The following is a 144,179-nucleotide window of genomic DNA, read 5'->3' as shown; positions in this document are numbered from 1 at the left end:
AATAAACCTAGGGCTCAACTTACCCTTCTTCCCAAACCTCATAACTCCCCTCAGTGGTGCTATTTTCAGAAACACATGGTCACCCACTTTAAATTCCAATTCCCGGCGGCAAGTATCCATGTAGCTTTTCTGTCGACTTTGTGCTACACTGATTCTATCTCAAATAAGTCAGACTTTATCATATGCCTGCTACACTATTTCTGACCCCAAAACTTGCCTCTCACCTATCTCATCCCAATATAGAGGAGAATGGCACCTCCTACCCTAAAGCGCCTCATAAGGTGTCATGCCTATGCTGGCCTGATAGTTGTTGTTGTGGGCAAACTCAACCATCGGCAAATACTAGGTCCAACTACCCCCAAAGTCCAATACACACGCTCACAGCATATCCTTAAGTACCTGAATTGTTCTCTCTATATGACCATCAGCGTGAGGATGAAAATCGGTGCTGAATACTAACTGAGACCCCAAAGCCTCCTACAAGCTCTTCCAAAACCATGATGTAAAGTGTGGATCACAATCTAAGATTATAGACACTGGCACTCCGTGGGGTCGTACAATCTCCTGAATGTAAATCTCTGCCAATTTGTTTATAAGGTAGCTAACTTTAATAGGTAGAAAATGAGTTGTCTTTGTTAGCCGATCAACAATTACCCTGATGGCATTCTGACCATGTAGTGTTGGAGGTAGCCCAATGACGAAGTCTATGGATATGTGGTCCCACTTCCACTCAGGAATGAAAAGTGGCTGTAACTGCCCTGCCGGTCTTTAGTGTTCAGTCTTAACCTGCTGGCACGTCAAGCACTGCTGCGCAAATTCGGCAATCTCCCTTTTCATGCCACTCCACCAAAAATACTCTCACAGATCTTTATACATTTTAGTACCGCTAGGATGAACCGTGTATAGAGATCTGTGAGCCTCCTCTAAAATCGTTCTCTTAATATCATCATCTGTAGGCACACATAATCTAGTGCGAAACCTCAGAGCTCTGTCATCAGAGATACTGAACTTCTCTCCCTGACCCTTCTGTACTCTAACTATTACCTTTGCTAATTCTGCATTATCTCCCTGAGAAACTTTAATCTTTTCATGTAGTGTAGGTTGCACAACCAAGATGGCAATAAATGTCTGAGGATTACTCTCTATCAACTCTACTCCAAGTCTCTCCAGATCCATCAGGATCAGATGCTGAACCTCCATGGTTGTTTGTGCTAGTCCCATTGATTTCCTACTCAGAGCATCAGCTACCACATTCGCTTTCCTTGGGTGGTAACTAATAGTGCTGTCATAATTTTTAATAAATTCCAGCCACCTTCTTTGCCTCATGTTTAACTCTTTCTGGGTAAAGAAATACTTTAAGCTTTTGTGGTCCATGAAGATTTCACATTTCCCACCATATAGATAATGCCTCCATATTTTTAAAGCATAAACCACTACAGCTAATTATAAATCATGTACAAGATAGTTCTTCTTATATTCTTTATGCTGTCTAGATGCGTAGGCAATGACTCTTCCATGCTGTATTAGCACACATCCAAGATCCTTCAAAGATGCATCACTGTATATCACAAACTCATCCTCCCCTGATGGAATAGCCAGTACCAGTGCTAAAACCAACCACCGCTTTAACTCCTACAAGCTTTGCTCGCAATCATCGGTCCAATCAAACTTCATATTTTTCCTCGTGAGTCGTGTTAGTGGACCTAATAATCTAGAGAAAGCATCTACGAAGTGTCAGTAGTAGCCTACTAAAACCAAAAAACTCTTGACCTCTTGAACATTTCCTGACCTTACCCAATGCGCCACTACCTCTATCTTACTTGGGTCAACCGATATACCATCCTTGGAGATCACATGCTCGAGGAAAGTAACATGCCTTAACCAGAATTCACACTCTTGAATTTTACATACATCTACCTTTCTCTCAATGTCTGCAACACCAGCCTCAGATGATGCTCGTGCTCCTCAAAACTTCTCGAGTAGACCAATATATCATCAATGAAAACCACAACAAACTAGTCCAAGTAAGGATGGAACACCTAATTCATTAAATTCATAAATACTTCCGGTGATTAGTTAACCCAAACGACATCACTAAAAATTCGTAATGCCCATATTTGGTTCAGAATGCTGTTTTCGAAATATCCTCTACTCTAACTTTCACCTGATGATAACCTGACCGCAGGTCAATTTTAGAGTAGACTTGGGTCCCCTAGAGCTGATCAAATAATTCATCAATCATAGGAAGAGGATATCTATACTTGACTATCAATTTATTTATCTCCCTATAATCTATGCACAACCTCATGGTCCCATTTTTCTTTTTCACAAACAGGACTAGGCCCCCCCACAGCGACACACTAGGCCTGATAAATCTTTTATCCAGCAACTCCTATAACTAATCTTTTAATTCCTTCAATTCAACTGGAGCTATATGATATGGTGCTTTAGATACCGATGCCGACCCTGGTAGTAGGTCCATGATAAATTCAATCTCTCAGTCCGGTGATAAGCCAGACAATTCTTCTAAAAAAATATATGAAAATTCTCTAACTACTAAAATATCAACCTATTTTAATTCTTCTTTTGGAAATTCCTTTATGTAGGCAACATACCCCTGGCAACCACCCTATAGCAATCTCCTCACCTGAATAGCTGACACTAGTTGTGGCAAGGCACACACCCATGAACCCACAAATCTGTATTCTTGCTCACCCAGGGGTCTAAAAATCACTTTTTTTTATGGCAATCTATGTTGGTGTGATTAGCTATCAGTCAATCCATACCCAGTATTACATCAAGCCTTTGCATATCAAGTACCACAAGATCAGCCAGTAGTACTTCCTCCTAAATTCTTATTGGAAAGTTCCAAAGTACCTTTCTATACCTTACCATAGATCCCATCGGCGTGACTACAAACAGCTCAACATCTAATAATTGTGCCTCTACCCCAGTTACTTTAACATACCTCGCCGATATAAAGGAATGGGTGGCACCTATGTTAAACCAAACAATAACTTCATATGATAATACAATAAGTGTACCCGTGACAACGTCTCCAACAGTCTCGGCATCTCTTGGCGTCAATGCATAAACTCTCGTCGGCATCGTATTCCTTTAATGGCCTCCACAAGGCGTATGATGACCACCTCTATTTGTTCTGGGAGCTAATGCATAAATCGGCAGTCCCTGACATGATCGAGCCATATGGCCTAGCCTCCCACAATAGTAGCAAACATTCTCCCCCAGCCGGCACTCACCTAGATGTCTCTATCCACATTTGGGGCAGGTGAGATAAGACTGTCCACCCTGATACCCACTGTGTCCTGTCGTCTGTCTTTGTCCCTCACCAGCTCTGGCTCCTCTCCATGGACCCCGACTAGGCCCAAACTCGAAGGCGTGACCCTCTTCCTCTGGCTCGATACTCCCACATCTGCCTGCTCACTCCCCTCTGCTAACATGGCCCTATCTACTAACTCTGATAAGTTTTGTATCTTTAGTACTGCCACCGATCTATAAATATCCCGCTTCAAATTCCTCTCGAACATCCTAGTCTTTTTAGCTTCATTTGGAACGATATAAGGGCAGAAACGTAATAACTCGATGAATTTCGCAGCATACTGCTGGACTGTCATCGATCCCTAGGACAAGCTTAGAAACTCTTGTACTCTAGCCTCTCTAACAAAGGCAGGATAGTATCTGTCAAAGAATATGTCCCTAAATCAGGCCTAGGTCCTCGACACTGGAATTGATCTCTGCTCCTCCAGTAATCTAGTGGCCGTCCACCATCTCTCGACCTCCCCTGTCAACTTATACGTGCAATAGAGTACCCTCTGCTCATCGGTGCAGTGAAGCACTATCAAAATCTTCTCTATCTTTTCATCCAGTTCTCCACAACTACAGGATCAACTACTCCCAAAAATTCCTATGGGTTCATCTTTATAAATTTTTCTATCGTACACCCCTGAGCTATAGATGGACCTCCCTGCTCTTTAGAGTTCTGGGCTATCTCAGTCATGACCTACTGAGCCACACTATGTAACACAACATCTGAAATCCCACGTCCTGCACTAGAAAGCCTTGCTTCATCGTCACCACTAGTGTGAGCGCTACTACCTCCTGGGCCCATCCTATAATATAACCAAATTATTTTGAGAATTCAAACATTGCAATACTATACTAACTAGAATACCCCTTACCGCTTATCACTAATTGAAGGTCGAGCCCTATTGTATGGATATAGAAATCATCAATAGTTTACTATGGTTTTCCTAAAATTGTCATCCCAGAAAAAAAACACCCCAAAACTCTACTTCCAAACCGTAGAACAAAACCCTCAATTCTCATCTTAATTCCCCAACCTTAACTCACTGTCATCCTTGTTGGAATTGGTGTGATCCCAAGAAGGGAAGTGAATTGGGTTTTAAAACATTTTTTGCTAATTTAAACAATTATGCCGATTCACCACATATCATATCCCATTCAATGTATACATGTGTATGTAAAATAATTTTAACAGTGAAAGCAAACATACACATGTGCAGTATCTTATTTAAATCAAATGTATGTATGCAAATAATTTTGACATAAACATTCATACATACACATGCTAAAATTAAAGTTCGGGAATTTAAATAAGATAGAGAGAGCGACACCAGATTTTTTATTGAGGTTCGGCCAAACTAGCCTACATCCCCGCCTTGGGCATACCCCCCAAGGATTCCACTATACCTGCTCACATAACCGGGTAGAGTAGAAGCCTTTTACATCCTCTCCTTATGGGGCGAGGAAAACCCTAGTTCAATTTTCGGGCTGAACCGAACTAGTCTCATTTTCAGGGCTGAGATTCTCCAGTTCAATTTCAAGCTGAACCCAACCATCACGCCTTACTAGGATGCCACACCTAACTTTCCTAACCGGGTCTAAACAGTCCGGTACTTTCTTAACTCGGTATAAGTCTATTTGGGACTCTTCACAGGGCGAGATTAGAATTGGTGTATTCCCAAGAGGGGGGGTGAATTGGAATTTTAAAACTTTTTTCACCTAGGTTGATCTATGCAACAACGGTATGTACATAACCTAGGATCAGTCTATACAGTTTCCAAATGCGTAGATAAATATACTGTGGAAATTAAGTCATACACATCATTCGCCCATAACATACACGTGCGATAAATGTAAAATGCAGAAATATAAGCAAACACACAATATGTTATCGGGGTTCAGCCAATTATGCCTACGTCCCCACCTTTAGCTTGCAAGCTAAAGGATTCTACTAAAGGCTCACTTAAGGGTGGAGCGACACCGTTTACAACCAGGTCAAATTAACACAGGACTGACCTCATCCTTAACCAAGTCAATTAGCGGGGCTGACCTCAACCTACACGCCTTAACAGGACGACGCACCTAGCTTTCCTAACCGGGTCTAAGCCAATCCGGGACTATTCTAGGGCTAGTCTCCCTCTTCAGGCCCGTGCCTGGAAATACAACAGTATTTGAAATACAATCAAATGGTACAATGAATAAGCTTTCGTGTAAAGCAAATATGTACCCAAATGCGCGCAATAAACATACACCACAATATGAAATAATATGTAAGCTTAATGTGGTCTAGGTGGTTCAACTCTTAACTATGTTCTATCAGTGTAATGCGTACGTGAGAGTGTCAAACAAACAATCTTTGTATCATAAGATGTGTTCAATAAATAAGCTTACACAAAGGTGTCTAGTCTCAGGTATTTCAATTAGCAGGATATTTCAAGCATGTGAGTATCAAATGAAGTATATGCTCGATTTGCAAAAGATGCGTAATCTTTGTGTTCAGCAAATAATATATGAGTAAGCGAATATTGCAACAAAGATCACAATCAAAAACACAAATATCTTTTCACAAATATATCAATATAAATCACACAAGATATTTGAGTATGTTTTGAAAATGATTTTGTAACCCAAAGACAAATACAAGCTTCCTAAGAAATTGCAACACAAATGCAATACTCAGGAGCTTTAACAAGTCTTCTTAGGATAGGCTTATTAGTAAAAGCCTCCTAAGAACACTTAGGTTTAGCTTTCGTAAAAACCGAATCAATCAATCAAGAATGAGAGAGCAAACCTAATTAGACTAGCACTCAATCAACTTACAAAGGGTTTAATTTGTATGAGAAGGTAAGTATGAGTGTAGGAGGCTTAAGAATAAGTAGTATGGGCTTTTGGATTTTCAGAGAATTTTCACTTAATCAAAGTGGCTAATCCATGTTAATTTTCTCAAATGAACTCATATATATAGGTAAGGGAGAAAATATGACCGTTGGGGACCTATTGGGTATTATTAGAAAAGTTTAATGATGTTTAAAGCATTTTAACCCTATTTAAAAAATATTAACTAAGATAAAAAATTAGGGCAACCCGAGAGGTCCGGTCGACCAGAAATGGTTCGGTCGACCAGGGTACTTTTGAACTAAATGGTCGGTCGACTAGGGCAAGGCGATTTTCCAAATTTTTGAGGTTCGGTCGACCGGGCCTTTTTGAACTGCATGTTTCGGTCGATCAGACCGCTGGGAATTCTCCCGAGGACCCTCTGGTCGACCAAGTAGTTGGAGTACAAAAGTGGTCGGTCGACCGGGAGGTCAAAATGTTGACTTTCATGTGGTTCGGTCGACCTGCAAGAAATGAACTATGAAGTTCGGTCGACCGGGCCTTGGTCAAACTGTTGACCCAGGGCCAGTTCGGTCGACTAGGCCAAATTGAATTGTGTTGGACGATCGACCAAAAGTGCACCAAGTGTGTATTTCAGTCCTGTATTGAACCAAACAAGTCCTATTCAAGTGCCTAACAAACATATGTGTAAATGTGTGTTTCCTATGAGCACTTGGGGTCCAAATTGAAGACACCGAAAAAGTTTGGTGTCGGTCGACCGAAGGGTACACCCTAAGGTCTTTCTAAGGTCCTTTCTCATTCATGGTTTGGTTTGAGCTTACGTAGTAAATCATACATGTGATGTGTGTGAGCTTATTACAAACCCAATACCTACTTAGTATTACAAACCAATATAAATATATTACAATGAATATGATTTGGTCTTCAAGCTTTTCTTGCTTTGTGCACAACTTGATCTTATCACCCTTAGTTCCTGCACAAAACCTCAAACGCTCATTAGATACAATGAGTATTTGTCATAATCAAAACCGGGCTTGACCAATAAGGTCAACAGTTTCCCTCTTCAGGCCACGCGTGAAATATAAATATATTAAATAGAATTTGTGTGCAAACAAATGCTTCTAAATTAAGAAGGGATGTACAATATTAAAATATAATATGCACTCCCATATGATTTTGAAATGAAGCTCATGTAGAGTATGAGTTTTCTCTCAAAATATTTTTCAAGTAAAACTTGAGAGTTTGGAAAATGATTTTCTTTCTAAAATGATTGACCTTTTCAAATTCAATAAAAAAGGTTACCAAGCAAAATTGAATATATGCTTTAGCCTTTTTTTCAAGAAGCTTTTTAAGCCAATATATATTAATGAATATAAGCTCAAAGCTCTTAAATAACCTAAAGAGTTTCGCCAAAAATATACTTCAAGATAAGTAGGAGAAATTAAGATTTTGCTATCAAAATGATTGACCTTTATAAAATAAAAGGAGAAGCCTCTCAAGCAAGTCTATATTAAATTGATATATGCCCAAGGCTCCTTCTTGTATAACCCAAAGAAATTCTCCGATAAATATATTTCAAGATAAAAGTAGGAGAATATTAAGGTTTTCTTCAAAATGATTGACTTTAGTAAAATTAATCCCAAGAAGGCATTCAAGCAAAATATATGAGTAAGAATATTAGCCGGAGCCTTCAAGACATTATTCACAAGAAATTTCCCCAAAAAATATTTTTCCAAATAAAAGAATACGGGAGAAATTTAATCTTTGAAAACATGAAAAATAGAGAGGCCTTCAAGCAATATACAAATAGAGAATGTTATATGCTCAAGCCTTTTCAAATATTACCCCAAAAATATTTTCCCCAGAAATGGTTTTCAAAAGAGTATAGGAGAAATTTTAATCTTTGAAAATATATCACAAATGGAAGAAGAAGGCCATCAAGCAATATATATGTATATGATATATGCTCAAGCCTCTTCACATAAAACTCCAAAGAATATTTTCTCCCAAAATGATTTTCAAATAAAAGAAGAGTGGAAGAAAAATGAGAATTTAAAGAACAAATGGGGTATAGAAGTGTGGTAGAATCAAAGAATGATAAACTAAATTAATTGTTGGGACCTTAAAATATATTTTTATTTTAAAAATTAGCTATTTTTTGTTCGTTGAGACACTTTCCCGGGAAGGTCCGTCGACCAAGCTCAAGGCTCGGTTGACCGAGGCTTGAAATCCAAGAACTTCGGTTGACCGTAGTGAAGGTTCGATCTACCGGCCTCGAGTTTTCTGCGCGGACACTATTCAGTTTTTTGGCCATACCTTTTTCTATACAACTCTAAATTGGATGTGCTTGATATCAATAGAAATATAAGAGAAAATACCACAATTTTCATGTTGAACATATTTTAATATAAGAAGTTTTGATTAAAGAAAAATGCCCATCAATGAGATGGAAGAAACATGAAGGGAGTTTTTTTGTTACGGACCCCTTTCTGTGTTTTAGTCATAACCTTTCTTGTGTAACTCCAATTTGGACGTTCTTGGTATCAAACGAAAGCTAAGGGAAAATGACACAATTTTCATGTTGAACATAGTTTGAGATGAGATCGAATTGAGTGAGAAAATTGCCAATTTCTAACATTTGGTCGACTGGTCGGTTGACCGACCCCTTTTAAAAATTTAGTTTTTGCCTTCTTTTAAGTTTAAAACCATTTAAAAACCTTTGTATAAGTTAGACATTTTATGAAAAGGGTTTTCCATGTTACTTGGAGGTCCTATGGTCAATCTAAGGTCAGGTAGAGTTTCAATTTAAATCATGTAAGATGCATGCACACTCAACCCTAATTACTATTACAACCTAGAAAATAAATAAAGTCTTTGTGTCTTTTGCTCCTCAATGCTCCATGGAATACACCAATTGGTGTTCTTCTCAGTGTTTTTTACGGCTTCCATTTTGCATTCATCACTTGTGCTTACAGAAATATAAACTTGTTCACACTCAGGTACACAAGTAGGATACTATGGTTTGTCATTATCAAAATAGGAATCGGACTCAAAAAGTCAACAATCTCCCTCTTTTTTATGGTGACAAAGAGCAAATTTGGGATTGCCTGATAAGGCTCCCCCTTACAATATGCATAAATTCAAAATGATATTCAAAAATGCTCAATCATAAACATAAAGACTTCACAAATTTTCAAGTTGACAGTTAAGCTCAATGGTTCAATGTGCAGTTTATGTTTGAAGTTATTTTAACAAAATATTCAAGTTTATGCATTTGTCATTTTCCATTTTGAATAAAAGAAGGCAGAGAGATAAAATGGCTTTATAATTTTGCTCAAGAAATATCTCCCCCTTTTGTCATCAACAAAAGGGCTAAAACAAAATTTCTTTGAAAAGAATACTATTTAAAGTCCAAAGCCCTTAAAAACTTTTAAAAAAAAATCATGACACAAATGAATTTTTGAAACTAAGTAGTACCTGTCATGATTGCTTTTAAGCTTATAGACAAGAAATAAGATTTAGAAAATATAAGCTCATTCTTGCCAAAAAAATTCCCTTTTGGATATTACTAATAAGTTCCGGGGGCAATGCTTGTTTAAAAAGAAACTTTAATATAAGAACTCAAGCAAGCAAAGTTTTTCTAGTATACATTCAAGCACGGAACATTTCATAAATTAACTAGAAATAAATGTAACCATATGGATTCAAAATATCATACAATTTAATTGATAGATCATATGGCAAAACCTCTTGTAAGTAGCGGATTGTAAGGGAAGTTCCGTCCCAACTTAATGAGCAGGGATTTTAGTGAAATCCTTGAGTGGTTGCTCAAGGCGAGGACGCAGACCGAGTTGGCTGAACCTCGTAAAACCTGTGTTTATCTTCTCTCTTCCCTTTACTCTTTACTTTCAGCACTATATTTAAATTGTTCGTCTTGCATGGGTAGGTTGAATAACATTGCACGCAATTAATTGGGTAATAAGAACTCATAGCTAAATATACAAGTAGGGATTAAGTGGTAAATAGATTCAAAGAATTTTAAAATACCCAATTCACCCCCCCCCCTCTCGGGATTACACCTAATTCTACATAAATAATCCAAAGAATTTGACCAAATGGTGTCCATGAACTAAGTTCATCCTAAGACACAAACTATATGTGTACATGTCTTCAAAAATATAGCGGTTTGGAATTTACATGTACTAATCTATGCAATTACTATGCATCCTAGGAAGGGAAATGTGTTGCTTATACTAATCAAAAATTGATTTCACTAAGTATACCAGACAGTATAAGCGGTCCTTTTAATGCAACTATACTGGTTATCTCTTAAGGCATTTTATCATATGTTCCGTATAGTCTTCCCTATATGTTATTGTGCATGCGCTTTTAACTACGAATGAAAATAAATATTCATTTATCATTCACTCATCCTTTCAAAAACATTTGGGCATGCAATAACTAATTATCTTGATACACGGTTTCATTTTTGGGAAAAATTCTACCAAAATTTTGGTAGCATTTCGTCTCTAAATTGAACATTTTCCCATTTTTACCATGTACCTAATACCTGATAAGTTCAAGCAAACAATTCATAATTCAATTCAAGCATGCAAGAACCTATATCCACTACCAGCATACAATTCTTATCAACTGCATCTGTCATGCAAGAGACATTCTAGACTAAGCATACAATCAGGTAGTTCAATCAATATATCAAAGAAAATATAAACTATCCATATGAAGATATAATCATTAGGTAAGTGATGGATAGTGGCATTCAGCTCAAAGCAGATCAAATTAAAAAACATATCCATCCATTAGAAAATATATTCAGTTAGCACACGTGGATATTTGCATTCAGCTTAACAACAAATCATCCAAAAAGTATAAGCACAATATATATTGGATGAATTTTCTAAAATTTGCTGCTTCCCCTCAATTATGTAACCAAAGAATTATATGTTCAATTAATTGTATTTGGAATAACAAATATTTTCAAATATGAGGATGAGCTTATGAATTCCATGAGTTTAATTCATCATTTGAAAATGATTTATCGTTTAAGCTCAATTATGAGTTTAGGAAGATAAGCTATATCTATGACATTCATATTGAAGCATATATAGCATTATTAAAAGAACACTGTCCATTTGAATGAGGCTTATTTAAACATGCATATGAGGTTTAATTTAAGAACTAATAATGATATAAGCATGCACTAGCCAATATTATCATATATTAACCAACCATAATTATATATATATTAAGCTTAGATTGGATAAGATCATTAAAACTCACATATTGGCTAGATTTTCTTAGGGTTCTTGGTATGATAATAGTGTATATCAAGGTTTTGAATTTTAAGCATCATACACTATTTAGACATTTAAAGTATTCTAACCCTATGTATAACAATTTCTAAAATCTTATGAGTATATGAAATTTTATTGAAGTATTTCTCATAAGATGACATGCTAGCAATATCCAGTATATCATGATTCATAAAAATTTAACACAACACAAGTCATAAAGATCATGACATAGAATTTTCAATAAGGTTGAAGGAGAAAGATATACCTTTACAATTTACTCCTCCATAATAGTTCATGCTCAGAATGATGTCTTTTCCCCTCTCAATTTTTCAAAATCCTTATGATTCCCAAAATCCTTAGCACATAGAAAGATATAAACTTGTAAAAACATTAGTGACTAAGACACATAAAAAGTGTGCATGGCACACAGATGATATACATTAAAACATGCGTCATGCAAATTTAATTCAATTTCAATTTTTGAGAAATTATGCATTTTTAAAATCATTTTTTAATGGGATATGATAACTTTGACAAAAAAACTTTCCAAATCCACCAATCATTTGATTTTACAAAAATATTTTCAAATTTAACACAGTAAAATCTATGCAATAGAACCATGGAGTATTTGCAAAGGAATAACCCTCAAAATAACGATACACCAAAAAATGACTTATTGCAATCTTTATGCAAATAACGGTTAAGCTTATTGCAACCAAGCTCTGATGCCAATTGTTGGAATTGGTGTGATCCCAAGAGGGGGGTGAATTGGGTTTTAAAACATTTTTTTCTAATTTAAACAATTACGCCAATTTACCACATATCATATCTCATTCAATGTATACACGTGTATGTAAAATTATTTTAACAGTGAAAGCAAACATACACGTGTGCAATATCTTATTTAAATCAAATGTGTGTCTGCAAATAATTTTAACATTAAATAAACATTCATACACATGCTGAAATTAAAGTGCAAGAATTTAAATAAAATAGAGAGAGTGACACTAGATTTGTTATCGAGGTTTGGCCAAACTAGCCTACGTCCCCGCCTTATCTGCTATGAATGAAATTAGCAGGATTTGGCATTGGAGACTAGGACACGTAAACATGGATTTAATCTCAAAACTTGTTAAGAAAGAATTAGTTAAGGGGCTGCCTAAGACTAAATTCGTGAAACGTAAAATCTTTGATGCATACCAACTAGGAAAACAAGCAAGAACAAGCTTTAAGAAGAAGAAAGAAATCTCCACTACTAGGCCGCTCCAAATGCTACACTTAGACTTATTTGGTCCAAACCCAATTCAGAGCTTAGGAAGAAAACCATACGCCTTTGTCATTGTTGATGACTTTTCAAGATATACATGGGTACTATTCTTAGGCCACAAAGATGACACATGTGAAAAATTCATAAACCTGTGCAAGAAAATCCAAAATGAAAAGGGATATACAATCACTAAAATTAGAGGTGATAGGGGTAGAGAATTCAAAAATAAAGGCATGGAAGACTATTGTAATTCATTAGGAATTGTCCATAATTTTTTTAGCACCTAGAACACCACAACAGAATGGTGTAGTTGAACGGAAGAATAGGTACATACAAGAAATGGCCAGAACTATGCTTAACGAACATAAACTACCTAAGTATTTCTGGGCTGAGGTAGTGAATACTGCCTGCTATGTTCTAAACAGAGTATTGATCAAACCATCACTTAATAAGACTTCTTACGAATGATGGAATGGCCATAGACCAAACATATCATATTTTCATATCTTTGGCTGTAAATGTTTTGTTCTTAGAGACAATGAACACCTAGGAAAGTTTGATGTGAAATCTGATGAAGGTATCTTCCTAGGGTATGCATTAGATAGTAAAGCCTATAGAGTATATAACAAACGAACATTGATGGTCATAGAATCTATTCATGTAGTGTTCGATGAGCCAATCCCTTCTCCAAAAGAACTGATGAAGATGAAATTGAATTAAACAAGGAATTTAAAGAAAGATCCATTGAGAATAATTCAGAAAAGAAGAATGAATGTAAGGAACCTTCCATTGAAATTGACCAAACTGAAAATGAGGTTAATGAACCACCTAAAGAATGGAAATATATAAAAAAATCATCCCATTGATCAAATAATAGGTGAACCATTACGTGGAGTAGCCACTTGATCCTCTCTTAGGAATATGATTAGTCATTTTGCATTTCTATCTCAAGAAGAACCTAGAATTGTGAGTGAAGCTATAGAGGATGAATCATGGGTGTTGTATATGCAAGAAGAATTAAATCAATTTGAGAGAGACAAAGTATGGATATTAGTTCCCAGACCTGAGGATAAGTCAATCATATGAACCAAATGGATATATAAGAATAAGAAAGATGAACATGGAGTAGTTGTGAGAAATAAGGTTAGATTAGTAGCTCAGGGATATAATCAAGAAGAAAGTATAGATTTTGAAGAAACATTTGCACCTGTAGCTAGAATGGAAGCCATTCGAATGCTTTTAGCATATGCAACTTTTAAGAATGTCAAGTTATATCAAATGGATGTCAAAAGCGCATTTTTAAATGGCTACATAAATGAAGAAGTGTATGTAGAACAACCCTCTGGCTTTGAAAACCATAAGAATCTAAATCACGTGTATAGACTGACAAAAGCCTTGTATGGTTTAAAGCAAGCTCCTAGAGCTTGGTATGAAAGGCTAAGCGGTTTTCTATTAGAAAATGGATTTATAAGAGGAAAGATAGATACAACCCTGTTCATTAAGTCTAAGAAAGATGATATTCTCCTAGTGCAAGTATATGTAGATGACATCATATTTGGCACTACAAATAAAGAATTGTGTGATGAATTTGCCAATACCATGCAAAATGAATTTGAGATGAGCATGATGGGTGAACTAAATTTCTTCCTAGGACTTCAGATCAAACAAGCAAAGCATGGAATATTCTTAAATCAATCAAAGTATTAGAAACCTACTCAAAAAGTTTAATATGGAAGATGGAAAAATACTAGTTACACCTATGAGCACTTCATTGAAATTAGACAAAGATGAACAAGGTATACTAGTAGATGTCAAACTTTGTCATGAAATGATTGGTAGCTTATTATATCTGACTACCAGTAGACTTGATATAATGTTTAGCGTATGTTTGTACGCAAGATTTCAGGTGGCACCAAAAGAGTCACATCTGTTAGCCATTAAACAAATACTTAGATACCCAATAGGAACCATGGAAATTGGATTATTGTATCCTAAGTACACATCGTTTGAGATTATTAGTTATTCAGATGCTGATTTTGCGGGTAGTAAAGTGGATAAGAAGAGCACTAGTGGTACTTGTCATTTCTTAGGACATTCCTTAATCTTTTGGTTTTCCAAGAAACAAAATTCAGCAGTTCTTTCCACAGTTGAGGTTGAATACATAGCAGCAGGTAGTCATTGTGCTCAAACGTTATACATGAAACAACAACTGAAGGATTTTGGATTAAGTTATAAATCAATCCCTATAAGATGCGATAATACGAGTGCAATAAATATTTCAAAGAATCCCATATTACATTCACGAACTAAACATATAGAGATAAGACATCATTTTCTTCGTGATCATGTGCAAAAAGGGGATGTGATACTAGAATTTGTATGCACGGATGAACAATGGACAAATATATTCATGAAACCATTTGCGGAGGATAGGTTTATCTAAATTAGGCGGGAATTAGGTCTCATGCATAGTTAAGAGGTTACCTAAAATTATGTTAGATGATATAATTCAAGGGGGAGCAACGTCACTTACGATGTAATCACTTGGTATCATATTAATCAAAATTTTCGTATTACATTAATCCACAATTGGCATAAAAAATTCATCATAACATTTAATCAACATTTGGTATCCTCATGTAATCTTTGAAATTTATGTGTTAGCAAGGGGGATAGTTGATGTCAAAAAGCATGAGAAGGAATTTTTTTTTTAACTAATAATTGAACACGTTTAAAACCTTAAGATTTCTAAAGGGAGAAGAACATAAGGGTACGTCTACTCATGGTTTATTATTTTACACCTTTTGTTGATGTCAAAAGGGGGAGAAAATTAGGAGCAAAAATAATAGAAATCAGGAGAAAAGGCATAAATAAGAGAAATCGAGAAAAAGAAGCAAAAATTAAAACTTGGTGTTGGGGAGAAATATGAGAAGCAAAAACTGTTGGCAAAATTAATTGTGCAAAAAGGGGAGAAGTATAATAACAAAAATTGTTGAAACATCATGAGCATATTGTCATTCATTGAATATTTGATGCATTAATTGAGGGGGAGCCTTATTTGCCGTAACCCATTATATATATTTTTGTTAGTGCATTTGTCATCATCAAAAAGGGGGAGATTGTTGACTTTACGAGTCCAATCCGGTTTTGATCATGACAAATCACTTGGTATTTGATCTGTGCGTTGAGTTTGTGTCTAGGCTACTTTTTTTTAAGGATAAAATGACTTCAGTCGTCTGGGCTCTTGACCTCAGTCATCTGAACTTGCGGGAAAGATTAGAAATGTAATTTTTATTGATCAAACATGCGAGCTATCTTATGATCTAACGATTAAGATCAATTCTAAGGGTAAGAAACTATATATACTGAATATCTAAACCCTAGTTCACATGCCAAGAAAAACAAGAAGAAAAGAGAACACCTTTTGAAAGCGAATTGAGAACGTTGAGCACTTTGCTATACGATTGCCTGCACTTCAACTTACTCTTATCTAGCTTGGGCAAATCTACTTCGGAAATCAAAAGGGTTTTATTCACACAACATTATTTCCTCTTGGTATTGAGGTTTGGTTGATTCATTTAGCTTTTTCAAGGGATTTTCATATCAGCATCTATCATTGAATATCTTTAGAGAAACTTGATATCGAGTTTTGTTTTCATATTCATATAAAGTTTGTTTTTGACTAGTTGAATACTTGAGAAAGTTTTTATTTGGCCATTGTCTAAAAGAGTGATCGTTCAAGTGTGTTCAAAGCTAAAGACGTGATTTTTTGGTTACTTCTAAACTAGTTTATTAGATATCCTAAGAAGTGCATAACTAGATCTATACATATTGAAGGATATTTTCTGAAAATCATATATTAAGTATTTGATACTTGGTATTGTCATCACATAGATACATATATATATTAAGGCAAATACTACCAAGATCATATTGAGATTGAAATCTTAAGTGAAATATTGTTTCGACAAAGTGTGTGTCAAATCTTTGCAATCTTCAAAGCTATTTTTGTATTCAAAGATTTAACCTAAGTTTCTCCAAAGTATTGATTCATATAAACATTTTGGGGAATTTGATAAAAAGAGAATTTTGTGTTGAAGCATATCATACATAAACGATTGTATTGTTTCATACATTTTGAGCTTCAAGTTATATCATATGTTAATGTATTAGGAATTTGAATTGTACTCACGAGCTTTTTTTTGGAAGCATTTTTGAGTGTTTTTACAGATTCTATTGTATACACGATTCGGAGTGTGAACCGGTGTTTGAGGAGAGAGTTGTATCTCTTGTAAGCAGCGGAGTAAGAGGGAGTTGTACCTCTTGTAAGTAGTGGATTGTAAGGAAAGCTCCGTCCCAACTTAATGAGCAGGGATTTTAGTGAAATCCTTGAGTGGTTGCTCAAGACGAGAACGTAGGCCGAGTTGGCTGAACCTCATAAAACCCGCGTTTGTCTTCTCTCTTCCCTTTACTTTTTACTTTCAGCAGTACATTTAAATTGTTCGTCTTGCATGTGTAGGTTGAAAAACATTGCACGCAATTAATTGGGTAATAAGAACTCATAGCTAAATATACAAGTAGGGATTAAGTGGTAAATAGATTCAAAGAATTTTAAAATACCCAATTCACCCCCCTCTTGAGATTACACCTAATTCAACATAAATAATCCAAAGAATTTGACCAAATGGTGTCCATGAACTACGTTCATTCTAAGACACAAACTATATGTGTACATGTCTTCAAAATATATAGCGGTTTGGATTTTACATGTACTAATCTATGCAATTACTGTGCATCCTAGGAAGGGAAATGTGTTGCTTATACTAATCAAAAATTGATTTCACTAAGTATACCAAACAGTATAAGCGGTCCTTTTAATGCAACTATACTGGTTATCTGTTAAGGCATTTTATCATATGTTCCATATAGTCTTCCCTATATGTTATTGTGCATGCATTTTTAACTACGAATGAAAATAAATATTCATTTATCATTCACTCATCCTTTCAAAAACATTTGGGCATGCAATAACTAATTATCTTGATACACAGTTTCATTTTTGGGAAAAATTCTACCAAAATTTTGACAGCATTTTGTCTCTAAATTGAACATTTTCCCATTTTTACCATATACCTAATACCTAATAGGTTCAAGCAAACAATTCATAATTCAACTCAAGCATGCGAGAACCTATATCCACTACTAGCATGCAATTCTCATCAATTGCATCCACCATGCAGGAGACATTCTAGACTAAGCATGCAATCAGGTAGTTCAATCAATATATCAAAGAAAATATAAACTATCCATATAAAGATATAATCATTAGGCAAGTGATGGATAGTGGCATTCAGCTCAAAGCAGATCAAATTAAAAAAAATATCCATCCATTAGAAAATATATTCATTTAGCACACGTGGATATTTGCATTCAGCTTAACAACAAATCATCCAAAAAGTATAAGCACAATATATATTGGATGAATTTTCTAAAATTTGCTACTTCCTCTCAATTATGTAACCAAAGAATTATATGTTCAATTAATTGTATTTGGCATAATAAATATTTTCAAATATGAGGATGAGCTTATGAATTCCATGAGTTTATTTCATCATTTGAAAATGATTTATCGTTTAAGCTCAATTATGAGTTTAGGATTTTACATTACATAGCATAAGATCAATTTCCTAAAACTCAATACTGTGTGATGGACAAAGATATGCTATATCTAAGACATTCATACTAAAGCATATATAGCGTTATTAAAAGAACAATGTCCATTTGAATGAGACTTATTTAAACATGCATATGAGATTTAATTTAAGAGCTAATAATGATATAAACGAGCACTAGTCATTATTATCATATATTAACCAATCATAATTATATGTGTATGTATATATATATAGTAAGCTTAGATTGGATAAGATCATTAAAACTTACATATTGGCTAGATTTTCTTAGGGTTCTCAGTATAATAATAGTGTATACCAAGGTTTTGAATTTTAAACATTATACACTATTTAGACATTTAAAGTATTCTAACCCTATGTATAACAATTTCTAAAATCTTATGAGTATATGAAATTTTCTTGAAGTATTTCTCATAATATGACATGCTAGCAATATCCAATATATCATGATTCATAAAAATTTAACACAACACAAGTCATACAGATCATGACATAGAATTTTCAATAAAGTTGAAGGAGAAAGATATACCTTTACAATTTACTCCTCCATAATAGTTCATACTGAGAGTGATGTCTTTTTCCCTCTCAATTTTTCAAAATCCTTATAATTCCCAAAATCCTTAGCAAATAGAAAGATAAAAACTTGCAAAAGCATTAGTGACTAAGGCACATAAAAAGTATGCATGACACATAGATGATATACATTAAAACATGCGTCATGCAAATTTAATTCAGTTTCAATTTTTGGGAAATTATGCATTTTTAAAATCATTTTTCAATGGGATATGATAACTTTGACAAAAAACTTTCCAAATCCACCAATCATTTGATTTTACAAAAATATTTTCAAATTTAACACAGTAAAATTTATGCAATAGAACCATGGAGGATTTGCAAAGGAATAACCCTCAAAACAAGGATACACCGAAAAATGACTCGTTGCAATCTTTATGCAAATAACGGTTAAGTTTATTACAACCAGGCTCTGATACCAATTGTTGGAATTGGTCTGATCCCAAGAGGGGGGTAAATTGGGTTTTAAAACATTTTTCGCTAATTTAAACAATTACACAGATTCACCACTTATCATATCTCATTCAATGTATAAGCGTGTACGTAAAATAATTTTAATAATGAAAAAAAACATACACATGTGCAATATCTTATTTAAATCAAATGTGTATATGCAAATAATTTTGACATTAAATAAACATTCATACACATGCTGAAATTAAAGTGCAGGAATTTAAATAAGATAAAGAGAGCGACACCAGATTTTTTATCGAGGTTCGGCCAAACTAGCCTACATCCTCGCCTCGGGCATACCCCCTAATGATTCCACTATACCTGCTCACTTAACCGGGCGGAGTAGAAACCTTTTACATCCTCTCTTTACGGGGCAAGGAAAACCCCAGTTCAATTTTCAGGTTGAACTTAACCTGTCTCACTTTCGGGATTGAGACTCTCTAGTTCAATTTTGGGCTGAACCCAATTATCATGCCTTACCAGGATGGCGCACCTAGCTTTCCTAACTAGGTCTAAGCTAGTTTGGGACTTTCTTAATCGGGTCTAAGTCTATCCGGGACTCTTCACAGGGCAAGTCTCTCTCTTCAGGCCACGCTTGGAATACAAATATATTTAATAGAATTTGCGTACAAACAAATGCTTCTAAGCTAAGTAGGGATGTACAACATTAAAATCTATTATGCACTCTCATATGATTTTGAAATGAAGCTCATGTAGAATATGAGTTTTTTCTCAAATTATTTTTCAAGTAAAACTTGAGAGTTTGGAAAATGATTTTTTTTTTCTAAAATGATTGACCTTTTCAAATTCAAATAAAAAAGGTTACCAAGAAAAATTGAATATATGCTTTAGCCTTTTTTCAAGAAGCTTTTCAAGCCAATATATATTAATGAATATATGCTCAAAGCTCTTAAATAACCCAAAGAGTTTCTCCAAAAATATACTTCAAGATAAGTAGGAGAAATTAGGATTTTGCTATTAAAATGATTGACCTTTATAAAATAAAAGGGGAAGCCTCTCAAGCAAGTATATATTAAATTGATATATGCTCAAGGCTCCCTTTTTTATAACCCAAAGAAATTCTCCAACAAATATATTTCAAGATAAGAGTGGGAGAATATTAGGGTTTTCTTCAAAATGATTAACCTTAGTAAAATTAATCCTAAGAAGGTATTCAAGCAAAATATATGAGTAAGAATATTAGCCGAAGCCTTCAAGACATTATTCACAAGAAATTTCTTCAAAAAAATATTTTTCTAAATAAAAGAATATGAGAGAAATTTAATCTTTGAAAACATGAAAGTAATATACATATAGAGAATGTTATATGCTCAATCTTCTTCAAATATAACCCCAAAAATATTTTTCCCAAAAATGGTTTTCAAAAGAAGAGTATAGGAGAAATTTTAATCTTTGAAAATATATCACAAATGAAAGAAGAAGGCCATCAAGCAATATATATGTATATGATATATGCTCAAGCCTCTTCACATAAAACCCCTAAGAATATTTTCTCCCAAAATGATTTTCAAATAAAAGAAGAGTAGGAGAAAAATGACAATTTAAAGAAAAAATGGGGTATAGAAGTGTGGGAGAATCAAAGAATGATAAACTAAATAAACAAAGGGATTCTCCAACAAATTTCAAGTGTTTTGGGGTTGTATTTATAGGCAAAAACCTCTTGTGACCGTTATATAGCCGTTGGGACCTTAAAATATTTTTTTATTTTGAAAACTAACCATTTTTTGGCCATTGGGATGCTTTCCCGAGAAGGTCGGTCGACCAAGCTCAAGGTTCGATCGACCGAGGCTTGAAATCTATGAACTTCGGTCGACCGTAGTGAAGGTTCGGTTGACCGGCCTTGAGTTTTCTGTGCAAACACTGTTCAGTTGTTTAGCTATAACTTTTTTTATACAACTCCAAATTGGACGTGCTTGATATAAATAGAAAGCTAAGAGTAAATATCACAACTTTCATGTTGAACACATTTTAAGATAATAAGTTTTGAATTGATAAAAATAACCATAAATGATACGGAAGAAACATGAAGGGAGTTTTTTTTATTACGGACACCTTTCAGTTTTTTAGCCATAACTTTTTTTGTGTAACTCCAATTTGGACTTTCTTGGTACCAAAAGAAAGATGAGGGAAAATTACACAATTTTCATGTTGAACATAGTTTGATATAATATTGAATTGAGTGATAATTGTGCTCATTTATAACGTTCAATTGACTGGCCGGTTGACCGATCCCTTAGAAAAATTTAGTTTTTGCCTTCTTTTAAGTTTAAAACCATTTAAAAACCTTTGTATAAGTAAGACATTTTTTGAAAAGGGTTTTTCATGTTACTTGGAGGTCCTATGGTCAATCTAAGGTCAGGTAGAGCTTCAATTTAAATCATGTAAGATGCATACACATTCAACCCTAATTAATATTACAACCCAGAAAATAAATAAAGTCTTTGTGTCTTCTGCTCCTCAATGTTCCGTGGAATACGCCGATTGGTGTTCTTCTCAATGCTTTTTACGGCTTCCATTTTGCATTCATCACTTGTGCTTACAGAAATATAAACCTGTTGACACTCAGTTACACAAGTAGGATACTATGGTTTGTCATTATCAAAACAAGAACCAGACTCAAAAAGTCAACAATCCTGTTCCACTCTTATTAAGATTCCATTCCTATATTTTGGTATTATTTTTCACCGTATTCTAGAGTCTACAGAACCTAGCAACTTAGGCTCTGATACCAAACTATAATGACCCAAAAATTACACCATTATATATATAAATTACTCTGATTACCCTGTTATACCTGCTATAGCAACTCAAGCTTCAGATGGGCACTGACGTATACCTGTACACAAATTGACACACCTATGCAGCGGAAAACATAAAGTCATACACCCATATATACAATACCGGAATTTAGTGTTTCCAAACCATATATACATATTTACACCTCACCCCAATATCATTTGCTTAAAAACATAATCCCCTGAATACACTTACCCTATAAGCAGGGCAAATCAAAAGATCTCTTTATCTGCGAGCCTGATTTGTTCGCCTAGTTGGTTCACCTGAAAAATGTTAAATTGCTTGGATGAGACGACGCTTAGTAAGTGGAAATATGATATTACTAGTGTGTGGTGACTGAGTTGCATAAATACTATAATGATAATATCTGAAACGGTATAAGCTGACAAATCAATATAAAGTATAACTTACATTTATCATAGTTTAAAACTTAACTGTATCATCTGAATTTTCTACTTTTCATACTTCTAATATCATACTATATATGCTGAAAATTCTGTAATTCTATATACATATAAATAACTAAGATTTTTCCCTAGAAAATTGCAGTCATGATTTAACCCCTCATAACAGGGTTGTGCGGCCTATAGGTAGGACTTAATCCTGGTTGGCCTTTTAGGTAAGTCAACTGTACTCTACCAATCCTCAGCCCGATCAAATTGCATCCTTTCCTAAGCATGGAACTAGAAAACTACCTCGTCAAATCGGGCCCCCTCAACCCAGAGTACTGGGGAGACTACAAACTCTCCAGGCACGGTTGACGGAATCCACATACTATCTGAGATATGTGGTTGCACTCTGATTTGAAACTAGCAACGGTAATGTGCTCTGCTGACTGAATTTGTTTGAAGTAATTCATTAAGGATCTTGTTGGGCTTTTGTGGAGCCTAGTTGTGTTTTAATTTGGATGATGACCCGACCTCTATTTAATTAGAGATTTCTATCCTAAGGCTTAGTCCATGGAGCTAAGGCTTAGTCCATGCGCTCAGCCACACCATTCTGTTGTGGTGTCCCAGGAATGGTCTTTTCCATTTTTATTCCATGTGCAGCACAATACTCTCTGAACCCTCCATCTATGTACTCTCCTCCGATGTCCGACCTCAAACACTTCACTTTCAAACCTGTCTCTGTCTCAACCATAGCCTTCCACTTCTTAAAAGTTTCAAATACATCATATTTATTTCTCAAAAAATAAACCCATACCTTTCTGGTTGAGTCATCAATGAAAGTAACGTAGTACCTTGAACCCCCAAGGGATGCAACAAGAGAAGGACCCCATAAATCTGTGTGCACTAACTCCAATTTTTCAGCCTTCGGTGTTCTGCCACTTTTCAAGAAACTCACTATTTTCTGGTTTCCTAAGATGCAGCTTTCACACAAGTCAAAATCAGCGGACTTCAATTCTGGTAGTTTCCCTTTTGACAGTAGCATCTTCATCCCCTTCTCACTCATGTGACCAAGTCTGCGGTGCCATAAGCTTGTATCAGTACTTGCTTCAGCAACTGCAATTGTATCTCTTGGACTTGAGGTCATGTATAGAGTACCAGATTTCTTTCCACGAGCCAATACTCTGGCTCCCTTTGTAACCTTCCAAGTACCACCAACAAACAACATCGCATGCCCTTCATCATCAAGCTATCTAACAGAAATCAAATTCCTTCTCAGGTCAGGAATATGTCGTACCTTCTCTAGTAACCAAACAGACCCATTTGGCAATGACATCCGGACGTTTCCCATACCCACAACATCCAAGGTTATACCATCAGCCAAATACACCTTACCAAAATCTCCTGCTACATAGTTCTGTATGATTTCATGGTGTGAAGTAGTATGAAATGAAGCTCCTGAGTCCAAAACCCAATCATCAAGTGGACTGTCTACTGCAAGAAGTAGTGCATCCTGTACCTCTTCTATTACAGCATTAGCATAATCATCCTCACTCTTCTTCTTAAGACTTTTGCATTGTCTCCTAAAGTGACCCATTTTCCCGCAGTTCCAGCATTGTCCCTTTTGGCCAGGTCTAGATTTACTTATGTTTCGATTATAATTTCTGGATTTTGATCTACCCCGATCTGAATTTTGGTCATTACCTCTGCCTCTGGTCTCAAGGTTTAGGGCAGAGCCGATTCCTAAGGTTTCGCCTGCATCTCTTCTGCGAATCTCCTCAGCCAGAATTAAATCCCGTATATTATTATACTTCATTTTTTTCCTTTCCAGTAGAGTTGCTTATTGCCATCCTCATTGCCTCCCAACTGTTTGGCAACGAAGCCAAAATGATCAATGCACAAATCTCATCATCAAAATCAATTTCTACCGACGATAATTGATTTGTGATAGTATTGAACTCATTCAGATGTTGTGCTACAGATGCGTTTTCTGCCATCTTTAAATTAAATGATTTCTTCATCAGATGTACCTTGTTATTTGCTGATGGTTTTTATTACATACCAAACAAAGCCTTCATCAGATCTGCTATAGTTTTCTCCTTCATGACGTTGTGTGCAACAGACTTGGACAGAGTTAATCTTATAACTCTCAGTACCTATCTGTCAAGGAGAGTCCATTCCTCGTCTTTCATAGTAGCAGGTTTTTCTCCTAGAAGCGGTAGATGTAACTTCTTCCTATAGAGATAATCCTCGATCTGCATCCTCCAGAATCCAAAGTCTGTGCTATCAAACTTTTCTATTCTAGATGCCTTTCCTACTTCCTCTGCCATTGCTCCTACTTGAACCTAACCCTATCCTCTGATACCAGTTGTTGGGAATAAAGAACAAATTCCCGAAAATTTTGGAGCCCATTCAGAACGGAACCCTAGGCGCAACATATAGAAAAGGATTGCTTTGGGGTGATTAGGGTTCGCGTTGTTGTACCTGCGAGAGAGTGAGAAGGAGAGCATTGTATCGCCGCACTCTTTGTGTTTTCTTCCTGATAATATTGAAATCCCTGCAACTCCGTGGACGTAGGCAAAATTGCCGAACCACGTAAATATTGTCTTGTGCGTGTGATTGATTTTTTTTTCTTTGGCGTTATTTTTCTCTATTTTGTTTCTCACAGGTTTCAGGAATTTGTTCTTTATTCCCAACAAATCTGATACTGTATATATTATTATTATAATTACCCTACTGTTTTCATCATGTTTCCAAAATAACTATAACACTATAAATATGATCTGTAAATGCTGCAATATTTGAATATGATAATTGTATGTCTGATTGTAATATCTGACTACATAATATGTAAATTCTGAGTGTTATGGTTTTGGAAAACATGACATTCTGTAATTACTGTAAAATACTGGTTTGTAATATATTTGTAATACTTGTCTAATAAATATATGTCTGGTAAATAGCTAAAATTTTGAAAAACTACATAGATTATGTATCAAGCAAATATCTACTCAGGCCACACAAACAATACAACTCATATTTTTGTAAAAACTGAACAATAAACTTATATATATTGTACATAATTTTTCGGTAAACTTGTTAAAATTCCTAGCATAGCATATTTCCTTTACCTAACTAGTGGGGAGGCTCGCCTCCAACTTAATAATCACGCTCACGGCGTGCTATTCCCCAAAATCCTAAAATAATACACATATGCAAATTTCCAATGAATCAACCATTTTTCCCCGAGCCTACATACTCGTAAATTTCTGAAATATAATTTACCTAGACTTCTAAAAATACTCATTGGGGTTCCCAACCCATATCTATAGCGTCCCGAAACACCCTATTCCTAAAAATATAATACTCAAATTTTACTTCACAAAATTCCACTATATTCGCATATAATACTAAATTTGACCTCAAATGAACTGGGTAATACTGAAAATGCTCAAATAATCCACTCACCCTAGTTTTGGGATGGTTCCTAAACTTCTTAAATCGACATTTCACTCCGGCTATGTTGTAGAGAATCTCCCTAGGATCACCGTGGTAGCTTCTAATTGTCGAACCGATGAGAGACGGAGCCGAAAACTTAGAGAGAAGTGAGAGAGTTCCATTTTTAGAGAGAGAAAGTGAGAGAGAGAAACATTTCCTTCACTGAAACCCGTTTCTTGCATATTTATAGATGTCTTGACACGTAGCCTCGTTGATGAGCCACGTCACCTCGTCAATGAGTCCACGAGGAGTTTCATTGACAAACCCTTACTACTCGTTGATGATATTCAGGTCCTGAAAATCGACCTTTTGGTATCTTCTCGTCAACGAGACACGTGTCCACGTTGACGATCTCAAGAAGCCTGTTCGTCAACGAGACCCTACTGACCCTCTTAAAATTCTCCTTTACTTCCTCCTTTCTTTTATTATTCAATTACCATAGTTCTACGAGTCTCTACACTTAAAGCTTAGTTTTGTTGTTGTTATTGTGTAGGTAACTTTAATTTTCTAAACAACCAACATGCTATAAAACTAAAGAAACACAGAAAGCATTGCAAAGTGTTAGGCCATGTCTAGTTACCCACTTAATTGCTCACACATACAATCTCTCCTGCCTATTTGCCTAGTAACCGATGCTATCAACTTTCTATAGGTAACTAGGCAATGACATTTATTCTTATCTTGTTCTTGACTATTAGAAAATATTGTCAACGATCCAAATTCTTGTCATGTTTTACTCATCAATGCTTAAATGTATACTTTGAGCAATAAAAGAATAAAAAGAACACATAAAATAATAATAATAATAGTAATTAATAGTAAGTTCTCGAAAGTAATTACTAATTGGAAATTTTAACAAATATCATATAAGAAAAATTGAGGTCCACTTCAAAATATGACCTTTAAGTCCCTGTACCTATTTAGGAGAAGCATGAAAAAATTGAGAAAATACATTGTTAGTTTGAATTTTAATGAGAAATAGTATAAATGATTTTATTGTAATATAGATAACCTTAGTTTTCTAAATAACCAGCATGCTACAAAACTAAAAAAACACAAAAAGTATTACCAAGTGTTAAGCAGTGGTACTATGATGGCTAGTCTCCAATCTTAATCAAACAAAAGCTAACAGTAGTGTTTCTCTACTCTATTTTCATTCTCCTCGAAGCTTGCTCGAGCTTATATTTTGAGATGTTGGGTTAAAGTCATTTGGGAGAATGATGGCAATAACGGATTAGGATTTTAGATAGAAATTTCAAACATATTGTTTAATCAAGTAATGAAGAAAATGAGAAAAAAAAATGAGTAGATGAAGGGATGAGGGAGAGGAAGAGGGAGAGATTGGAGATGATAAAACTGAGCAAATCCACAATTTGAGTTTTTTGGTTTGTCAACAATCAAATCCCTAATGTATACGTGGAAGATGAAACATTTCATGTGTCTTGGTTTGTCAACAATCAAATCCCTAATAAATGGGTGGAAGATCAACTGACACCAAAACTGAATGTATTTCTAAGGACACTATGGGTGTTATAAAAATGGTCATTTTGAGGACTACCATATTTCAATTTTTACTCTTTTAAAAGTAGTTTAATATATAATACTAACAAATAAAAAATAGAAAAACTTGAAAAAAAAAGGGAGATGAGTTGTAAATCCAAGTAAACTTCCTTTTTTAGCTTTTATATATAAGCAAAGCAAAATTTTATATTTTACCCCTCTTCTTTTTTTCCCCTCCTTGAATCCCCCCTCCCCTCTTGTCTTGAGGTGGATATAATGTTCCAATATTTTGAAGAAGAATATAAGTTGGCAATGGGTTGGGCCTTAGGCGACAACCCGAGTTGCCTAGGGCCTTAAGGGAATATACAAATTTGATGTTAAGGCCCATTCTCATTTAATGTTGTCTAGTTGTAACGGTTTTTGGCCTAACTCTAGTGAGACATTATTCACTTTGACCCACGAGACTTATAAATTTGTCCTATAAAAGGCGACTTATATAGTTAGAGTCCAAACCATCTTTATAAGTTCAAGATTTTCCTAGTACACATTTGGTATGGGACAGTGACATTCTCCCTTGTCTAATCTCTAATGTACTAGTCAAAGTGCCTTTGTGCAACTTGTGTAGGATCCCATATGATACTACCCCAAAGGTGGCTCTAATACTAAATGTAACAGTCTTAAACTCAATTTCGATGATGTATTCTCCACTTTGATATATAGGTCTCACGAATTTGTCATATAAAAGGTGTCTCACATAGTTGGAGTTCAAATTATCTTTATAAGCTCAACATTTCACTAGTACGCTTTCAATTTGAGATGATGACACCAGTGCCCTTCAAGATAAATATATTAGTTTTAACCCAATTTCTTTAATATCATTTTATGTGTTTTATAGTTCTATCTCATAAAAATGCTGCAATAGAGGATCTCATATGATACTACCCTAAAGGTGGTTCTAATACTAAATGTAACGGTCTTAAACTCAACTCCGATAATGTATTCTCCACTTTGATCTACTGGTCTCACGATTTTGTTGTATAAAAGGTGTCTCGCATATTTGGAGTTCAAATTATCTTTATAAGCCCAATATTTCACTAGTACGCTTCCAATTTGGAATGACGACACTAGTGCCCTCCAAGATAAATATATTAGTTTTAACCCAATTTCTTTAAGTATCATTTTCTGTGTTTTATAGTTCTATCTCATAAAAATGTTGCAATAGATTAAATCTTAAGTTATTCTTATATCGAGAAGTTATTTACAATACATTCCCCAACCTTAAATATGGGATTGTTGTTAAGAAACATGGGCACAACCTGCCCACATAAGCCTAACAAAAAATGAAGCAACGGAAAAGTAGCCCTTAACAAAAATAGAAACAAAAAACAAAAGAATTGAAAAAACAACAAAAAAAAGAAAAGAAAAAAGAGCTGGTTTAATTGGATAAACATATACAAGAGGTTATTGTTCATTTATAAACTATATATAAATGTTTAGAGTGTGTTTGATGCCAATAAACTTGGAATTGAGCATGAAATACTTATTTTGTGCATTTAGACCAATAAACCTACTAATAAACACGGAGAAAAAAATTATGTCTTTGTGTCTTTTAAATTTTGGCTTGAAATTTGAAATTAACAGGAGAAAAATTTAGGAAAGATCAACACATTAGCATACTTTAAATATTATGAGATAGTTATTATGAAATTTGAAAGATTTGAAAGCATAGTAAAAAACCAATTTTTAATGTGTTAATTAATGTAATAAAATGATATTGATATTTTAAAATTTTAATTCGTTATTGAATTTTACTTCTTGATGTAACTGCGGTCTCCATTCACCAAAACGACGCCGTTCCGCTCTTCCCCCGGACCCGCACGTTTGCCTGTTCATCCTTCCCTGCGTCGAAACGGCGTCATATAATGGGCGCCCCGGGACAAGTCTTGTCCGGCGGATGACCCTGATCCAGTAAGCATACCGTTCATCGTTCTGATCTACACAGACCCACATGAACTTCATCTTGGTTTCAGCTGTACCAAGCCTCCAAAGCCCTTTCTTCGTCCCCATCTCCAGGTAAGAGTCTCTCTCCCTCTGAATATAGACCCAAATATGCACAACAGTTACATTTGCTCGACTATATATCTTAGGAGCAAGAGTTCTCTTCCTTTTTCTTACAATGATTGCTCTTACTTCTTGAATGAAAGATGCGACAAAAACTCTCTTCCGTCGTCATCATGTTGTTCTTGTTGTGCATTTTCTATTTATAGTTTGCCCATAAATCCCAATTGTTTATATGGGTCGAGGCAATCCACTCTAATTCAGTTGTCAGCTTCTCGGAAGCTGATCCTTGGTCTTGGAGACAGATATTATTACCGGTTTCCGATTTGCAATCTCAGTCGTGGTCGTTATAATTATGAGGTTTCACGCTCTGTTAAGGAGAGGGGTGTTGGTGGAAGAAGGGGGAGGAGAGGGAAGGGAGGTCTGTGTCATGTGGTTTCGGAGGAAACGTGCGGAAGGCCCCGTTCCCATTGCTGTTCCCATTCTGGTGCGGGGGTTGATGCTGAAGCAATGCTCAGCTTGTTGACTGAGGAAGTGAGTGAGAATCGTTATGGTGTTAGAGAGAGAAATGGTGGTTCATTTAGGAAAGTGGGAGTGGAGGAGAGAGAGGATGTTGTAGATGAGTCCTATGGAGGAAAGAGGAAAATGTTTGGGTCAGATTTGTTAGTGAGTAGTTCAAAGTGTGAATTTGAATCGGTCATGATTCATTCAGGGGAAGATGAAAACAGACAGAGGGAAGAAAAGGAAGCTTTTTCGAAACGCCAAGGTTGCCAGGAGAGGAAAAAAAGTTCTAGTTGCTCATCTTTTTACTCTTTATCTTCTTCCAGTGATTTTGAGAGTGAAGCAGAAGCTGAGGTGGAACCTAGGGGATCTGTGGCAGTATCCTCGAGTGCCTATGTAAATGATCTTGGAAGGGTTGAAGATAGTAAATTTGATGGGGAAGGGGTGGAACACGTTTGGAAGTACAAAGATGGGACAGGTGAGGATGGGAAAGTTCAGGAGCAGGGAAATTTTTCTGTGAGGTCTTATCCAGGTGGGAGTGGTGCTGGGTGGGATTTTAGAAAGAAGTCAGAGAAAAAGTTTACTGAGGTCATCACTGAGCAACCAAAAAAATCTAGGAAGGATTTCTCTGGAATGTATTCTAATGTTTCAGGAAGCCATGAGAGTGGTTCCATAAAGGTGTCGAGTTCTCACAAAGATAGGAATGAAAAATCAAATTTGGTAGTGAATTTAGATGAGAGAACAAGAAAGCAGAATATTCAAATGAATAACCAAGCCAGCGAGCAGTCTGAACCAAGAAGTAAATACCACCAACATGAAGAAATGCTGGAGATCAATGGAAGTGATTTTGAAACAACTTCCACGTCTCAAAAGCAAGTAAATGTCAGGGAAGAACAGCTAGCAGCTACTGCAAATGTGACTCAGGAAACAAGGGAGAAGCATAGGCCAAAGGGTTACAGTATTACTGGTCTACATCAATCAGGAAGAAATTCTCACCTGCTAACATTTGTGTCGGAAATGCATGACAGGTCCTCCAACTCTAACAGGCAATCTGAAACTTCAAAAAAGAACCAGGAAGAAAATGCAGCTTTGCTTTTGAATTCAGACAAGGGATCAAAAGATCAACACTACCAATCAGGTCAACGTAGCACTAGGCAAATTGGCTATGGAAGCAGATTTCAGCAATCCACTGATATAGTAGATATTCAAGCCAGTGACGCTGAAAAAACTCAGAGTTCACAGAGGCAGTCTGATTCAATAATGAAGAACACAGAGGAAAATTTGAACTTGGCTTTCCGTTTGTGGTCAGAATCAGAACAGCAACGCTCCCAGACAGAAAAAAAATCTATTAGAAGGACTGGAGCCAAAAAGGGATCCCCAGATGCCTCCCATGTATCAATGGTCCATGCTGGCAACATGGAAACGGGTGTTAAGGCTCTTGGGGCTTCTGAAAAGAGTCAGAGCAGTCAACAAAATCATATGACTTCAGTAGTGAAATCATTTGACGAAAGGAAGGAGAAACATAATCAAATTGATGAAAGCTTCCTTAAAATTGGATCCAAAAAAGTGGCTCAGGCGCCTATGAAGCTGTCAAGTTTTCATGAAGCCAACCAAGAATCTGTGAAATTGGCAAGCCAAGATCGAGTTGGACAAATAGGTATGGAGGATAAAGATGAGAGAAGCTCACAACCAATAGTGATGCCTCCACCATCTCAGTTAGTTTTAAAATGTTCATTGCCTGTAGATCCAACTAGTGATTTTGCAACCAAAGAGGTTTCTAGTCAAGCTTCAGGAAGTAGCTCTAGTGCCTTAGATGCACATCCAGAAGGGAGAAGGCTAGACATGCAACGTGAACTACTAGATGGAACTAACAGGGGTGAGATGCTGGAGGAGCCTTTAAACTTTATCTCTCGTGAAGATGCGCTGGGTTCGGCTAATTGTCAAGAGAAATCATCCATGCAGTTTCTTGGGGAATTTGTTGAGAAGTTGAGATCTGAAGTCTTTACTTCTGAAATCAGAAAGGAGAAGAAATTTTCTGAAACAAATTTGGCGTATGAAGGTAAGGAACACAAGAAAAAGGATTCAAGTCAATCTGTATCTGAAGAATTTCAGCCGAAGAATCCAGAGTCAAGGTGCGCATCTGGTGGTTATGGAGCGAAGGGACCATCAGATGAAGTATGGGATGTAGCAGAACAAACTGTTCAGGAACCTTCCAGGATAGAAGAACCAGAGGGCACTGCTGCCCCTAGGAATTCCATTGTCAAGAAAACTGGCAGGCCTTTGTGGGGTATCATTGCTGATATAGTTCGGATGCGGTGGGGTTCACATGCTGACATTCCTAATTCAGCTTTAAAGTCTGGTGGAAGGAGTTCATCAAATGAGTCTGTCAGCAGTGAGGCATGGTTCTCTGGCCATGAGCCAGATGAAAACAATGATGTCAAAATGAAAAGGGAAAGAAGCAAGCCGAAAGAACATTCCTCATTTGAACAGCTACAACTAGGAGAAACCCCTACCCAAATTCAGGGAGAAGGTTCTGATGCAGTAAGCTCAAAGGACAAAATAAGACATGTTAAAGCAGATACGTCAACCTCATCAAGTATCTTAGAGAGTTGCTCAGCATCCAAGGGCATTTCTTCAGCTTCTGGTGATGAAAATATCAATTGGAATGAAGATGGGAAAAGTGTTCATGGAATCTCTTTCGGTGCTTCAATAGCGGAATCGTCTTCATCATTGTCTACTAGACACAGAAGGAGATCTCCTGTTGGTTCAGATGCTGGAATTACTGATGTTTCTGGAAAAGGTTTTACTGAGCAGCCTGTTAGTGTGAGACTGGTTGAACAATCGGGGGCTGGGGGGAAGAATGGGGAATTGAAACAAAGAAAACTTGAGCGGAACAAGCAAGTCCTGAAGGATAGATTTGATGAATGGGCAGAAGCATATAAATTTGAAAGTGAGCAGCGAAAAATTGATGAAATGTTTATGAGGGAAGCGCTATTGGAAGCAAAGAAAGCTGCAGATACTTGGGAGGTGCCGGTTGGGGCTGTTCTTGTACATCATGGAAAGATTATTGCTCGTGGATGCAATCTGTAAGTGTTTTTACTAGCTTATACTGTTGTTCTAATTTGATGCTTACTTTGATTGGTTACTTATGTAAGTAATACATATTTCTTTCAGTGTGGAAGAGTTACGGGACTCCACTGCCCATGCAGAAATGATTTGTATACGTGAGGCTTCAAACCTGCTTCGGACATGGAGGCTTGCCGTAACATCTCTCTCTCTTTCATATTTAATTTAGCTCAATTGAACCTTTACTTTTTGCACTTTTTCATTAATTTATTTGAGTTGAGGCTGCACCTTGGTACATTGAAAAAGTTGTTCCATTGTGCCTGGGCATCATGCAAACAACCTTCCCACTTGTGGGGGTCAATGCACCAGACACTTCATTGGCAAGAACCTTGTGCTCTGGGCTGCTTTTTTTTTTTGTTTAATTATTCTTTTTAAGCTCCAATAAGTAGCTTATATTTTGATACTCCATGCCTCAAGATTAAGTCAGTACTGTATTTTACAGAATTTTTCATGAAACATGCATTAGCAAATGCCAAATAAATAATGTCAACATATGATTAATCACCCTGTAACAATGTTTTAAAAGGTCAATTGAGGCATGTTTTCAGGCTTGCCTGAAGACGAGGTTTGTCAACAATGCATTGAGGCATAGTCCAAACTACAAAACTCTCTAAAGGTAGACATTACACCACAAGGCATGTGGGTATTTGTATAAAAGGTGCCCTTTTCTGCTTTTTGGTTAGATGTACAATTTTTAGATTTTTGAATTTTAAGTTAGGTTTAGTTACTGAACCCTGGTTAACAAAATGCAATCAAATGCATATATTAAAGGAATGCCCCAAGAATTGATCTTTTAAACTCCTAAGCCCAAACCTTTCCAAATCCATCTAGATTTGTATTTCATGGAAACCATTTCAGCTTTGTTATGTTGGAGTTATTTGAATGAATGCAAGTTTGTCAGCTTAGAATAGCCAATGGTAGGATTGAGGTGTAGAGACTAGAGATGTAGGAGTAAGGAAGAGACTTAATGAGTGTTTAGAATAGGGAGCCTCTAGCTATATATCATACTCCCTAGGATTATTAAAAAATTGGTAATTCTGGGCCTTAATGGACCCAGTTTGGATCCCTAGGGCTTCAAGCCATAATCTTGATCCACTGTCCAAAATGTCTCACTTGTTCAAGCTCTTATGAAGTCATCTGTTCATACAATAAATGGACCATCCAACCAAGAGGAAAAGATGAGCAAGGTAGGAATGTTACATTAAGTTGCCATCTAACCAACATAGCTCATCTTCCACATATATCATCGGTGCAATTTAAATCAAGCATTTCAAGTCCCGTTTGAGTTGTAACTTAGACAAGGCTGAAACTCTCACACTTGGTCTTTGTGCTCATCGCCTTCTAACCTACATAGCTTATCCTTCACATATATCATCAGTGCCCTACCCAATTTAACTTCGGAACAAGCATTTCAAGTCTTTCTTGACTTTTAAGTAGATAATGCTTAATATCACACAGTTGGTCTTTGTGCTCATGATTATTTTAAAGGGCCCAACCAAGATAATTGCCCAGTATATAAGGCACAAAACTAGTGCATCATCAAATTACTTTTTGAAGCCACTAAGTTGCACATATTGATATGACTGTTTTTCATACACAGGTTTTGTAAGACCAAATGTCTACAAAATCCGAGCAATATCAAAGCTTACATAATCCCAAACTCTACATTAGTAATTATAGGCTTAGTGAGAGCATTGTTTTAAAAGTTGGTGTGTAACAGCCATTACAGAATTTACATAATGGTATAGGTGGCTTCCAAGACCGTTATGGGGCGATATCTCGGGGGTGCTTTGATTCACAACTGTAACAGCCGTTATGGTCCGTTATGGTACAGTAACAGCCATTATGGAATGTTACGAGCTGTTACTGGCCGTTATAGTTCCCAACTGGCTGTGAATGACTAAAACTGGTTTTTGAGTCCGTTTTTTGCATTTTCCCCTTTCTTTTCCTTTATTGAATCTTAGAAATCAATTTTAAGTTGGTTTATTTAGTTGGTGATTTTTTTTTATTAAAAAAAATCATTGTAGAGTTTATATTTATTGACATTTAGTATGCATTTTTTTTTCAATAACTGCCATTAAAATAAACTCTTAACTTTTTCTCTCATTAAATTACATATATTTGTATTCTTTAAATTTATTTTATTTTTTCCCTGTTTCTCTTGCACCTAGTTTGGAGACTAAAATACATTCTATCATATGCATTTTTGTTCTTGTTTAACATATGAATATTCTATATTTTATTTTTGGATAAAAAAATTCCATTGAAGACTAAAAGGGTACATTAGCAAATGCATGCTACTCACTAATAGCAACTAAAGTGACCAACATGACATCTAATTCTTGTAGTATATGTTATATTTAAATTGATTAAATTTTACTAAATCATTTAAAGGATTAGTATAAGGATTCTGTGATCAAAACATGTGAATCTATATATTTTTATGAAGTTTGCTAATGCAAAAAATGAATTCACGGATGTGGTGACCGTTACCAGTTACGTTATGTCGCAATGGCTGCAACTCTTACACTGCGATTGTTATGGTTACGCAGACAGTTACCATTATTTAAAACCATGAGTGAGAGAGTCAGTCACCATTTTGATAGTAGAGATATGCTCGAGGATAACTTCCTCTTGCCTTATCATGTGACAAATGTAGTAGTACCTCACATCGATATGCTTTGTCCTATCATGCTACTTGGGATCCTTTGCATATGCCTAAGCCACCATATTATCTGAATGAATCTCAAAGGTTTCACCGCAACACACCAGATTCTTAGATGATGCAAGAATTTCCTCAGCCACAATGTCTCCTGATAGTCGAGCAAGCTATATACTCTTAACTCCATTATGGATAGGGCAATGCAAGTATGGTTGTTGCTGCTCCAAGAATCTCATTTTTAAGGACAAACATGTAACCTGGGGGGACTTAACGCATCTACATCTGTAGCCAAATTTACATCACAGAAACCTCTTAATCTCAAGTCCCCACCATGATATAGGTCTGATGGAATGGTTGGGATGCTATGGTAGGTTTTAATGCTACTCATGTGAGCTCTTGGATATTTATCTCCCAGATATCCCATCTTTTTCTCTGTTGGGTGAGGTTTCATATTAGCAATGGGGAGAGAGTTGGATCTGGGAGGAGTAGTGAATAGGGGATTCTTCATTTCCTATTCTCATCTTTTCACCGTTTGAGTTGTCATAATGATCTTATGTCTCATTTCTTGATATATAAAAGGCATGATTTCTTGGAAATTTTCATTCATAGTAATTTGAATGAAAGAGAAATAGACAGTATCAGTCAGTCGCTCGATGTGCTTAATTTTTTTCTCTCTTCGCCTAGAGAAATAGTAGGATTTGGATGTTAGATACTCAGGCAAAATAGTCTTGGCAGTCTTGCAAATCTTTCTTTGATAATCTTATTCATGATTGTAGCAGTCATCAGTTTTGTGGGCACTCACATATATGAAAAGAAAAGACTCCTTCCAAAATTAGGGCTTCCATTTTTGTCTGCTGTTCTTAATAGGATTAACACCAATTTGCTTCAACATAGAAGACCACATAAGGAATGGGAGCATTTGGTCTGCCCTTCTTCTAAGGAAGATGCTTCACTAGTCTTGCTGTAGCCGGGTGCGTTTGGATGGAGTGGAATTCAAGAAATTTCCATGGGTCTTTTGGTTCTCTTTCGTGCTCTGCTTTTTGCTTGTTTAGAGGAGTGCGACAGGTGGATGCACCAACAAATCCTTTTTTCTACACCTCAAGTCTCCCATACCCAACTTGTTTCCTTGGAGCCACATCTTTTGGAAGGGTAGAGTTCCATTCAAGATTCGGATCTTTATCTGGACAGTGACTTTGAACAGGATTAATAGGAATTATTTGCTTTAAATCAAAAGGCCTTACATGACTCTTAAGCCTGATATGTGTGTGATGTGCCGTGAGTCTGATGAAATGAAGCCCACCTTTTCCTACATTGTAGGGTTGCTTCCCACCTCTGGAGTTGCTTTGGTGATGCATGGGGTTCCTCCTTGGGCTGTGGCTGATTTTTGGCTTGTGAGTTACTGGGTTTTTGGTTTTGTGGATGTTATGGATTGAAAGAAATGCAAAAACTTTCAATGATCACATAACTTACCCAGTTTTGTTGTGCAATAGAGCAGTCTTTTTATCCTCTGTTTGAGTCTATTCCTTTTAAGGCTCTTTGGGGGTTTGCCGCTGCCCGATCTTGTTAGGGATTGGTGAGCAGTGCTTTCATAATTACATTTGTAATTTTTTTCTGAATTTGTGTTTCTTTTGGCTGTATTTTACACTCTTCTTGGTAGGACATCTTGCCCTTCATTGTACTTTCTGGTTCTGTCGATTATATAATTATTTTTCTTATAAAAGAAAATGTCCCCAGCATGATAACATAAGACTAGATTAGTGGTACCACGAAGGTCACAGAACATCCTCTTAACTTCATGTGCAAATCAAAGGGTTACTTCTGTAACAACTTTCCAACCCAACTACAAAGCAAATATATGGGTGAGTGCACAACATAGTGTATGTCAGGCTCTATACCACTCTCGCACAAGGAACCCTTCTCACTTACACTTTTCCGCATCTAAGTAGGGCATTTATCAAGCCTTTAAAATCAAAATTTTTCAATACAGAGTGTCAATATGTTTCCTCATAGGTCTCTCCATCATAGTTACCTAGGTCCACCTCCCCCCCAAGAATGTACCAGTTTGAGGGTCGATTGCTCTGGATCAATGGGGGTTGGGACCCACATCGTCAAAATTGGTGATCCAAATGCAAACTGAGTTACGCTTGAATCTTGAATGTAGAACCCTAGAAGAGAGAGATGAAATTGCTGCCACAAAACTTCTGCAAATCCTGCGATGGCGAGAAAGAGGGCTTCCTGCTGCTTGAAAGCATGCGACAGTGAGAGAAGAAGAGGGCTCCAGCTTCCTGCTGCTGGCCTGCTGCAATGTTGGATGGATTCCATTCGAAGAGGTTGAGAGAGAGAGAGAGATGTTTCGACTTTTGAGTAAACAAGGATTTTCAATGTGCCCTGCCTCCACAACACTCAAGAAAAAAAAAAGAAAAAAAAAAAGAGCTTTTTTGTTCTTTACCAATGAGGGGAAGGAATGCGAAACATTCAACCCTTATTTCTTGTTTTTAATTTTTTAATATTAACTTGTTTATTTAAAGAGTCTTACATATTTTTTTTTGTACTATAATTTTATTATTAAAAATTAACACATTAATTTATATTAAATGAAAGAAATCAATTTACTAATTAATTATTGCTTTTAATTTAAAATTTATATAATTTAATTAAAATTAATATTGATATAATTATATTTCTATGATCCAAAATGTATCAGGATCTAGGTAACTATGATCTCTACCTAGTGGTTCTTTTTGGATTCCTTCATTATTTTTTGACCAAATAGAGGCACCGTTCCCTCCAAGTATCTTAAACGGGAGAGGGTCATCAGATTCCGTGTTTTTTTTTTTTTGCTGTTGTTTTTTGGTTTTTTATTTTATTTTATGTTTTCTGTTTTTTTTTTGGACTCATGGGAGAATAAATAATACTATGAGTGAGCCAAAAGCACAAATAATATCAACATAAACAATGGGTAAATGCAACATTACTATATATAAGACAAAGAAAAAGGGATGGGAAAGCGCAAAAGGGAGCAGAGAGATAGATTTGGGCTAGAATGATGATGGGCTCCCTTATTGCTAGTGAATTTGATTTATTTGGGTTTGGGGAGTCAATCTTCTGGCTATGGCAGGTAGCATAGCTGTCAAATTGAGATTTGAATTGTGAATCGAAATCCCAATTTCATGAATCAAGAATCGAATTGAATCATAGACTCCGTACAAAATTTGAAAAATCATTCCAAATGAGTTGCAATACATGTACAATAAGTAAAATAGTAAAATACAATGAAAATTGAACAAATATGGAACAACTATATTGATAATTGGAATGGCGCTTGCCTTTGAAGCAAGTTTTGTAGGTATAAATCCAACCGTGATCTATTGAACTCATACATATATTGATATTAAAGGGAAAAATAGCCATATAAACAAAATATACCATGATCTAACTATTCCACCTCTATCAAGTATCAAGTTAAGCTAGTTTTTGTGAAACTACAACATCTGTTATGTGACTCAAAACTAAAGCACTAAGTCTAAGAGTTCAAGATACACTAAAAAAATAAGATAAGGACCCATGAAATTTTGTTTTAAAAAAATAAACTTTATGTTCACGGTGTAAGTTTGAACAATAAAAATTCATGTATATGCTTTCTTTGAAAAAAAAGAAAAAAAACAAGGAGAGGAATCAAGAAAAAACTTAATGAAAAATTGAATTTTATGGTTTTAAGGGAAAGAATCAATAAAAAACAATAAATTTTTGAATTTGTGGTGCTTAATAAAAAAATAGTCATTTTTAATGCATGGACTTGCTCTAACAACTATAACAAGAAGCAAAAAGTGAGTTAAAGGAAGACTTATTAAAATATAAAAACTAATAAAATCAGATCCTTAAATCTAGAGAGTAGAGAGGGCAATGTGCCAATCAAAAGTCCTACCACCTAGTCAACTTTGCTTTTCTTCTCAATACTAATTTCCTTCTTCAACTATGGTTTCTTCTAATCTTATATAATGATAGAAAAGAAAGGTGCAGAATGAGAGGTCCAAGAGACTTCTTTCTTTTCTCTTGGAAAATAAACTGATGCAAATAGCAAATGGAAGGTCATCATGAAAAAAGAAGAAGTTAAAAACTCTTTAACTTGGATTGGGGAGTTGGATCTGAATCTTATGATTTTATTCAATTCACTGAGTCACCTCAATTCACAACCTTTTCTGATTCTCCCATGCAATTTGAACCGATTTATGCCTTTCTCAATGTGTGTGCGATTTGAATTGAGAATCGTACGATTTTAACAACTATGGCAGATAGCAGTGTTGGTGGACACTGTGGTAGGGGGGGTGAGCTAGAGAGAGTTGAGAGAGTGAAGTAAGAGATAATGGAAAGGAATCAAGGAAACAAAATGGAAAAAGAAGATGATGGGGAGAGATGAAGGGAGGGGTAGTTGGACAAGGAAACTTTTCTAGACTGGTTTTTGAGTCCTTGGCTTTTCAAAGTTATTTTATTAAAAGAAATGGTTTTTGGAATTCATTTCCCAAGGTTAGAGGGGGCGGATGGCTCATTTGCTTTTTTTTTTACCCCCATGTTAAAGCTTAGTCCTATTGACCAAAGTCATAATGCTTCCTTAGCTGTCTAGTGTTATGAGAGAACTAAGCAATTATCATGCCAAGGAGGTGGGGAGGATCCCTATCCAGGGAAACTCATCCTATCATCAGTTAGAGGTGGAGTGGATCCATATCCAAGGAAACACCCTCAACTTTCCTATCATTGTTTGGCATTGAATTTTGGAACCAACATGTATCCAAGGAAACACCTTCGATTGTTCTTTCGTTGGTTGGGATTGACTTTTGGAAGTAATAAGTCAAGCTGTTTAGTAAAGCAAGAAAATAATGGAAAGTAAACTAAATCAAGCAAGATGATATTTAGCAAAAGATGCAATTGATGTTTGAGTCCTTTCGAGAATTTTATTTATGACATTTTCTTTTTCTATTTTTTTATTTTTTGAATTTTTTTTTTTGAAAATTTGAGATTTTTTTTCACATTTTGTGTGTGTTTTCTTTTTTACTAATTTTATTATTTTTATAACTTTAAAAATTTTTTTTTACTTTTTTATTTTTATAAATTTTGTTAAAGCAAGGTCTATATACATTGTTGGTCAACAACCTAACAACTTAAACTTTTAGGTAAAGTGGTAACTTAACATGGTATTAGAGTTGGTTACTAAGAGGTCCTAGATTCTAGTCTCCTTGGCTGCGTTTATTATGTGATGTTTAAAAAATTATTATATTTTGTCATGGGTCTTATCTATTGTGTGTGTATCTTTGCAAGTGTTGTTGAGCTGCACTTGCGGGGGGAGTGTTAAAGCAAGCTTGATATACATTGTTGGCCCACAACCTAACAACTTAAGCTTTTAGGTAAAGTGGTAATCCAAAAAATATAATTTACTTTCTTGGTTGTTTCTTCATTTTCTTTACATTTTCTGTATTTCTTTATAAAAAAATTTTCAGGATCTTTACATAATAATAGTAATAATGGCAATAATAACAACAATAATAACTATATATATATGATTTCTAAACCCAGAGCGCTCAACCTAGCACCACTCAGCGCTAACACTTGGCATTGGGTTTTTTTTTCAAGCTTTTGTCCTCTCCCTTGCTTTACTCTCTCTGGAGGGGCCTTGGTGGGCCCCACATGTTATTTACATGCATATTTACTTTTTTTCCCCTTCTCTCCCAGCATAGGTAGAGGGCCTCACGCTGGCCCCATTTTTTATTTATTTATAATCATTTCCAATTTTTTTTTAAATTCCTCTCTTTGGTCCCATGTGGGCCCAATAAATTTTTAAAATTTATTTACTAAATTCTCCTCTCTCTCTCTCTCTCTGCATTGATTCTATTAATTTTATTTATTATATTAAAGAATCTTTTTTTTCTTTTTAGACAAAATAATAAAAAAACCCAACATGAATAGATCCCACTAAATAATTTTTTGAAAAATTGATTCCAACTCACAACTTTCCATGGCTTTCTTTTTCAATACTTTTACATTTTAAAATTAATTTAAATTATTAGTTCTTACTTTCTTTATCAGTGATTTATATTTACATCTACTAAAAGTGTAGAATTAATTTCAATTTATACTATTCAAAAATATAGAAATATATATATACCATATTACATTTTTGTTTATATACATTATATACATTAAAATTAGCGTAAATGATTGGAATTATTTTTAAAACTCAATATAATATATACTATACAATACAATTTGTCCCCACTAAAATTGTAGAATTAATTTCAATTGATATTATTCAAAATTATAGAAATATACATAATGTGTTACATTTCTGTTTACATATATTATAAATAAGTTATTATTTTCTGCCGCATATAAATTTATATCATATGTACATGTCCATGATATTTTTAAAGTTTTACATACAACATGCAATTTTTATAAATATTATATTGTTCATATGAATTTATCAATAGTTGTCAATTATGTTGAACAAATAATATAAAATGATGTGTTAAATGATGATATTATTGTTAAGACTAATTATCAGACTACGTATGTATGACAATTAATCTTAGTAAAAACACACACAAAAGTTACAACAAAATATTGTTTGTATATGTGTTTTAAAGATAATATATAATGAAATAGTGAATTCCAAATATGTCTTTCCTATGCACCTTTACTAATTATAAGGTTGTATTTACATTCAGGTTCCATGTTAAAATGATATATTTTTACAATTTTGTATTGTTATGATTGATCTTAATATTTGGATTCTCTCATAATCAGTGTCCATTATCAAAGTTCAAAACCCAAATTTGTTTGTTATCCTTGGATAATTTTATTCTCCCGAAGACACACTTAATTATTCCAATGTCACTTCCATATAATTCAAACTTCTAATTTTTTTTTTTTGAACTTACCTCGTATGTATTTGACACACTTAATCATTCCATTGTATTATCCTGCTGCGAAGCGCAGACAGTTTTTACTAGTAACAATAATAGTGACAACAATATAAATGATTTTATTATTTTTTTGCTTTTTAACTTTTCTTGTGAAATAATAATAATACTAATTATATTTGAAATCAATTTTCAATTTGTTAATGATGATGATGATGATGATGTTGCCAGTAGCATAAGGTGGAGGATTTAAGAAAGATTAGTGAATGAAAGAACTGCTGCCAGGGGGAGGGGTTTGGCAGCTTGGTGGTTATGGTGCAGCACTGGCTGAATAGATCTGTGCAATGGGGGCATGGGTGGGTTGGGGGGTTGCTGTAGCAGCTAGGGTGGCAAGGCAGGGGTTGCAGGGGGAACAAGATCACGCGCCTGTGATTTTCTTTCTAAAAACAGCTTTCAGACCAACACCATTTTGGAATTTTTGTTATTTTATTATGTTTTTGAAATTTCTATTTTTTAAATGAAAGGGGCATAGCTGGAGCCCCGAGAAAAATATTCAAAAGTTCTAGCGAGTCTAAAAAAATGGAAGAAAAATGAATGAAAAAGTCTTGATTTTCAAAAAATGAGCCCTCAACTTCCCCAGACCTTCCTAGCAATCTGTAGGCGACTGAAAGAGGTTAGGAAAGGGTTTGAGAGAGTAATTTGCAGGATAACACAGAGAAGGAGAGAGATAGGGGCACAGAGGAAAAAGAGAGAAGTTTACGGGAGGGCTTCAAGCTTGTCCTAAAGAGCCCTAATCACTTTTTACTTTGCACCTCTACTAGAGGGTGAAATAGAGAGAGATAGAGAGAATGTACCAGAACTAGAAATATAAAAATAATGAAAGAGAGAGAAAAAGATAATGGAAAGAGAGACAAGGAGAGAAGCTTCATTGACAGGCTTTGGGTCAACCATGGAAGGCCCAGGTTGCTATGATTCATTTCATATTACCTTCAGAGAGTGAAATGGTAAAAGAAAATGTGGAGAAAAAATAAGAAAGATAGATATAAAGAGGAAAAGGGGGGGGGGGGGGGGAGGAGCAACCCAAAATGCCTTGGTTCACTTTGAATCCACTGTCGGAGAGCAAAAGGAGAGTAGAATAGAGAGAAATTCAAGGAGAAGGAAACTGGTGAAGAGTTTTTTTGGGGGGGGGGGGGGGGGTGGATTAGGGTACTGACTTCTCAACAGCCAGTGGGGCAAAATGTGACCAGGGCACTGGATTTGTGCTTTGCATCTAGGCAATGTACCTGGATCAGCTGATTTTTTCAGCTTGCTGCACATGGGTGGCAGTGCTGTATGCAGGCCACACAATGGCTTTCCAGCTGTTAACTGGCCACTGCTCAAGCCCTCAATGCACTGGGGTTGATGCATTAACTTTTGCTGCCTATTGTTGCATGGGTAGACCACACTTGCCCCATAGGTGAGTGGGTCAGGAATTCATCTTCAACATCCAGATAAAGGGTTCCAAAAAATTCGATTTTGATACCACTTTTCTAGATGAACTTCAAACATCCATATTTTTCTATCCGTAAGCCCAAAATGGTAAATAAGTACTTGCTCTTTGTTTTTATATCAATGTTTTTGTTAATGGTTATTTAGTCATGTAGCATTATTATTAATAGTTTGGTTAGTAATAAGTGTGAGTTAGTAAGGGTATTATGGTCATTCCTATTGTACTTGACATATATAATAAAGAGAGGGAGAGACCTATGATTGTGTTTAGGTCTTCCATTTTACCCAATTATTAAACATGGTATCAGAACATGATTCTGAAACCTAAATCCTAATTGTTACCTCCACCATCAAAACCAAAGCCTAAAACCCAAAATCCTATCATCATAGAAGATTTTTCAGCAATACTATAACCCTACAAAACAGCCAGCAGCAGCAGAAAGTCAGACCAGTCGCTGGAATTTTCTGGGCGACATTGCCAGTTCGAGAACATCAAATCCACTATAGATTTTGCAAAACCAACACCATAGGCGCCCACAGACACTGCCGATCTGCCTCCCACTGAAATCCCCATCTCTAGGTGGTGTCCCACGTGCCCTCACGCGCCGGTTGAAGGCTACCAGAGCCAACTGCACGTGCTGGCGCATGAAGCTACTTTCAACCATGGTTTTGACACGAAATCATCCAGCAGTGATCCAATCCCTCTATAAACATGTTATTGGAGTTTTTCGTGATGTTTTTTGCCCAAAGATCTCACCTTTTTTAATTGCACATGTGCACCCAAGGAATTATTGTTTGATGCTTTGTGAAGCAGTTTATCAATGGTTATTGAGTTTATTGGGTCTGAAACAGTGGGATTTGCTGTGTTTTTTTATTCAGTGTTCTAATTTCTTCCAGATATCAAATTATCAAGCTGTTGGACATGTGTTTTGCTCAAAGATCCGACCTTTCTTGTGACCATGCACTCGTGATAATTTGTTAGTTATTGTTCGGTGTTAGTAACAGCCATTGGTGACTTTCTTGGAGCAGTGGCGGTGCTCATAAGTTGTTTTTGTGAGGCTGTGGCAGTGTTACATAAGTTAGTTGATGATTTCTCCATGGTAGTTTCAGTGTTATAGCTGTTTGAGAAGGTAAACGCACTTGTACCCAACTCCCAATCTCTAATTTTGTTTGTTATGATTTCTTGTCACCCTTTTATTACTGTTTTGTTAGTACTCTGTCTTTTGTTGCCCTTCCAAAATCTATTTCTGAAGCACTACCCCATTTTGGGTGGAGGGAAGCAATGGTTGAAGAGATGCGTGCACTACATGATAATGATACTTGGGATTTGGTACCTTTTTCCTCTTGATAAGTCTGATTGGCTGTCACTGGGTGTACAACGTGAAAGTCAATCTTGATAGTTTTGTGGCTTGTTTGAAGGCCCGCCTTGTTGCTAAGGGGTATACTCAGGTGTATGTGTTGTATTATTCATTCTCTCCAATTGCTAAATTTGCCTTAGTACGTTTGTTTATTTCTTTAGCCACCACTTGTCATTGGCCTCTGCATCAGTTAGATGTGAATAATGTTTTCCTACATGGTGATCTTCATGAGGAGGTATATATGGAGTAACCACCTAGATTTGTTGCTCAAGGGGAATTAGGTTCAGTATATCGACTTAAGAAACCACTATATGGATTAAAACAATCCTCAAGAGCATGGTTTGACCGTTTTAGTGCTATAGCACTTGAGTTTGGCCTTCATCGGTTTGTAGTAGATCACTCTGTATTTTATCATTATACTCCATCTGGTAGGATTTTGCTTATCGTGTATGTGGATGACATTGTGATCATTGGTGATGATGATCGAGGCATCCAAGACCTAAAGCTTTTCCTATAGAGTAAGATTCAGACCAAGGACTTGGGACCATCGAAGTACTTCTTGGGTATAGAAGTATCGAGATCTTGTACGGGAATTGTCTTGTCACAAAGAAAGTATGTTCTTGATCTTTTAGATGAGATGGGGCTGTTGGGAATCTTGGGATCCAAACTTGTTGATACACCCATGGATCCCAATAGTAAGTTAGTGCTAGATATGGATGATTTGTTGCCTAACCCAAGTCAGTATTTGAAACTTGTTGGAAAGTTGAATTATCTCATAGCCACCCGACCATATATATCCTTCGCAACAAGTGTTGTGGGTTAGTTTCTCGATTCCCCGAGAACAAGTCATTGGGTATTCACATTTTTGAGATATGTCAAAGTTGCACTAGTGAGAGGTCTCTTATATTGGGATTGGGGTCACACTCATATTTAGGGATATATATAGATGCCAATTGGGCCAGGTCACCTTACGACTGAAAATCCACAACTGGGTATTGTATCTTTGTCGGTGGTAATTTGGCGTCTTGGAAAAGTAAGAAACAAATTGTGGCGGCTAGGTCGGGTGCTGAGTCAAAATATAGGGCTATGGGGCACACTACCTTGTTTGGCTGAAGAACATATTGAAAGAACTAGGTTTTCTACATTCTTAGCTTATGGAGTTGATGTGTGATAATTGAGATGCTATTCATATTGGCTCCAACCTTGCCTCCCATGAGCGGACAAAGCACATTAAAGTTGATTGCCATTTAGTTGAGAGAAACTTGTATAGAAGCTTATTACAACCACTCTTGTGAAGTCTGAGTTTGAGCTTCCTGATTTGTTCATTAAAGCCTTGGGAGGTGTTCGTGTGAAATTCATTTGTAACAAGTTAGGAGCATATGATATATATGCTCCAAGTTGAGGGGGGAGTTTTAATGGTTATTTAGTCATTTATCATCATTATTAATTGTTAGAGTTTGGTTAATAATAAGCATGAGTTAGTAAGGGTATTATGGTCATTCCCAATGTACTTGACAATTGACATATATTATAAATGGAGGGAGAGACTATCATTGAGTTTAGGCCTTCCATTTTACCCAATTATTCAATAGTTATTTTCAGAAAACAATTCATCAAAAAGGAGCTGAAGCTTTCAAGTTTATCATTATCGCAAGGATAAAAAATTTGTTGGGTCGTTTAAACTGCCGAAACATCACAAAATGTTATGGGTCACTTTCTGGGACCTGAAGGGACTACTATGACAAAGATTAAAAGCATATATTTATCTCCAATTTTTGAATATTCTGAGTCATCCACATTTACATATTAATGGAGAAAGTGCTTTGATCTATCGTTCTATGTGATATTTATTTACACACAGTGAAGGTCTACTATCAAGCTCCGATAGCTACAAAGGAAATTATAGGGTTCGGATTTGGTTATCTTCAATGTGGAAGTAAGGATCAATTTGAATGCATAGCAAGTTTCGTACTCCACATGCATTGATCTAATGGAGATGACTAGAGTCTCCATTGAACATCTGGCCTATGGATATATTTGAGTCAAGTCGAATCAAAATGTATACTTGAACTCAACTCAACTAAAAAATTTTAGGCTTAAAAGTCAATTTGGTTGTAAGTTCTTAACAATCATGCCCCACTTAGTTAAGTTTGATTTGATAATAAAAAAATACTAAATTAATATATAAAAATATAAACATATATAAAAATATTTAGTATATGTATAAAATTTATAATATATTATTTATACAATATAAAAATAATAAAGTTACAAAAGCTTAATTAAGCTTCTTGTAGTATTTCAAAGCTTGAACTCAAGTCTTCAAGCTGCGCAAATAGTTTTGAACTTGAATAGAATCAAGCTGAGTTGAGTTATCGAACAAATCGAGCCCGAGTAGCTTGCAAGCCAGCTGGACTCAATTACACCCCTTGTTTGCCCTTGAAGTCCAACATCTCCCTTTTTGTTGGCTTTAGGAAGGAGGCCTCTTAAGTCATATGTATGACTAGGGGGTGTAAATACTAGAGATGAGGGTAGGGAGAGACTTCACAATAAGTAGCCTCTAGCAATATATAACTAATAGAAGACTCCCTAGCAAAGTTTAAAAGGTTCAATAAGGACTTGCATAAGACAGGCATGCCCAAAACTCTTTAAGGGATCTAGAATGTGTAATCCTAGAAAGAGAAACCCTTATATTGAGGCTTATGCATTTGTAGAAAAGGCATTCCTTGAGGCACAATCTAGAATATGTAATCCTAGGAAGGCAAACCCATTATATATTAAGGCTTATGCATTTGTAGAGAAGGCACACCTTTTGTGCCTTAGTTGAGGTTTATGCATTTTAGGTGTGTGAATCTCAAGTTAGATTTGGCTAGAAATTTTATACCTACATGTTTATACTAAGGAATGTCCTAACATGGTTTGATCTTTGAAACGCTTGAACCTCAACCTTTCCTAGACAACAACAGTTGCATCTCACATCACACAAATAATTTGAACTTTGTAATGATACAGCTATCTCTTGGCATGATTTACTTAGTGATTCAAGTTAGTATTCTTAGAACAGCCAAAAAAAAAAAAAAAAAAAAAAAGATTGAAAGTTACATTAGTTTAAAATTTGTTATTTTTTATTTCCTATTTTTTCTTTATTTTAAAAAATATGCACGGTTTATTTATATATTTTTATCTGTTTATGTGCCTCACATCATTAGAGTTAAAACACATTCACTTTCTAAAACATTGCTCCCTAGGGTTTAGGGTTACTAAAATCGTAGCAATGCCATATGGGACCAAATATAGATGCCCATGGGTTTGGGTCTCTGGTTCATTTTCCAACACTTTATTGTTTGTTTGGGTTGTCCAGGGAAATGAAATCATACTTGTGTTTCATATAAGTGAGTCTGTTTTATTCCCATCTCATTTGAATTGTCTGATATTGTAGGAATATTTTAAGAATTCAAAGATGCTACATATGCTTATCTCTATTAATTTTTCTGTCATACCCAATTTTCTTTTGTGGAATTATGGTGTTTTTTTAAGGATAAACTGCATTTCCCAGTCTTGCAGACAACAAAAGTGAACAACTATTTCCACAAGATACCCAAACTCTTCCCAACTGAGTATGCTTTATTTGTGAATAAATTTCTTCAATTTGGTGTCTGGGGGCTTGGGCTGTTTATCATCATGATTTTATTAGCCAGGATAATGCTTTGTTTTTGGTTGGGGCAGGGGGCTCCTCGCGGCATTAGTTATATAGTGGAATCCTCTATTTCTTCAAGCTGCAGTAGTATGAACATGGAGGCTATTGAACCTGGTGCTTAGTGTTTTGAAAGCATTTTCCGTGCGTGCCTTGAGGCACACTTACATGTCTTTTTTCGGCCAAAATGCATCAATGTGCTCTTCAAAAGGCCTGTATCTTAAAATATGTGGGTTTTTTTCTGTTAAGCATATGCTGTGCAACTTCTATGCCTTGAAGAAGAAGCATACGCACGATGGGAACATAATTTCTCAATAGAAATAAAAAATAAAAAATAGGTTAGGTCTGGAAGCTTCTTTGTTCATAAATTCCAGAACAGAAACTCAGAAAAGGGAGAGAATCAAGAGGTGAACTGTCCTCACACATGAACAGCTCCTCTGACAACCTCTCTACTTGTTCCTCTTTCTTTTGCCAGCTTATTCAATCCCTGACCTGCAAAGGATCTGATTTTGAAAAGCAAGCGTGTGAGATGGCAGCTGATACTAGTCTTGATCGGCCATTTGCAATTTTGCAATCTGTTCTCTGAAGTCTGGGTTATGGAAGTTGTCTGGGTCCCTCCAGAAAATTTTCGAGTAACACTTGTGTTTTGTTGGGTGCTGGGAATATTATTAAAGCTAATATTTAAAATATGGCGGAGAGGATTTTATTTGTTGCAATGGGATATGCTATTACTTGATATTACATACATGAATACAGTATACAGAAGGGGCTGTTGCATTATGCTCTTTTGCATGGAGAGAATACATGGGATGCCTTTATGTAGGCATGGGAGTCAATTGTAGTTGGCTGGATAATTACCAGATGAGTTCAGCATTTATAGCATGCCAGCTTATGCATGTAGCTTACCATCCCTTAACCCTTAAAGCATTCTACACACTTCTACAAGCTCCTCGCCATGCCTCAACTCTTAAGGCATTCTTGATTCTAAACATTTCCACAAATTTCTTCATCCTTATTTATTTATTTTTGTTTTCAATAATAAAAAATTACAAAGTATATTTTAAACACCCCTCTTAATTTGTAATTCTGACATAATCTCTGAATATCTCAAAATTTTATGCTGTAACTGACTTGGTAAATGAGTCTGCCAGCTGATCTTTGGTGTATATGGATTGTAGATGAATTTCTCCTTTCTGTGTGAGTTCTTGAATAAAGTGATGCCATAATTCAATATGCTTGATTCTGCTATGGAACACTGGATTCTTTGTCATAGCAGTTGCGAACATATTGTCGCAGTAAATAGTTGTAGGAGTTTTGTTGCAAGTCCAATAGTAGTCTTCTTAGCCAAACTGCTTTGCATGCTGCATCTATTGCTGAAATATATTTTGCTTCTGCAGATGAAAGTGCCAATGTTTTTTTGCTTCTTAGATGCCCATGAAATTATTTTTGATCCCAAGCAAAGTACATAGCTTGAGGTGCTCTTGTGATGACTGGTCGAGCCTACCCAGTTATTTTTGGTGTATCCCATAAGTTTGTTCTCTTTTTCTCGAACATATCTTATGCCAAACTTCCTTGTTCCTTTAAGATAACGTAAAATTCTTTTAGCTGTTGCAAGGTGTAGCTTGCTGGGTTGATGCTTAAATCTTGAAATTAAGCTAACTGGGAAAACATTATTTGGCCTTGTATTGGAACATATATTAAAATACTGACTAGGCTTTGATATGTTTTTTCATCAACCTTTGATATTCCATTATTTAACTGCGACTTCTCATTCATGGTTAGCGGCGTATAAATTGGCTTGCAATTATTCATTTGAAATTTCTTTAGTAGGTGTTCGAGTTTTTTTTTTTTTGAGAAATAAATATCTTGCCTTTTGATTACTAGACTTGAATTCCAAGAAAATATTTCATAAGTCTCAAATCTACCATCTCGTATTCTTTCATCATGGCTTCCTTTTCTTCCACCATTGCTAGATCAATGCTTGTATGGATTAAATAATTAAATCATCAACATATAAATACAAGGAGAAAATCTTTCATACCTCCTTTCTTCACATATAATGAGGGCTCATTCTGACTTCTTTGGAGCTCATTATGGCGAAAAAAAGAATCAATCTTGCTATTCTAGGCTCGTGGAGCTTGCTTTAGTCTGTACAAGTCTTTTTGTAACCTATAAACTTTGTCTTCTTTGCCTTTTACTGAATAACATTCAGGTTGTTCCACATATCCTTTTTTTTTTCTAGTTCTCTATTGAGAATTTCTGACTTAACATCAAGGAGGAACCTTGGTAAGTCAAGGCAAGAACTGTTCTTATTGTTTCCATGCGAGCTATTGGGGCAAATTTTTATTGAAGTCTATCCCAGGCTGTTGTGAACGAGGACTTAAATTTCGGTTGAAATGTCCAAATTTCGATCAAAATTTTGAATTTCGAGGGGCCCCGAAAGGAAATTGATATACAGATTCAATTTTGAATAAATTTGACCAAAATTTCGAGATTTCGGTGAATTTTGATCGAAATTTCGAAAATTTTGGATGTTCTTCTGAAATTTTCTAAAAATCATGGGGGGAAAAAAAATTGGAGGGGGGAATTTCCGTGCTGTTCTGAGTGTTCTCTGACTTTATTTTGCTTTTCCCACGTGATTGTGCAAGTTGTGCAACTGTGAATGTATATAGTGGAAAGCAGATATCTTGCAGAGATGCTCTGTAGATTCAAGCCAATAATTCCACAAATTCATCAAAGGCTTAAGACTAGGGGCTACCACTACACAATTTTTTTCTATAAATTAGCTTCATGCAACAGTAGGATACATACCTTTGGAAAGCCTTCTTCCTCTTCCATCTTCAAACTTAAAAAAAAAACCCTAGATTCCAAATTTCCAGCTGCCTCCTGCCTCCACCTTCGAAGTTCGAACTCCGAAAAGCCTGAGCCTTCGGATCCCCTCCAGTGCTTTGACCCTTTGACCCTCTGCCTCTAGCCTTTGGCTTCACCCTCCACCTCCATCGTCGTCACCCACTCGCAGCCAGCAGCAAGAACTCCTATCGCTGCAATATTCCTCTCGGCTGAGGCTCTTGCAGAGCTGTGAGCAAGAAACTGAGAGACTCAAGACTTGTCACTCGAGTCCATTGTTCCCCGCCTTCCCCCCCACAAGCAGCAGCCAGCACCACAAAATAAAAAGGGCTGAACTGAAAGTCAAATTGCTGGTTTTTCTTTTAAATTCCATGTTTTAACTTATATATTTTTTTATTTACTCAAAATCTCCCTTCTCCACAATATTTTTACGAGATTGCCCTCCTCTCCCATTTATTCCCTTAATCCTACATTGCTACTTGCTAGTAAATATGGTAGATAGTATCTAGTAAGTTTAGTAACTAAATAAAATTAGAATAATTTACTATTATTATCTTATTATATTATAAATTATAAATTATTTCATTTATTTGAATATTTTAATTTCCAAAATTTATTACTTAATAGAAATTTTGTAAAAATTATCATTAATTTTGTAATTATATTTAATAATTTAATATTTCTCGTAGTTATTAATTTATCTTTATTTAGCATCTAAATATTTTTATTTTAAAATTGTAACATTCAAATAAATATTTTTTTTTTCAAATTTAGAGTAATTTAACACCTAATCATTATAGCCTAGTAATTTAATAAATTAAAGTACTTATTAGCTTAATATAGTTTAAATTATTTCATTTATTTGACTAATTTAATTTCCATAATTTATTAGTAATTTTGTACATTATCATTAAATTTCGTAAATTTAATTTAATATTTTAATTTTTGTCTTATTCATTAATTTTATATTGATAATAAAACATCTGAAATAATTTTCTTTTAAAATTGTTGACTAATTTAATACCTAATTTTTGATTCATTGTAACCTTGTAGGAAAGTAAAATTATCTATAAAAATGTCTGAAGGAAGAAAACAACATCCAGCATAGGAACATGGGTACCCGATGCCCATGTAAAGAATGGATTTATTTGCCAATACTGCAGAATACAAATGAAGAGTGGTGGTGCAACAAGATTAAAAATGCACTTAGAAAATTATGACCCGCAGCATAACATAAAATTCTGCGACAAAGTACCTCCAGAGGTTAAGCAGGAAATGAGAATTGTTTTAAAAAGAAAACCAACAACTAAGGCAAAGAAAATAGAAAGAATGAATCAAATAAAAAATGAATTGCGTGGGAACTTGATGCAACCACAACAAATTGATGAAGAAGACGATGTTGACGATATTGCATAGCCGCCTGACATATCTCCCTATGTTGCCAATCAGCTGGAACAGGAGTCGATCCATCGACACCTTATGAAATTAGGAAAAAATTCCTTGATTTAGAGGTAAAAGAAATGGAAGGCCATGTAGAAGAAGTGAAGAAAAAGTGGGCCACATATGGCTGCACTGTAATGTGTGATAGATGGACAGGACCTACAAAATTATCCATCATAAATTTCATTGTTTACTTGAAAGGAAGCACAATTTTTCTAAAGTCAGTAGATGCTTCTGACAAAATAAAAGACCATGGATACATATATTAAAACATGTTGTGCAAGTGTAGGAAAGCAACATGTTGTCCAAGTGGTGACCAATAATGGCAGTGCCTACAAGAAAGCGGGTCTAAAATTAATGAAAAAATTCAACTTATATTGGACTCCTTACGTTGCCTATTGTATTGATCTCATTTTTGAGGAGATCGAAAAAAGAGAGGCAATAAGCATAGTGATCTTGCTGGAGAGACCGATCACTAATTTTATATATAACCATGGATGGTTGCTTGCTAAAATGAGGGAGCACTGTCAAGGGGATATCGTGCGTCCAAGAGCCACACGATTTGTTACAAACTACATTGCCCTTGATAGCCTACAAAAAAAAGAGAGTAGGTTTAAAATCTGTATTCACATTTGATGAATGGGCTGAGCATGCTCTTAGTCGAACAAAAATAGGTAGAGAAATTGAAAGCACAGTTCTTAACCATCAATTTTGGGATAAAGTGGCAAAAGTTTGTAACATTTATGGCCATATATATCGAGTATTGCATATAGTTGATAGTGAAGTGTGACCAACATTAGGAGTTGTGTTTGAAGCAATAAGGGTGATGAAAGAGATTGTTGAAGTAGGTGCAAGAAGTACAAGATGGATTCTCAAAGTAATCAATGATCGGTGGGAAAGAACCCTTGAACATCCGCTTCATGCAGCAGGTATAAAATATTTATAAATTTCAAGAAATTCATATATCAAATTACTTATTACATATTTATATTTTACTTTATTTGATTGACATCTTATTTTTTAAATCCAAAATGTCAATACAAAGAAGGTGTTGGGGAAAATCCTTATTTTCTTGATGTAGTTCACAAAGTTTTTAACACCCTTGAGCTACATTCCTTTGGCCTGGATCAAATTGGAAATGAGGTATATTTTTAAAATAAAAATTAAATAAAATAAGTCTTAATCCATGTTTAATTATTCAATAACAATTTTTTTTAGATTATTCTATTTCGAGATGCTAAAAGAAGCTTTGGAGAAGCAGTTGCTAAAGCAGCTAGGGCAACCATGGCACCTGGTAAGTATTTATATATAAATGTACAATACAAAGTTACAAACTTCAAGTACAATCTACTAAGCACTAACTTATGTTTTTAAAATATCTTGCACATATGATTGGTGGATGATGTATGGATCAAGTGCTCCAATCCTAAGGAAGCTAGCATTGCGCATTTTGTCACAAACTGCATCTTCATCAGCTTGTGAACGAAATTGGAGCACATTTGCACTCATTCACACAAAGCAAAGAAATAGACTAGCCTATACCAGACTTCAGCAGCTTGTTTTTTGTTATTACAACATGAAGTTTCGAATAAGAGATATGGAGACCGAAATGGACAAAGTGGCTGAGCAAGATCCCCTGGTGACATATCAGTTGAATTGGGTGATGAGGATGAGTATCCACTTTTATCCTGATGAATGAGACGGAAGTCACCACCCACAAATGGCCAAGCATGCACGAGATGACTTTGACATTAATGTTAATCTAGTAATGGTAGAAAAAGTAATATCTTGTAGTGATGATTCACCAATGAATCTTGGGTCTAGATATGGAATTTCATCCACTATGCCCTCTGGTGGTGATGATGATAATGATGACGACGATGCTGGTGGTGACGAATCTAACCCCGGCGGTAGCAATGGGCAAGGTGGTGATGGTGGGGACCATGGAGGAATTGAAGGATGGCAAGATTTTACCAGAAGTGGAATATACACGTCCTCCCCAACTAGAAGATGAGGGTCCACAAAGAGAAACACGTCCAGTTGATAGGTAGTACAGTCGTAGAAAGGGAAAAGGGAAGATGCATCAAATAGAAGAGGATACATTTTCCCTTGGTATGGAATCCATGAGTATAGAAATAGAGCATGACTCTAATAGTTATAATGGTTATGAATCTACACAGAATGTCTCCTCACAATTTACATATGACCAACCGTTTCCATATGCAAATGAGCAGGCACGATAATATGGAAATTGGCATTCACATGCTTATAGGTATGGACAAACAGGCCGAGAATATGAGTGTGACTAGTATGCAAATGCAAAACAATCTTATGGACATACACAACAAGTAGAACCTGCAAGAAGACATCCTAGTACACGAAGATCTTCTGGCCAAGTAGAAACTACCATGAACCAGATGACTATGGAGGAGTATGAACAACACATGTACACCTATACTCAATATTTTGGAAATTATATGACATGGAGTGATTATTGTAAACAATATATGTCATCTTGAAATCCCAATGATAGGGATAGGAGAGATGACTTTGAAGCACCAAGAAAGTCCATATGGTATTAGATCATTAAATGTATGATATTTATTGAAAATGTAGTTGCTTAAATGATAATTTGTTGCCTTAAATCATTAAAGGAATAGCTTCAAAACTTTATAATCATTTGAATGTTCTTCACTTCATAGTTTGTTTTGCGATATGCAGTTTAATATCCTACACACTAAAAACTTGTCATATATGCATTTTTTTTAATGTATTTTGATACCATATTAAGCATAATCATCTATTCTAATATTTCCTAAAGTTTTATTGTAAATTTCCATCATTTACTATAAATTTCTGTAATTTCTTTAAATCGAAATCGAAATCGAATCCATCAAAATCGAAATTTAAGTCCTTGGTTGTGAATACCCTCTCCCAACCAAGCGGGCCCTATGCTTATGTATTAAGCCATCTTCTTTATACTTGCTTTTGCTGACCCGTTTCAGTCCAATCACTTCTTTACCTTCTAGTAAAACCACGAGTTCCCATATGTTGTTCTTCTCAATAGTTGCAATCTCTTCATTTATGGATTTTACCCATACTTATTCTTTTGCTGCTTCATCAAAGAATTATGGTTCATAAGAAAAAAATGCAACAGAAAGTTTCATAAATTTCTCTTAAAGAATGTACCCTTCTAGGTGGAGTTTCTAACTCTGAATAAATTTCCGTTGAAGTGGTTGGCTGTGAGCTTGAAGTTCTTGGTGAACTAGGGGGCTCATATGGACTTAGACTTGATTTTGGGCTTTCGCTTGGTTGAAGATTTTGATTGTCAAACACTGAGGATGGGCTGGGCATATTCAATGCAATTAACCTTTGTGTGGAATTATCTACCCAACTCCATGATGCCATTTCATTAAAAATAACATCTTGGGAGATTATAAGATCATTACTCTTTGGGTTTAGCAATCGATATCCTTTTGATTCATTGCTATTCCCAAGGAACATGTACTTTTCTCCTTTTTCATCACACTTTTCCTAATACTATAAGAATGTGAGTAAGCTATGCAGTTGAAAATTCTCAAAAGATTTGCCTGTGGCTGGCATTTGTGCCATGCTTCATATGGAGTCTTGTTCAGCACCACCTTTGTAGGAGATCGGTTCAAGATATGAACAGAAGTATCAACCACTTTTGCCTAGAAACTGTTTGGAAGTCCTTTATCTTTTAGCATGCTCGGAGCCATTTCAACCACCATAAGATTCTTCCACTTTTCTATTTCATTATGTTGAGGAGTATGTCGCACTTTAAGCTGCCTTTAGCCTTCCTTTTTGAATAATCATGAAATGTAGTGGATAGAAATTCTCCACTTGGATTTGTTCTTAGAATCTTCAATTTTCTACCAAATTCATAGGTCAAGGGAATAGACTAGGTCAGTATAGAAGGGAGAGGATTAATAAGTTAGCACAAGAAAGTAAGATTCGATTAGCAACTTGGAATATATGGTCTCTTATAGACAAAAAGTATGGAAATGGGGGAAATAATGTTTAGAAGGAAAATTAACTTAATTTGCCTTCAAGAGACGAAATGGGTAGGAGAGAGAGCTAGAGAAATTGGAAAATCAAGATTTAAACTTTGGTACACTGGTAAAAAGAAACATAAAAATGGGGTGAAAATTAGTGTAGACAAAGACCTAAAAGATAATGTAGTAGATGTTAAAAGAATAAGGAGTAGGATCATTAAAATTAGGATAGCTTTATACTTGGAGATAGTGAACGCCATTAGTTCTTATGCTCCCTAAATATAGGCTTAACAAAAAATCTTAAAAGACAATTTTGGGCAGATATAGATGGTATTTTACAAGAGATACCAATGTTTGAAAAGACATTCATAGGAGTTGATTTGAATGGTCACATTGGGAAGAATAATATAGGATATGAGAGGATACATGGAGGTCATGGATATGGAGATAAAATTGAGGCCGGCGATACAATCATAGATTTTGCCATGTCTTACGATTTGACTATATTGAATACTTGCTTTATAAAATGAGAAGAACACTTAATAACTTTCAAGAATGGGTATAATAAAAGCCAAGAAGATTTCTTCTAGGCTAAGAACGGTGATCGTCTATCTTGTAAGGATTGTAAAGTTATCCCGGCTACACAACATATAGTCTTTGTATTAGATATACATAATAACAAAATGGAAGAGGGGTAACATAAATCAACACAAGAGGACTAGATGGTGGAACTTGAAGGGAGATAATATATTAAAATTCAAAGATAAAATGATCAAAGAGTGTGATTGGATAATAGGGGGTAAGGTGGGTGCATACTGTTTGGAGTAAAATAGCCAATTCTATTGTAAGGATAGAAAAAAAAAATGTTTTAGATGAGTCCAAAGGAAGATACTGGGGTAGTAAAGAAAGTTAGTGGTGGGAAAATCTTGAAATATAGAAAATCTTGAAAAATATAAAGAAGTGAGAAAAAAACGCAAAAAAACACTATTAGTCAAGTTAAACATAGAGTTTATGATACTTTATATACTAAACTGGATACAAAAGAAGGAGAAAAAGACATTTATAAACTTGCTAGAGCTAAAGAAAGAAAATTAAAAAATTTAGGTATGTAAAACGTATAAAGGATAAAAAAAAAATGTCTTAATTAGAGAAGAATACATAAAAGAGTGGCGAAGATACTTTCATGAGTTGTTTAATGAAAACCAAAATAAAAAATTGAACTTGGAAGTGACAAACGAGGAGAAGACTAAAAATAGGATATTTATTTGCAAAATTAGAGTCCTTGAAGTTAAGATGACAATAAAAAAGATGAAAAGTGGCAAATCTATAGGACCAGATAAAATACCAATTTAAGTTTGGTTAGGGGATAAAGGAAATATTTGGTTAATTAATCTATTCGACACTATTATAAAAGCCAAGAAAATGCCAAAAGAACGGAGGAAAAGTATGTCAGTACCTTTATACAAAAACAAAAGCGGTATTCGAAACTGTAATAACTATTGTGGAATTAAGATTATGAGTCATATGATGAAATTACGGGGAAGGGTAATTGAACATAGAATAAGACTAGAAATGAAGATTTCAGAAAGTAAATCTGGTTTTATGCCTAGAAGATCAACAATAGAAGTTATTTATCTTTTAAGAAGTTTAGTGGAAAAGTTTAGGGAAAAGAAAAGGGACTTGCATGTGGTTTTTCTTGACCTAGAGAAACCATATGATAAGTACCTAGGAAAGTTCTTTGGTGGGTCTTAGAAAATAAGGGGGTTTGTGGTAGATATATTGATGTCATTAAGGATATCTATGATAGAGTAGTAACTAGCGTTAGGATATAAGAGGGGAATCTAGAGATTTTCTTATCACAATAGGTGTACATTAATGTTCCACTTTCAGCAATTAGCTTTTTACTTTTTATAATTAATGAACGTACTAGTAATATCCAAAATGAGATCCCTTGGTTTATGTTGTTTGCAGATGATATCATGTTGATTGATGATAGCAAGAGCACAGTGTAATCTAAGCTAGAACTTTGGAAAGCCACATTAGAGTCTAAAGGATTTGGGATAAGTAGGAATGAGACTGAATATATGAAATGTAATTTCAATAATGTAAATAGTAGTAGTGGAGAGAGGATTAAACTTGATAATCAAGAGATTAGTAGCACTAATAGATTTAAATATCTTGGATCTATTCTACAAGGTGAAGGGGAAATTGAAGAAGATGTAGTGCACAGAATTGAAATAGGTTGGGTAAAATGGAGGAGTGTGTCAGGTGTGTTGTGTGATTGTAGAATACCCTTAAAATTAAAGGGAAAGTTTTATAAGACGACTATACCTATAAGGCCAGCTATGCTTTATGGCTCAGAATGTTGGGCAACTAAGAAACATGTACAAAAAGTAAAATTTGTTGAAATGTGAATGTTAAGGTGGATAAGTGGTTTAACATTAAAAATAAAGAAAGAAACGAGCATATACGCAATAATTTAGGCATAACGCCAGTTGAAAACAAGATTAGGGAGGGGCGGCTTAGATGGTTTGGGCGTTTGAAATGCAGGCTTAGTAAAGCACTTGTGAGGAGGAGTGAATTAGTTATTATTTTTGGAATGAAAGGGGGTAGGTTTAGGGCTTAAATAACTTGGAATGAGGTAGTGAGGTAGGATTTAATAGCCCTTAATCTAATAGAGGAAAACACTCTCGATCGGAATTGGCAAAAAAAAAAAAATTCATTCAGCTGGTCCCACCTAGTGAGGTTTAAGGCTTGCTGCTGTTGTTGTATCTTCAATTTTCTGCCACTTTGCTTTTCTGCAGATGCTTTGAACTGAAGAAAAGTGAAGGATCCTAATTTTTGTTTCCGAAAATAAACTCATATCATTTGGGTAAAGTCATTAACAAAAGAATAAAATATCCATTGTTGTTGTGGGATGGCACTCTTGTAGGTCCACAAATATCTGCATGGACTAATTCTAATGGTGCTCTGCCTCTCAAGGATGTCTTTGGGAAAGACAACCAGTGCATTCTTCCATAAATTCAATCTTCAAAAACTTTTTCTTTCTTAGGGATGTTAGGCAATCTAACCATGTGTTTTTCCTTCAATAATTCTAAGCCCTTGAAATTTAGTTGCTCGAATCTCAAATGCCATAAACAGGAATTATTGTTGCTAAGCCTTTGAAAAGCAATATTATCATGTTGTGGCATAGATAAAAGAAAAACTTAGTTCACATTCATTTTACTCTAGCCATAGTGAGATTTTTCTTCTTATCAACGATGATGCATTATCCATTATCAAAATGGAGCTTATATACTAGTAGTTGCCTAACACTTAATAAATTCTAGGTCAAATTAGGAACATAAAGTACATCAGACATGAGATTATTGTTACCTCCCTTTGTATGGATAGCGATTGCTCCTTTCTCGGCAATTTTGTGCAGCTTGCATTCTCCAAGTTCTACTTCTGAGGAGAATTTACCATCAAGCTTCACGAAAATATTTTTGTTGCTTGTCAAAAGATTGCTACAAGCACTGTACGCATACCAAATATTTTTGAATTCTTATCGAGTATTCATGTAGGAATAAAATACTGACTTATTTCTTCTTCTTTAGTTTTTTCAGAGTAGTCGGCTTCTTTATTTTTCTTGTTGGTCCTTATACCAACAATCACTTTGAGAGTGATTTGGATTTTTCATTTCTTGTACCGAAATCAGCAATATTTTATCTTGTGCCCATATATTTTTACGGATGCGGCACCTTAGAGTTAAGATTACTACTTCTTCCTCTGCCTTGGGCTTGGAATTTTTGGATTTTAACACGTCTTCTTCCACATGGATTTATTTGAGATGAATTTTATTTTTTTGTTATTTTTCTCTCCAATGTTTATTTCAGTGTGCATATGTAAAATAATATGGGCATGAGACAAAAGACTGCATTTCAGTGCTTGAAAAATCCAATCTACTCTCAAAGTGATTGTTGGTATAAAGACTGACAAGAAAATAAAAAAGCCAAATACTCTATAGTAAATGAAGAAAAAGTTGCAAGGAAGGTATTTTATTCCTGCATTTGGATAAGTTCAACTTTTTATTTTATTTTTATTTTATTTTTTACTACTTTTATTTTTTATATTTGTTCTTTGCTTTTTCTTTTCTTTTTATTTTAGAGGATTTAGTATCTCGCTCTAGTTGTACATTCTCTTTATTATTATATCTTCCTCTATTATGGAAAAAAAAAAAAATGGTCTTTCACCGAGTGGTTGGAGGCTATCCCACTAAGGTAATGGGATTAGCCATTGGAAATTTTATTAATGAATGCATGAAGTAATGAAATCTTCATTCTTGAAGCATACATATTTGATGTCCATCTGAAAACCTCACCTTGATTTGTAAAAAAGAAAAATAAAATAAAATAAAAATTTTGGGTAAGAAGGCATATTCTTTGAATCCTTCCCAACTAGAAATATGCAGAAAGTAATTGTCTATGTGAGTAAGATGTAGTGTCGTCCCATGGGTGCAACAGACATCTCTTAGATTCATCAAATGGTAAACTGACTCCAAATAATAATAAGTTGAGTGCAAACCAATGACTTTGTTTTGTACAAATGGCAAGGTGGGACTCTTACATTCATCCCTCATCCGGCCAACCCAAGAGGACATACAAAGGAAGCCAACAAGTTTGAAAAGAATTCAATTCATACACCCTCCAAAAATCCTTTGAACCATCTAGCCATGTATCCTTATACTTGCCTTGCCATTTGAAGAAGAAACTTATTAGTGCAAAAAATTTTGCATCTTAGAATAAGTTTGTTATATTTATCTTTAGATTCCTTCATGCAATCCCCTAGAAAGGATGGGGTCTCTTTCACCTACTGAAACAAGCTAATTTCTTAACACTTTAATCTCCATCCAAAGAAATCCTTGTTGATATTGTCATCCCTCCAATCTTTCTCATTTAGTATGGGGTGAATAAGCCTTGTTCTTATGGGGCATAAGGGCTTTTCCTCATACCATTGTTCTCTTTTGAATATTATGGTACTACTTAGCTGCCGCTCTGTCTTGGAACTACTATAACAAAAAGAAGGTCTTGTGTCATCCAAAAATGTTGGTTCTTCTTCTCCATATATTTAATAACCATTGCACTAGAAAGTGAAGAAATCCTTACAATTGAAGTTAAAGGTATGCTTTAGGAAATCAAAGACAAAGCCAAAGCCAAAGCCAAAGCATTCATATAAATAATTGAGAAAAAGGAATCAAGGCTGTGAATCATTCATTTAAGTTATTTTTCTACATTATAAAGAATCAAGAATATATCTCTCTTCTCATTTCTTTTTCTTTTCTTTTCTTCCTTAGATTCCTTCTACTTCAAGTTTCCCTCCCCTCTTATGTATGCCCTTAATGTGTTTCTTTTTCTTGGATGTGTCTTGCATGCATCCTACTTGTTAATGTGTCTTTCTTTTGGATGTACTCTCCTCGTAGACATACCTTCTGCATCCTTCTTTTATATGCATCTTTCTTTTTGGATGTGTCCTCCTTATGGATACATTTTCCTTCTGGATGTTACATCCTCCTCCTGGATGCATCTCCATTTGGATGCACCTCCTTCTAGATGCTTCCGTCTCATGGATGCATCCTCCTCTTGGATATATCCTCCTTTTTTATACATCCTCCTCATTGATGCATCTTCTTGTTGGATGTGTCCTCTTCGTGGATGCATCCTCCTTTTGAACGCATCATTTCCATATGCATCCTCCTCCTAGATGCATCTTGCTCATGGATGCATTCTCCTTTTGTATATGTCCTCGCGGGTGCATCCAAAAGGTGGATGCATCCTCTTTTCATATGAATCCTCCTCTTGTATTCAGATGTAACCTTCATTTGGATGCACTCCCTCATGGATGTGTCCTCCTTGTAGATGCATCTTTCTCCTAGATACATCCTCCTTGCAGATGTGTCCTCATCCTAGATGCATTTTTGCTTTCCCAGACACATTCTCCTTCTAGATGTGTACTCCTACATGCATCCTCCTAGTGGATGTATCTTTCTTGTGGATGCATCCTCCTTCTCGATGTACCCTCCTCCCTAAATTCATCCTTCTTGTAGATGCATCTTCCTTACGAATGCATCCTCCGCGTAGATCCCACCCTCCTTGTGGATACGTCCTCCTTGTGGATGCACCCTCTTCCTAGATGCCTCCTTCTAGTTGCATCCTCCATTTGGATGTGTCTTCCTTGTGGATGTCTCCTCCCTTATCCTCCTTGCAGATGCATTCTCCTTGTGAATGCAGCCTCCTTGCGGATGTGTTCTCCACATGGATGCATCCTCCTAAATGCTTCCTTCTTGCGGATGTGTCCTCCTCCAGGATGCACCCTCATTCTAGATGCATCCTTCTCATTGATGCACCTTCCTTTTGGGTGCATCTTTCTTGCGGATGCATCATGTTTCTATATGCATTCTCCTCTTACATGTGTCCTCCTCATGTATGCATCCTCTTTTAGATGTGCATCCCCTTTTATGGATGCGTCCTCCTTGTCTATGCATCCTCCTTTTGGTGTGGAATTGACACAAATCGTAAGAATTGAATTGCGAATCATAAGACTCTAACTATGGCCACAATACATAAGAATAAGGCCCATATAGTTGCAAAAGGCTATTCACAATAGCCTGGAATGTACTTCAATGAGACTTTGGCCTATGGTTCGCAAGGAGACGATAAGACCAATTTTTGCCTTGGTAGCTAATTGGAGTCGCAAGTGTTCTAGTTGGATGTTAAATCAATATTTCTCAATGGAGAATAGGAAGAAGAAGTTTATGTGGAGCAACCTAACGGTTATTCTATACCAGGTCAGGAAGATAAAGTTTATAGACTATGAAAAGCCTTTGTACAGATTAAAGCAAGCTTGATGAGCCTGGAATAGCAAAACTGATTCCTACTTCCGTCAAAATGGGTTCTAGAAAAGTCAGAATGAGCCCGCACTAAATGTCAAGAAAGGAGCTAAGAAAGATTTTCTTGTTGTTTGTGTATTTGTTGATGATTTAATTTGCATAAACACAGATCTAGCAATGGTGTAAAAATTCAAGGAAGCCATGACGAAAGAGTACGATATGACAGATTTATGTCTTATGAAATATTTTCTTGGAATTCAAGTCCGGCAAACAGAAATTGAGATATTTATTTCTCAAAGAGAAAAATCTCAAAGACTTACTGAAGAAATTCCTAGTGAATAATTGCAAGCCAATTTCTACCCAACTCGCCGTGAACAAGAAGCTACAGTTGAATGATGGGACATCAAAGGTTGATGAAAAAACATATTGAAGCCTTGTTGGTTCCTTAATATATTTAACCAACACAAGGCCAGATATTGTTCACCCAGTTAGTGATTCCAAGATTTATGCATCAACCTTGCAAGCTACACCTAATAGCAGCTAAAAGAATTTTACAAAAGTTAATGAGGAATTTTTCGCCTTCTATTTTGGTTCTTTCAGAGCCATTTTCTGATGAAAGTTTGACGTCGCAATAGGTTGACTTTCTAAATTTTTTGAATTTTTGTGCGAATGCTTCAGTGGGGGGGTAAAATTTGGATATTTTGGGAAGAGGAAGTGCACTTTGAGTTACAACATATGTCTGATCAAGTTATTTCGGGTATTTTTAGTTCTGTGGACCAGATTTTCTTGGCTTCTTTTGTTTATGCTAAATGTCGTCAAACAGATCGCCGAGAACTTTGGAATGATTTGGAGTTTGTTAAGAGGGATAATTTCCCTTGGTTAGTGTCGGGAGATTTTAATATCATCTGTTCAGATTCAGAACGTATTGGTGGTCATATGAGGCCGTTATCGGCTATGGAGGAATTTAACAATTGCTTGGACAACTTTGGTTTTATGGATTTGGTTGGTACTGGCAACAACATGTCTTGGTGTAATGGTCACAGTGGTAATTCTCGGAGTTGGGCAAAACTGGATAGGGTGCTCTATAATTTGAATCTTCTCTAAGTTTTGCCAAATATTTATTTTGAGTATGGAAAGAGGACTTCAAATCATAACCCACTGATTATTTGATTTCATAGAAATCTGCATTGGGTCTTATGGATTTGGTTGGTACTGGCAACAACATGTCTTGTTGTAATGGTCACAGTGGTAATTCTCAGAGTTGGGCAAAATTGGATAGGGTGCTCTATAATTCAAATCTTCTCCAAGTTTTGCCAAATATTTATTTTGAGTATGAAAAGAGTACTTTAGATCATAACCCATTGATTATTCGATTTCATAGAAATCTGCATCGGTATGGTCCTTCTCCCTTCAGGTATCAGAATATGTGAAGCACGCACCAGTCTTTTAAGTCTTGCGTGGAGGAAGCCTGGAGGGAGGAGTCTCATGGTTCGGGTTTAGTTAGACTTGCTGGTAAATTGAAACATACGAAAGTTGCAATTCGAAACTGGAACAAAATAGGTTTTTGGACATGTACATCAAAATATTAAAAAATTGGAGGAAAGTATGAAGGCTTTAGAGGCTCAGCTTCAGGAAGGGTATTCGCCAGAAATGGAGGAAGATTTTTTCCTTACTAAACTCGAGTTGGAAGCATGGGAAAAGAGGGAGGAGATTCGTATTTTTCAGCTAGCCAAAAAGAAACGGTTGGAGGCGGGGGATAACAATACAAAGTTCTTTCATGCATTTGTGAACCAAAGGAGGAAGAAGACTATGATTCATTCATTGAAACTTCCAAATGGAGAAGTGTTGGATTCTATGGAGGCTGTTCATGAGGGTGCAGTAAGATATTTTCGAACTTTCTTAACAGGCGTAGGACCCAATCGAACAACTAACCTTGTTGATATAATATCTCCTATGGTTTTTAAAGAGGAGAATATTGATCTTTGTCGTGAACCGTCTGAGGTGGAGGTAAGGGATGCTATTCTTTCTATCCCGAGAAATAGTAGCCCAGGTCCGGATGGTTTTGGTTCGGCTTTTTTCTAGGATTGCTGGGATATTGTAAAAGAAGACGTGATCGATGCAGCTAGAGATTTTTTTGCTGGGTCTCCTCTTCCTAGATTTTATTCTGCTTCTTACATTGTTCTAATCCCAAAAGTTTAGAATTCTCAGAGTTTTGACAAGTTTAGGCCTATTAGTCTTTGTAGTATTATCTACAAAATTTTTTCAAAAATTATTGTTGCAAGGATAACAGGTTTATTGTCTGCATTGATTTCTCCGGAACAGGGAGCTTTCATTCCTGGTAGAAGTATATTTGAAAATATTTCTTTGGCACAAGAAATGGTTCATTCTTTGCATAAAAAGTCAAATGGTGCAAATGTAATGATCAAAGTGGACATGGCTAAGGCATATGATAGGGTCGATTGGGATTTTTTAAAACTTGGTTCTGGAAAGCTTTGGTTTCTCACGAAGATTATGTGGTTTAGTTGCGGAATGTGTTTCCTCTCTTTGGTTCTCCATTATGATGAATGACACTTGTAAATGTTTCTTTAAACCTTCTCGAGGGCTTTGCCAAGAAGATCCTCTATCTCCTTATCTATTTATTATTTTACAGGAAGTTCTCTCTCGGCTTCTAAAGAAAAATTTTATGGAGAATAAGATAGGGGCTTACTATCATCCTTGTGGGGCGCCTTTGGTATCTCACCTTCTCTATGCAGATGACATTCTTATTTTTGCGAATGGCAAGAGAATTCCATTCGAATGCTTATTAAGACTCTGAAGAAGTATGAGGATTGGTTTGGTCAATTGATAAATAAAGAAAAGTCATTTTGTCAAAGAGAATTGCTTTTGCTCGGAAGAGATGTTAAAGACAACTGGCTTTGCGGAAGGAGGTTTCCTTGCTACATTCTTGGGTGTTCCTTTGGTATCGAGACGTCTTACGGCCCGTATTTTAGAATCCCTAGTTGATAAATTGAGGAAAAAGATAGCGGGTTGGAAATTTAAGCTTTTATCTCAAGGGGGCCGCCTAATTTTAATTAAGCATGTATTTTCATCAATGGTGGTTCATCAATTGGCGGTATTGGACATTCCTAATACTATCTTCAAAAAGATAAATTCTATGTTATCGAATTTTTTTTGGAGTGGAGTAAATGACAAAAGGAAAATGAATTGGTGTTCCTAGTCTAATATATGTAAGCTTGTTTGTGAGGGTGGTTTGGGTGTTAGGGATTTGGAGGAGGTAAAAAAATCATTGCATATGAAGTTTGTGTGGAAATTGTTAACTATGGATAATCTGTGGACTCAATTCTTTAAAGCCAAGTATTTGTATAAGAAACACCACCTGAGAGAAATGAAACTAGATAAAGGAACCAGATTTTGGAGATCGATTGTTTGTGTGATTCTAGAAGTTTTAGAGCATGTCCGTGTTTGAATTAAAGAAGGGTCGGCTTCTTTCTGGTTTGATCGTTGGTTAGCCTCCGGTCCCCTTTTTGCTAAGGTTCAGGAAATCAGTAACCATAAGCTACGAACTCGAGATTGTTGGGATAGAGATGGGTGGAATGTTGATTTATTAGTGGATCTGTTGGGTGAAGATCAGACTGAGGAAGTAATGAACTCTGCTATTTCTTGCAAGGAGGGTCCAGATATAGTAATTTGGGAACCTTCAACAGATGGGAAATTCACCACTTTACTTGGGAAATTATAAGGGAGCATAAAAAGGAATTCTCAGTTGCAAAATGGATCTGGCATCCTATGTTGCCAAAAAGGGTGTCAATTTGTATGTGGATGTCTTGGTTCGCTCGTCTTCCGGTTGATACTCGTATTAAAGAAGTAGGTGTTCAGATGGCCCCTCGATGTGATTGTTGTTCAAATGCCAAGATTGAATCTCTAGACTATGTGTTTTGCACTGGATCTTTTGCTCAGGAGGTATGGAAAAAAGCAGCAGTGGCGTTGGGTGTTAGTTGTATGGCAACAAGTACTTGGAAAGACAGAGTTAATGTCTGGTTTAGTTGTGCAAGACAGGCCTCATAGTTAGGCATTTTGGTAGGTCTTATACCTAGTCTCATCATTTGGAGACTCTGGACTCGTTGATGTAGGGCCAAGATGGAATCAATTTATGATTCGGTGAGAACCGTGTGACTTGATATTAAATATTGGCTGAGATCCATTTCAGACAAGTTAAATAAATGTGCACCTGCTTCTTGCATGGATATTGGAGTCCTTTGTGCTTTGGATATTCAAGTAAAAAATGTGAGGGTTCGTGTAGTCAGATGGTGAAACCTGGGATAGGTTGGGTTAAGTTGAATGTGGATGGGAGCTGTAGAGGTAACCCAGGTAATTGTGGTGGTGGAGGCGTGATAAGAGATGAAAAATGTTTATTTAAAGTAGCTTCTTCCTCATTATTAGGTTATGGAACAAATAACATGACTGAATTGAAGGCGATTATTTTAGGGATTAATCTGTGCAAAGATCTTGGATTTGATCAAGTGGAGATTGCTTGTGACTCTGCTTTGTTGGTTCAGTGAATAAATTCTGGGAAGTGCTTGGTTTGGAACTTATGGGAATTGTGGGAAGAGCTTATGCTAACATTGAGAGGCATACAGTTCAAAGTGGAACATGTTATAGGGAGGCGAATAAAAATGTAGATTTCTTTGCCAAATAGGGTGAATCTAGTATTTCTCGATCATATCGTTGTTAGGATGATCTTCCTCAGCAAGTCAGGGGAATGATTCGATTGGATTTGTTGGGTTCTCCTTCTTTGCGCTCATGATGTTTTGTATTATCTTTTGGAGTTTTGCTTGTTTTCCACTTTTAGTGGTTTAGTTCTTGGCTTTTTTGTTTGGTTGCTGGTCTTTGGTTTATGTTGGTTAAGTTAGTTTTATTTAGGGTCTTGGAGTTTGCTGTTGTTGTCCCAAAGTCTCAAGCTTGGAACCACGGTATTCTTTCGTCATAAGTCAGGGGTTTTCTAATAAAATTAGGAGGTGCCGCCCTCTTTTACCAAAAAAAAAAAAAAAAAAAAATTTTGGTATTAGATATGTTAGGGAAAAGAGAACAAGCTTGTCGGATACACTGACATTGACTGGGAAGGATTGATTGATGACCAGAGGAGCACATTTGGATATATATTTTGCTTGGGATCTTAAATAATTCCACGGGCACCCAAAAAGCAAAAAACAGAGCAGATTACATTTCGACAGACATGGCATGTGGAGCAGTATGGCTAATTTGTTGATGCTCCCACAACTATTTACTGTGACAATATATCTGCGATTGCTATGATGAAGAATCCAGTAACCCACAACAAAGACCTATGAAATCACTTTATGAGGGTGCAGAAAGGAGAAATTCATTTACAATTTGTACACACCAAAGAGCAGCTGGTGGACTCATTAACCAAGGCAGAGAATTAGCAGGAAAATTCGAGGAATTTAGAGATTATGCCAATATTACAAATTAAGAGTTGGCCATGCATTTAATGCCCAAGTTGGCCAGCCCACCTTGTAACTGACTTCCATGCCTATATAAAGGCATGCCATGTATTATCTCATTGCAATGAAATGCAATAGCACTATGAGTTCCACGCAATGGCCTATCCATCCATGCATTACAACTACAATAATACCCTCACATTATACAAGGTCTTCACCCTGCTTCCATTGTTTAACCTTCTAATTTTATATTCCCATAGCACCCTGCTGTTTATTTATTTTTACTGGCCAGAAAGGTAACTCATCCTTGGATAGGCACGCGACTGTAGCTTGATAATTCATGTGCAAAGACAGCTTGAATTTTGTGAATTTGAAGTGTTGGAGTTTTATATAACTGATTTCATAATTTATTTAATTAAATTTCTGTTTTTTATACTACAATGTATATATATTTGAAAATTATAATTAAATTGCCAAAGGCAAAAGGCTTAGGCCCAAAGCCTTGAGGCTTACACCTTGCCTTGCTTGGGGTGCAATCTCATGCCTTGCATCTTCACAGTTCAAACCACTGCTGGCACTACTTAAAAACATTTTTTTTCTCAACAATTAATGTTAATTGCTTTTTCTCGCATGAAGCTGTTTCTTTTTTCATTAAAGTTATTCAACTTGACATTCCCAATTATTTTTCTTCAGGAGACAACACTTTATGTGACACTTGAACCATGCCCTATGTGTGCTGGAGCCATACTTCAAGCTAGGATTGACAGTCTAGTGTGGGGAGCCCCTAATAAGCTTCTAGGAGCTGATGGCAGCTGGATAAGGTATGTGTTTCACATTCTTGTTTTTTTGTTTGTTTTGGATTTTTTTTTCTTAAAAGAAAAATTTCATTGTAGCTTTTTCTTAGTTACTGACAACTTTCTAGTATTGTCTTGAAATATCACTAGAATTGGATATGTTGTCTCTATCTATTTGACTTATGGGCAAGGACTGGTCATGTTCTTCAAATGATATCATTCATATTGTGGTCATACAGTCATGCTGGAGCCTGATAAAACATGGTGCCTAATTCTGTTCTCATATATTAGACTGTTGTTGAACATAAATGGAATGTTGAACCTCACATAACAAAATAAATGTATATACAGTCTTTACTGAATAAGTAAACAATGCTCACGTTTGAGGTCTAGGATATACGAGCAGCGTCAGTATTCTGTTAATGAATCCTCTGATCCTTTTAACTATGAATTTTATTAGTTAGCTTCAACATGTCATGTATCATCATATGGCATACTGGATAGAAACATCATTACTTTGAATACTTTGTAAATTTTTTATCATTATTTAATTGATGTATTAGTGAACTGGTTCCTGCATTTCTGCATTACTGATCTGATGCTGGAATAACCAGAAGAGGCTGGAACTGATTGAAATTGAAATCCATATGAAATGCAGCCTTCACCTACCATGTTTTCCAGCCTGCCTAAACAGAACCGACAGAGACACAAGTTTTTATTACAATAATATGGAGAATATTTAAATTGACAGAAGAGCTGTAGTGTTTCTGTTATTAAATTTCTTCTAGTAGCTAATGTCAAATACAACTAGATCTGTCAAACAAATGAGAGATTATTTTGAAGTTAAAAGGTTTGCTAAATTTCAACTATAAACGTTGATTTGCAGACTCTTCCCTCATAGCGGTGAAGGAGGAAATGGCTCAGAAATTACAGACAAGCCTCCTGCCCCGGTCCACCCATTCCACCCAAAAATGAACATACGGCGAGGGGTATTGGCATCTGAGTGCGCAGATGCAATGCAGCAGTTCTTCCAGCTGAGGAGGAGAAAGGAGAAAAAACCCAACCCTCCTCCCCCATCTTCATGCATTCCTGTTTCACACCATCCGTCAAAATTCATCTCTAAAATTCATGATATCTTCCACATAATGTTCTGTTTGTAAGGGATGGTTCCGGGGCTTTCCATTTCTTCAAGCTACGAAATTATATTAGGAAATCGTGTCATTATTTTTTCCAATTGAGCTTATTTCTGAAGTATCAATAATATCCTGTATCTTACAAGTTAATGAAATTCATGGGGTGTAGTCTTTGTCACATCCAAGGGCATTTAAGTCCAAAATAGAGTATTACTCCACGGCTTGCCTAGATTTATATCATGGATTCAAACTGCTTGCCATTGCTGTGCTTCATTACAGATGGAATTCTTCAAACGATTAAAAAGAGAAAAATGTGCAATTGGGTTTAGGCTTTTTTGTTGTCTCACGATTTGCAGATTTAGTGGAAATGTGGTGGTCTCTATCTGCCCCGCAAAGTGGTTGAAATGGCCCTGCCTCTGGGCAAGGCGTCGCTTGGTTGAAGAGATCCCAAAACAGAGGGTTTTATTTTACTGCCTTCCTCCTTGTATGTGATGGAGACTGCATACCAGTGTTTAGGCTATGTTAGGGTGGCTATCACAGTCCATTGATGGGGTAGGTTAGGTTGGTTTGATAGGTTTGTTAGCATTACTATTTTTATCCCAATCTTGGCATTCTTGAAACTTGTCTTACAAATATAAAAAGGATCGAGTCTTTTCGGTAATTATTTATTTATTTATTTTTATAGAAAAAAGCACTTTCCCTCGGCCATAAAGCTCCTTACTTTGCAGGAGGACATGGGGATAGGATCGTCAGAGTATGCAGTTTTATACCTACTTTTATGTAAATAGGCTGTTTTATTGAATTCGAGCCTGCAACTAATCGATAATAAAGGAGCAATCTTACTCTTGGTTTTGGTTTTTTTGGTAATTATTTATTACATTATCAAAATTATTAATTCTTCAATATTAGATAAAACAATAGTGTTGACGGGGATAAAAATTACATCCAAGCATGGCTCAAGCATCCTTTTAGAATCTAGTAATTTTTGGCCTAAGAGCTTGGGGCATATTAATTTTATAAAAAAATTGAAATTTAAGTCTTAAAACTAGATTTTAGTAATAAATGTGAAATATAATGCAAGCTAAACAAATTATGAAAGCTTATAAAGAAATCTATAGACATTATTATTGTAAAAGAGAGTCCACAATGATGTTTGTGGTTCTAATTTTACCAGAGACAGTAACAAATATATTGCAATATCTATTGATAATAATACAAATTTTTTTTTTTTACATATATCTAATTAAGACTGAGGATGAAGTATTTAGTAAGTCAACATTTATAAAATCATAGTGCAAGATCAATTATAATAAAAAAACTAAATACTTAAATATGATTAAGGAAAATAATAGAATTTTAAGGGTATGTTTAAAGGAAAATAAGGAAACTCGTTCATTTTATTTATTATTAAAAATAAAAAAAATTATAGGTTGAAATTAAGAAAAATAAAATATTGATAACATGTAATGTCAAACTTTTATTCACTAGATTGGTATATTTTTAATTTTTTTTTCCTATTTTCCTTGATAACCAAACAATTAAAAGTAGATATTTTTGAATTTTTTTTCTTCTACTTTGCATAATATTTTTTCTAGTTTCAAATGGGGGCTAATAAATATGATTAATTCTTTGCTTGTTAAAACATGTTTCCATCTAAAAATAAAATAGATAATCAATAGTTAACTTGTACAGTAGAATTTTTGAACCTTTCACTTTTACTATTTTTATAAAACACCTCCTACTAATAAAAATAATTTAAGATGGAACTTCGGACATACCCAGGTATAGGGGAGACATATAAGTCCCATCTAAATTGCAAGCAATAAGTCAACACACAGGAACACAAAAGAACCTGGGCATTCCAAGGGCATTTTGGCCAATTACAAATCCAAAACTCATACAACAAGATCCAAATTGAGATTATATTCCTCCAACTATGTGTAGCCCAAATCTGTCATAGACCACTGTGTATATGTTTCTGGATGGTCACTATCGGCTCCTTTGGGGATATGGATTTTCCTTCAAATCTTTTTCTATTCCTGGCATTCCATATGAGATAAATAGTAGAGGTCAGGCCAACTCTCTTGCCTACTGAATGTATTCCAGTGCCCCTGACCTCTTTTCATAGCCATTTCACTGCAGCTTTTAGTGTTGTCATAGCCCTGTTGAACCCCAGCCAACCTCTAATTGTGTTCCAAACCTGGGAGGAGAACCTGCAATTAAAAAATATATGATCAATGGATTCATGCTCCTGGCAGCAAAAGATACAGTTCAAATCTCCATCAAAACCAATGAGTCTATCACATGTAGGTAGTTTCCTTTTAATTCCCAGCATGATAAGGATTGGATTGTTCTTAAATTCTAAAGGGAGGACGATCTTAATGAGGTCTTACAGAAAGGTCCTTACTTTATACATGGAAGAACTCTAATCCTCAAGAAAATGCCCAAATTCTTTCAATTTGGTTTGGAGCATAGAATGGTTGTTCCTGTCTAGGTTCAACAAAAGGATCTCCCTTTTGAAATATGGTCCCTTGAAGCTATTGGAAGGATCTGTTCAGTAATTGGCAGACCTCTATGTATGGATAAATTAACCACTTCCAAGGGTAGAATATCCTATGCTTGAGCCATGGTAGAGATATACATAACACAAGAAGTTAAGCACAGAGTTAAAATTCTACTTCCAGATGAAGTTGAGATCTCCCAAGAAATAGTGTATGAAGAACTTCCGAGGTTCCGTCAGTCCATTGGCCACTCTAAGGCTTTTTGCGGTCCTAGAGATGGGGTAAAAAAACCTCATGTTGCTCAGTATAGACCCAAGATGAATGCCAGGCTACCAAACACTAAGGAAGTTGTTGATGCCTATGGAATTGTAGGGGCAGAAAATGAAAAGGTGGCTACATCCAGCCCTATAAGGGTGGTGGAAGAAGGAAAAAACCCTGGGGTTGACCAGTCTAATGCAGATGATGGCAAGACGATTTTGGTCCCTGAAGACCCCTAAGAAGAGTTAAAAAATGATAGTAAGGCTTCCTCAAAGTTTGCAGTTGAAGATGCAGCTAAGGAGAATAATGGTATCTGCCCTGTTCCTCCAGTTCCTGACAAAGGCAAATCCATAGTGGGGGTTAGAATAGAAGGGAAGAACGATAATGAGAATGATTTAAATCCCCTTGGTATCTCAATTGTTATCTTAGAAAGGAGTGGGTCTTTATTAGTCGAATGCAGCTTTCTTTGGAAGATGGAGGGTCATTTTTTGAGAAGTAAATAAATACTTTTTTGGGAAGCTATCACTGTAGAAAAAGAGAACTTCGTGCATCCTTGGGACAACTAAAAAAAGTGACAGAGAGAAGAAAATTATTTGCTGAAAATTCAGGATTGAAGGTGCTTGCGCAATCAGCTTGACATTGATGATCAGATGACGATTTCTTGTCCAATTGAGATGAAATTTTGATAGATTGTTTGTGACTCATCCTTCTTTATTCTTGCGTTAGATTGTCATTTAGAATTTTGCAACTTTGGTTTTGTGGCTTGGACAACAGTCCCTATTTTGGGCGAGATCACTCCATTTCTCATTCAAGTTTGATTTTACCTTGATGGTGATGACTCATATTATTTTTCTATGCCAAGAATTTGTGATTTTTGATGATTGTTGTTGATGTATGCCTCTAGTTTTAACTAGGGAAGGCCTCTTGTAACCTACTAATTTGAAATAGTGGAAGATTAGAAGTGAACTTTGGTCCCGTGGTTTTTCCCTTCACATCGAAGGGTTTTCATGTAAATCTTGGTATTTTCTTTGTGATTGTGTGGCCGATTTTGTTTATTTGGTTGCTATCTATTTCTATTTTTGGATAATTAATTATTCTACTTAGTGCTGATTGGACTTGGGAAAGGTTTTTTTGGACCATTGTATTTTGGACATCACCTCCAAAACCTACCTCTTCCCCAACAAAACTTTGAAGAGAACTTTTACTTATTTTTAGTTGAAGGCAATCTTACTTCTTATAGTGAAGTTGTATCTTCTACAAAACCATCTCTTTGAATAAAGCAATTAGCGATTAGACTAAATCAATAATGCACAATAAATTTGAATCTAATTTACTTCATGTAGTAAAGCTATAGGTTGCAAATAAGTATTTTAAAACAAGTAAAACAAAGTAATGACTCAAAATGTTTACTCTGAAGAAATGTATAGAATATATATTCACTTGCAATTAACATAAACACCATTAGATTATTGTTAGCTTTAGCTTCCATGCAGATATTATTTATGCACTAAATGGATGTTAAAACAAGTTTTTAAAAATATTTTTATGGGGATTTAATGGAGATATATATGCACAAAAGGAGAAAGACTTTATAGTTGAAGGACAAGAAGACAAAGTGTAGGTTAATTAAATCTTTATATGGCCTAGAACAAGCACTGAAATAATAGCATAAGAAGTTTGATATGGTAATATTGAACTATGATTTTACATTAACAAATATAATAAATGCTTGAATTTTAAAAAGAAAATGATATTTTGTATTGCTTTGTTTATATGCAGATGATATTGTTACTTTTGGAAGTAGTTTAAAAAAAAAAAGTGAAATCTTCTGTGTAAAGGCTTTGATGAGAAATATTTAGGATGGGTTCATTTGATCTTAGATGTGCGAGTGAATAGATCTTCAAAAGAAAAAAAAAATACTATATCAATCAAATTCATTAAGGAAAATGTCAAAGAAGTGTAATATTATAATGTCAAACTAGTTAAACTCAATGTGCCTCTAGTATTTGCCTCATTCAATTAGTAGAATCTTGCCCCATTACGACAATTTCCCATTTTTAATATTTTTATAACGCGCACAAAATCCCACCGCTGCTTATTTAGTGTAGTCCTGGTGTGAAGAGATGAAATTTTCCTGCCAACTGAAGTGAATGCAACATTGTATTGGCAAAGAACAGGCAAGGCCATTGAGAAGTCAATCCTTTAGACTTAAAAAAAATTGAGAGACAATCAAACACTTAAAGTCTAAACAGGGACAATCAAACAACAAAACAAAGCTCTCATTATTAAATAAAGGACTCCAACCTTGCGGGCCATCTTATGATTTGTGAAGCTGAAACCACACCAACTGTTCCATCTAGACAAAGCTCCTGCCCAGATAGCCTAGTCATATTAGAAGATATGTACCATTCACTTGATCACTACATCTCTCCCTCCACCATTCCCCAAAACGTTTTTCACTTCCCAGTGTTTCCTCTCTCCCTATATTTATATATGATACACCAATGCTACCTACCCATTCATTACCACCCACCACAAAAATGGCTTCCATTTTGTGGGCTTCCATTTTAGTCTGCCTTTGTTTTTTACCGGTTATCGCCAATGCTCAAGCACCGGCAACCTCATCATCGATTTTGCCCATCCCATTGCCGCCTGCTCCACCAACTGCAACAACACCACCACCTACAGTCGCACAAACAACCCCTCCCCCAGCCGTTCCTCTGACACCGCCGTCTCCTAAAGTTTCACCATCTTCGAGCCCCACAGTCCCACCCCCGCAAAATCCACCACCACAACCACCTGTCTCTTCTCCACAACCACCAGTGGCGCAACCACCCCCCATTCCTGCACCTAAATTGCCGCCAGCTACACCACCTCCAGCCGCCACTCCAAAACTGCCACCAACTTCCCCACCACCAGTTGCTACACCACAACTGCCACCTACTCTACCACCACCAGTTGCTACACCACAATTGCCACCAGCTCTACCACCACCACAGGTACCCCCAGCTCCAGCCAAAGCCCCTCCTGCACCAGCCCCTGCAATTGAGACACCAGCACCAGCACCAGTCAAGGAAGCACCAGTACCAGCACCATCACCTCCCCCATCAGCACCACCAGCACCAGTGCCAGCACCCATTGAGCCACCAGCCCCACCACCAGCATTTGTGCCATCGCCTACGCCAGCTCCCACAAAACACAAGAAGAAAAGGAGGCACAGGCACAAGCACAAGCACAAGAAGCATCATGCTCCAGCACCAGCACCAACTGTCAAATCCCCAAGTCCCCCAGCCCCACCTACAGACTCATCAGATGAACTAGCACCAGCACCAGCACCAGATCAGGTAACGTGTTTAATGAGCTCAAGTGCTTCTTTATTTTCTTATTGTTTTTTATTTTTTGGATCAGCAAAATGAGTGAATTCATAAATTTTGAAGGAAATGTATAATCAGTCATAAACAATGCATCCTGCAGAACAAGATCCCATTTAGAAACACAAATCAGAAGACAGGCAAAAGCTCACAGTGAACACTGCTTCACCCAAAAGCAACAAACCTAATAAAAAGTACCAGCGACCAGAACATACACTGCAAGATGCACCAAAAAAATAAGTAATATAAATTACAAATACTCAAGTTAATTCCACCTGACAAATTACTTCTAACTGCTAAAAGAAATGTTGTACAAGCTGAGTATTCAAATCTTAATGGCGTTATGGTGTCAGAAGATTGTTTTGATGGATCTTTTCTGTTTTTCTTGATTATAGAATGGAGTTGCGCAGCATCATCAGGGAGGAAGAAACGGGATGTGGATAAGGACTGGACTTGCAGCTGTTGTGCTAGCTATTATGGGCTACATTTTCTAGAGGCGTTATTTGATGAGCCAGGATTTCCCAGTTACTCAGGAGAATATTCAAATTTACAGCACAAAATCAATTCAACTATTGAATTATAAAGAGAAATAAATCAAAAATTGACTCAAGATACTGTCTACATTTTTGGAAGCTTTACATTTTTTTTTTCCCAATATACCCGTATGGTTGATATTTAATGAAGGAGAATTTTGAACCACACTCTACATCATAGAATATTCTTAACTCCAAAGAGTCTGCAAAACATTGACCATCAATGCAATATGTCATACTTGATCAGTACTAGAGTCTGGATCAACACCCGCAGTCAAGTTATACTCAACCACAAGGCCAAGGTTATCAACTAATTTGTGATGCTGGAGACAACCTGCACACTGATAAGACACAATCAGTTGTTAACAACGAAAGCAATTTTTTTTATAAAAAAAATATTTAAAATTTAAAATCAATGAACAGCTGGCATTCAGCAATGTAGAGGTGAATATGCCTTAACTGAAAAGATTTCTTCGGACTGAAGATTCATCATGCCAAGTAGAAGTGCACAGCTTCATTCTAGAGAGATTTATGAACTTCACTACTCATCTACTTTTACTGGGTCTAAAGAACTCGTATTCCCAAAAATTTGTCATTTCACAGAATGATTAACTTTGAAATCAACAATTTTCAATTGCTTGTTTGAGACAGAATTGGCACCAAAATAAAATAGGTGCAAGATGACAATGACAGTCACTAGTATTTTTCCTTAATAATTCAAATTATGTAGCGAAATCCAACTTTGTGATTACCAACACATAAAACAGCTTTAGTATAATATCAACCAAAAAATGCTTTTAGGTAGGAGGGCATACAAGGTCATCACCCAATTTTGAGTCTAGAGAAGTTAGAAACAGCTGTAGTCCAGAATAGTCATTTTCCTAGGCACATTTAATGTTCAAGTCTATTAGCTAGTTGTATACATGTTAGCCCAGATAATGAATGGGAGTACGGAATTCCCCTTTCCACTTTAGTAATCAATTCTAACCTTCCATAGCCTCCACCCTGTGTTTCCACGCGAGAGGATCTCTCTTTGCCCCTACATCTCCCTGAAATTTCAACAGTCTATTTCCACTGTGTGCTGCGTCAAATTGGTATTAGAGCAGTTCTTTCCTTGGATTGGTTTGTGTTGCTTGCTCTTCGCGGCTTCATTTGGCATTGTTAAACTCCTATGCCCTTAATATGTCCTATTTTTCATAATTCCTCTTCTCTTTTCAAACCAAGTCTTTTGGTTTTGTTTCTAAGATTTATCAGATGTTGTTTTATTCAAGTGTTTCAATCATTAAGTATGGCTGCCCACCCATATTTCAAAGATAAATTATTCCAACTGTCAAGGAATGCCACTAGAATGAAGACCTTGGTTGATAAAATAGTAGTATGAAGGTAGCAACCTCTAAAGAAGAGCAAATGATAGATTGTGAAAATAATCAGATGAAAGATGATTGGCTGCGGAAGACTTATTTTAGAACAAGATACGCATCAGGAAGAAAGCTTTGTAAGTTAGTAATTTTTTTTTTTTTTTGGGATAACGGAAAATTTATTAGCAAAAAAGGTACAAAGAGAGGAGAACAAGATGTCTTCCAAAGAAACAAAAGAAAAAATATAAACAATTACAAAAAAGCTGCCCTCCAATCCTTTTGCAGATCAAGCAGCAAGGCACCCCAGAAAACCCCAAAAGAATTAGCACAGAAAGAGGCCAGAAACATATATGTATCCCATAATGAACCAGGAGGAAGTTGGTGGTCCTTGAAGATTCTCAAATTCCTCTTGATCCAAAGTGTCCAAAAAGTAGCAAAAACAGCACATCTCCATAAAACACTACCCTTCCTGAATTTACCGAAATCCCCAAACTCACTTCTAGGGAATCCCTCTATCGATAGTCATTTTTTGACCAAACAAATATTAATCCAGCCGAAGAAATTAAAATTTGGGACAAAAATAAAGAAAAAGAAAATTTTCACATGGTGGTCAACTAGCTACTTATGGGCAGTTGACTAGTCCCCTTCTTTCCCCCCTTTTTTTGCGCATAGGTGAAATCTTTTGGCACCATTCGTAGACGGTCGACTGGTCTCCTAGGGCAATCAACCATCCCAGTGCAAATTTAAATTTTGAATTCTTTTCTTCTTATTGGTTAGTCATTTTGGTTGTGCCATGTGCTCGGCTGTTGCCACGTGCTGGGCAGTGAGGAGGATGTTGGTAGTTACTTTGGTTTGAATTTGAATTTTTAAAATTCAAAATTGTTTCCCTCCATTTAGGTCATTTTGTGGCATGCCTACAGAGGGGAAAGAGGGGAGAATTTCATAAACTTAAAAGTATTTTCATGCATGCTTGGAGAAGACTTCTCATTCTTAAATTTCCATCATTTCTCCCATATTTTTTTATACTTCCATATATTCCATCCTTTCATAGTCCTCTTGAGTGAGAGTTCTTCCCCTCTGATCTACATTGAAAAGCAATCTTCAGGTTAGTCTTACATCTTACATTTTGTGTTCATTAACATGTCATTTTGGCATTATTGCATATTTGAGAATGTGAGTTGGTATTATTAATTTTGAAAGATTCCTACGTATGCATATTGATTGTGAGTGATAACATGTCATCTAGGATTAGTTTAGAGTAGGATTGTGTTCTGGGTTCAACAAAAATTGCACGAAATTTGAATGTAGTTGAGCATTCATGCAGGCAGTTGACTGCTCCTGGCTAGAATTTGGAAGATTCATTTTTCTGCACTTTCCTTTGATTTCTTGAAATGCTGCCATGTTTATATATTATATGATGAGAATGGTCGAGTGCCCTGGTAAAGATTGGTGTCAGTTTTATGACTTTTCCTCTTTAAAAAGTCAAAAATTATCATCTACGAGCTCTATGGTTTTTCAACTTCAAAAAGTCAAAAATTGTTTTTGGAGAATTTCCCTTCTCAATGAAGTATCCATAATGTGGTCGTTGGATAGATTAAAAAGCCTCTTTTCTAAAAATAAAAGGAAAAATGACAAGTTATGTTTTATGGTTTTCCTCTCAAAGAAACCAAAAAGTTCTCTTTAGAAAGTTTACCTTTTTAATGAACTATCCATGATGCAACTATTGGGTAGATTAAAAAGCCTCTTTTCTATAAAGCAAAATCAGGGGTTCAAGTTGAGTTTTATTGTTTTCCTTCCAAAGAAACCAAAGCATTCAAAGTTCAAGGATTTTCTTGAATAAACCCAAAAATGTTTTTAAATTACAGTTTGAAAATATTTCTAGGAACTATAGATGACTTGATCCTCTTCAGAAGATACATAGGCAGTCTACTTTGTAGATCCAGTCATATCAACCAAAAAACCAAAAGTCTCTTCTCTTTCTTCTTCTCTTTATTTTAAAATTATGCATGAATGTATGTTCGTTTTGAAGAGGCACAAAATAGTGGCATCTCCATAAGATTAACTCCTATGGACCTTACAAAAGCCTTTTCGAAAGGAGTTAAGAGTATGGAAGTTTTCTATAAAAAACAAAAAAGGGAATAGAAAGTTGCAGCAGGCAGTTGACCAACCTCTGCAGAAGGACGACCAGCCATTGCTGCGACTTGTATTCCATGTTCTAAATGGTCATTTTTTAGAAATTTACCTTCCCAAAAGGGAGATACACACACAAGGTGAGTACAGTAACCATTCATAGAATGGGAGCTAGAGGGTGCTAGTTCTTTGAATTTCATAAAAAAGGAATTGAAGAAATTACCTTCCTTAATTCACAATGGTACTCCTGAACCTAAATCTCTTTTCAAAGAGGTTTTCCTTTATTTACCTTTTCAAACTAAAATAAAGTGGCAACTCTGTTTTGTTAAAAAAAAAAAGGTAAGTTTGATAACCAATGGTTTGTAACTCTATCTTGTTTGATTTTCAAACAGTCACTAAACATGTTAGCAACCAAACGAGCCACTCAAGCCCTGTGTTGACACCCCTCAATCCTCAAGATGTTAATAGAGTTAGTGGTCCATTTTCTTTAATGCATTTTGATGTACAGGTCCATCTTGACTTACTTTCCGTGTTGGATTCAGATATTTTGTTACTTCTTTTTTGATAGAAAAAGAAGATATATTCCAAGAAGAGGAAAGAATGTACAAAGAGGAAAATAAGATCCTCCCATGGAAAGTACAATAGGAGGATAAGAAGTCCTCCAAAGATCAAAAGAAAACAAAGGTAGAGATGAACCCTGCCTTCTAATCCCTAATAAGGCAGCGGTACACATTAAAAAAATCCAAAGGTATGAACCCAAAAAGTGGCCAAGAACACTACTCTACCCCACAACAGATGCAGAGAGTTTGAGCAATCCTTAAAAGCTCTTGCCTTCCTCTCCATCCATAAAGTCCACAAAATAGCAAAAAATGCATTGTGTCATTAAATTTTCTATCCTTACTTGAGCCAAAACCCTGGAATCTCACATGCAGAAAATCACCCACAGCCCGAGGTAGTACACAAGCTTCACCAAAGCAAGGAAAAAGAGTACTTCAGAGATGGGATGCCACCCTATAATGAAGAAAGAGGTGAGCATTCCTTTCATAAGACCGCAGCATAACACACGCATATCAGGGCAAACTGGATGAGGACCTTATAAAGCCTTCTGACCAGTACCAAATTGTCCTGTCTAGAGTCACTGTCTAGTTGACAGTCAAAATCTTGAAAGGAACATTTGCTTTCCAAATGATGTGGGTCTGAGGGAAGATAATTTGGAGCAGAGATTTAAGTAGGCAACAGAAGAAAGATTTAGTGAAAAAGGTCTGACGAATCACACTCCCAACCCCTCTCATCTCTACCCATTGAACAGAACAAAATGATCCAAAGCATTAAGCAATATGCTAAGCTCATCAATATTTCTTTCATTGAGATACCTGGAGATATGGGAATCCCAGCAAAGAGAGCCTCCCTAGAAAGAAAAAAACAAATGCAATGATAGGTACTTTGTAAAGGACCCTCACCCACCCAAGCATCCTCCTAAAAACCAACCTCTGTTGCCATTCCTTTTGTTACTTCTATTGATCATTATTCAAGAATGGCATTGGTGTTCTCCATGAAAGATCATTCTAAGTTGTTATCTGTTTTCAAACCTTTATGTACTGACATTACAGTCGATTTGGTGCTTAAGATTCGTATTTCGTTATCTGATAATGCCTCACAATAATTTTCTTACCACTGTTAATTATTTTATGGCATTTCAAGGGATCCATCACTATTAATCTTGTGTTTCTACTCCACAACAAAAGGGCATACATAATGCAAGAACCAGCACTCATTGGATGTTCCTCATCCTCTTGTGCTTCAGATGTTTATGCTAAAAATCCATTGGGAATTTGGGATGGTTCTATTCTTATAGCTGGTTATCTCATTAAACGTCAACCTTCTTCATTTCTTTATACTCAAGACTACTTTTTCTATATTATTTCCTTCACAACATCCCTTTTCCTTGGTTTGTGTACATTTGGATGTGCTTGTTATGTCCATAATCTTACCCCAATAACAGGTAAACTTGATCATCCCCTAAATGTTTGCTTTTGAGCTATTCTTGTACCCCAAAGGGGTATTGTTGTTTCAATCTGCCTTTTTATCACCAGGGCAATAATAAAGACGTCAAGAACTTTGAATCATATCTGTACTTCAACATATCAACTTGTGTCATCATCTGTGCCTCTTCCTATTATTCCTTTAGTATCAAAAACAAGTGTGCAGAGACCTCCCATCACTAAAGTTACAGCGTAAGACCCATTAGTCCATGTCTCCACCAGAGGCTACCATGATGATCCATCTCCAGCCAAGTAATCTACTAATCCTACTGAGGTAATATTATTCCTTCCATTAATTCTGCAACTAGTGACCTAGACTTTCATAGAACTCTTTGGAAAGGAATCAGATCCTGTACCTTCTATCCTATTCGAAGATTTATTGGCTATTCAACATTAAGTCCCTCATATCATTACTTTCTTGTCTCTTCATTATCTCTTCAAAAAACTTTGAAAGATGCCATGTTTGAAAAGGGCTGGAGGATGGCAATGGAAGATGGAATGCATGCTCTTCATTTCAACCATACATGGGAGCTTGTACCTCTTCCACTTTGAAAGATAGCCGTTAATTGTTGGTGGGTTTGTCCATTAAATATTTGGCTCATGGATCTATTGAATGACCGAAAGCTAGATAAGGGTTATGCCTAAACTTATGGCATTGATCATGCTGACATCTTTTCTCTGGTTGCCAAGATAACTTCTTTGTGGGTTCTTCTTTCCCTAGTATCTAATTATAATTGGATCTTGACTCAACTTGACGTTAAAATTTTTTTCTTCATGCTAAATTACAGGAGGAAGTTTATATGGAGCAGGCCCGCAGGCCCCCAAGGTCTGTTTCTCAAGGAAAGTCTATTAGGCATGTTTACAAATTATAAAGGCAATATATGGTTTAAAGCAATCTCCTCATGCATGGTTTGGGAAGTTCAGTGGGGTTGTTTTAAAGTTTCTGATGACAGGGTTCTAATCAGATCACTTACAGAATACTGTTATGGATGATGATATAGGTTATAACTTTGAGTTGAAGTTCTTATCACCTCAATTTCACACTAAGAATCTGAGAAAACTGAGACACTTTTTTGGGAATTGAAATGGCTCATCCTCCTGAAGGTATTTGTTTGTCTCAGGTGAATTATGTGATAGATCCCCTTGAAGAAACAGGCTTACTAGGGTGTAAACAATAGATTCTCCAATGGATCCTAATGTGAAGCTAGTAATTGATCAAGGGGTTTGATAACTAATCCTCAATGCCATAGGAAGTCAGTAGGAAAGTGGAATTATTTGAAAGTAACTCAGCTAGGCATCTCGTTTGTTCTTGATACTGTGACCCAATTTATGGATCAGCTTCAGGTTCTTTACAGGTTCCTAAAATTGGGATAATATGCAGGATCAATAAGAGGAATTGTTGGATCCAATGCAAGACCATAAGATTCAATTAACCATATAAAATAACTATGAAGAATGCATCTGTATGCTAATTTTTCATAAATTTCATTAGTATAAACCCAAAAAAGTGGCTAGTAAGTGTTCAATACTAAGAAAATACAAGTAGCCCTTCATGTAACAAAAAGAAGCATTCAAAGTGTAACATTCCTAACTCAATCAAAGCTGCTTACACTGACAATGGACTCAATACTTGCAAAATAATAATAAATTTTTTTATGATAAATAGAATTCCATTAATAAAATGAAACAAAAGTATAATATGTGGAGGACAAGAAATCTTCTAGGAATAAAAAAAACCAACACCAATAATGCAGCCATCTAATCCACTTAAAGGTTAGACAATGAAATCCCCCAAAAAAATCCCAAAAGAATGTGCCCAAGAATATGCGAGAAAGATAACTCTTTTCCATTGTAAGTGGATATACACCACACACAATACCCAAACCTCATAACAAGAAATCACCCACATTTTGAGAGACTGCCCACACTTCACCAAAACAAGAAAAAAAAGAGCATTACCAAATTGGTTTGCCACCCAAAAAGTTGAGTCTCATTAGACTCACATCATGAAAATATCTGGGTTGATAGCTTGATTGACTCTTCTTACTCTAACAAGTCATTCGTATTAATCTCATTAAGTAGATGAAAGCCCTGATCTTAAAAGGAATCTCAGCCTTCCACATGACATGATACAAAGGGGAAAAAAAAAACTAGGGGTAGAAGGTTTCAAAAAAGAAATTTTTATAACTATTAACAACAACTAACGAAACTTTAAGTCCCACTAGGTGGGGTCGACTACATGAGTCCTTTCCCACCAACTTACACAATCATGGGCAATTTCTTTCGACAACTTACAGGCTATTAAATCCTTACTCACTATCTCATTCCAAGTTATTTTAGGTCTACCCCTTCTACTGCCACTACTAGTAACTCACTCCTCACTGATGCATTATTTGGCTAATATTGTAGGTGCCCAAGCCAGCTAAGTTGCCCCTCCTTTATCTTATCTGTAATAAGTACTATGCCTAACCTTCTGCAAATATGTTCATTCTTTAATTTATCTTTTAACGTTGTACCATCCACCTTAGTATTCTCATTTTGGAAACTTTTACTTTTTTGGATATGTTGTTTCTTAGTTGCCCAACATTCTAATCCATATAGCAATAATTTTTTTTTAGTAGTAAAATAAATTCATTAATAGGAAAAAGACGAATTTACATGGGGCAAAGGATAAGAGATCCTCCTCAGAAATAGAAAAAATAAATAAAACAAAATTACAGTAAAGCTCCCCTCCAGCCCTGTTCCTATGCTGATCTGACAATAACAATCCCAAAAAAAACCAAAAGAATGACACAAAAGGAAGCAAGGAAATCAACTCTATCCCAAATAGCTTTGCCATTAAAAATCCTAGCATTCTTTTCAGTCCAAAGAGTTAAAAAGAGAGGAGGACACCGCATCTCAATAAGGCCAGCTCTTTCTTACTTCTCCCGAAGCCTCTGTAATGCACCATCAAGTTTGTTTCAAATTTCTAGGAGAGCCCCACAACTTCACCAGAAACTAAAAACAAAAGGACCCAAACCTGCTTAGCCACCTGACAATGGGGGAACAAGTGGTCGGGCAGCTTCATACGACTCATAGCACGCGAAGCACATTCCAGACTAATAGCTTTATTTGGTCTCCTCATTTGCATCAAATCATTTGTTATGTCGGTAAAGGACCAAAGTCCACATGAAAGCTCTGATTTTGAAAGGAACCTTTGCTTTCTGAATGAAATTATTCAAGGGGAAGGAACAAGGACTTGAGGATTTCATGAGCTGAGAGAAGAAGAATTTTGTGGAGAAAGAAATAGAGGAATCCCCTAGCCAAATCCTTGAGTCATCTCTCACTTAGGGGAAGAATGTATCCAACACTCTCAACAAAATAGTAAAGTCAACAAAATTTTAACACAAATTTAGTCAACAAACAAATAAAAAACATGAACACCTTTTTTTTTTTTTTTTTTTAGTGTTAGCAAACAAAATCCAAACTTCACAAGCTAGCTTCTCAAAAATTTATCTCAGCATTCAAGCCACCATTTGTCGCATTAGTATCACTGTGATCACCATCCATGACTTCATCAAACCAATCATTAAAATCAGTAAATCACCATCAACATTGTCATTATTATAATCTTTATGTCAACTAGAACATTGATGTTTGAAGTTTGCACCACTTAATAAACATCAATGAAATATAAATAATTTTTTGAGGCCATAATTTTTTGTTAATTAAAATAAGCCAAACAACTTCTGCTATTCTGTATAGGATCAGGATTGTCTAAGCAAAGTAGGATTATAGGATTGTACAATCTGGATAACAATTTTAACAACCATGATTAGATTGTTATCCACATTCTGAGTGGTTTGAAAAAAACACGAAGACTTAGTTTATTATAAAAACCCCATAATCATATGCAGATTGCTAGTTTGTTAGATTCAAATTGGGCAGGTTCATCTTGTTCTCTCCTTGGAGGGCATCTTGTTCAACTTTCCTTGTACCACGTCTAATCTCTGTTAATATATTTTTCTTACCCAAAAAAATTAGGCAGGTTCATCCTCTGATAGAAGACCAATGCCATACAGCTTTGGCAGTGAATTTAGTTTCATTAGAAAGCAAGAAAGAGACAGCTTGATATAGTCTGGAAAGTGGAGTGTGGGGGAATAACTCATATACAAATGAACTTAAGCTGCTGAAGCATCTCTTGCAAGAACTTAGCTTCTGATCCAGAGTTTTATGAGCACACAAAACATATTATAGTTGACTATTACATTTGAGGGAGAAAAGCTCAAGTGGAGATATATGTACTCCTTGGACTATTTTATATTTATATTCCTGCTTGAGGGGGAGTGTTATGAATAAGTCACAAGGAGAATTTATTGATGCTTTTCTCTATCCTTTTTCACGTTCATCTATACTCTCTATGACAAGGAAAGAGAGGATTAAATATTAACTAAAGAAAGAAAGAAAAAGTATGCCAGTGATTGCTTCCAATTTATTGTAATCCTACATGTTAAAGATTATTTCAGTATTTTAGCAATTATTATTAAGTATGTTGCTAGCATATTAATTAGTGAAACTTAGCAAGGGTATCATGATCATTAGGATGCATTTGATTTGTATTATAAATAGAAGGAGAGACCTATCTTCAAGTTAGGTCATTCATTTAATTAAAATCTCAACACTACATACTAGTATAAATATCCATGGAACATTTTTCTGGGGGATATGACAAACATCACGACTAGATGAACTTGGAGACCCCAAGCCTTAGCCAATCCAACCAAAGTTTGGAATCAGGTAATGCCAAGGAGGCTCCAACCAATGATAAATGCTTCCAGAGGCATAAGCCTAATGGTTTTTTTCAAAATTTGATAAGAAGAAACCTCATGATCTTCTATTTGTTTTTTTTTTTTTTCTTTTTTTTTTTGCTAGGCATAGATTTTCTTTTTCTAAGCCATCCTATGAATGCAGAAACAATAAGTTACAATCGTCAACAGACAATTCAAACTTTTAATGGCTCTGGCACCATGAAGAAAAATGCCAAAAGAAATTCAAAGTAAAAGTGTCACCAAGATGAATGGTTACCTGCACAAAAACAGTTCCCCGTTCATAGGCTAATCGATTGATGACCTTTTGTGTTCTTTCACCGCATACATTACATGTAAATTGAACAATCAAACTTCTCCTTGGGAGTCCTATATCAGTAGTTGCTTCCTGCACAGAAAACTAGCGAATTACCACAGGTTCAACAGGAATGATAATTCAAAACAGCTACAAAAGAATAAAGCCTGTTGCTCCCCCATCTAATATGATCAACAACTTAAGGAAACTTGTACATTCTCAATACAATCAGACAAATATGCACATACTCCCACACCCAATAACAAGCATGACACAGACCCCACACCTTGTAACAATCACACTTCTCAGAAAAAATTGACCATTTTGACAAAATTTTCTGAAGTTATCTCAAGAATTTTGGAACTGTTTCAAACATTTTACCAAACGAAGGAAGCCTATCCACAATCACAGAATGAGAGTACATCCTTTCTTATGGTGCATGTCTTTTTCATGTTCCAAGTGCAAAAATCCATTGCTGAATTACTTCCTATTTATTTCAAATTTTTCAAATGAGTTTTGGATATCCATATTAGTTGGAATTTCAAATAATTCCCAAAATCCAGAATTTATTACAGTAAGGACTGACTTAGAACTGCTTCCTTAATTTTCAAGGAGTATCCTCTATCTACATATTAAAATGATCATATACAGCCTCTTGACCTCCAATTCTCCAATTGAGTTTTTTTTTTTCCCTAAAATTTATGTAAGCATCTAAGAAATAAAAATGGAGGCCACCTATTTTTCTAGCTGGGGTGAACAAGATATCTCTAAGTTACAATTCCTTCCTCCAATATATCAGTTCCATAATGGCTATTAATTCTATTTGTTTAGAACTTCATAAGTTCACTGTTTTTCATATACATCCATTATGGGTTCCTCAAATGTATGCAAATGAGATATGTGTTTGTGCAACTATCGTAAACTATCCATGAGAGAGTTGGATGTAGGTGTGGTTTGGCACATTTGAAATCTATGGTGTAATATTAAAAGAAAACTCAAATTTTGTGATTTTTTAAAGCTGTCATTTTCTCTAGAGAATTGTCGTTTTTTTATTACATTTGATGGCCACCAAACAGCCTTTTAAGCATGATTAAAAAATGATATCAAATAGCAACTAGATTCTGCCATCCAAAAAATGTCTTAATTGCACAAATGAGGACTCCCCAACCAAGTTTCTCTCACATTATCGCTTAATCCATTTAAACTCCCACCCACCTAATCCATCCCTTAACTTCTTGCACTCATCAACATTCTCTAAGTGTGTTTGAAACATGGTTGGAATTGGGTGGGCCAACCTGAGACCTGTACCAACTCAAACCAGGTTGGGCTTAAGCTAAGGTGTCATGCCACCCATGTGTGTGAACGAGGGAGTTGTTATATTTGACATGAATTTTTAGAAGAATTCATTAATAGAATAAAAATATACATCTAGGAGAATCAGACATCTACTTAACAAAGTCTGGAAAATCCAGAAAAAAACATAAAGGAACAACCTACAAACTGAAGAACAAAAGAGAAAAAAACCATCACGAACTAGCACTCCAACACATAACATCAATTGTGCCGAATATCATAAAAGCTCACCCCCTTAAAAATCCTTTGTCCCACACACAAAAGAGAGGCTAAATAATGTATCTTTTCCCAAACCAGCACCTGAGCCAACCTCTTCCCTAGAAAAATGTGCGTGTTACACTCCATCCACAATCCCAAAAAAACTGGGAAAAAAGCACATTTTCAAAGCGCTGCCCCTTCCTTTTTCCTACCAAATCTAGCAAAAGTCACTAAAGCTCCTAAACCCAATATAATGGAAACATAGTTTTGATTGCAAAATTACCTGAACTCAACCTAAATCCAACCTAACCTCATGCAACCCAATGAAATAATGAGCAGTGGTGAAGCTTCAGTTGAAGAAATGGAATTGAAGGATGAAGACATGGGCTTAAGCTTCTATTTTATTAGGTTAAGCTTGGGCTGACCGCTAACCCAGCCAACACAACCAAGATGCAGCCCCTGATTTGCAAGGATTTATTATTGGGAGAAGCACAGTGACCATAGAGAGCCTTTAATATAAGAATCATAAAAAAAATGTTTCTGCAGAAAGAAAACAGAAGAGCAAAGGCAAGAGTGTTGAATTCAGTTGTCAGCTTTTGCAATTTCCCTTTTTTTTTTTGGTTTATGCACTCCTTTCCCCATGGATTAATAAATCCCCATCACTCTCAAAACTGCCAATCGTTATCATGGCATCAGTAGGCGCATTTTCTGTTTTGTATTTTACTGTCAGCACTAAAACAGCCACTATTGCTACACATGCATAGTATTATAGTAAGTGCCTGTTTACTAGTTTATAACAAGTCTAATCATATATTCTGTAATCACTAATTTAACATTGCAAATAATCCTCAAAAAGGGTAATGTGCCTCAGATTAGTTTGGGAAGCCAAAAAATCCAGCAAACTGTCCCTAACGAAATAGTAGCAAAGACAGATCCAATTTTCAATTTCCATAACAAGATGATAAAATTTATTGAAAAAATCAACTAGGAGATCTCTTACTTTCAAATACCCAGTCCAATTCTGTGGTTTTTCTTATTTATAAGTTTTATATTAATTTTCCTATCAAAAATAAATTTTTTATTTTAATTAACAGGTTTAGAAATGCACATAGGACAATGAGAGAGAGAGAGAGAGAGAGAGAGAGAGAGAGAGAGAGAGAGAGAGAGAGAGAGAGAGAGAGGCATTAAGAACACAGAATACATTGATAAACTGCAAATAAATAGTCACTAAACAAGAAGAAAGAGTGAACTGCAAGAAATTAAGGCAAAGCATATCAACAAGAGGCAACAATAAGTCAAAAGATAGCATTAAGAACACAAAATACATTGACAAACTGCAAATAAATAGTCTTATAACAAGAAGAGAGAGTGAATTGCAAGAAATTAAGGCAAAGCATATCAACAAGAGGCAACAATAAGTCAAAGGAGTCCCTTTTACCCGCGGAGAAGATGACGAGGAAGGCTCTGATTCGGGGTTCGCATTAGGACTACCATCCTCCAAACTCGAAACTGCCGATACACGCTTTCTTGATACTGATGTTGTATGAGAAATCCTCAATCCGCGCCAAATTAGCGTCCCATTATCACAGCAAAGCCTGAACGAGGAAGAGAAGTTTATTTTAAAAAAGGCCAGAAGAAGAAGAAGAAGAAGAAGAAACTGCGAAAGGGTATTAGGCGACCTGGGGAGCCTGGCGTGAGGGTTGTTTTTGGGAGCCGAAATAGATCTTAAGAAGCTGTTAAATGGCGAAAAGGCAGTGGGTCTACGAGCTTTGAACACTGGGGAGGAGAAGGGAGAAGATACAGTGTTTGGGGCAGTGGAAGCCATTGCTAATCACTGGAACAGTGTATACTTTTGAAAATAAGTAAATAAATAAGAAGTGGAAGAGCTCTCAGCTGGCTGTGGACCGGCACGGATGAGCAAGACCGCATGAGGATTGCAGATGACGTCATTTTAATCAAATAAAAGCATATAAATGGTATGGTTGGTTGTTTTCTATTCTTTGTTTTGTTTTCGCCTAGTACATTATAAAAATATAAAAATATGTTTGTTTATATAATCAAATTTTATTTTTGTTATTGCTTTTCATTTTTTTTTAAATGAAAATAAAAATTTTATGATTTTCAATTATTTTGACAATTTATTGTCAAAAATTTTAAAATTTTATAAAAAAATAAAAAAATAAAAAATAATTAAAATATATTTTTAATGTCTCAATATCCATGTACAATAAAATTTTTATTGTAAAATGAAGTTTGAAAATACAATAATTAAGTTAAATAATTATGATAGCTTTAATATTTATTATAGTATTTTTAGTTTGTATTATTTTTCACTTTTTTAATCATATTTTTAAAAATATTATTTGATTTACAAAATAAAATGCGCATTTTTTTAAAATAAAAGTTTAATTTATTTTAACTTTGCAAATAATAATCAATCATGTTGTTGATTTCTAATTTTTAGTTTCGATTTCTAGTTTTTAGTTTTTGTTTCCAATTTTTGTTTTCATAATTTTTGACAAAAGTATCAAACAACCCTGTCAGTTCGGTGTAGAGTCCAGAGGGGGGGGGGGGGAGTGAATGGACTCTTTCATGTATTTTCGTTTTTCTCTACAAAATAATAATTTTGGTAAGATGAAAACAATTATATCACAATATAAAATACAAAAAATTCATGCACAAGGTATAAACTATGGAGTATAGGAAGAGAAAGCTCAACATCGATATTTTGACGTGGTTCAGCATCAAGCATATGTCCACGCCTTGAGACCAACTCAAGGATTTCACAATCCACTAACAAACTCCTTTACTAGCGAAGAAGTCTTACAACGAGAGAACATTCACCAAGAGCCTTCGCACGGGAACAAATCCCACCGCTCACCAAGAGTCGCAACGTTCACCAAGAAGCCTTGCAACTCGGTTCACCAAGAACCTTTACCCATTGGTTCACAAAGAACCTTTTACAAGAAGAAGATGAATTATAAAATGAAGCTCCTCATATTAGTTGATATTAATTACAAAACAATCCTCACACTATTCTCTCAAGGAAGTGAATTGAACAAGATTAGAGAGCAAGAGAGAAATTGAGCACTTGTTAATATGAACTAAAATGCAAAGCGCTTAGGATTGATGTTTAAGATATGTTTTTCACTAAAAACTTGTAAACACTCAAAAACTTATTTAAACAAGTCTATGAAGTTGTATTTATAGTTAAAGAGTCAAGCTAACCGTTATCTAACAGTTGGAAGTGAATCGCATTTGATTGGCTCAAGAACTAACTGTTTTCTAGCAGTTGGTGTTTAGGTCTTGATTTTAATCATCGATGAAATGCACTCAAATGTCAACGAGTCACCCTCAGTCATCAACAAATTACCCCTTTTCATCGATGAGTCACTTGGGCTAAAAACTCGTTTGGCCACTGGAAAAATTCGTTGACAAGTCAAAGCCTATTTGTCGACGAGTCCACCCAATTCGTCGACGAATCATACCTTGTTGTCAACGATTCGAGTGCGAAGAAACTCAATTAGACTACTAAATTAACTAGTCGACGAATGTACCCTATTAGTTGACTAATGCCTTGTTTTTTTCATACTAAAAAGCCTTTTAATGTCTTAGCCCATTCTTGGACAAAAGTATATGAAAGATATTTAGTAAGTGAAGATTAATACTTGTCCAAATGAGTTTCCCTTTGAATATAAGATATCTTATTTATGAAAACTCATTTGAAAGCTCATTTTGATATCTTATATGTTACTATGTCCTTTATAAAAATATATTTGAATTTCTTGAGGCTTTAGGACATAAAATTCGTCTTGACGCAACTGGGACCAAGAATTTAAAAGTTTGCAAAACTAAGATGTTGAAAACTTGTCCCTTATGAAAACATATTTAAGTATAGGATACTTTTGTCAACCTCTTTGTTTTTATCTTTGAAAACTATGAGTGTTGAATTTATGACTTAGTGAAATCCTATATACTCATGTGTCCTAGTATGCATGTGCAATTGCTCAACTCTTGCTCAGAAATCATGTAAGAAACAAAACCTTAAGAGTTACAAAATGTACTACCTCAAACACTCCATATTACATACAATTATACATTAAACTTCCTTTTGCTGTTCTTGAATTCTTCTGAGTGAGTGTCCATCTGATCTTTCCTTATTCGAACGTCTACTCGGTCCGATCTTTGCCTTTGATCCATTACTTCATGTATCTGTTACTTACACCTGTACTAAACATGATCTGCAAAGATAGGAATACACTAGGAACAACAAATATGTTAATATCATCAAAACACATTAAACATGATTATGTGGCTACTAAGACTAACAATCTTCCCCTTTTTGATGATGTCTAACCCATTAGATTTTACTTTTTGCATTTGTGTTTGTTCTTATCATAGTTTGATATGCAAAGATTAGTTTACTTAGAACCACTAATGGGTTGTTATCATCAAAACATGACAATAAAGATCATCTAGCCACAAAGGCTAACAATCTCCCCCTTTTTGATGATGACAAACCATTGGTGTTCTTTATAGGGTATAATTCAAAGGTCCCTCTCAATTTATGCATATTCTTAAATGAGACTAAAATATGCTTCCCCTTACTATATGCATATCTAAAATTTGCTCCCCTTTACTTTATGTATATAAGTCATAATAAAGACGTTCATATTTATTGGAGCTTTAACATGCCATTCATAAAGTAGAAAGTTCATTTAAGATAAGACAATAAGAAAATTGAACTTTCATAATACAACATGGATTCTAGTGACTTTTTGAATCTAATCTCTATTTTGATAATGACAAAGTGCAAGTTACTTATGTCACATTTAGTATGTGAATAGGTTTGTAATTCTGCACACACGTAAGGGAACGTAAAATGGAAGCCAAGACGAAACTTAAAGCGAATACAGCTTGGCATATTCCACGACAGATTGAAGAGCAAAGAAGACATATTTGTTTTATATTGTATTGCATTTAGTTTTTGATTTGGTCTGTATTAATGCATTTTATACAAGATATGATTGAGAGCTTGGGATGACCATACACGAGCTGTAGGGAATCAAAACATGACCATAGGGACCGAAAATTTTATAGAAAAACCTTTCATAAAATGCTATACTCTTGCACAAACAGGTTTGAAAATTTTAGGGCAAAAATAAGGTTAAAAATTAATATTTTTACTCTACTTAGTCGACCGATCATTGCAAGGTCAAATTGCCTTGGTCAACTGACCTCGGCCGACTGACCATCCTCAAGCATCAAGACCAGCTGACCGACCTTAACTTTTGAACTGTTCTTTATGCCTCGATCGACCGGTCCTATAGTTCAAATAAGCATCAGTCGACCGGACACCTTGGACTAGCAGACCGGCCTTGTGCCTAGGTCGACCGAACCTACGAAGGGTTCGAAATTGCCCAACGTCAGCTGACTGTCACCTCCCTAGGTCGACCAAGCGTCATTGAAAACTCAAATTCTTGAGTGAGGTTAGCCGATTGGCGATACACTAGGTCGAACAAAGCTCTCGGGTTCTTGGATTTTTTACGACGCTAATCATGGTTAATTTTTAATTAAATATTTTTGAAAATGATAAGCATATCCCTAACGGTCAAAAATCCTAGAAAGTCTATAAATACCCCTTTAATTAGCATGATTAGCAAGAATATTAGCTAGGAAAATCGTTCCAAAAAATTTCTTGTGCTTTATTCATTTTTTCATTCTCTTTTCATCATTCACTTGAAAAATCTTTCGAAAAAGAGCATTTAATTTGCACATTCATTTTTTACTTCAAAGCACTTACTCTTCCTCAATCTTTATTTTGAATATCATATTTGAGAGTAAGCTTATAGGTTTTCTCCAAATATTTTCTTGATAAATATTTATTGGAGAAACTACTTCTAGCTAGTGAATCTTTGCACATTCATTGCAAGATTCAAAAGCTCACTTGCTTTTATTACAAAAATCATTTTTGAGCTAAAACCCTCACTTCCCTTAAACTATATTATTGAAAATCATTGTTGGGAATATAACTTAAGGGTTTAAGATCTTTGACATATTTATTGTATACTTCATTTTTAAATCAAAGATCATATATTTTCTCTGGGCATAAATTGATTAGACAACAAAACCCTAGGTTTTCCTACTTTTGATTGAAATACATTTTTAGGGAAATATTCACTTGGGGTTAAATCTTTAAAGTGCTTTATCATATACATCATCTTCAAAGATTGAAATATCTATTTTGAGAAAAACACCCAAACTCACTTGAACTTTAATTTCATATCATGTGTGAGTGCATTTGTGCTTATTGTTGTACATCATCTGCTTAGTGTAAAAGCATTCTATTTGTACACAAAAAATTGATTATTATTGTATTCCCTGACATGTAGTCGGAAGAGGATTGCACTGACTTGTAACGTGCACTGGATTGGCTCAAACCCGATTAGGAGAGCACCAGAATGGTTCAGACCCAGTTAGGAGAACTAGGAGCACCGTCTTGTAAGGTGTAGTTGTAGGTTGAGCTTAACCCTGTAATGTGAGCTAGGATTTCCCTCGCCTAATAAGGAAAGGGTGTTGTAATTGGTGTCGCTCCACCTGTTAAGTGAGCATTAGTGGAATCCTCTAGCTGGTTAGCTGAGGCGGGGACGTAGGCACAGTTGCCGAACCTCAATAACATATCCTGTGTCATTCTCTTCTCTATGATTTTTAATTTCTGCACTTGAATGCTTTATTTAATTTTCTATATCTTGATTTAAATATATTTTCATATCTTATTATCCATGGAATTGGGGTTACTTAAACAGACCATAGGTTGTGTTACACTGATTGTGATTTTGATTAAACCTAGAAATAATTTTTTAAATACCCAATTCACCTCCTTTTGGGAATACACCAATTCCATCAATTGGTATCAGAGCCTCGTTGCATAGACTTAAACGTTTTTGTAAAAGATTGCAATGACTCATATTGGTGTATCCCCATTCGGTGAGGGACTGTCATTTACTAGGCCCCCAATATTTTGCAGTGAAAATTTTTCCTCCTAGAAGCAAAAAATGAGTGTATTTATAAAATCAACAGATTGGTGGGCCTAGTGAATAACTGTTAGAGGAATTTGTATGCAAATGAACGAAAAATGATACTATATTAGTGCATATGAATTCATATGCGGCGGATAAGTTATATTGTGCTTTAAGTTCCAATATCCTTCTTGAGATTATGGCATGTAATTCTATGAGGGATATATGGGAGGAGCTGGATAAGAGATATGGAGAGACCCAGATAAAAGAGACTGCCACTTTGGAAGCTCTAAGCTCAAATGATCAGGTAGTGGCAAATCATGGACAAATAGCTTCAGCAGATGAAGAGGTATATGATCCTCATGCTATATCTATGGGTGATTCGTGTGTTGAAAAATGCCATACGTCATATGTTGAATCATCTATTGAATATTGTGATAATACTGCTGATGATGCATGCATTGAATCATATAACTATTATTATAATATTTCTTGTGATGAATCATGCAATGAATTTAAAGATGAAAGCATGCCTTCTTACAAACAAATAGAAACTATTTTAGGGAAAATGCATAAGTTGCTAGTTAGGATATCCAATAAGAAAGCAATCTTGAAAAATGAGAATAAAAGGTGGGCAACTCAATTAGAAAATCTAAGACAATATCATGCCACCTTAGTAAAGGAAAAATTGTGAAGGTTTTGAAAATCATTTGCTTACAAAGAAAAATTGAAAATTAATCTGGAATGATTTTCAAATCCACAAGTGAAGAAGATAACTCCGATAAACCCTTTAGAGTTACAAAGAACAATATTTTCAAAAAGGGTTCATGTTCCGTTTATCAAACCCATAGTCATGCCTCACTAAGTAAAAATAGAATATATAAGCATAATCTTTCACGTGCACATAAAGCTTGCTTATATTACAAAAGAAAAGGGCATGTCTAGCTCAATTGTTTATTTAAATGTGCTAGAGGCATAGACAAGGAGATGATGTGGGCAATCAAGGAGGCAAACCTCATAGGGCAGAAGGAAGAATGTGTTCAAATAGAAATAATATAATCATTTGAGTCTTTGTTAGTTCCTAGATTTAAGGGGGAGTGATGACTACATGCTTGGAAGTGATGTGCGCCTAAATATAAAGTCTTAGTATATATGCATTCATTATACTTTCACTACTTTGTATACTAAGAACATAAGACAATCAAGCCGATATGAAAACTTAAATAGCATATTCAATCTGAGCTCAACATATATGTATCATAATGACTGGGTAAACATGAAAATATTGGCTATAGCATTCAAACGTTGAACTGTCAAGGAATAAGCTTTAATCTGCTTGAATTGGACATATGTCTTCACTTATCTATATCATTCCTTCAGTTTATTCAAGTAAAAGTTAAAGGCCTAACAAGTAAAATTTTTTGAAATCTTATATTGCTGAGATGAAAAACATAAATCATCATATCTTGAATAATATCTCAGAAGCATGCTTGAGTTAAACCCACTTCCAAATGGACAAAGGCATCCATGCCTGGTAAGCAATTTCTAATGCTTAACTCTTACTTAAATATGAATATCTTACATTAAGCTCATTTTGTCCATTGCACAAATTCGAGTTTTAGGGGATCCATCTTGTTATATTTCATTTATCCCTAGACTCTTTTTTTAACATAAAATCCTTGATTAAAATGATAGTCATCACTCTAGGCTTAAGCACTATTAATCGTAAGTTCCTTGTTCTACTAATGCTTATTATAAGACATCCTTCTGTAATCAAAATTAGAAGCCATAATCAAAATTAGAAGACATCCACCAAGGGATTCAACTTTTATTGTTTATCAAAATATTCCCTTTGAGCTTAAAATATAAAAAGTCTCTATTTTTTATTCACCTCTCTTCCATAAGAAACCTTTACCAACCATGATCACATTCGGTAAAGTTTCATCTATTCATTGGTTTGTATCCTTACTCAAAATTGTGATCATATTTAAAGGATACTTTCCTTTCTCTAAAGAGCATTGTTCACAACATTCATATACTCATAATTGCTCTTTGCCCAAGCATGGACATAATTACTAGTACGAAAATATTTTGAAAAATGTCCCGCTTCTTCTAAATACTCTTCTGAACCCAAAGATAATTCAATTTTTAAGAGTATTTATGTAAACTCCTTTCATAAGCCCTCAAATTAACTTCAATTCAATTAGAGCTTTTGAATTTGACTGAATGGCTAAAATGATTGTTATATGTTTCAACATATATGGAAATGCAAATAACTGAGAAACCTATGCACGAACGTTAAAAATGAAAAGCCATTTGAACTTGTGCCTCTCATATGTTGAAATTCGTAAGAAATGAGGCAAAGTAGGCTTAAGATCCTAAATGATATTCATTGTGACATTTTGGTCTGTTAAGCCTAAAGCATTCAATGCTAAGTCCAAATCATTTGAAAATCTAAAACACTTGGCTAAGATCTTGAAAGGTGAATTAGGCATAAGATGGTTAAGTGCATAACTTAGGGGGAACATTTCTATTTCATGATTATAACTCAATTAAATGCTCTACTTTTATGCCTATATGCCTATATAGCAACAACACTGTGACATACTGTCCATATTATATTTAAATGCTTAAATTTCTTTGATGGATAGTGATTAGTGATTATTTGGTATTGTGAATTGTTATTGAATGTACTGATTGAGAATACTGGATTGCATGGAATGTCATCTACAAGGCTATTGCAAAAATTTATGTACTTGCATGCTTGTATGGAATGCTAACTACATGGTTGATGCAGTATCTTTTGTATTGCATGTTGGTAGTGGATATAGGTTCTTGTATGCTTAAAACTGAATGGTATCTACATGATGCAGATTATTGTATATTGTTGCTTGAATCTATCAGGTTTTAGTGCATGCAAATTTGGGAAATATTCAATTTACATATGGCGTGCTGTCAAAATTTCGCTAAATTTTTCCCAAAGTAAAATCATGTACTAAGATGATTATGATAAAATAAATGTTAAAATATTTTTGAAATGATGAGTGAAAGTTAAATAAATATTAAATTTCATCCTTACATAATCATCGCATATTTAGGGGAGCTGAGCTCCATCCCTTAAGGAAAGAGCATAATGGACTCATATGCATCTTGCTTTGCTTTTTGAATATTGAAGCTTTTTTGAAAAACCCTGAACATCATGTCTAGTTCTTAAAGTCTATGTTTAGATATGGATTGTTCTCAGGGTTATGAGCATTAAATCATGCCTTAATATATATTCAGATGCATGTGTGATCTATAGGGAAAACTATACTGGTCATGTGATAGAAATGGTTTAATAAATACCAGTATAGTTGTTTCATATGTTTTAAAACAATTGCTTATACTACTTGGGATATGTAATGAGATCAGTTGTTGATAAGTATAAGCACTTCATTTCACCTAAGTTGGCATTCAAATCTAGAGGGAGAGATTTAATAAAATCTTATTCCTTTTTCTCATCCTAATCTTAACTTAGACTTAAGGCTTGCTATGGCAAATGTGTTTCAAAGCATAGTGACTTTCTTTCTGCCTATAGAAAGTTTATTTGACTTTCTTTCTTTCTGCAATTTATATATTAATTGCATAACTGGTTCGGTGATTGCAGATGAAAATGCATGTGAACTAGTTAGACTAAAATCATGTTCAAACCTATTATTTGCCATCATATGTCATGTGCTTTGAACTTAAATCTTTCATGAGTCTTATGATATATTTGAATCAAAATGGTTTGTGTATATTTCTAGTCTAACCAAGTTTATCATGTCATTTAAATCTTTAGTGACCAATTATATTGTGCTGTGTGCTTAATTGATATATTATTCAAACAATTATAAATTTTTATGTCCAAAAATTTTATATCAAATAGGGGGAGTTATTTTAAACTAAATTTCTTAATTTTATATCAATAAGGGGAGTTAAATTTTTAAGCTATAATGCCTTTACTGCTCAAATGATTCTATAACTTAACTCTTTTGCTGATGATAAAAAGGGGAGAATTTCTACTGAGCATAATGTCAAATAATTGGAAAATATTTTAAGGGGGATTAAAAAGGGGTTAAATATCTAAGTTGCGAGCATTTGTGCTTTAAATGCCTAAACTAAATGCTTGAGATAAACCGTTATTTTTATGATATGCATATTCTTTGGGGGAGCCTTTTCAGGTGTAATCCATTTTGCTCTAGTGCGTTTGTCATCATAAAAAAGGGGGAGATTGTTGACTTTTGAGTCTGATCCCTATTTTGATAATGAAAAAGCACTAGTTACTTATGTGTGTATTCAGTATGTGAACATGTTTATAATTTTGCACACACGTAAGGGAACGTAAAATGGAAGCCAAGATGGAACTTAAAGCTAATACAACTTAGCATATTCCACGACGGATTAAAGAGCCAAAGAAGACATATTTGTTTTATATTGTATTGCATTTAGTTTTTTATTTGTTCTATATTAATGCATTTCATGTAGGATATGATTGAGAGCCTAGGATGGCCATAGACTGACCATAGGGAATCAAAACATGACCACAGTGACCATAGGTACCGAAAATTTTCTGGAAAAACCTTTCATAAAATGCCATACTCTTGCACAAACAAGTTTGAAAATTTTGGGGCAAAAATAGGGTTAAAAATTATTATTTTTACTCTCCTCGGTCAACCAACCATTGCAATGTCAAATTGTCTCGGTCAACCGACCACGACTGAATGACCATCCTCAAGCATCAAAAGGCTAGTCGACCAACCTTATGTTTTGAATTGCTCCTTATGTCTCGGCCGACCGATCCTATAGTTCCAATAAGCATCAGCCGATTGGTCACCTTGGACCGGCAGACTGGCTTTGCTCCTAGGTTGACCAAACCTACAAAGGGTTCCAAATCGCCCAACGTCAGCTGACCGACACCTGCCTAGGTCAACCGAGCGTCATTGAAAATTCAAATTCTTGAGTGAGGTCAACCGACCGGCGATACCCTGGGTCGACTGAACCTCTCGGGTTCTTGGATTTTTTACAGTGCTAATCATAGTTAATTTTAATTAAACATTTTTTAAAATGACTAGTGTATCTCTGATGGTCAAAAATCTTGGAAAGTCTATAAATACCCCTTTCGTTAGCATGATTAGCAAGAATTTCTTGTGCTTTATTCATTTTTTTCATTCTCTTTTCATCATTCACTTGAAAAATCTTTTGAAAAGAGCATTTAATTTTCACATTCATTTTTTACTTCAAAGCACTTACTCTCACTCAATCTTTATTTTAATTATCATATTTGAGAGTAAGCTTATTGGTTTTCTCCAAATATTTTCTTGATAAATATTTATTAGAGAAATTACTTCTAGCTAGTGAATCTTTACACATTCATTGTAAGATTCAAAAGCTCACTTGCTTTTATTGCAAAAATCATTTTTGAGCTAAAACCCTTACTTCCCTTGCACTATATTTTCGAAAATCATTGTTGGGAATATATTTTGAGGGTTTAAGATGTAGAGACCCGAACCCGTAAAAATAAGAAAAATGTAAAAAGGGGAATTTGTAGGCTTCATCAATGGAGCCAATGTTCTCATCGACGAATTTCCTTTAGTGCTTCGTCGCCGAAATTCAGAGTCTCGTCGACGAAAAGATCCCAACTGATAGGAAAAATATAAGGCTTGGGTTCATTGACGAGGGAGGAGGTTCGGCGACAAACAACCTCCTATGACTTGTCGACGAGGGACCAATTCATCGACGAGTTTGACCGGGTCAAAAGGCCTATAAATAGGATTTTTCATTGCTTAAGGGTTAAGAAACCCAAAATTCTCTCTCTCTCTCTCTCTCTATAGAACCGGTGAGTTCACTCTCTCTCTAGAGTTCTTCACCGTTCATCACCCGCTTCGACGATCGAAAGATATTGCGAGGATCAGGGAGCTAGGATCTACAGTTCTAGCGGATTAGATTTTCGATTTGGTGAAAAGGTTCGGGATATGGTTTATGAGCATTTCGGTTTCTGTTTTGAAATCAAGTAAGGGGATTATGTTTAATGCAATGTTTTAAAGTTTTTGATCCGATGGAAATAGTTATGGAAAGGAGTATTTATGTTTTTAGTTATTCTTTTGAAAATCGACCGTTCGAAATGCTTGTTTTCAAACCTAGGATATAAGATATGATATTTTGTATAAAAATGAATGGTGGAAAGTTCAGTTTGATCCTACAAACCATTTTGTTCAGTGTTTTCCGTGGTTGCCTATGGGCTATGTTTTAAATATTGAAAATTGTGTGACATGTGATTATGATTTTTAGAGTGATGGAAATACCAGGATGGGTATGTTTGTGTAATATTGAACTGTTTGCGAAAATAATGGAACTGTTTTGGGAATTGTAGGAACGTTATGAGTGGGCCGAGGTCAAGTTTGTATTAAATGGCCGAGCCTGGGTTTTATGAAATGTATTTTAAGTACAATTTTAATTACCTAAATTGCACGATATGCTTTAGGAAACCTATGAACCTAGTGTTACGAGTGCGGTACTGTTGCTAGAGAGAAAGTTTCACCATTTGACCATGTGCGCCCACATCTACGAGCATGTGGTGTTGGGTGGTCTTAGCTGATTGCCCTTGGTAGAGGAAGTACCCTTCTAGGAAGTGGTGGGGCAATCAGACCTGCAAGTGATTTGCGGAAGCCTATCGTCGGTGTAATGTAGGGAGTGAGTTGACTTGGTTTGGGTTGATCCCTTGAGTTTTTGTCCAGCCTTCGGGTCGCACAACCTTGACCACGGGGGTTTATACATGGCGAGTAGTTCCAGGGTGTATCTTTTATGCATATCTGTATATTTATGTAGTGATGTAAATGTTTCCCCAATATTGATATATGTTATGAGAAATGAGAAATAAGTATACATACTATGTTTAGTAAAAGAAAGAGGTATGATTCTAGTATACACTGAAAAGCATGTTGCCACACATTGTCATTAACTTAATCTTCCTTACTAAGAGGTGTCTTACCCCGTTGTACAACATATCTTTTAAGGGAATCTCAGAGATCGAGTTTAGCGGGATCCAGGGAGTGGAGACTAGTTAGTTATTTTTTTTTTTTTTTTGTGTGAGTGTCTTCAAAAACTCAGATATGAGTAAATTTGGTAGTATGCCTTCGGACTTGTATCACTGGTCATGTGGACCGAGCATGCGAACTAGTTTTTGGGATGTAATGTGTGTATGGACAGAACCTTGATATATATGTTGATTTAGACTTTGGTAATGGTATGTTGAGATTGTCTCATTTATTCCGCTGCATACCGTGTATGATATGATGGTATTAGGTACTTAGACGTCACTAAAGAAGCATACTAGGCCCATGTGTCGAGTCGTGGCGCTACAAGTGGTATCAGAACCTAGGTTTGCTAGATTTTGCAGACTTTGACGATCAGTGTTAATTACCGAAGTATAGGTTGAGATAAGTTAAGAATGAGAGGGGGTAAGATAGGTCGGGTTTTAGTCTAGAGGCTTGGAAATGGAATTTTTTCAATGGTCTTCTATTCTTTTCTTGGGATGACGATTTTAGGAAAACCATGGTAAATCCATTGATGGTTTTGGTTTTAGGTTGAAGGACTAGACTTGAAAAGTATGTGCATCACATTATCATATGTCTAGGGTCAGGTATTTTGGAAGTCTTGCAGTAGAAATGTACATGTGGGTCCTTTAAACTGCATACTTATGTATTTTATCTATTAGCCATTCTATATTTGTTTTAACCATGATAAATGTGGAATTTCTAAATCGGGTTATATCCTATCTTCAAGATGGATTCTAGAGGAAAAGGAGTCATGATTGGAGGGAACAATCATGTGGATACCTCTAGCAGTGATGATGTTGAGGCTTTGTACGTATTGCATAGCAGGGTACGGCAAGCCAAAAGGGAGTCTCAGAGAGATTCTAGGGAATGGAGCCAGCCGGTGGCTAATAGAGGCTACACGTACCAGCAGTTCTTGTGAACGAATCCACCAACATTCTCGGGAGGACCAAACCTGATTGCGGCAAAGGACTGGGTGGAGGAGCTGTTGGAAGTGCTGGAGTGTATAGTGGAAAAGAAGGTACGTTTTACCACCTTTAAACTGGTGGGGAAGGCAAAGAGATGGTGGCGATCGGCAAAGCTAGTAGAGGAGCAGTGTCCAGGGTACGTATCAGTTACCTAAAGCCGATTTAGGGAGGTCTTCTTCAGCAAACACTTCCCTGTTGCCACTAGAGAGGTAAAGGTGGAGGAGTTCCTACGTCTAACACAGGGATTCATGGCCATGTAGTAGTATGCAGCAAGATTTGTGGAGCTATCCCCATTTGCTCCACATATAAGGCTCGGATGTTCGAGAGAGGATTGAGACATGCCATACGCGTGCAGGTGGTGGCGTTGATGGTCCAGGGCTTTACGGGGCTGGTAGAAAGAGCCATGGTAGCTGAAGCCAGTATACAAGAAGGGGAGAGAGAGAGGCAAGTCAGAAAAAGAGACCTTTATCTCAGAGTCATCAGTCCAGTACTAGTCAAAGCCACTAGCAGCGGCTGGGCAGTTCGTTAGGCCAGCAACAGGTGTTAGGACCTCGAATTACTCAAGGGAATTCCCAGCGACCTAACTACCCTAAATGTAATAGGGTGCACACAGGTGAGTGTGGGACCGGTTTTAGAGGCTATTACCGATGTGATAGTGTGGGACATCGGATACGGGACTGCCGCACGATATTGAACTACGCACCTTCGTAGTAGCAATATGGAGGAAGTAGTCAGGTGACTAGAGGAGGTCACCAAGGTGGCACCGCGCAAGCGTGAGTGTACTCTGTTGGCCTAACAAGGTCTTTCAATAGGTTTTGGTGATAACAAACAAAGGACTATTTAACTTGGAAATGATGAGTTTTAATGTTTCAGGAAATATGGTTCAAGCATGGTTCAAGTAAAGTTCAAGTATGGTTCAAGAAAAGATCAAGTGTGGAGAAGATCAAATATGAATCAAGTATGGGACAACTATTCAATAATCCAAAGAGAAACTCAGATATTTGAAGCTCAAGCAAATTTTTCAAAGAACCTCAAAGAGCAAAGAATGAGAAATAGGAGACATATTTGTAAGTATTTCAAAAGCTAGAATATCGTTTGAAATATGTTTTTGAAGCTCTTCCAAGAGATTATGAAGACTAAGGACCTATTTAAGTATATTGAATGAAGTCTTGAAAAGATCATAAGAGAGCAAATCATTTTTTAAAGAAAAATATTTCCAAAAACAGGTTCTCATGGCAGTTTAGATGACTGAACTTTTCAGTTCAGATATCTGAAGTAGCAACTTCAGATGACTGAACTTCATGTTCAAACATCTGAAGAATTACTTTAGAAATCTGAAGATTAAGTGCAGACGTTTGAAGTTTTTATGGATCAAGACAGAAAGAGACAGAAGCAGTTCGGACGTCTGAACTCGTGACTTCAGATATCTGAACCTGACACCTTAGACGTTTGAACCTTATCCTCAAATGTCTGACCCTATGACCAATTAAATTTTTAAAGGGTTTCAAGAACTTCAGACATCTGACCTCGAAACCTCAGATATCTGAACACTATTCAACGGGCAAATTTTTTAAAAATCTTATTTTTAAATTATAGTCGTTTGAACCCCAAAATTTATAATAAATTGGGAAATTCTTTAAGGAAACTCTTGCAACAAGGAAACATGTTTTGAAGTCTATAAATACATGGTTCTTGTTAATCAAAAATTACACCAAGCATTGAAATTCTCTAAAGCTCTCTTGCTCTCAAAATCTCTTTTAATCAAACTATTGCAAACTGAAAGTATTGTCGTTCTAATTTTTCTACTCATCAATTCCTGAAGAAAGATTACTGATTTCTCATCTGGAGAAAAGGAATTTGGTGAAATCTATGTTAAAGCTTCAAACATTTATTTCTCTCTTGATATTTACCTTTTGAAGTACATAGTTTCTATTTGTACTAATCTGCTCTTTGTGTGAGCATCTCTTGTACACCAGCTTTTAAATATCTCTCTTGTAGATTTTGGATGATTCCAGGCTTTTGGATGATTGACCAAACAAGGGTATATTGTTTGGAGAAGGCGGGCTCTAGCCTTGACCAAGGAGTGGTTGTAAACAGGTGTTGTTCCACCCGGTGTCGGAATTGCTATAGTGGAACCCTTCGGTGTTTTGCCAAGGGCGAGGACGTAGGCTGTGTTGAAGCCGAGCCTCGAAAAAAATCTTGTGTCTTTCTCTCTGCTTTACTTTATATTCTATACTTGTTGTTGTTATATGATTTAGAAGTGTAGGTTGTAGGTTTTAAAGTGAGAAAGAAACAAAGACTCTTGATATTTAGAAAGTACGTTTTGATTAACCGTTTGTGGAAACCCAAAAGGGAGTATGTTGGTTAATCTGCGGAAATCTTGATCAAGAGAAGTGCATACTAAGAGCTTACTCAAGGAAAGTGGCAAACATTTATAGGGAAATTAACAAAAGAACTAATCTTCTTGGTTGAGTGGTTGAATTGCTTTGATTTCATTGATTGGCTTGTTGGTTTAAATTTTAGTATTTTCAAGTTTGATTATCAGTTATCAATTGTGTTTTTCTTAGTATCATAAGCAAAAACTCATAAATGTATTAAAATTAAAAAAAATCCAATTCACCCCCCCTCTAGGGAAGCTATTCCTAATTTCATACTCTTTTATGTAGGGCGATGTAGAGAACACCGACAATGTGGTGACAAGTACGATTTCATTTATGTCACATAATGCTATTGTACTATTCGACTCAGGTGTGACCCACTCATTTGTATCTCGAAGATTTGCTAGAGTATGTGGCGTTGAGACCTAGTTGTTAGGGGTTGAGTTAGGAGTGGCTACGCCAACAGGGTCGGTTATTGTGTGCAGTAAGGTGGTTAAAGACCATCCGATAAAGATTTAGGGGAGGAAGTTGTCCACCAGTCTCATTGTTCTGGAGATGCAGGGATTCGATATTATCTTAGGGATGGATTGGTTAGCATCCAGCTATGCGAGCATAGAGTGCCGAAAAAAGGAGGTAGTGTTTAGACCTCTGGGGGAGGAAGAGTTTAAATTTGTAAGGTTATGTGTGCATTCTGAACCACATATCCTCTTAGCATCGCAGACAAGGAAGTTACTTCTGGATGGCTGCCAGGGGTATTTAGCGTGTGTGAAAGAAGTACCAAAGGAAGGACTGAAGCTAGCGCATATTCCAGTGATACGAGAGTTTTTCGATGTCTTTCCTGAGGACTTACTAGGGTTGCCCCCAGATCGAGAAGTGGAGTTTGTTATTGGGTTAGCACCAGGGATGACACTAATCTCCAAGGTGTCGTATAGAATGGCTCCAGCAGAGCTAAAGGAGCTAAAGAAGCAACTGCATGAACTTCTAGGTAACGACTTCATTAGACCGAGTGTATCACCTTGGGGAGCACCGGTGTTGTTCGTGAAGAAGAAGGATGGGTTGATGGAGATGTGCATCGACTACAGAGAGATAAACAAGGTAACTATAAAGAACAAATACCCGTTACCACGTATTGATGACCTATTTGACCAATTGAAGGGAACTCAAGTTTTCTCTAAGATCGATCTGTGATTCGGGTATCACCAATTGAAGGTGAATTCAGATGACGTATCAAAGATGGCCTTTCAAACTTGGTATGGCCATTATGAATTTTTGGTTATGCCATTCGGTTTGACAAATGCGTCTATAGCATTCATGGACCTGATGAACCAGGTATTCCACGAGTATTTGGATCTGTTTGTGATAGTATTTACAGATGACATTCTGATTTATTTAAGCAACCTGCAGAGCATGAGACTCATTTGAGGCTAGTGCTTCAGGTACTTAGAGAGAAGAAGTTGTTTGCTAAATTCAAGAAATGTGAATTCTGGCTTGAGCATGTTGCATTTTTGGGACATGTAGTGTCCAAAGAAGGAGTATTAGTAGACATGGGAAAAGTAGAGGCAGTAGTAAACTGGGCGAGACCGAAGAACATTCACGAGGTTAGAAGTTTCTTAGGTTAGGTAGGGTACTACCGCCGTTTTATTCAAGGCTCTTCTAGGCTGTCAGGTTCGTTGACATAGCTTACGAAAAAAAATAGTAAGTTTGACTGGACTTGTGATTATGAGGAGAGCTTTTAGGAATTGAAGCAATGTCTGGTCACGGTTCTAGTGTTGACCATTCCATTAGGGGATGGTAGTTATGTGATTTATAGTGATGCATCCCAAAAAGGACTTGGGTGTGTTTGCATGTAGTAGGGTAAAGTCATCACTTATGCTTCTTGCCAACTCAAGGAGTACGAGAAGAACTACCCTACGCATGATTTAGAATTAGCAGTGGTGGTGTTTGCACTAAAGATCTGGCGGCACTACCTTTGCGGTGAAAAGTGCAAGATCTTTACTGACCATAAGAGCCTCAAATACTTCTTCACCTAGAAGGAGCTGAATATGAGGCAACGTAGATGGCTTGAGCTGATTAAGGACTACGACTGCACCACCAGTTACCACCTAGGAAAAGCTAATATGGTGGTTGACACCTTGAGTTAGAAGTTAGTGAGCTCGTTGGTTTCAGCAGTTGTCCTACAACATCAGATTGTGATGGAACTGGAGAGGTGGGGGGCAGAGTTGGTGGAAGAAGATCCACAGGCATTCATCGCCAATTAGTTGTTCAGCCAACCTTGCGAGAGAGAATCAAGACATCTCAAAAGGAAGATGCAAAATTGGTTGAGGTCAGGGAAGGAGTGCAGAATGGGTTGAAGCCAGATTTCAATGTCTCAGCTGATGGGATGTTGAGATTCCATTCCTGAATTTGTGTACTGAATGACACCAATATTAAACGGGTCATTCTAGAGAAGGCTCATCGCTCTCTCTATATAGTTCATCCAGGAAGTACAAAGATGTATAGAGACTTGCGGGAATCATTCTGGTGGAGTAACATGAAGAGGGAAATTGCTAGATTTGTGGAGCAATGCCTTACATGTCATCAGGTTAAGACAGAACACTAGAGGCCAGTAGGACCACTACAACCACTTGACATTCCTAAGTGGAAGTGGGAGCACGTCTTGATGGATTTTGTATCGGGGTTACTTGCAGCGCTACATGGGCAGAATGCCATCTATGTTATAGTGGATCGGTTGACGAAAACTGCACACTTCATTCCTATTAGAGTCAGCCATTCCATGAATAGGATGACAGAGTTATATATGCAGGAGATATTATGGCTCCATGACATCCTTGTTTATATAGTTTTAGACCGAGACCCACGATTTTCCTCTTGGTTCTGGAAGGGTTTGTAGGATGGCTTGGGATCGCAACTCACCTTCAGCACCTCATTTCACCCGTAGACGGATGGACAATTAGAGAGGACCATTCAGACCTTAGAAGATATGCTGCGGGCGTGTGTGTTAAACTTTGGGGACAGTTGGATTCGGTATCTACCGCTCGTGGAGTTTGCATCTAATAACAGCTACCAAGCCAGTATAGAGATGGCACCATATGAGGCATTGTATGGTCGCCGGTGTCGATCTCTGTTATACTAAGATGAGGTAGGAGAGTGGCAGGTGTTAGGACCGGAATTGATCTAGCAGGCCTCCGCAAAGGTTAGAGCAGCTCAGAGTTGGCAGAAAAGTTATGTGAATACTCGCCGATGGGAGTTAGAGTTTGAGACCGGGATAAGATATTCTTGGAGATTGCCCCAATGAAAGGGGTGATGAGGTTTGGGAAGAAACAGAAGTTGAGCCCTCGGAACATCAGGCCATTTGAGATTCTAGAGAGGATAGGTCCATTTGCTTACCGGGTAGTGTTGCCCCCAGCACTATTTAGAGTTCATGACGTGTTTCATGTATTCGTGCTGAGGAAGTACATGCCAGACCCTTTGAACGTGCTCAGTTATGAACCTCTAGAGAATGGAGACGCATTATCATATGAGGAGGTACCGATTCAGATTCTAGACCAGAAGGTACAACAGTTACGTACTAAGGAGATACCTTTAGTGAAAGTGCTATGACGGAACCACGTAGTAGAGGAAGATTCTTGGGAATTAGAGGCTGAGATACACTAGAAGTACCAACAGTCTTCAGAGAGGGTTAGCTCTAGACAGGTAAGGTAGGTGGTGTGATTCTTAGTTATTTTTATGTATTTGAGAGAGAGGTTAGTATAAGAGTATGATGTGATGAGACTTTATGTTGTATCCATGGTATTCCTCCGCTATAAGCGAGGGTTTGTAATAAACTTGGGTCGAAAATGCTATGTGGGTGGCTCTCTTCGATGGGCATCTAATGTATGGGGACATGGAATAAGGGCAGTGCTAATATCACCAGAGAATAAATATTACCTGTGGCGGAGTACGAAGCTTGTGTGTTAGGTTTGCAAGCCGCTCTAGATCGAGGTATTAAAGAACTAACTATAAAAGGGGATTCAACTTTGGTAATTCATCAGTTAATAGGGGAGTGGGAAACCCAAGATGCTAAGTTAATACCGTATCAGCAGTACATTCAAGAAACGATAAAGGAACTCGTCTGTATCAAGTTACTCCATTAGCCTTGGGAAAATAATTTAATCCTGGATGTGTTGGCTACATTAGAAGCTCTATTCAAGGTAGAACTCGTATTGGAGATCGAACCTATTTGGATAAGGATACAAGTAGAGTCGACATATTGTGTAGTAACAGAAGAAGCTGACAAGAAACCATGGCTCTATGACATTAAGACTTATATTCAAAGGAAGGAGAATCCCATAGAAGCCTTTAATAATGATCAAAAGACAATTAGGAGACTATCTATGGGATTCTTTCTGGATACAGAAATACTATATAAAAGGAACCATGAAATGACACTCCTATGATGCGTAGAGTCATAAGAGGCATAGCAAATGATGCAGGAAGTTCATGAAGGGATTTGTGGTACTCATGCTGATGGTCATTCGTTAGCTCAAAAAATCCTAAGGAGCAGGTGTTGAATCAGGTGTAATCCCAAAAAGGGGGGGGGGGTGAATTGGATATTAAAAAAAATTTTAAGCCACTTAATTTCCTTTTACACACTTCTTATAAATTTACCAACTACTTCTTGTTGCTCAATTATGTATGTGTGTGGCAATCCTATCTATGCATGCAATATACTCAATTTAAATACAACGTAGAAAATAAAGAGTAGAGGGAAGAGAGAAGAAAAACGCGATTCAGCCGACTTGGCCTACGTCCTCGCCTTGAGCAACCACTCAAGGATTCACTAAAACCCTGCTCCTTAAAGTGGGACGGAGCTTCCCTTACAAACCGCTGCTTACAAGAGGTACAACTCCTTCCTTATCCGCTGCTCACAAGAGGTACAACTTCCTCCCCACACCCGGTTCACAACCCGAACCGTGTTTACGATGAAATCTGAAAATAACACTCAAAACAATGTTTCCAACAAAAGCTTGTGAGTACAATTCAATTTCCTAGCACATTAACATATGATATAATTTGAAGCTCATGAATGAATGAAAACGATAAACTCGTTTTATGTATGATATGCTAGAATACACAAATCCCTATTTAATCAAAACTCCCAAGGGAAAATATATTTGGAATGCTTTGGAGTCAACTAGGGTTCTTGATTCACTTTGTAAAGATGCACAAGTATATTTGAAGCAAACTAGTTAGCAAAAAAAACTGTCTTGAAGACAAACACAATAAACTTACAAAGTTTCTTTCAAAGTTCAATCTTTCCACCAAACTAGATTTTTCAATAAAAAGACCCTATGAACAAAATATATATATGTTTATATACTCTTGATTCCAACAATCAATGAACCAAGCTAACGAGACTTTCTCACAAAATGTTTTTTTTTTAATTCAAAAATCAACTTTTATATGTGTATGCACACTCAAGATAAAAAAAAAAAACTCTTTCTAAAGATACTCAAGAAAATAGAAGATGTGATGAGAGGTTCTTGAGAAATAAAAACTTGAAAGATCAAACCTCACTAGACAATTGAGGTACAATTGAAAGAGATAATGAAACCCCTATGATTTTCCAAAGAGATTTGCCCAATGAAGATGGAAGGAGTGCAGAAAATTAGCTCTAGGGTTCAAGTCTTGCAATCAGATGTATATTTTTCTTGTTGTGTGTCTTTGCTTTCTTCTAAGGTTTAGACATTTAGTATATATAGTAAATGACCCTGAGGATTGATCTTAGCTGTTGGATCAATCAGATGGCTCACGAGTTCACTTAATAAAAATCTGGTTTTTAGCAGCCCCACGACTTCAGGTGCCTGAGGGTAAAGGTCTAGGCAACCGAAGATCCTTAAGCCTTGAAAAATCACGTTGGAATACAAGGTCAGTTGACCGAAGTGGTGACTTCAGGCGCCTGAGGTTCCAAGGTCACGCGACCGAAGAGCCTCGGCCAGGTTCTGTCTTCTCCATTTAATTTTTTAGGCTACTGAACTTAATCTTTAGGCAACCAAAGAAATTTTTTAGGCGCCTAAGGTTTGAGTTCAGGCGACCGAAGTCCCCATTTTCTCAAATTTTCATTTCTAATTAAAAATTTACTTGGTTCCTTTTCTTGAGTCTTTCATAAAACATATTTTTCATGATTTTGAAAACATTTCAAGGTCCATGAGAGTTTCCTAATGATGTACATGAAATGCATGAATCCTAAAATCATTCTAAGTTATAATGAGCCTCAAATTAAATCATACGAAAATGTAAGTACATCAGTTCTGAATACTCTTTCCTAAGATATTCTTGAACTTTGCCGCTTGCATCTTGATTCTCGTACTCTTTGAGTTCCATGGAACTTGCCAAGATTTGTTAACTTTCCGTGCATCCTTAGTGTAAGTCCTGTTCACAAACTCAATGCACAGATCAAATATCAAGTGATTTGTCATTATCAAAACAATACTGGACTCGTCGAGTCAACAATCTCCCCATTTTTGATGAATGCACGAGAAAATATATATATATATATATATATATATATAATGGGTTACGCCTAACAAGGCTCCCCCTCAATTAATGCATCAAATATTCAATGAATGACAATATGCTCATGTTCATACACAAAGTGTTTGGCCTGAATCCAAATGAAATATGAAATATGCTCATAATGAATGTAATATGCTAGATTTCTCTCTTTGAATATCTCACCCTTTGCAAATTAGTTTTACCAAGACTCTTTGCTTCCATTTTATTATTTTTGCTTTTCCATATTTTCTCCCCCTTCTGACATCAACAAAAAGGTGTAAACAAATAAAGCATGAGTAGACGCAACCTTATGTTCTTCTCCCCTTAGAGATCTTAAGGTTTTGAATGTGTCCAAATGTTGATACCAAATATTAATAATATGCACTTTCAAGTGATTAAGTCGTAAGAGATGTTGCTCCCCCTGAATTATATCATCTAACACGATTCCAAGCAACCTCTCGACTATGCATGAGACCTAATTCACGCCTAATTTGGATAAATCTATCCTCCATAAGTGGTTTCGTGAATATATCAGCCCATTGTTCATCCGTGCAGACAAACTCTAATGTTACATCCCCTTTTTGCACATGGTCACGAAGAAAGTGATGTCGTATTTCTATGTGCTTAGTTCGTGAATGTAATATGAGATTCTTTGAGATATTTATTGCACTCGTATTATCGCATCTTATGGGAATTGTTTCATAGTTTAATCCAAAATCCTTCAGTTGTTGCTTCATGTAAAGCGTTTGAGCACAACAACTACCTGCCGTTATGTATTCAGCTTTAGCACAGCTTTAGCTGTGGAAAGAGCGACTGAATTTTGTTTCTTGGAAAACCAAGAGACCAAGGAGTGTCCTAAGAAGTGAAAAGTACCACTAGTGCTCTTCCTATCCACTTTAATACCCACATAATCAGCATCTGAATAACTAAGAATCTCAAATGATGTGTGCTTAGGATACCATAACCCAATGTCCACGGTTCCTATGAAATATCTAAGTATACGTTTAACAGCTAGCAAGTGAGACTCTTTCGGAGCAGACTGAAATCTTGCGCACAAATATACGCTAAACATTATATCTGGTCTATTGGCAGTCAGGTATAACAAGCTACCTATCATTCCACGATATAGTTTGACATCTACTGGTATACCTTGTTCATCTTTATTTAATTTCAATGAAGTGCTCATAGGTGTACCTAGTATTTTTTCGTCTTCCATGTTAAACTTTTTGAGTAGGTCTCTAATATACTTTGATTGATTTATGAATATTCCATGATTTTCTTGTTTAATCTAAAGTCCTAAGAAGAAATTTAGTTCACCTATCATGCTCATCTCAAATTCATTTTGCATTGTATTGGCAAATTCATTACACAATTCTTTATCGGTAGCGCCAAAGATGATGTCATCTACATTTACTTGCACTAGGAGAATATCATCTTTCTTAACCTTTATGAATAGGGTTGTATCTATCTTTCCTCTTATAAATCCATTTTCCAATAGAAATCCGCTTAGCCTTTCATACCAAGCTCTAGGAGCTTGCTTTAAACTGGACAAGGCCTTTGTTAGTTTATAAACATGATTTGAATTCTTATGGTTTTCAAACGCTAGGGGTTGTTCTACATACACTTCCTCATTTATGTAGCCATTTAAAAATGTGCTTTTCACGTCCATTTGATATGGCTTGAAATCCTTAAAAGCTGCGTATGCTAATAACATTCGTATGGCTTCCATCCTAGCTACAGGGGCAAATGTTTCTTCAAAATCTATACCTTCTTCTTGGTTATATCCCTGAGCTACTAATCTAGCCTTATTTCTCACAACTATTCCATTTTCATCTTTCTTATTCTTATATATCCATTTGGTCCCTATGATTGACTTATCCTCTAGTCTGGGAACTAAAGTCTATACTCTATTTCTTTCAAATTGATTTAATTCCTCTTGCATGGATAGCACCCAAGATTCATCCTCTATAGTTTCACTCACATTCTTAGGTTCTTCTTGTGATAAAAATGCACAATGACTCATCATGTTCCTAAGAGAGGAGCGAGTGGATACTCCACGTAATGGTTCACCTATTATTTAATCAATGAGATGATTCTTTATGTATTTCCATTCTCTAGGTGGTTCATTAGCCTCATTTGTAGTTTGATCAATTTCAATGGATGGTTCATTAAGTTCAATTTTCTTTTTTGAATCATTCTCAATTGATAGTTCTTTTAGTTTCTTGTTTAATTCAAGTTCATCTTCATCAATTCTTTTGGAGAAGGGATTTGTCTCATCGAACATTACATGAATAGATTCTATGACTGTCAATGTTCGTTTATTATATACTTTATAGGCTTTACTATCTAAGGCATACCCTAGGAAGATACCTTCATCAGATTTTACATCGAATTTTCCTAAATGCACATTGTCTCTAAGCACAAAACACTTACAGCCAAAAACATGAAAATATGATATGTTTGGTCTATGGCCATTCCATAACTTGTAAGGAGTCTTATTAAGTGATGGTCTAATTAGAACTCTATTTAGTACATAGCAGGCAGTATTCATTGCCTCGGCCCAGAAGTATTTGGGTTTTATGTTCGTTAAGCATAGTTTTGGCCATTTCTTGTATAGATCTATTCTTTCTTTCAACTATGCCATTTTGTTATGGTGTTCTAGGAGCTGAAAAATTATGGGCAATTCCTAATGAGTTACAATAGTCTTCCATGCTTTGATTTTTAAACTCTCTACCCCTATCATTTCGAATTTTGGTAATTGTGTATCCATTTTCATTTTGTACTCTCTTGCATAGATTTATAAAATTTTCACATGCTTCATCTTTATGACCTAAGAATAGTACCCATGTGTATCTTGAGAAGTCATCAACTATGAAAAAAACGTATGATTTTCCTCCTAAACTTTGAATTTGGTTTGGTCCAAATAAGTCTAAGTGCAGCATTTGAAGTGGCCTAGTAGTGGAGATCTCTTTCTTCTTCTTAAAACTTGTTTTTACTTGATTTCCTAGTTGGCATGCATCACAGATTTTATCTTTCACAAAATTTGTCTTGGGCAGTCCCTTAACTAATTCTTTCTTAACTAATTTTGAAATTAAATCCATGTTTGCGTGTCCTAGTCTCCTATGCCAAATCCAACTTATTTCATTCATAGTAGAAAAGCATGTTACATTTTGTGATGTTAGGTTATCAAAACTTGTGGTGTATATGTTTTCATGTCGCTTAGTAATGAACAGTATCTTATTATCAGTTTTGTGTTCAACTATGCATTTGTCATGTTCAAATGATACTTTGTAGCCTTTATCACATAGTTGACTTATGCTCAATAAATTGTGCTTTAGACCTTTAACTAATAAAACATCATCAATAATGAGTGAGGAATCATTACCGACTTTACCGACACCTGTGATCCTTCCCTTAGCATTATCTCCAAAAGTAACAAACCCTTCATCCTTGAGTGTGAAGGATGTGAATTTTGATTTGTCTCCGGTCATGTGGTGTGAGCATCCGCTATCCATATACCATCTATCTTTTGAAGATGTGGATCTTAAGAAAATCTTCAAGATACAATTAAACAACTAGCTTTGGTACGTAGATTGTCTTGGGTCCAGGAGGGTTAGTGCTAGATTCACCTTTAACCTTCCATACTTTCCTAATTTTTACATCTTTGTTTTTGAAAGGACAGTCAAAATGTATGTGACCCAACCTTCTACATTTGAAGCATGTAGTATATCTATAATGATTCTTAGTTAGAACAAATGACTTTGATTCTTTTGTGAAATACCCCATGTAAAGTTGTCTTTTCCTTATATTTTCTTTACCATTAAAACCGAGCCCTTCATTTTCTAGAGAATTTCTTTGAGATCCTAAGAGCTTTTCAAAATTGTTTTTTCCTTCAGTAAATTTACAGATAATTTCAAATTTGTCTTTCAAGTCCTTTTCTATCTCCTCAATTTTCAAATCTTTATCCTTTATGAAAGATGCATGGGATTCATTTTGGTGTTCAACAAGATTTGAAAGTTCTTTGACTTTACTTCTTAACTCAAAAATTTTCTTTTCTCAAGCATTTTAATAGTGTATAGGTATTCTTTGTTCAGTTCATCATATTACATCATATTATTTTCATTTTTAGATTCACTAGAGTAGTATGAAGATGATGAACGAGATGATTGTACCTCAAGGTCATCATGTGCCATTAGACACAGATTGGCAACCTCGTCGTCTCTAGATTCAGATTTTGAACTACTAGTGCTGTGTGTATCCCAACTGAATTTCAGCGCCTTCTTATTTTTCCTTAAAGCTTTTATGAGTTTGGGGCACTCGGGCTTGATGTGTCCAACTTCTCAGAAATTGTAGCATGTTGGTGGATCATCCTTCTTTTTCTTCATGCTTTGCTCTCCTTTTTTCGATTTAGAGTTCCGAAATTTTCTGTTGAACTTTTTGTTCTTCTTCAAGAACTTTCCGAACTTCTTTGTTAGCAAGGCCATGTCATCATTTGTTTCGGAATCGCTTCCTTCACTTGAATAGCTTGATGATGCCTTAAGTGCAGTGACCTTCTTAGCTTTGCTGTTCATTTTTCCTTTCGTTTATTGCCAGCTCATAAGTGATGAGTGATCCAATGAGTTTGTCCATGGACATCTCCTTGAGATTTCTCCCTTCTGCTATTGCAGTAGCTTTTGCTTCCCACACTGGAGGTAATCCCCTGAGTATTTTCCTGATCAACTCATAAGAGGGGTAAGTTTTTCCAAGAGCATTTAAAGAGTTAATGATGTGTGTGAATCTAGTGTACATGGATTGTATGGATTCATCAATTGTCATTTTAAATGCTTCATATTCACTAGTAAACATGTCTATTCTACTATCCTTTACTTCCTTAGTGCCTTCATATGTAACTTCTAATTTTTCCCAAATTTCTTAGGTGAGTTACATGTCACTATCCTATTAAATTCATTAACATCTAGTGCACAGAAAAGTATATTCATGGCTGTGGCATTACTTTGAACCGACTTCCAATCCTCTTCAATATATTCATCTTCAGTTTTAGGTACATTAATCTTATCAATGACTTTCATGGGAATGTGATTTCCTTTAGTCATAATTTTCCAGACCTTCCAATCTATGTTCAGTAGATATATGCTCATCCTACGTTTCCTATAGGTGTAATTTACACCACAGAAAATGGGTGGTCTAGTGGATGAGTGTCTCTCACCAAATGGAGTTACACCAATGTGTGCCATGTGATCGTTTTACAAATTAACTATCAAATCTAAGTAAACTTGCTCTGATACCAAATGTTGAATCAGGTGTAATCCTAAGTGGGGGGGGGGGGGTGGGTGAATTGGATATTAAAAAAAATTTTAAGCCACTTAATTTCCTTTTACACACTTCTTATAAATTTACCAACTACTTCTTGTTGCTCAATTATGTATGCGTGTGGCAATCCTATCTATGCATGCAATATACTCAATTTAAATACAATGCAGAAAATAAAGAGTAGAGGGAAGAGAGAAGACAAACGCGATTTTACGAGGTTTAACCGACTTGGCCTACGTCCTCGCCTTAAGCAACCACTCAAGGATTCACTAAAACCCTGCTCCTTAAAGTGGGACGGAGCTTCCCTTACAAACCGCTACTTACAAGAGGTATAGCTCCCTCCTTATCTGCTGCTCACAAGAGGTACAGCTTCCTCTACACACCTGGTTCACAACCCAAACCGTGTTTACAATGAAATCTGAATATAACACTCAAAACAATGCTTCTAACAAAAGCTTGTGAGTACAATTCAATTTCCTAGCACATTAACATATGATATAACTTGAAGCTCGTGAATGAATGAAAACGATAAACTCGTTTTATGTATGATATGCTTGAACACACAAATCCCTATTTAATCAAAACTCCCAAGTGAAAATATATTTGGAATGCTTTGGAGTCAACTAGGGTTCTTGATTCACTTTGTAAAGATGCACAAGTATATTTGAAGCAAACTAGTTAACAAAAAAAACTGTCTTGAAGACAAACACAATAAACTCACAAAGTTTCTTTCAAAGTTCAATCTTTCCACCAAACTAGATTTTTCAATAAAAAGACCCTATGAAAAAAAAATATATATGTTTATATACTCTTGATTCCAACAATCAATGAACCAAGCTAACAAGACTTTCTCACAAAATGTTTTTTTTTTTTTTTTACAAAAATCAACTTTTATATGTGTATGCACACTCAAGATAAAAAAAAAAAAACTCTTTCTAAAGACACTCGAGAAAACAGAAGATGTGATGAGAGGTTCTTGAGAAATAAAAATTTGAAAGATCAAACCTCACTAGACGATTGAGGTACAGTTGAAAGAGATAATGAAACCCCTTTGATTTTCCGAAGAGATTTGCCTAATGAAGATGGAAGGAGTGCAGGAAATCAGCTCTAGGGTTCAAGTCTTGCAATCAGATGTATATTTTTCTTGTTGTGTGTCTTTGCTTTCTTCTAGGGTTTAGACATTTAGTATATATAGTAAATGACCCTTAGGATTGATCTTAGCCGTTGGATCAATCAGATGGCTCGCGAGTTCATTTAATAAAAATCTGGTTTTTAGCAACCTCGCGACTTCAGGTGCATAAGGGTAAAGGTCCAGGTGATTGAAGTTCCTTAAGCCTTGAAAAATCACGTTGGAATACAGGGTCAGTCGACTGAAGTGGTGATTGCAGGCGCCTGAGGTTCCAAGGTCAGGTGACCGAAGAGCCTCGGCCAGGTTTTGTTTTCTCCATTTAATTCTTCAGGCTATTGAACTTAATCTTCAGGCAATCAAAGAAATTCTACAGGCGCCTGAGGTTTGAGTTTAGGCGACCAAAGTCCCCATTTTCTCAAATTTTCATTTCTAATTAAAAATCTGCTTGGCTCCTTTTCTTGAGTCTTTCATAAAACATATTTTTCATGATTTTGAAAACATTTCAAGGTCCATGAGAGTTTCTTAATGGTGTATATGAAATGCATGAATCCTAAAACCATTCTGTGTTATAATGAGCCTCAAATTAAATCATACGAAAATGTAAGTACATGAGTTCTAAATACCCTTTCCCAAGATATTCTTGAACTTTGCCGCTTGCATCTTGATTCTCGTACTCTTTGAGTTCCATGGATCTTGCCAAGATTTGTTAACTTTCCGTGCATGCTTAGTGTAAGTCCTGTTCACAAACTCAATGCACAGATCAAATATCAAGTGATTTGTCATTATTAAAACAAGATTGGACTCGTAGAGTCAACAGCAGGTACTATTGGATAACCATGGAAAGAGATTGCATAGAATACACTAGGAAATGCCATAAATGTCATATTTACAGAGATTGCATACAGGTCTTGCCTGCCTAATTCCAAGTACTATGCACGCCTTGACCTTTCTCAGCTTGGGGCGCACTACAAAAAATAAGGTTATTAGTGACAGTTTTGAATTAGTCGCTATATCTGCCGTTACTAATACTTATTAGTGACGGATTTTTCAAATTGTCACTAATAATAGAGTATTAGTGACGGATTAAAACCGTCACTAAAAAACCTAAACCCGTTACTATAAATTCTACATTGACTCGATAAAAAATCGTCACTAAAGCCATAATATTAGTGACGTTTTTAAATTCGTCACTAATGCTCTATTATTAGTGACGGTTTGAAAATCCTCACTATTGCTCACAGGAAACTATTAGTGACGGTTTTCAAACCGTCACTAATACTATAAAATCGTCACTAATACTATATTAATAGTGAAGGTTTGAAAACCTTCACTAAAACTCTTAAAAAAAAGGCAATTATTAGTGACGGTTTTGAAACCTTCACTAATAATTTTAAATTAATTTTTTTTTCAATTATTAATTTTTGTAAAAATCTGTAATTACATTTTTGTATACATAACATTAAACCATAATTGCTAAAAAAATCATAAATTATTCAAAATTCAAATTCAAATTCAAATTCAAATTTAAATAAAAATACAAATATATTATACAAATTCAAATTCAAATACAAATATATTATACAAATTCAAATTTAAATACAAATACATTATACAAATTCAAATTCAAATACATTATCCTTCCCTTGCTCCCTCGATCTCATCTGCCACAAAAACATCATAAAGCTAACAATCATAGCCACTGAGATTGTCACGATCACCACCGCCCAGTCGAACTCCATCGACACCATCAACGCCGCCTGGATCGACCTAAATATATTTTAATTTATTTTAAATAAATAAATTATATTTTAATTTAAAATTTGTTTTGAACAAAAATCTTATTTCATTGAAGAAGACAATGGAACTTTAGCATCGAGGATGGATCCACCATGATGGTGATGCGAGCTTCGACAGTGAGAGACCATGACAGCATAGGCGACTATGGCTTGCTGCGGCATCATCCTTGAGGGGGAAGTTCTCGAACAATAAGGCTCAATCTACAATCTAGGGCCCAACTTCAGAATCCTCGACCTTGATGGTGATGAAGCAGACAACGAGGTCGTGGAGGGTGATGAAGGACAATGAGGTCATGGATGATAGAGAAGGACGACGAGGCCATGGATGGTGGTGGCTGCATCAACGATTCTTTATCTAGTTTACCCAGAGTTTCTTTTCAAAATTGATTTGAAATGCGATAAGCCTGCCCATGTAGACAAAATGAATTTGTCTTTCATCTAATAGGTTATCTCTTATAGTTAAGGTATGATTTAAATATTAATTTTATTTCTCTTGAATCTTGATGCCCTTCTTGCGGTCATTGCATCCACTTGCCTTATTGTAAATAAAATTAATATTTAAATCATACCTTAACTATAAGAGACAACCTATCAAATGAAAGGCTAAAATTCATTTGTCTACTTGGGTAGGCTTATCGCATTTTAAATCAATTTTGAAAAGAAACTCCGGGTAAACTAGAAAAAGAATAACCATCCACCCCACTATAAGAGTACTTGAACCTCCGTATTCTTACCTCCATGTCCTTCATAAACTCCAAAGAATGAAGTGGAAGCATCTAGAACAAGATATGCAGCATGCTAGCAAATCAAACATTCATAGTCAATAACAAAATATTCATACTATTAGTAAAGAGTTAACACAGGCATTATCACACAAGTTCCAAAAACCTTGTGAGGTACATTAGTATGTTCAAGTGTTGTATTTTCATCTTGTAAGGATGTCCATGCAGTGACCGAAGAATGATATTATTTAAATAATAAAAGGGAGAGAAAGAGATACAGAAATAGAAGGAGGCCGTAGACTTTGTCGACGATATCGCATTTTGGGGATAATTTTAATTTCAGGAAACTACCAAAACTCGTCGACGAATATAGGGGTTCATCGACGAGTGCAGAAGAAAATTCGTTGACGAACACAGGGTTTCGTCGATGAGAAAATACCAAGGGACGGTTCGGGCTGCCTTGAATTTCGTTGACGAATACAGGGCTTTGTCGACGAATTTACTAAAAGATTCGTCGACGAATTTACTAAAAGATTCGTCGACGAATTTGGCCTTATAAATAGATAAAAACCAGATTTTTATTCATTTATCGCTCCGCTCTCTCTCTCCTACGCCTCTCTCTCCCTTCTCTCTTTGATTCTGGCCTCGTTAGTCGCCGGATCGATGATCTGAAGCCACCGCGACGCTCTTGGCGGAATTCTCTTCAAGTTTGCTAGGACGGATCATTGGTGGGATTGAGTGAGATTTCATCCCAAATTCAAGGTAAGACCTTTTAGCCTATTTTTGGCTTTATGGTAGCTATAAGAAATGATGTAGGCGATGAAATACTGAGATTATGTTCTGGCAAATATTGTTTTCAGGGTGTTTTGTAGGAGGCCCTGCGGGTGTTAGGCTAGTGAACCATAGGGGCTTTTCAGTAGACAGGTAAGAGAAATATGCTATGCTAGGTATTTTTAAAAAATGTTATACAGTTTATTTAATTACGAAAATTATGAATTAAAGTATTGTGTGGCTTGTGAATAAGATTATTGTACGAAGATATGTTTTACGATATTTCAATATCTTGATTTTACAATATTTCAGTACCATGATTTTATGAACCTCAGTCCCATGATTATACGAATATCAGTATTATGATCATGCAGTTACAATGTTATGATTATACAGTTCTTAGATTTACAGTACAGTTTATGCAGTATCATGGTTATTACGATTACTTCAAAATCATGGTAAATCATATAGATATGTATAGAAATATATTATATGATATCAGACCCTATTGGACTTGCAACTGTAGAGCACGGTACCGTTGCTACAGATACTATGTTACTTTATGAGTGCAACCACCTATTTAGATATTACGTGGTAAGGTCATTCACCTAGGCCCTTGAAGAGGTCAGGCTCCTCATCCAGATATGGGTTGAGGTGGGCAGATCGACTTATGGAGTATAGTGATTTATTCCTAGTTGGCCAGTTAGGGTAAATCCAGCCTGCGAACCGCACAACCCTGTCATGAGGGGGTAAGTCATGACACATAGATAGCCACAGGGAACATTTTCAGTTATTATTACGTATGTATAGTTTTGCAGAAACAAGGAACATACTTACTTGTACTAGAAGTATTTTGAATAATAAACTCCAATACTGTCATGTTAAGCAATAGGGACAGGGGTGGTGTATTTTATCACTTATATTTTGTTTATATATTCAGTTAGACATGTTTATTTGTTAATAGATTTCATGATATAGTAGCTCAATTGCCATACACTAGTAATAGCATATTTCGTCTTATTGAGCGTTGGCTCATCCCAGTGTTGAATTACTTTTCAGGTGATCTAGGTAGGCGAGCAGACCAGGCTCGTAGATAGAGGGGCTTCTGTAGTGCCCTGTCAGAGAGTGAGTATATTTTGGGAGTGTTTATGTATAACCCCAGCTAGTTGATGGTATTTTTGGGAAACAAATATATGTACATATTTTGGGAAACAAGTAGCACTCTGGTATTGGTTTTGTACTGTGTATATATTTTTCATATGGTTATGTGTATGTGATTTATGCTTCTCGCTGCTTAGGTTTATGATTGAGTTTATTTCTAGCATGGTATCAGAGCATGTAGAATATTATAGTATATGTAAAAAAAAAAACCCAGTTTATTAAGCAGGTTGTTATAGTCCATGTCGTAGAATTAAACAAACACAATACTATATATATATGTAGCTCAACACTAAAACTACATACCCAAACAATTATTATTCAATTAAAGGAATTCAACAAGATGTTTGTTACTATCCAAGTGTGAAAAAAAGATGCCACAAATAAGTTTAACACATACTAACTCGCACAACTTGTGAAAATATGCACATAAGTAATAGATATTTCATACCTTATGAGCTGACTTGGCAAGTGCTAGCATATCGTATCTTGTATGTGCATAAAAAACCAATTTTAACCACACAATGCAAGCAAATAACATTAATGTGACACCAGATAAGACAGTTGAATCACTACGAGCAACGACTCTCCACACGGCCTCGTGATCGAGAACTTTGCCATGAACCTCGCGGTAGCTGTCGTTCACGGACATCAACACAGGGGCTTGAGCATTTATGTTCTGTAAAGGTGAATTTTCACTAGTTCAATAGGAGTGAGCAAAAGGCTCTGCAGGGCCCCTATTCCAATTCCCCCTAGGGCAACTCCTTTGTAAAAGGGAGGCTCTTCAGCTGCAATTGAGGAATCAAATGCTCGTGACAACACTGCATAGATTTGGAAGACCATGGCATTCTGTAAGAGGCAATAGAAAAATTAGTCTTGATCAGCTCACTGGAATGAATTTTTTGGTAAGAACTGCTGCACAGCTAGGAAAACAATTTGTTTGTAGTCTCTTTCATTATGACAGCTTCCCTTGGTGGATGGGGATGGGTGTGTTGGCTCATCCTCAAAACCCTAATTGAACCACAACATCAACTAATTGTGCCAAAGTTCATCCAAAAATCCAAAATCATGTATATTCTAATAATGTTTTCAGAATTTACTTCAAAACCTAAAAAGCCAAAATCAAAAAACCAAGTTCCCAAATGGTGATAGCGTCCATGACATCAGGTTCATGGGATTAGGAACACATGAGCATGGGTGCAGCAATCATGATATGGTTCAAGTTTAATTATATGTGTTATGATAAAAAATCTCGAATCCAAGGCATGCAAGATGAAACAGAGTTCGGGCTCAAGAATCTAAACAAATTAGAGACATGCAAGATGAACAAATTAATAAAGAAGAAGATAGAAGAAGAAGAAATGGTGAACCAAACACCTAAAAAGTGACAGAGCCGAGGGGCGTGCCCATGCCACTAATAAAGGGCAGAGGGTCCCTCGGTGGCGACGATCTTGCGGAGGATGCCCAAACCAGAACCACTAGTTCTGGAATTCTGCTGTTGAATTCTCAAGGTGTTGAGGGGGTAGCCGGAGATGACGCTGGCCATCCCCCTGAATCCTCCTGCCACGAACTCCTTCCCCTAACTTTTCGCGAGAAACTCCGACCAGAAATCCATCCATTCCACAATCCACTCACCCCCTTTGTATTACAACTATCCTTTTTAATGAGTTGCGTGCATGGAGGAGCAAGGAGGGAGGGGCAGAGGGAGGAGCAGAACGAAATTTGGGGAAAGAAGAGATGGAAGGAGGGAGAAGGAGGTAGGAGTAGGAGAAAGAAGAAATTTGGGGAAAGTGTGGGGGATTTCAGATTTTGAGCATCAGTAATGGTTTTAAAGCCATCACTAATACCCCATTATTAGTGACGGTTCTTCCAAACTGTCACTAATACCCTTAGCTAATTTTTTTAAATATTTTTTAAATAAAAAACACTAATAGTGACGGTTTCAAAATTATCACTAATACCCCATTATTAGTGACGGTTCCTCCAAACCGTCACTAATACCCTTAACTAATTTTTTTTTAATATTTTTTAAATCAAAAACATTAATAGTGATGGTTTCAAAACTGTCACTAATATCCCATTATTAGTGACGGTTCTTCCAAACCGTCACTAATACCCTTAACTATTTTTTTAATATTTTTTTAAATAAAAAACCCTATTAGTGATGGTTTCAAAACCATCACTAATATCCCATTATTAGTGACGATTTTTCCAAACTGTCACTAATACCCTTAACTAATTTTTAAAATATTTTTTAAATAAAAACACTAGTAATGACGGTTTCAAAACCGTCACTAATACCTCATTATTAGTGACGGTTCTTCCAAAATATAACTAATACCCTTAACTGATTTTTTTAAATATTTTTTAAATAAAAACACTAGTAGTGACCGTTTCATAACCGTCACTAATACCCCATTATTAGTGATGGTTCTTCCAAACCGTCAATCATACCCTTAACAAATTTTTTTAAATATTTTTTAAATAAAAAATACTAGTAGTGACGGTTTCAAAACCGTCACTAATACCCTTAACTAATTTTTATTTTTTATTCATAAATATTAGTAGTGACTGTTGGTCTTACAAGGCTTAAAATCTTGTTATCTTATTTTGATGCTAACAAACAAGTAGAATTTAACATACTTGTGTGAGTAATGTTATTTTAGGGCTCACATATAAGAAAGTAAGGTGAAAGTGTTTACAAGGACCAAATGAAGCTTAAATGAGTCCAAGCATGGATTTCAAGATGATATATTAAACCTTGAAGAATATGAGGTCATGCATGATTTGTTGAAATCCAAGGAATGTTTAAAAGAGCCAAAGAAAAGCAAAGTGAGGGAGCTCAAAGAATATTAAAGCTTGAAAACCAAGAAAGGGCCAAAGCAAGCATGAAGACTTGAGCGTTTAGAATGTTATTGTCTTAGAAGTCTCATGTAAGTGCTTTAATATTTAAAATATCGTTTGAAATATTTTGAAACTCTTAGGTTAACTTATTAGACCTAGATACCTTTTAAAACACCTATAAAATATTTTTATAAGAACAAAAATTATTTTAAAAAGGTTAGAATCATTTTTGGAATGAAAAGCACCAAAAAGAGTTTTTTCAAATACTGTCAGTTTTTATACATCCGCATTGAGGTGACTTTTTATCTATCAAAATCTCCTTATTTTAAATTTTTTTCAACACGAAAGTTGTAGGATTTTCTCTTAGATGTATTTTGATACCAATAACACCTAATTTTTAGTTATACAGAAAAAGTTATGGCTAAAACACGGAAGTGGGCTCACAATTGTCAATCATTTGAACACTGTTCACGGGAGGAACTTCAGCTGTCTGAACAGCATATAGAACCACCTCAGATGACTGAACTTGACTCTTCAGACATATGAACACTGTTCAACGGGGTAAAATTTTTAAAATCTAATATTTTATAAAATAGTCTTTTGAGCTCCAAAATTTTTAAAATTTTGGGAAACACTCCAAGGAAACTTTAGCAACATGGAAACAAGTTTGAAAGTCTATAAATACATGGTTTTGTAAATCAAAACATACCAAGAATTGAAAAATCTGTTTGAGAAAGGAGAAAGCACTCTTGTTCTTCCAAAGCTCTCTTGTTCACTCATTGCAAATCTTTTTTGCTAAGATATTCTAAACTGCTGATCCTTCTTCCTTTGAATTCCTACTGCTAATCCTCATCTAAGAAGGATATTGGTGAATTCTACACTTAAGCTTCATTGTATTTCATATTGATATTTTACATTGAAGTATATAGTGCTGAACTTGTACTAACTTGCTCTTTGTGAGAGTATATTTGTATGCATATTATATCTTGTTTCTTGTAGTTTTTTGACATTCCAAGGATTGTTTGGATCGTTGGCTAAGCAAGGAGATATTGCTTAGAGAGGCGGGCTCTAGCTTAAATGAGTGACCGAACGAGGGGACATCGTTTAGAGAGGCAGGTTCTAACCTTGTGAAGGAGTGTTTAAGCGTGGGATATCGCTTGTAAAGTTTTTGTTCCACTCGTCAATGGAACAGGTTTAGTGAATCTTTTAGTGGTTTGCCAAGGGCAAGGACGTAGGCTGGGTATAAGCCAAACCTTGTAAAAATCCCCGTCTTACTCTCTCTTTCCCTATTCTTTATTTTCAGTTCATATACAACTGCGTGGATGTTTTAAATATCTAAATTATACATACTACGCATATTTGGAAATCAAGTAAACTTAGAGTCCAATTATGATTTGGGTTGCGGAAACCGAAAGGGAGTACGTTGGTTACACCATATCTTGCGGAAAGCATATGGGAGTACGTACTTGGTTAACATCCCAAAGATAAATTTACCAAGAGTTTATTTGAATTCTAAATATTTGAAAAGAGTGATTGGATTCATTTATACAAGGCTTTACATCAGCAAGCATAAATTGTCATTCACTATAGGGCTTGGTTTAAATTTGGCTAATTTCAACAAACAACCATTTTGAATTTTTATATTACATAAGTGCTGTATATTTACTTGTTTGTTTGCTTTCTAATTATAGTTGATTGGTTTGGTTGAATGATTGGATGTTTGTATGGTTAAGAATTAAATAAAGAAACTAAGTTCTTAAGTGCTTAACAAATTAAACAAATAAGTCACAAATTGGGTAAAAGAAATAAAATAAGTTTAAGAATTCTAAAAAGGAATTAAAAGAAATTTTTAAAAGCCAATTCACCCCCCCTCTTGGGAAGCTATTCCTAATTTCAATTGGTACCAGAGCGGGGTTATAACAAATCCTAACAAGTAGTTGTAAAGATATCTTAATCGTTAACTTAGGCGTAGCTCCCTTTGGAGAGGGACAATCTTCAACTAGGCATCCTATCTTTTGTGGTTTGAACTATACTTTTTGGAAAAAGAGAATGCAAATTTATCTCCAAACAATGAATTGGAAAGTATGGGAAGTTGTTATAGATGGAGATCAAATTCCCACTAAGATAGTAGATGGAAAAAAAATCCCCAAAAAGAAGAAAGATATGACCGATCAAGATTATAAAATGCTCCAAACAAATTCAAGTGCTATAAATGCTTTATATTGTGCCTTGGAAGCTAATGAATTTAATCGAATAATGGCTTGTAAATTTGCTAAGGAAATATGGGATAAGGTAGAAGTTACTTATGAAGGAACAACGAATGTTAGGGATAATAGGGTTGATATGCTCAAAAGCGAGTATGAAGCCTTTAAGATGAACCCGAATGAATCAAGTACAAATATGTTTACTAGGTTCACTCACATAATCAATTCCCTAAATGCACTAGGAAAAACCTACATTACTTATGAGATGATAAGGAAAATTCTTAGAGGGCTACCACCTAAATGGGAACTAAAAGCCACTGCTATAACGGAAGGAAGAAATCTAAAAACCACTTCCTTAGATGAGCTTGTAGGTTCTCTTATCATATACGAAATGACAATGAATGAAAAGAGTGGGAAAACCAAAGCCTAAGAAACAATAACCTTTAAAGCCTTAAAAGAAAACTCAAGTAGTGAAATGGATGAAGATGAAGAAGCCTTCATATCTAAAAAGCTAGCAAGGATACTAAGAAGGAGAAACAAATTCAAAAGAAGAAATCAAGACTCCGAATCAGAAGAAAAAGATATCAGCAAAAAGAAATCAAAGAATAAAACTCCTAAATGCTACAATTTCAATAAAGTTGGACACTTAAAACCAGAATGTCCACTATTAAAGAAAGAGTCTAAAAAGAAAAACAAGAAGGCCATAAAAGCCACTACTTGGGATAGTACAAGTAGTTCAGAGAATGGAATAAGTGACCAAGAGGTTGCTTACACGTGTTTTATGGCATGGGATAATGAAGAAAGCTCCTCAACTAAATCTTCAAATAATTCTTGTAGTGATGAATCAAGTGATGAGAGTATGTCATCTTATGATGAACTTCAAAGTGATCTATTCAAAGTACATAAGATGCTGATGAAAGCAAACAAGCAAAACACTTCATTGAAGAATAAGAATGAAAGTTTAATGAAAAAGTTAGAATTCTTAAAGAATGCTGAAAGAGATAAAGACTCAAAACTCAAGCAATTTGAACATAAGTATGAATCAGCAATGAAAGAAATAGAATCCAAAAATCTTGCTGAAAAAGAAAACAACTTGAAAATTGAGAAACTAGAAAGCAAGAATGACCAAATGATAGAAGACTTTCGATCCTTATCCTCTACCGTACATGAGAAAGATATGAATATTTATGAATTAGAGGATAGAATCAGAAAATTATCTCTAGAATTAGAGAAATCATTAAAGAAGGTTGATAACAAGAAAGACATAGAGTTAAATGATCTCAAGAATCAAATCAAAGATAAGGATAAAATTATTTATAACTTCACAAAAGGAAATGAAAACCTTGATAAGATGATTGGCCTACAAAGAATGTCTCTAAATAAAGTAGGCATTAGTTTCAATGGAATTGAAAATAAAAAGAAAAAGAATTCTTACATGAGATATTTCTCGAAAGAATCCAAAGACTATACTTGCACATCTTCTAATGCCTACAAAAACACCATATGCTATCAATGCAAGAAAAAAGGGGCATATAAAGTTTGAATGTCCGTTTAAAAGGAAAGGTGTTAAAACCAAACAAGTATGGAAAATAAAAGAAACCTCCCTTGAAAAATCCTCTGGACCCAAGAAAATATGGGTACCAAAAATGAAATAATGACTTCACACATATATAAAATAGAAAATGACATTGTTGGCCAAAATCATAGGATGACTTTTTACAAGGCTTAACTTAATTAAATATAAAGAAAATATCAAATCTGAGCTTATTATATAAACGCCTTGATGTTACATGCTACATGCTTACTTGCCTACATGTGGTGTATTGATATGCTATATGCTACTTGTGTATTAATTAATTTGACTTGATTTATATTGAAAAGCATGGCTCACTATGTTGAAAATTGAGAATGAGATTATTGAGGTTAAGCATAAATTTTTGATATAAGGATAATTCTTGAACATGCATGATTTTAAATGAATCACATGGATAAATATACTGCTTTTTATCTATGAGCTATGAAAGATATAGTAGTTATATTAGTATCCATGAACTATACATTATGTGATATTAAGCTTTGGTATCTATAAAGTATTTTTGGTTTCGCATGTTAAAAATTTCAATAGATATCAAATCTAAAAGCTAACTTGGTATCATAAAGTCAAATTATTTATGAACATGATTATGTCTATGAGCATGATGTGACATTGATGATCTTAGCATTATATTGATATTTGATACATGATATGATTCAATATTTTACATGGGATGATAAAAGCAAAATTAATAACAAAACTAAATGTATTGAATTCAGGGGGAGTGTCATGAATCATTAATCAATTGATATCATGAATTAAATTTTAAATTGGTAAAAAAAAAACCATCAAATTAATTTCAGTTGGTATCTTGAATAAATGCTGTGAGCTACATACTACCCATGCTTTATTGAAAAACAATAACTTGAGTGTGTACATATGTTTGGAATACATGGTTATTGATATGTTTAAAATGATTTGTATTTGAATTTAAATCATTTCTTTTCTTTTTGATTGATGTAAAAATTGAGCATGAACATTATATCTATTCAAAAGAAGTATTTAAGTATTTAATATTGATAGAAAAACCTTGTAAAACCAAAAGCAAAGTGAGAGAAAAAGCTTGTAAAACCAAAATAAAGTGATGAGCATGATTGATGAAATTAATATGGATTTTATTAAGATGAAGCTTATTGAAAGGGGGAGCCTTTTTAAGGTTTACTCAAATTTTTACTCCTTGTTTGTCATCATCAAAAAGGGGGAGATTTTTGGCCTTACAAGGTTTAAAATCTTGTTATCTTGTTTTGATACTAACAAACAAGTGGAATTTATTATATTTGTGTGAGTAATGTTATTTTAGGGCTCACATATGAGAAAGTAAGGTGAAAGTGCACACAAGGATCAAATAAAGCTTAAATGAGTCCAAGCATGGATTTAAAGATGATATATTAAACCTTGAAGAATATGAGGTCATGCATGATTTGTTGAAAGTCAAGGAATGTTTAAAAGAGCCAAAGAAAAGAAAAGTGAGAGAGCTCAAAGAATATTAAAGCTTGAAAACCAAGAAAGGGCCAAAGCAAGCATGAAGACTTGAGCGTTTAGAATGTTAATGTCTTAGAAGTCTCATGTAAGTGCTTTAATGTTTAAAATATCGTTTGAAATATTTTGAAGCTCTTAGGTTAACTTCTTAGACCTAGATACCTTTTAAAATACCTGTAAAATATTTTTATAAGGTCAAAAATTATTTTAAAAAGGTTAGAATCATTTTTGGAATGAAAAGCACCAAAAAGAGTTTTTCCAAATGCTGTCAGTTTTTATACATCCGCATTGAGGTAAATTTTTATATATCACAATATCCTTATTTTCAAATGTGTTCAACATGAAGGTTGTATAATTTTCTCTTAGATTTCTTTTGACACCAAGAACACGTAATTTGGAGTTATACAGAAAAAGTTATGGCCAAAACACTGAAGTGGGGTCACAGCTATCAATCATTTGAACATTGTTCACAGGAGGAACTTCAGCTATCTGAATAGCACACAAAACCACCTCAGATGTCTGAACCCTACTTTAAACATTTGACCCTATGTCTAGTTCATTTTTTAAGGGGTTTCAGGAACTTCAGATGACTGAACTCGACTCTTCAGACATCTGAACACTGTTAACCGGGCAAATTTTTTAAAATCTAATATTTTATAAAATAGCCGTTTGAACTCCAAACTTTTTAAAATTTTGGAAAACACTCCAAGGAAACTTTAGCAACATGGAAACAAGTTTGAAAGCTTATAAATACATGGTGTTGCAAATCAAAACACACCAAGAATTGAAAAATCTATTTGAGAAAGCTAAAAACACTCTTGTTCTTCCAAAGCTCTTTTGTTCACTCATTGCAAATCTCTTTTGCTAAGATATTCTGAAGTGTTGATCCTTCTTCCTTTGAATTCCTACTGCTAATCCTCATCTAAGAAGGATATTGGTGAATTCTACACTTAAGTTTCATCGTATTTCATATTGATATTTTACATTGAAGTATATAGTGCTGAACTTATACTAACTTGCACTTTGTGAGAGTATATTTGTATGCATATTATATCTTGTTTCTTGTAGTTCTTTTACGTTCCAAGGATTGTTTGGATCGTTGGCTAAGCAAGGGGATATTGTTAGAGAGGCGGACTTTAGCCTGAAGGAGTGACCGAATGAGGGAACATCGTTTGGAGAGGCGGGCTCTAGCCTAGTGAAGGAGTGTTTGAGCGTGGGGTATCGCTTGTAAAGGTTTTGTTCCACTCGTCAATGGAATAGGTTTAGTGAATCCTTTGGTGGTTTGCCAAAGGCAAGGACGTAGGCTGGGTATAAGCCGAACCTTGTAAAAATCCCCATCTCACTCTCTCTTTCCCTCTTCTCTATTTTCAGTTCATATACAACTGCGTGGATGTTTTAAATATCTAAATTATACATACTACGCATATTTGGAAATCAAGTAAACTTAGAGTCCAATTTTGATTTGGGTTGCGGAAATCAAAAGGGAGTATGTTGGTTACACCATATCTTACGGAAAGCATACGGGAGTACGTTACTTGGTTAACATCCCAAAGATAAATTTACCAACAGTTGATTTGAATTCTAAATATTTGGAAAGAGTGATTGTATTCATTTATACAGGGCTTTACATCAACAAGCATAAATTCTCATTCACCACAGGGCTTGGTTTAAATTTGGCTAATATCAACAAACAACCATTTTGAGTTTTTATATAACATAAGTGTTGTATATTGGCTTGTTTGTTTGCTTTCTAATTATAGTTGATTGGTTTTGTTGAATGATTGGATGTTTGTATGGTTAAGGATTAAATAAAGAAATTAAGTTCTTGAGTGCTTAACAAATTAAACAAATAAGTCACAAATTGGTTAGAAGAAATAAAATAAGTTTAAGAATTCTAAAAAGGAATTAAAAGAAATTTTTAAAAGCCAATTCACCCCCCTCTTGGGAAGCTATTCCTAATTTCAGTGACGGTTAGTTATTCGTCACTAATAAGTGACTTTTAGTGACGAATTTAATCCGTCTCTAATACCCTAGAATCATCGCTAATATTTTCTTGAAAAAATTTTCGCTCAAAAATTGTTTACCGCGCTGTTTTTAGTGATGAAAGTATTAATGACGGTTCTAAAACCATCACTAATAGTGTCGTATTAGTGACGGCTGCTAAAACCGTCACTAATGCTTACACTATTAGTGACGGTTCTTAAAAACTGTCACTAATACCAACTTTTAGTGACGAAATTGAATTCGTCACTAATACTTTCGTCACTAAAAACAAGTTTTTTTATAGTGGGTATGAATGTGATTGGATCAATAACTCCAAAGGCCAACAATTGGCACTATTTCATCTTTGTGGCCATTTATTACTTCACCAAGTGAGTAGAAGCAACATCTTATTCAACTGTTACCTAGAATGTGATATGCCTTTTCATACGAAAAGAGATAATCTGTAGGTATAGGATTCCGAAAAGAATAATCTCCGCTAATGCCAAAAAACTAAATAGTGAGATGATGACAAAATTGTGCACTCAGTTTAAGATTAGACACCATAACTCAGCTCCCTATAGACCTCAATTGAATGGAGCCATGAAAGTAGCTAATAAAAACATCAAAAACATCTCTGAAAAGATGATAGAAACCTATAGGGATTGGCACGACAAGTTGCCCTTCGCTTTGTTAGCTTACAGAACCAAAATCAGTACTTCCACAGAAGCTACCCCTTACTCCTTAGTATACGGAGTGGAGGCTATAATCCTGGTAGAGGTCGAAATCCCCTCGTTATGAGTTTCAAAAGGGTGAAACTGATAGAAGTGGAATGGATAAAATCCAGGTATGACTAGTTGAATCTAATTGAAGAGAAAAGGATGTTAGGCCTACCTCATGGGTAACTATATCAAAGGAGAATGATGAGAGCGTTCAATAAGAAGGTGCGTCCTCTACGGTTCCAAGAGGGGGATTTGGTCTTGAAAAAGTTATTGCCAATTCATAGTGACTCATGAAGTAAATGGACCTCGAACTATGAAAGACCTTATGTGGTGAAAAAAGCCTTTCCATGAGAAGCTTTGTTGTTAGAGGATATGGATGGGACAAACCTTTTACACCCTACAAATTCAAATGCTGTAAAGAAATACTTTGCTTAGAAATGATGTACTTATTAAAGAAATTCAATAAAATGATCGTGCTTTACTCCCCTAAGTGGTGTTTGTCTTTGTACTCATACTCTGATAAAATGATAGATGGTCATCTTTGGTTGACCAGTATTCCTAAAAGAACCAAACATTGATTTACCATTCGCTAACCCTTTTGAGCCTAATTTTAAACCAAAATTATCTCAAAGTCATTTTCCAAAATTTTAACCGGGGTTCGGGATTTTAAATGTTCAATAATTCATATGTGACAACAATTATTTGCCAAAAGGATGGCAGACCATCTTTCTATTACCCAAAATAAAGTTAAAGAAGAAAATCCCTTACTAGCCTTTTTTAGCCTGAAAAATTCAATTCTTGAAAAACCCGTCAAAGGATCACACCCCACACTGGGGTAGTTTTAAAAAAATGGAGCCCAGAGAAAAAGGAGTTATAATTTCTTTGTAAAAGGAAATGTAGAGACTCGGATAATTTCCATAAATTAATAACAGGAGGAAGAGAGAAAAGAAGAAATTAAAAAAGAGTCTCGTTGATGAACACATGGGATTCGTCGACGAGCACATAGGAGTGTCTCATCGACGGGGATGTGTCTTGTTGACGAGAAGATACTAAGAGGCTATTTTCTAAGTTCTGAATTTTTTCAACTAGGAGTAGGCACTCGTCGACGAACTTCCTTCTTGACCTCGTCGACGAAGTGATGTGGCTTGTTGATGAAGGCTAGTGTAAATAGCCTAAACTTTATTTTCAGCCAGAATTTCATGCACAAAACCTCATTTCTCTCTTTATTTCATCCCTTCCCCCTTCTGTCTAAGTTTTCGGGTAGGATTCTCGCCGATTCAACCATCCGAGGCCACCACGACGCTCCTAGGAAAGTTCTCTTCAAGTCTGCTGGAACAAATCGTTGGTGGGGCTGTTTTGAAATTCATCCCAATCTCAGGGTAAGACATTATATTTAGTATTTGCCTTTCCCATAGTTATAAGAAATGTAGTATACGAAGAAATACTGATATTTTGTTCTAGGAGATGTTGTTTTTAGGATGTTGAGTGGGGAACCCTCCAAGTGTAGGGCCAGAATACAGTAGGGGCTTTTCAAAAATTAGGTAAGTGAAATATGCTATGCTAGGGAGTTTTTAGAATGTATAACAGAAGATTATGTATGTATATTTACAAGCATGTTGATTAGTTTATTTTTCCGGAATATCATGAGTATTGTTATTTCAATGAAATTATAGAGATGAAGCATAAGATTTTAATTACACAGTTGTGTGGCCTGAGTTTATTATAGTTTATATATGTTGATTATGAAATTTTACAAATATCCAGTTATACAGTTTATTAGCAGAAAGTAAGATTTATAACATTTTTCAGAATAACATGATTTCTAAACCATAACACTCAGATAAATATTACAGATAGATATTATAGATATTACAGATAGATATTACAGATATTTCAGATATTACAACTCAGATTTATAGTGTTGCATGATAGCATTGCTATTATAGATAGAGTGCAAACACCTAACTTAGATAGTATGTGGATTCCGTCTAATCGTGCCAGAAGATATTGTAGTCTCCCTAGCAAGCTGGGTTTAGGTGGCCTGTTAGACGAGGTAGAGTACAGTAGTAGCGTGCCTGGAAAGATTGCAGTGGGCCAGATTGGCAGATGTTAGAGATATAGATTGACTTGCCTGGTAGGCCAACTAGAGTAAGTTTAGCCTACAGGCCACACAACCCTATCATAAGGAGTCATATCATGACATACAGATCCCAGGGTATAGCAAAAGTTCCTATGTGTATACAGATATATCATACAACAGCAGTTTATATATCATATTAGCAGTATGTTCAAATAGTAAGTTCAGATACACAGTTGTATTTTAAACTACATTGCGTGTGCTTTATACAGTATATTAGCTTATTTGTTTTTACAGTGTCAGTATTATTTCAGTACGTTAAATGTATAACTCAATCGCCACATACTAGTGATAGCATATTTCCTCTTACTAAGCGTTGTCTCATCCCAGTGACTTACTATTTTTTAGGAAATCCAGTTAGGCGAGCAGATCAGGCTCGTGGGTAGAGATTATCTTACACTACCCATACTAGAAGGGTAGGTGTTTTTATGATACTAGTGGTTTGGGGTAGATTCCAGGTTTTGGTGATGTCACTAGGTATTTTGTAATATTTACATACATTATGAGATTTATAGTTTGCTGGTATTGTATATAGCAGTTTACAGTTTCTTGTATACCGCTGCTTAGGTATGTATGACGTATAGAGTTTCCTCGGTGCTCCTTCGAGCTTGAATTATTTTCAGTAGTATTTCAGATAGATTGTATTTATGTTAGGTGTATATAAAAAAAATGTTATATAAGTAGTAGGTCGTTACAGTTTGGTATCAGAGCCTAGGTTGCTAGGTTCTGTAGACCCTAGAATGTAGTGGAAACAACACCTGAATATAGGAAAAAGGATTTGAGGTTTTTTTTTGTGGTCTAGATACAAGATTATTGTAACGACTTGCTTAAATTTTTTTTTTTTATACAATGACATTCTACATGCTTTGATACCATATTGGGGGGTAAACCAAATCATTAACCTAAGCAGCGAGAAGCAGAAATCAAATAAATATAACCATATATATATATATATATACACACACACACAATACCAGAGTACTAACATGTTTCCCAAAATACACACATATATCTATTCTCCAAAATACCATAAACTATACTGGGATACACAAAAATCCTCCACAATACTCACTTCACTGATAGGGCACTACTGAAGCCTCTCTATTTGCAAGCTTGATCTGCTCGCCTACCTGGGTCACCTGAAAAATGATTCAACACTGGGATAAGCCAACGCTCAGTAAGAAGAAATATGCTATTATTAGTGTGTGGCAAATGAGCTACAATATTATGAAAATCTGTTTCATATAATCATGTATAACTGAATATGTAAATACAGTACAAGTAATAAAATCCACCACCCTTTCCATGATGCTTAACATAACAGTATTATAGGTTTCTATTCAAAATACTTCTATTATACATAAGTATGTTCCCTGTTTCTGTAAATCTGTACATACGTAATAGCAACTAAAAACTTTCCCTGTGGATAACTGTGTGTCATGATTTAACCCCTCATGACAGAGTTGTGCTACCCGTAGGCGGAAATTACCTTGGCTAGCCAACCAGGAATAAATCACTATACTCTATCGGTCTAATCTGCCCACCTCAACCCATATCTGATGGAGAGCCTGTCCACGTCAAGGGCCTAGGTGATCGACTTACCACCACATATTATCTAAATAGGTGGTTGCACTCATAAAATAAATATCTGTAGCAGCGGTACTGTGCTCTGTAACTACATAGTCCAATAGGGTCTGATACTATCTAATATATCTTTATATACAATTATATGATTTACCATGATTTTGAACTAACTGTAATAACCATAATGCTGCATAAACTATACTGTAATTCATACGCCATAATCTTGAGAACTGTATAATCATATCAGTGAAACTGCATAATCATAATACTGGAATTCGTATAATCATGGTACTAAAATTTATAAAATCATGGTACTAAAATTCATAAAATCACAGTACTGAAATTCATAAAATATATCTCTGTACTATATTCATATTCTCAAGCCACACTATACTTTAATACATAATATTCATAATTTAATAAACTGTATAATATTTTTAAAATTATCTAGCATAACATATTTCCCTTACCTGACTACTAAAAAGCCCCTATGGTATACTGGCCTAACATCTGCAGGGCCTCCTACACAGCACCCTGAAAGCAACATTTTCCAGAACAAAATATCATCATTTCCTTTAACTATTAGAAGGCCAAAAATGGACTAAAAGGCCTTACCCTGAATTTGGGATGAAATCCAACTTTGTTTTACCAACAATTCGCTCTGACAGACTTGTAGAGAACTTCACTAGGAGCATCGTGGTGACTTCGGATTGTCGATCTGGCGACTGGTGGGGCCAAAATCGAAGAGAGAAATGAGAGAGTCCATAGGAGAGAGAGAGAGAGAGAGGAGAGAGAGAGAAGATTGAAATTCGAATAAAAATATGAGTTTTCTATATTTATAGGCCTAGATTCGTCGACGAGACACATCACCTCGTCAACCAGTCTTTCAGTAAATTTGTCGACGAACCCCTGTATTCGTCAACGAAATTCAGAGTAGCCCAAATCCGTCTCTCGGTATTTTCTCATCGACGAGACATATTTTCGTCGACGAATTTCCCTATGCACTCATCAACGAAACCCTGTATTCGTCGACGAATTTTGGCAATTCCTTGAAATTATTGTTATCCTCAAAATGCAATGTCGTCGACGAAGCTTACTACCTCCTTCTGTTTTTGTTTCCATTTCTCTCCCTCATCATTATTTAAATAATATTATTCTTCGGCTTACTACAATTATCGTGGTGGTTTCTGTGTTTTTCCTAGGGTGACAATTTTAGGAAAGTCATAGTAAACTATCAATGAATCGTGTGTTTAAGTTGCAGGATTGGATTTTGGGTCAGAAACAGGGGTGATAGTTAATAGAGAATCTAAGGTTTTAGTTGAATGAAATAAATTAGATTTGTATGGGAGATAGGATCCTAAAATAGTGCTATTTTGTATTTACAGGATGGATCTAGGGAGTTGTGGTACAAATGTGGGAGGTGATAGACCAGGACCCTCCAGCATGGGAGGTGGAGATACAAATGTAGTATTGCACAGCGTCACTCAATAGGCGATGACTAAGATGGCTAGGAGTGGGGGAGAGCGTGGTTGCTCGATCAAGTAGTTTTCGCGGATGAAGCCTCCATCATTTGCTGGAGGACCTGACTCGATTGTAACTGAAAACTGGGTTCAGGACATTGAGGAGGTTTTGGCAGTGCTGGAATGTACAGATGAGCAGAAGATATCATTTGCATCGTTTAAACTGGCAGAAGAAGCAAAGCGCTGGTGGAGATTAGCGCGTTTGATTGAGGAATAGAGGTCTGATCCAGTGCCAGTGTCGTGGAGTCGGTTTAAGGAACTGTTCTTCGAGCAATATTTCCTTGCTATCATTCGGAGCGTGAAGGCAGTAGAATTCCTGCATTTAGCTCAAAGGCAGATGACAGTGTCACAGTATGCTACACGATTTATTGAGTTATCCCATTTCACCCCACACTTGGCACCAAATGAATAGAAGAAAGCAAGGAAGTTTGAAGAAGGCACGAGGCAGAATTTGTTCAAGCAAGTTATCGGTTTTCAGGTCCAAACGTTCATGGAGGTGGTGGATATAGTTTCTGTTATCGACAATGGCATGCATAGAGGTGCCGCAGCTCAGAGTTAGAGGAAGAGGTCCGCGCCTCAGGATTATTAGGCAAGCTCTAGCCGAGGGCCATGGAGAGGAGATCGATATGGAGGTGGTCAGGGACAGATGACGGGGCGTGGTGGTTCTCAGGGTGGACGAGCTATCCCTACCTATCCTAGATGTGGCTGGAGACATCCAGGTGAATGTAGAATGGGAGACGACGTCTGCTACCATTGCGGGAGACCCGGGCACAGGTCTTGGTCGTGTTAGGGATTGCCGGCTCAGGCACCAGCTCCCAGACCGTATAGGGGTGGTTATCAGGCACCCTGTGGAGGCTAGCAAAGGAACATAGCACCAGCGAGAGTTTATACGTTGACACCAGGAGACGCTGAGGCAGCTTGAGATGTAGATACTGGTACCTTTACTGCTTTTTCATATAAAGCCGTTGTTTTATTTGATATAGGTGCCACCCACTATTTTATTTTATTGGTGTATGCTAAATTAATGAGGTATGAGGCACGGTTGTTGGATGTTGGGTTGGCTGTAGCTACGTCAACTGGATCAGTAATAAGATGTAGGAGGGTACTTAGGAGCTTTCCAGTGGTTCTTCAGGGAAAGGTATTGCCAGCCGATCTTGTGATATTAGATATGCAGGGGTTTGATATAATTCTGGGTATGGATTGGTTGGCAGTTAATCATGCTAGTATCGATTGTTAGCTTGCATAAACCATTTAGGTGAGGAAATTGATTTAAAAAGGCTGCTAGGGATTTGTTGCCTACATAAAGGAATTTCCAAAAGAAGAACTGAAACAAGCCGATATTCCTATGATTAGAGAATTTTCATATATATATTTCCAGAAGAATTACCTGGTTTGCCACCAGACCGTGAAGTTGAATTTACTGTGGATCTTCTACCGGGTTCAGCACCAGTATGTAAAGCACCTTATCAAATGGCTCCAGTCGAGTTAAAGGAACTAAAATATCAACTGCAGGAATTGCTAGATAAAGGATTTATCAAGCCCAGTGTGTCACCCTGTGGAGCACCGGTTTTATTTGTGAAGAAGAAAGATGGGACCATAAGGATGTGTATAGATTACAGAGAAATAGATAAACTGACAGTTAAGAATAAATATCCTCTTCCCAAGATCGACGACTTGTTTGATTAGCTCCAGGGGACCCCAGTCTATTCTAAAATTGACCTTCGGTCGAGTTATCATCAGATGAAAGTTAGGGCGGAAGATATTTCAAAGACGACATTTCAAATGAGATATGGGCATTACGAGTTCCTAGTGATGCCATTTGGATTAACTAATGCACTAGTAGTATTTATGGATTTAATGAATCAAGTGTTCCATCAGTACTTAGACCAGTTTGTGGTTGTATTCATTGATGATATACTGGTCTACTCGAGGAGTTTCAAGGAGCAAGAGCAACATTTGAGTTTGGTATTGCAAAAGTTGAGAGAGAGAAAGCTATATGCGAAGTTCAAGAAGTGTGAATTCTGGCTGAAGTAGGTGTCTTTTCTCAGCCATGTGATCTCTAAGGTAGGTGTATCAGTTAACCCTAGTAACATAGAGGCAATAGTGAATTGGGTAAGGCTAGGGAATGTCCAAAAAGTTAGAAGTTTTCTGGGTTTGGCAGGCTATTATCGACATTTTGTTGATGGTTTCTCTAGTTTATCAAGTTCGCTGACGTGACTCATGAGAAAAAATGTAAGGTTTGAATGGACCGATGACTGTAAGTAGAGTTTTCAGGAGTTGAAACAGAGGTTGGTTACTACCCCAGTGTTGGCTATTCTATCTGAGGAGGACGGGTTTGTGATATACAGTGATACATCCCTAAAGGGACTTGGGTGCATATTGATGCAGCACAGC

The 144,179-nt window shown here is 35.8% G+C and overlaps 3 protein-coding genes across 5 annotated transcripts; 2 read left to right on the top strand and 1 right to left on the bottom strand.

Annotated features, from left to right (window-relative positions):
• Positions 1-29,580: 29,580 nt before the first annotated feature.
• On the top strand, positions 29,581-72,254 carry LOC131153128 (tRNA(adenine(34)) deaminase, chloroplastic). 2 transcript variants are annotated; one of them, XM_058105206.1, is made up of 5 exons: positions 29,598-29,734; positions 30,025-33,306; positions 33,395-33,482; positions 70,786-70,913; positions 71,773-72,254. In XM_058105206.1, the coding sequence occupies exons 1-5, from the start codon at positions 29,670-29,672 to the stop codon at positions 72,044-72,046; spliced, it is 3,837 nt and encodes a 1,278-aa protein (XP_057961189.1). In that variant the 5' UTR covers positions 29,598-29,669; the 3' UTR covers positions 72,047-72,254. The 2 variants fall into 2 exon arrangements, with proteins under 2 accessions (XP_057961188.1, XP_057961189.1); XM_058105205.1 differs by having other exon boundaries at positions 29,581-33,306.
• A 5,013-nt stretch (positions 72,255-77,267) lies between these two features.
• On the top strand, positions 77,268-78,759 carry LOC131153126 (lysine-rich arabinogalactan protein 19). Its single transcript, XM_058105202.1, has 2 exons — positions 77,268-78,122; positions 78,545-78,759. Exons 1-2 carry the CDS (start codon positions 77,283-77,285, stop codon positions 78,641-78,643), a joined length of 939 nt encoding a protein of 312 aa, XP_057961185.1. The 5' UTR covers positions 77,268-77,282; the 3' UTR covers positions 78,644-78,759.
• Positions 78,374-92,804, bottom strand: LOC131153127 (uncharacterized). Of its 2 annotated transcripts, none has more exons than XM_058105203.1 (4): positions 92,543-92,804; positions 92,302-92,458; positions 89,277-89,405; positions 78,374-79,023 (listed from the first exon to the last, which is right to left on the bottom strand). In XM_058105203.1, exons 1-4 carry the CDS (start codon positions 92,686-92,688, stop codon positions 78,916-78,918), a joined length of 540 nt encoding a protein of 179 aa, XP_057961186.1. In that variant the 5' UTR covers positions 92,689-92,804; the 3' UTR covers positions 78,374-78,915. The 2 variants fall into 2 exon arrangements, with proteins under 2 accessions (XP_057961186.1, XP_057961187.1); XM_058105204.1 differs by having other exon boundaries at positions 78,374-79,016.
• Positions 92,805-144,179: the final 51,375 nt, after the last annotated feature.

The sequence above is a fragment of the Malania oleifera genome, chromosome 4 (genome assembly GCF_029873635.1).
Source record: "Malania oleifera isolate guangnan ecotype guangnan chromosome 4, ASM2987363v1, whole genome shotgun sequence".
In the NCBI taxonomy this organism is placed as follows: domain Eukaryota; kingdom Viridiplantae; phylum Streptophyta; class Magnoliopsida; order Santalales; family Ximeniaceae; genus Malania; species Malania oleifera.
Note: the sequence above shows the minus strand (reverse complement) of the source record. Positions and strands in the feature narration are given on the sequence as shown.

Excerpts from the sequence above, each read along its gene's own strand:
- LOC131153128 (XM_058105205.1), top strand. The coding sequence starts at position 29,771 with ATGCACAACAGTTACATTTGCTCGACTATATATCTTAGGAGCAAGAGT. Across the intron at positions 33,483-70,785 it reads TTCGGACATGGAGGCTTGCC|GAGACAACACTTTATGTGAC; the intron begins GTAACATCTCTC and ends ATTTTTCTTCAG. Across the intron at positions 70,914-71,772 it reads GCTGATGGCAGCTGGATAAG|ACTCTTCCCTCATAGCGGTG; the intron begins GTATGTGTTTCA and ends GTTGATTTGCAG.
- LOC131153126 (XM_058105202.1), top strand. The coding sequence starts at position 77,283 with ATGCTACCTACCCATTCATTACCACCCACCACAAAAATGGCTTCCATT. Across the intron at positions 78,123-78,544 it reads CAGCACCAGCACCAGATCAG|AATGGAGTTGCGCAGCATCA; the intron begins GTAACGTGTTTA and ends TCTTGATTATAG.
- LOC131153127 (XM_058105203.1), bottom strand. The coding sequence starts at position 92,688 with ATGGCTTCCACTGCCCCAAACACTGTATCTTCTCCCTTCTCCTCCCCA. Across the intron at positions 89,406-92,301 it reads CCTCGTCATCTTCTCCGCGG|GAAGCAACTACTGATATAGG; the intron begins GTAAAAGGGACT and ends TTTTCTGTGCAG. Across the intron at positions 79,024-89,276 it reads GGGGAACTGTTTTTGTGCAG|TGTGCAGGTTGTCTCCAGCA; the intron begins GTAACCATTCAT and ends GTGTCTTATCAG.